The sequence below is a fragment of the Lycium barbarum genome, chromosome 6 (genome assembly GCF_019175385.1).
Source record: "Lycium barbarum isolate Lr01 chromosome 6, ASM1917538v2, whole genome shotgun sequence".
NCBI classification, from domain to species: domain Eukaryota; kingdom Viridiplantae; phylum Streptophyta; class Magnoliopsida; order Solanales; family Solanaceae; genus Lycium; species Lycium barbarum.
In genome coordinates this window covers 133,889,654-134,012,047 of record NC_083342.1, presented here as the reverse complement: position 1 = coordinate 134,012,047, position 122,394 = coordinate 133,889,654, and the positions used below count along the sequence as shown (strand labels likewise).

Here is a 122,394-nt window from a genome sequence, read left to right as displayed (position 1 = left end):
ACAAAACTGCAAAGATGGAAGCTCCATTTTTATGGGTACTTCAAGTCTCGTCTTCGAGTTTCAGCAAGTCCACACTCAGACAAACCTTGAAGTAGGGGGCATTTGTAGACAGTGACATTTTATCGAATTTGAAATAGGACTCTACAAGATAAGTTCAATCCATCTTTAAATTCTAAGGTGGGTTAAGGTTTCTTGGAGGCTATTTTACCATAAACCTCAGCTCACGCCTATATAAAGGGACACATATTCCCTAGGAAAGGCATCTCGAATACCCTATAAACTCATGGGTAATCACAAAGAGATCAAGACATCAAATATTATCACGAAATACCAAATGTGCCGTCTGACGTTCTTGGCGATCAAAAATATCTCAAGGAGGTCCAAATCATCCTACTTCGAGAAATACGCTACTAAGAGCCCTCGGATTATGGAGAAAATCTAAGAGAGAAGAATCAAGAGAATCAACAGATCTATACCCGCTTCATCAATAAAATATATGTTTCTTCATATTTTGTTTGTGGTTGCAATTTATTTTCCGCATATCAAAATTTGTTGCAAACAATGGGATAATAATGTAATTTCAGAATAAAAATATTTCACCCTTCAAGAGTCTAGTTCCAAATTAATTTAAGGCAGCTAATATTAAAATTGGAAAAAAAAATTATATAACTCCTTGAAGTTTGCTTATATTTAACTTCTTTTGTCTTTTTTTCAAGTGAGAAGTGAGATATAGAAAATAAGAAATGCAATTAAATATGGGGAGATCGGATCAATAGAAAGATGCATCTATCAAATCTTTAAAACTATTATGAATATTGTGCTTCAGGAATCCTTTAATTAAAAACATCCCAAACCAATGAATGAGATGATCAAATTATTGGAAAGTTACAAACCTAGGCTGAAAGTCACTAAAGTCATTTAACAACAAGTCTTAAAAGTATTCAGACCTCTAACACGTTGTTTATTAACTCCGTATTAAAGCTTCAAAGAAAATTTGACGCTATCTTCCCTGAACTACAAACCTTTAAACTTGGTTTCTTCCACAACCTTATACTACCAACATTGATTTCTTCCACAACCCTTTTACTACTATCTGTTCTCCTGGGAAGAATAAGACATCATCAATTCTGATGCTTTTTTTGGATTCAGTAATTTTGATTTCATCCCGCGGACAGACATTTTTAATGTGAATTAACAGTGATATTGAAGATAAAAAATACCATGGACACTATAGGTCTGATAAAGAATATCACGAAAAATTGTGATTCTATACTTTGATTCTCTTATTTTTTTTACTATTTGTTCTTCTATTTCATAACAAATTTTGATGGGATATTTACTTTTTTTTCCTGAAATTTTGTTGGGTCTGGTGTGGGCACAAAATTACATAAGAGGGAGGTGAGGAAGAAAAGGAGAGATAAACTCATCTGATACATCTCCCCAATCAAATGGTAGTTGAATATTCATATTTTTTGTAGTTTGGAACTTTGGATACATTAAGTTGTTGCAAATATATATTAAATATTTCATATTTTTACTAATTTGGCCATCATATTATGTTGTATAATATTTTTCAAATATTTGTTGATGTAATATTTAATTACTACATCTTTAAAGTTATATTTAATAAATCTTTTTAAGTGTACACATTCAGATCTTAAGAAAACAAGCAGTTTTAATCATTTAATGTTCATATCTTGATACAACATCTTAATATTCAGATGTGCATTCAGATTCAGACATCTTAATCTTAATGAAAACAAATGCAACCTAACACTTGAGGCAGGTTTTCCCCTAAAATGGAGATGAAAAAAATTAAGCAAGCATGGGCATCAGAGGAAACAAATATTTGGTTGAAGAAAGAATAAAATGATCAAGAACAATGAACAATCTTAAAAGTCCCTGCGCTTGTGTGCATGTCATTTGTTTAATTTGTTTAGATTTATATTCTAAAGGAAAAGTGATAACCCATTCTCTGCTACTTTACTCAGGCTATGTTGCCCTTCTCCAATACCACATTTATCACGATGAGGAACAACAAAAAGCAATAAAACCTTAACTTTAGAGACTAATTAACATATGTTTATGTTAGATAAATTTGATAGGAGGGTTTGCTTGATTCCAGACCAAAAATTATCATGCAATTCGAAAAAGAGATTTTAAGGTCTATTGAATGTTTTTGTCTCCTAGTGATTTCTATAGATGTGCGCTGCAGTAGTATAAAAAGAAATTTCAGAGGAACATAATCTAAGAGAAAAGCTCTTCGCTGGATAAGGTTTATAGGCCAATTAACCAATAGTTGCTCAACATGCTAGTGCGTCAATATGATTGGCCTTCGTACACTACTTAAACTACCTTCTAAAGCACCACAAACTACTTAAACTATCTTCTGCAACAACAACAATAACAACAATAACATACCCAGTGTAATCTCACAAGTGGGGTCTAGGGAGGATGCTGTGTACGCAGACCTTACCTTTATCTTGCGAGGCAGACAGAATGTTTCCGAAATTACCTTCTAAAGCAGAACAATTCACCATTGACTTTATTTCTTTGTGAAATGCTGAATAAAATTTGAACAAATAAAGCACAAAAAAAAAATATGCAAATTGACGTTTTCAATACGTGAAACTAAAGACAAGAAAACAATGAACTTTGGTTAAGAATAGGATTTTTCATTTTGAAGAAGAAGAGGTGATTAGTTCACTATATATATATATATATATATATATATATATATATATATATATATATATATATATATATATATATATATATATACAGATTACAGAGGATGAGATGTAACTTTTTACACCATTTATGGGTTCAGCTAATACGATAAAGAAGAGGAAGATGAAAAATGGGAGGATAAGTTTTGACAAAGGTTGAAACGTAAACTTAGCATCACTTATGGTGTCATCCAATACATTAGAAAGTGGAAGAGTAAAAGAAAGAATTAATTAGAAGGACTAATCCGATTACGTTTGGATATTTAACAAATATGTAGGTCATTACTTTCAAATGAAATGGGAAATAAATAGTATTTGACATGAAAAGTAGACTTAAAAATAAAAGAAATGCCCAAAAAAAGGAGAAAATAGATAAATAGGAATGGTGGTCATAGAAAGGCGTCACATCACCTTGTCTATGCCTAACTATTATATATATATATATATATATATCCCTATAAAGATGGATAATTTGTAACACATATACGGAGCTTCAGAGGGAAATCCAGGAAGGAGTGCCTATGTTTTTTTGTGAGGAACTCAGAAGGGGACTTGATCTATGCTTGGAGTTGGGATACTTAACAAACAACAACGACAATTTTGAAAGCTTTGGAATACTGTAGCAGCAATCAATTCAATTGCATTATCATTCAAACAAATTCAAAGCTTATTCAGCAGATTTTATCAAAAGGATGAAAACCACTTGGAAAATTGTTGTATGGATAAAGAAAATAAAGGATTACAAGTGGAATACAAACATAATTTGAGGGAAGGGAATAAACTGACAGATGCCTTAGCAAATCAGGCTTTGGATAAGAGAGAGGTTAAATGCCAAAATTTCATGGAGCTGGAGGTTGAACAGAGGATGATACTCAATGGTGATAAATCGCAGATGCCATACTTGAGAATTAGAGCACACAAAGGTTGAAATCAGTACATGCGAACAAATAATAAGCTTGGCAACAAATACATAGAAAATACAGGAAGCAACAACATCAATATCATATCTAGGTCATAGTCATGTAGGAACATCAGAGGATCAATCATGCAAAGAACAAGAACGATTCAAGTCACAAGTAGATATTCAGCTCAAACAAAATCAAATCCATCATGATTTAAGCTAAAAAGGATGATTTTCATATAGCACAACACATGACCAACAACAATAAACAAGAACAAGAAAGATCCAAGTGGAGAACTGTTGAACACAAGAGCGACGAGGATGGTACATCACGCGAAGGGCCAGATTGAAGATCTTTAGCAGAAACCACTAGATTCCACTGAGTTCAAAAAAGCGAGGATGAATTCTCCATCGCCGACAAGAACGAAAGAAAAGGGAAAAATAAAAAAAAATAAGTTCGGAAAGTTGATTGTACAAAGATTTATGATTTCAATCCTTAAGCGGTCATTGAATCGATAAAAAAAGGTGAACAAAATCAAGTGCCTCTTTCGTATCGAAAAAATTATTTGTTTTTATTATTTAAATAAAAAAGTCAACCAGCTTGAAAAGCTCAATCGCTTTTTACTGATATTATTTTTTCACCGAAGTTAAGCACTTTTTAATGATACTACTTTCTCTGCACGTGCGTTTAACCTGTATATCAAGTCATGTAGTACACAATTTTATAAAATAAAGTATAAATTTGTGTGAATAATCATTGTGATAATACCGTCGTATGTGTGTGACGTTGCCTAGTACTTCTAATCAATTAAAGATAGGTTGTTGACTCATTTGCACATAATTAGAAATATTATCAACTCTGAAGTGTCCAATTTTTCTAATTAATACGAGTGGGAATTTTTTTGCTGGGGTCTTTTTTCTTTTCTTTTGACGTTAAAAGTATCAATTCATTCTCCTAATCAATCATGCAAAGAACAAGAACCAATAAAGCAGAAAAAGAATGATTCAAGTCACAAGTAGATATTCAGCTCAAACAAAACCATATCCATCACGATTTAAACTAAAAAGAATGATTTTCATATCGCACAACGCATGACCAACAACAATAAACAAGAACAAGAAAGATCCGAGTGGAGAACTGTTATATCCCGTATTTTTGAACGTCAGATTATTTGCTGAGGTGGGACCCACACATCGAGATTTTTTTGGGACATCTAAAAAAATTCATATGAATCACATATGAGAAGTTAAACACGACTCAAGAAGGACCCTTGGGACAAATCAAAGTGGAAGTCCTCCAAACGAATATTTTAAGAAAACGTTTTCGGGTGATCTGACTTCAAGGGGCAAAAAAGGTATTATAAGTTTGGAATTTGGAAGAGTACCAAGATATAGAAGTTGTAGATAATTGAATTAGCTTTCCAACCATAGGTCGTGGGTCCCCAGGTGACGTCGGTACAAGGAGATATGAACGTTTTAAGGTCGAAAGGTCAGTGGGCTAGGCCCAACTCGGGACCAACCGGGTTGGCCCAAAAAAATAAAAAAATAATAATAAGGCCCAAATTTGTGAGGGATGGCCGGCCAACATGGCCCAAGCCCATGATTTTATTAATTATCCATGTGATAATTAATATAAAGGATCAATTAATGAGTCATATCTCATTAGAAACTTCAAGAACACTTGAGAAAAAGGAAAGAAGGAGAAATCTCCAAGGCCATTTCGGCCAAGTGCAAAAATTGACAAGAAAATTGACAAAAATTTCTTCAAAAATTATTTTCTACCAATTAAAGGATTCCTAGCAAGGTGGAGTGGTCTTTGGAGCAAGAAAAATTCATATTCTAGCAAGTTGCAAGACTTAGCTAAGTGAAAGATCAAGGAAGAAGGTAAGAACTTATTCTTTACATGTTATGGATATTTTTGCATGTTGTAGTGTGAAAAAGTGAGTGAAATTCATGAATAGCAAGAATATAGTTGTGTGGCGGTGAGTTGTATATCACATGTATAGCCGTGTATATTTGGTGAATCATGAATGCATGGTGAGCAAGTTTTATTTAGTATGTTGGTTGTTGTGTTGTGGATTTTATATTGCAAACAAAAGCCTAATGAGCTTAGTGAAGTATTAGTAGTTGGAGGCTTGTCTTGGAAGATTATGTAAATTGAATATTATGTTCTTACATGTATGGAAGATAATGATATTAGTATGGTGTTGTTGGAATATATATTATAAGGTTGTTATTGTTTTCATTGGAGTTGGAAGGTTTTGAAAGAAGTAGTAAGTTGATTAAGTTGTTATAATGTATCTTGGATTGAATATGGAAATTGTTAGTGTGGTTGAGTTATGTTAATAGTTTGGCCGGGTTTGAATTCCCGGGTTGTTGTTGATTGAAAACTTGCTAGGTAAATGTTGAGGATGGTGTATTTACAGAGGAAATGCTGCCGAAATTTCGGTAGCCAAGTGTTTCCTTAAGATTCTAACTCTAAGTACCCTAATGAAAGTTTGGGTAAATGTGACCAAATCGCAGATTTTGGCGGATTTGCAGCTTGAATTCGGAATAGCAAAAGAAGCGGAAAGAGGTATGTAAGGCTTCACCCTTCTTTCTATGGCATGTCTTAGTTGAAATAAGTTGGGTACGAGCCTCGGGGACAACTCGGTTCCCCGGAATCCGCACCTAAAGTTTTCCACTTTTTGTTCAATAGAATTGAACTAGAAAGTGTGCCAATTGTTGAAAAAACCTCCTACACCCTTAGAACTTGTATAAATGGGACCCGATTACCCTAAGACCCTCACAAGTAACGCTATGACACGTAACATACGTAAATCGTATACTCTACCTCATCCGGCCCGAGGTGGGCCCGCTACTCTCGGATTTTTCCTTACAGTCTTGCTTGACTTACTTGAAGTGAATCCAAAGGGAACCTTTGATCCTGATTTCGTTACCAAATGATAAATACTATGACTCCTCTAACGAGGGCACTTCCATGACGATAATGATAACAATGATGTTAGATAAGAGAATATGCCTATGATACGTACTACCAGAACGACTCTATGACTAAGATGACTAAGCTAAGTATCTTATGTAAACATGAAAATGATAAACTAATTTTTGAATATTATTTATATTTCCTAGCTATGACTTTATTTTCTAAAAGATTTCAAAGTCTATGAACTGTCATCTATGATGCCCCGATTTCATTCTACGTTTACTTTAATATTATTCCCCGTTGATAGTCTCACCTTAAAATACTCGTTCCTTCAAGGTGAGACAAAGCGATCACAAGTGTTCTATAATATAATTGGAGGTCACCGACCTTACGTCACTCCGATGACTACATGATTCTTCTTTGGGCTTTCCTGCGTGCCTATGAGACATATGTATATAGGATACGTAAATGCATATAAGACATGTAAATGTATATAAGACATGTGTATATATTTTTAAAACATGCACATGACGAAAGCGCTAGAGCGCTATAGACGCTGATACATGCACATGATACACGTATATGTATATGATAAAAGCACCAGAGCGCTATAGACGCTGATGTACCTACATGACACACGTATATGTATATGATAAAAGAGTTAGAGAGCTATAGACGTTGATATATGTACATGATATATGCATATGTATACGGGGGAAATAGAGGTAAGGGCAGAGCGTTATGAACGCATATCCACCTGATCAGTTGGCATTACATGATATGATATCGTCCCGGACGCGGGATGCCCGGACGCGGGATGTGTATATTTATGGTTAAATGGATCGGCTGCCGACGCCTCGGCAATATGAGATGTCCTATTTTATATGTATATGTATATGAACAAGGAAAGATTCTTAAAGGAAAGCTAAGTACGCATAGCACCTGCCAAGGGTATATATATATACAGGTTATGTTTTTACCTCAGGACATGTGCTATTATCCTCTTATGTCGTTATTTCCGTTTTATACTTTCCGTATGCTACTATTCATGCCTTACATACTCGGTACACTATTCGTACTGACGTCCCTTCTTGTGGACGCTGCGTTTCATGCCGCGCAGGTCAGCAGACAGGCGGATTTGATCCTTAGAAGCCTTACCAGCAGTGTTGACAGCGCTCCAGTTGTTCCGGAGCCCCACTTTCGTGGTACTATTTTGTGTATGTATTTTCGGGCACGACAGTACTCGACCCTTTCTATGTATAAGTGTACTATGTCTAGAGGCTCGTAGACAGATATGTACAGTCAGTCAGGTACAGTTAGATATATGGTGTTCTAGCATGTTAATGTTGTTGTAGAAAGTGATAATGAAGTTGACTAGTCTATGCTCATAATGATGCTGCTAATGTTCAAAAACAAAAATATGGCACAGTTCATACGGCCTGCTAAGAGGAAAAAGTAAAAGGATAAGCAAGGGGTGCTCGGTACAAGTATCGGGTACTCGTCACGGCCCCTAGCCGGGTCGTGACAAGAACTATTGAACATATACTTTGTTTAGTTGAAAACCACAAGAGCGACAAGGACGGTACATTATACGAAGGGCCAGACTGAAGATCTTGAGCAGAAACCACTAGATTCCACCAAGTTCGAAGAAGCAAGGATGAATTCTCCATCGCCGACAAGAACGAGACAAAAAGGGCAAAATGAAAAAATAAATTAGGATAGTTGATTGTACAAAGATATATGGTTTCATTCCTTAAGCGTTCATTGAATTGATAAAAAATAGGTGAACAAAATCAAATGCCTCTTTTGTATGAAAAAAATCACTTATTTTTTATTATTTAAATCAAAAGGTCAATCAGCTTGAAAAGTTTAGACACTTTTTAAGTATATATTAATATTTTTTCACCGAACTTTTTAATGACACTAGTCTCTCTGCATGTACGTTGCATTAGTATATCGAGTCACGTAGTACACAACTTTGTAAAATAAAGTATAAGTTTGTATGAATAATCATTGTGATAATACCGTCGTATGTGTGTGACGTTGCTTAGTACTTCTAATCAATTAAAGATAGGTTATTGACTCATTTTGCATAAAATTAGAAATATTATCAATTCTGAATTGTCCAATTTTTCTAATTAATACGAGTGAGATTTTTTTAGGCTTTTCTTTCTTTTCTTTTCATTAAAAGTATCAATTCATTCTCCTGATCAATCATGCAAAGAACAAGAACCAATAAAGCAGAAAAAGAACGATTCAAGTCACAAGTATATATTCAGCTCAAACAGAACCAGAGCCATCACGATTTAAACTATAAAGGATGATTTTCATATAGCACAACGCATGACCAACAACAATAAACAAGAACAAGAAAGATCCAAGTGGAGAACTACACTTTGTCTAGCTGAAAACCACAAGAGTGACAAGGATGGTACATTATGCGAAGGGCAAACTGAAGATCTTGAGCAGAAATCACTAGATTCCACTAAGTTCGAAGACGGAAGGATGAATTATCCATCGCCGACAAGAACAAGAGAAAAAGGACAAAATGAAAAAATAAATTAGGAAAGTTGTTTTTACATATATTTATGATTTCATTCTTTAAGCGGTCATTTAATTGATAAAATAGGTGAACAAAATCAAGTGCTTCTTTTGTATGGAAAAAGTCACTTATTTTTTATTATTGAAATCAAAAAGTCAATTAGCTTGAAAAGTTCAGTCACTTCTTAATGTATTCTTTTTCACCGAAATTAAGCAATTTTTAATGATACTAGTTTCTCAGCACGTGCGTTGTACTAGTATATCGAGTCATGTAGTACACAATTTTGTAAAATAAAGTATAAGTTTGTGTGAATAATCATTGTGGTAGTACCGTCGTATGTGTGTGACATTGCTTAGTACTTCTGATTAATTAAAGATAGGTTATTGACTTATTTTTCACAAAATTAGAGATATTTTCAACTCTGAAGTGTCCAATTTTTCTAATTAATACGAGTGAGAAACTTTTTGTTAGGATGTTCTTTCTTTTCTTTTGACGTTAAAAGTATCAATTCATTCATCTAATCAATCATGCAAAGAACAAGAACCAATAAAGCTGAACAAGAACGATTCAAGTCACAAGTAGATAATCAGCTCAAACAAAACCAGATCCATCACGATTTAAGCTAAAAAGGATTATTTTCATATAGCACAACGCATGACCAACAACAATATACTAGAACAAGAAATATTCAAGTGGAGAACTATTGAACACATACTTTGTCTAGCTAAAAACCACAAGAGCGACAAGGATGGTACATCATGTGAAGGGCCAGACTGAAGATCTTGAGCAGAAACCACTAATTCCACCGAGTTCGAAGAAACGAGGATGAATTCTCCATCGTCGACAAAAACAAGAGAAAAGGGCGAAATGAAAAAATAAATTAGGAAAGTTGATTGTACAGAGATTTATGATTTCATTCCTTAAGCGATCATTGAATTGATAATTAAAAAAAAAAGGTGAACAAAATCAAGTGCCTCTTTCGTATCGAAAAAATCACTTATTTTTATTATTTAAATCAAAAAATCAATCATCTTGAAAAGTTCAGTCACTTTTTAATGATATTTTTTCTTCACCGAAACTAAGCATTTTTGTAATGATACTAGTTTCCCTGCACGCGAGTTGCACGTGTATATCGAGTCATGTAGCACACAATTTTGTAAAATAAAGTATGAGTTTGTGTGAATAATCATTGTGATGGTACCGTCATATGTGTGTGACGTTGCTTAGTACTTCTGATCATTAAAGATATGTTATTGACTCATTTTGCACAAAATTAGAAATACTATCAACTCTAAAGTGTCGAATTTATGTAATTAATACGAGTGAGAATTTTTTTGTTAGGGTCTTCTTTCTTTTCTTTTGACGTTAAAAGTATCAATTCATTCTTCTGATCAATCATGCAAAGAACAAGAACCAATAAAACAGAACAAGAGCGATTCAAGTCACAAGTAGATATTCAGCTCAAACAAAACCAGATCCATCATGATTTAAGCTAAAAAAGATGATTTTCATATAGCACAACGCATGACCAACAACAATAAACAAGAACAAGAAAGATCCTAGTGGAGAACTATTGAACACATACTTTGTCTAGCTGAAAACCACAAGAGCGACAAGGATGATACATCACATGAAGGGCCAGATTGAAGATCTTTAGGAGAAACCACTAGATTCCACCTAGTTCGAAGAAGCGAGGATGAATTTTCCATCACCTACAAGAAGAGAGAAAAGGGGAAAATGAAAAATAAATTAGGAAAGTTAATTGTACAAAGATTTATGATTTCATTCCTTAAGCGGTCGAATTGATAAAAATTGGTGAGCAAAATCAAGTGCCTCTTTTGTATCGAAAAAAACAATTTTTTTATTATTTAAATCAAAAAACCAGTCATCTTGAAAAGTTGAGTCACTTTTTAATGATATTTTTTCTTCACCGAAACTAAGCATTTTTTTAATGATACTAGTTTCTCTGCACGTGAGTTGCGCGTGTATATCCAGTCATGTAGTACACAATTTTTGTAAAATAAAGTATAATTTTGAGTGAATAATCATTGTGATAATACCGTCGTATGTGTGTGACATTGCTTAGTACTTCTGATTAATTAAAGATAGGTTATTGACTCATTTTGCACAAAATTAGAAATCTTATCAACTCTGAAGTGTCCAATTTTTCTAATTAATATGAGTGAGATTTTTTTTTTTAGGGTCTTCTTTCTTTTCTTTTGATGTTAAAAGTATCAATTCATTCTTTAAATTTTTCCATTTAAACACAATTTTATTGCCTTTTTGATATCTAGGAAATTTAAATATCACTTGAAGTAAAAGTGGTGTGAATATTATTTAATAGGACTTCTTTATGTTCTGATGGTGGACGTACTCCCAACGTATATTTACTAAGATACATAGCATAAAAGTTAAGTAAATTTTTCATAATTAAATCATAAGCACAACACAAAATTGCCTCCGCGCTAATAAAAAAAATGGCAGCCCGGTATACTAAGTTTCTGCTATGCGTGGGGTCCAAAAAAGCCATGATCACAAGGTTCTTTTGAATGCAACCTTACCCTGCATTTCTGCAGGAGATTTTCCACGGCTCCACACCGTGACATTGTGGTCTCGTGACAACAACTTTACCATCATGCTGATCATTTCAATAAAAAAATGAGTAATTATATCTCAACAACAACAAAAAAAAAAGCCGATTAATACAATCATTTCCATGTGCTGCATATCCATATTCAAGCTTGTAATGGGAACCGCTCAAGAAGTTTCTAAAGACAGTTTACTCCTAATACAATCGTTTACATGGAAATGATCAGCACCCAATTGACTTCGTAGCGATCATTGTCGAAAAGAGCGAGTACTCATACTGTACATACAATATGAAGTTCATCCCCCCACCCCCCCTCCCCCCCAAAAAAACAATTAAATGCCTACTAATGTAATCCTTTCCATGTGCTACATCTCCTTGTTCAAAGCTTGCAATGAAAACCTTTCCATAAGCGCCTAAAGACAATTTACTCCTTATACGTGTGAGAATTGTTTGGTTAGTGGTGTAAGGGATAACAAATTCGGGATTATATGCAGGATTATTTTATCCCCCATTTAGATATGGTAAGTTTTAATATATCTCTTCTTATTCCTCAATCTTCAGAGAAGTATACGGCATTGTATTATTGTATGTTCTCCGTTCCAAAACTTTTATAAAAATAGACGACAAGGTTTAAATCTTAGTGCAAGCACACTAAGCTAGAACCCAACCAGGGTGAGAGAGATAAGAGAGTGGGGACGGGAAGCCTTTCGCTCCATAAGTTGGTCCAAGATCCATCAAAGGCTCATTAGTCTCGGGAACCATTTTGTAGTGAAATGGTGGGACTAGCTATCACGTCTAGAAAGTGGGCCAGGATAGCTAATCCCATGGGATATCCAAGACTCATGAAATTTGGGATATTCTTATTTATCCTCTTACGGTAACCAAACCACTCTATCGAGGTTACATGGATTAAATGTAGTCTCAAAAAAGAATTCTCAGCGATCCTACAAGTATTTAGGGCAAGATATTATAGATATGTGCAAGACTTTATCAACGTGGGGAATAAATGCAGTGATTTTTTTTTTCTTATTTCAAAAGCATCTTAATGCTAAAACTTTCACCAGTAGATAACAAAATTTTGAACAATGGTATATAGATTTGAACACAAACAACAATAAATAATGGGAAAGTCAAAGTAGAGTCTCTAAACTAAACCATAAGTACATGTTAAGCCATGAAAAGAGAAAAGTAGAAAAATGCAACTTTTTCACTTCGATTTTAAACATTTACGTTTCTTTTCTCTCTTTCTTTTTTAGTTTAATTATTTATGATCTTCATTTAAACGATATTGTCCAGCATCTTTATATGCACAATTACCACTTCTCAGCACTTATTTTCTATTTACTTTTCTCTATATATATTTTTGCTTTTCATTTATATATTGGATTGTTTAGAATATAAACAGATTCTTCTTTAATTTTTAGATTTTCTTTTCCTTTTCCTCTTGATCAAGTGATACTCTCGTGTATCCGACTTCATAAAAAAAAAGTACATACATGATTATAATAAACTTTACTTAACTCCAATCAAGAAATTATCACAAAATCATGTATGATCTTGGGTTCTGTTGTATACTAACATTCTATTGAATATCAAACGGATGAAATAGAATTCAACAACAAATAGGAAGAAGAAGAAATTCTTGAAACCTGCGTATACTTAGATAAAAACCTATACTTCAGAACTTTGATTATGTCTTATTATCTACTATAACAGATGACACTCATGAAATTCAAACAATGAAAAGAAAACCGGATGGCTCACATGCATTGGATGTGATCAAAGTATATATGAATAGTAGAAAAAATGGTGAACTTCTCAAGAACATAAAAAAACAGAGTAAATAAAACACTTGCCTTCCTGACAAGTGTGACGACGAATATTTAAGGCATGTCATCAACATATTTATCAGTCGTGTCGTTAATGCCGAATTCTGACAAGTCAATGGAACATATATAACCCCATCGGTTCTTCGCCGCCTGCATCGACTTTTCTGATGATACCACATTCTTATCATCTACTTGAAATTAGTCAAAAAAAAAAAAAAAACAATTACTCACGAAATAAAAAGTAAATAAGTAAGATAGATATAAATTTGTGTGAACCTTTTGACGCTTCGAAGAAGCTATTATTTACAGTAAAGAGTAGATATCAATAACTTCTTTTGAATAATTCTGACGAATGGAAGAGAGTAAGAACAAGGATGAAACGGTGGCTTAGTTCGCGAATTGGTTTGTGGGTGCGCTTTTTTTTTTTTTTTTTTAAAAGAAGGTATTATGGTATTTTCTTAAATTAGAAGGGTATTTTCGTAATTTAACTTTTAAGTTTGGGATTTCATGCTTTTAATATAATATAGATATAGATGGCACATGATTTTTAAGCCTTAGAAAACATTAGCCCCAGTCAATTTTAACCAAAAACACCTCCTATCCAACCCCAAGAATAATACTATGCGGAAAAAAAGAATAGTATTGTCAAGGGAAGAAAAATAATAAAGGTCATCCTAATTCGATGTGCCTCTTAACTAACAAAGTCCTTTTTGTGATTGTATAGTTATATATTATAACATGACTATGTAGAATTTTAATTAGTGTTTGTTAATGATAGTTTTGTATTGTCATCTGATAGTTTTGTATTGTCATCTATCTTAAGCTGTATAATTTGAAGTTCAATCATTAATACATATTATGAAAATTCCTTTGTCCACAACCTAAAAATCTCTTCGATGCAGAGAACTTTTCAAAACTCTAACCGTTCTATTATCACGGAAAGTCACAACTTAAACACAAATAATGGTGTTTATATATACTAACTTTTAAGATTTCGCGTGGATGAGTAAGTAATGGGCTTGTGGGTCATCTAGCACCCTTTGTGTGTGGACCTGACTCAATAATTTTTTCTAACAATCTTGTATTGTATAATTTGAAGTTCAATCATTAATGCATATTATAAAATTCATCGAAATAATATTCAAGTATTAATAACCGTTGATTTTTTTTTAAAACAGTTTTTTCATCATGTATTATTCAAGTCAAACGCGAGTACATCGGTAATGAGAGATGGAGGGATAGTATTCCACTCCATCGAACCAAACATAGAAGCGGATACTCTAGCAAGACAATGAGCAACCTGATTCACTGATTTCTTAACAGATGACAAAGAGAAAAACGGTAACTCTTTGAGAAGAGTTTTACAATCAAACACTAAAGCATCAAAATAAAAGTAATTCACCAAATTTCCTTCCAGAGCTTGCTTCACGAGTAGATTATCAGTTTCCACCACAAACCTCGTTGTATCGAATCGTTCCTTTAACCAAGTAAGAGCCTCCCACACTCCTATGATCTCAGCCAAAAAAGGGCTAGCAACACGACCAATGAATATGGTTTTTTCCAGTAATAAATTATCCCAAGTGATCGCGTAGTACCATGCCTACTTCCGCCAAACTTGTATGTATATCGTAAGAGGCATCAGTATTACCTTTGATTGTGTTAAGTGGAGGCAGTTCCCACTTAGTATTCTTAGAATTCACTGCACCACCAGTAGGCCTCTCGTCCACCGAATTGGCATTTCTCCATTCCTCTAGCTCCTTCTTTGCACGGTACAAAATCGCAGAGGGCACACTTTGCTTATTATTCCAACATAACCACTAATAAATAAAAAACTCACTTACATAGTCAAACTATAATTACATAGGGTAACTCAATCAAGCATATTAAATAATAAGTAAATTTCCTTCCTGCACCAAGCATATTTATTAAATCTAAGAGAATAAAAGTAAATTTCCTTCTAAGTTATTTTTTCTTAGTATATAATCCAACATAAAATAAGAAACAAAACTTGTTTCATAAACAGAAATAACACGTACCTCTAGAATTACGAGTAAAGAAGACAGAGAAGAGAATCGGTAATTCCACAACATGTAAGGAAAATTATAAAGTTCTCAACTTATTTGATGAGCGACTTAATTAACAAAGTCTTTTTTTTTTTAATCATTCGTACGATTACATCCTATTTTGAAATTTCACTGAACGTCTAACAATGATACATATTAATTAACTGAAACTAAAAAGATGAAGTTAAACACAAATTTCCAGTTTAGAAACTTGTTGCAAAATATTTATCTCTTCTACGTGGTTTGCGAGTTATTTCATAAGAGTTGTGTTTATTCCGTGCACACCTGAAGGTAGCGGATGTGGGTTCCTATGCCAAATTAAAAAAAAAAAACAACACCCACCATACTCTTTTTCCCCCCCAATATATTTACTACTACAACATTTTTACAGTAGTAAAAAGTTATAGAATAAAACCAAATCCACGCGTTATGCAATTAATTGATGAAAACGAGTAAATAAAGGACCATAGGTTATGTCGAGGCTGTAGGCCAAGGGTTACTTAAGAGTCAAGAACCAGAGGTTCATCTTTACTCCCAAAATAACATTGGTGCTTTTTTTTTTTTTTTTTTTTTTCACTTTGGCGCCTTTTCCTCGAAACCCCTAAGCTAAAAGTCCGTCAAGATTCCCTCTCACTGTTTTTCCCTTTCGATTCTCATTCGTCATTTTCTTTTTCTTTTTCAAAAGATTTATGCAGTCAACTTCATACTATATTTTCACAAAAGCAACACTTAATTTTTCTCTATCTTCTCAATGGCTTCCGAGGAACAGTTGTCTGCAATTAAGGTAAGCAAATAATTGGAGTTATTGTTGAAGTTTTGGGTACCCTTTTTTCTGTAATCTTGATGGGTTTAAGGGAAATATGATGTTTTTTTTTTGTGTGTGTTTTAGGGTGCTAAAGTGCTTATGGTTGGTGCTGGTGGTATTGGGTGTGAGCTGCTTAAAACCCTTGCACTTTCTGGGTTTGAAGACATTCATATTGTAAGTAAGATTTAACCCATCTTGGGTTTTGTGTATTCTGATATTTACTGTTTTTTTAAGTAGTTTTATGATTAGATTTTGCGTCAAGAAAATTTAGGGCTTCTTTGCGAGGGTTTCTTGAATTGTTAAGGTTTTTGCCAGTTATTGTATTGTGGGATGTGCGTGAGGATAAAGGGTTGTTTCTAGTGAAAAGTTTTCGGCTCCGACCTTGTATATGTGTGAAGATCCATTTAATTGGTTCTGTATATATTAAAAGGGGTGTTCGTTATGAAGGAAAATGTTTTCCAGGAAAATAAGTGGGTTTCTTACTTATTTTTTTTTTCTTTTTCGGTACGTATGCCAAAAATATTACCCTAAAAGCATTTGTATATAATCTAGACAAATACTATGAGAGGTGGGGGTGATGGGGGCTACAGGGGTGGGGTGACGATGAGTTGTGTTGGAGGGTCGAGAGGATACAATCAATGTGGAATGCCACTTGTGTAACTTTTTTTCCCTACTTTTACTAGGGAAGTTATTTTCCTCATTTTTATGGAACTTGTTTTCCTAGAAAAAATGTTTTCTAAAAGTTTTGATCAACCAAACATGGGAAAATTGGTATTTTCCTCCATACCGAAATCTTAAGAAAACCAGACCCACTGCTTCAAGAGAGCAGTTGCTGCATTAGACATTTTCTTCTCAAGCTAGTATAACTTTGAACCCATTGGGTTCCTCCCTCGGGTTCTCTATTTGCACATTTCATCTGTTATGGATGTCACGGTTCTAGAGGATGAAAGGATATGCTTGCAAAAGTTACGGATTAGCATTGTCTATATGAGCAATCATTTTGGTTGTGTGAATAGGGAGAATTGCTATGTGGTTAGCAAGTATCTTCCTTTTTGGATTATTGACTAGCACAATGTGAGCTTTCTGAGCAAATTGATACAACAAAAAAAGTAGACAACAATTTGAGTCAGCTCATCAAATGACACAGCTGTCCCTAAGAAGGCCCATGCTATAGCACAGCTAGAACCTTCGTTCCCTGACTCTAAAGGTATTCTATCACAATAGTACTAGTAAGGCCAATTGACCTTACAAATAGGCAACTAGCAGAGACGACAGGAAGATGTGTATCTTAGCTTGATTATCTCTGGGCAATGCTCGCATTGGAATGCCAGAGTTATAATAGCTGTTAGAAATGTATGCATGCAGTGTGATTATCTTTGTACTGCAATTAGGAAAGAGCTAGTCCTTATGTTTTTTTTTTATACATGATTTCCATTGATAAATAGGCGCTGCCTTGTATATTGGAATTTACAAGGATCAAAGCTTGCTTGAGTGAGATTCCACTATGTTGCTTGGTAGGTTGGAAGGCCGATTGCAGGATTATCTTGAAAAACCAGAATCCCTGCATTTTGGGCCTGGGGAGGGGGATTTTAGGGGCACACTTTATTTTTTTATGGGTAAAACTCCACCGCTTATCTTATATCGTTCCATTTGCTCTCAGGCTATTGAGATGTACATTTGGAGTCTGTAGAAGGGTGACAGGGCTTCTGAACCGTGTGGGGGTTGCTTCATGTTATTTTGATTCACTTTCCCTATACTGTTTCTTTATGAATTAATAAGATTTTATATAGAAAATTTTGCTTAAACACAGTTTTACCGTTTATTTTATGTGAGCCTGTTGTCTTGTACTATTATTACATAGAGGTTTCTAACCTGGTTTTATGATTCATTTTGTCTATTTCCAGATTGACATGGATACGATAGAAGTCAGTAACTTAAATAGACAATTCTTGTTTCGACAAAAACATGTTGGACAATCTAAGGCTAAAGTAAGGAAATCACATCAATTTTTTTCCAGTTTACTTTTTCCATTTTCATGCAGATTCTGAGTCCTAATAGCATACTCAAATTTTTACCAGGTTGCTAGAGAGGCTGTCCTAAAATTTAGGCCTCATATTAAAATTACACCATACCATGCAAATGTAAAAGATCCAGAGTTCAATGTGGATTTCTTCAAGCAATTCAATGTTGTGCTTAATGGCCTCGACAATCTAGACGCCAGGCGACATGTGAATCGCCTTTGTTTGGCATCTGATGTGCCATTAGTCGAAAGTGGGACTACAGGCTTCCTTGGCCAGGTAGAATTAACTTTTTCCGATTTTATTTGATGGGTATCTGGCAACTAAATTTCATTTGACATACTTCTGTTTATATCTTATATTTGCAAGTCTATATATTTCTTGACATCGTCAGATTGTTAGCAATGTTCAGACTGGCCGCAACCACTTTAAATTATTATAAAGGAAGTTACTCGAAAAAATGAAATAAAATAAACAATGTGATTAATCTATCTTATTGCCTTGTATGTGGTCGCGATTCGTAGAGTGTCGTGGTTATTTAATCAGCAATTGAAAAGTGCTACTCACCGTCTTAGTTCCATCCTACTCACTGTCTTAGTTCCATCTTCTAGTGAAAATAAGCTATTATAATTCCAATATTTTGATGTTGAATGTACCATGTAAGACTAGGGAAGCAGACCCTGAAGGGAAAAGAAGATCAGTTTGTAGTATTTCACAGAAATTTATGGAATATACATGCTGCTCATTGTTACACTTGTTACATCCAGTAAATTTTGATTCCTTTCTTCCAAGACTTGCTTGGAGAATTGGAAAAGGAAATATTTGCTACTCGGATGGAGTTGACCAAATGGGAACAGATTTTACGTCTTTTTCAAAAGAAACCCTGCAAAAGCTTGCTCTTCATGCGATCGAGTTTTTTATTTACCTCAGTCTTTTGATGGATGGAGCAATCATGATGTTTTTGTGCTTTTCTCTGGAGTTTTTTGATTCACTTCTAGCCAAAAGATCAACCTGTTTATGAACTATTTAAGATCATAGAGGAAATACATAATACAGTAGCTTTCTATGTGTTGTTACGGGTCCGAGGGTCCTATCTGGCTGCTCTTGTTCTTGGTTCTGGTTCCAAAGTGTATTACTATGTGTTCTGCTGTGTCTATTTAACAACTGACTGAATTTCTTTTGACTCTTACTAGTTCTGAGATTCTCATGTTCCACTCATTTTTTGTTGGCAGGTCACAGTACATGTGAAAGGTAAAACAGAATGCTATGAATGTCAGTCTAAACCACCTCCAAAAACTTACCCTGTCTGTACAATCACAAGCACTCCATCAAAGGTACTGACGAGTCCTTAATCCTTTTCTTTCTTAATATAAAATTTAGCCGAGCCAATCTGTATATATGTATTTATTTTAATGTCATTCCAATACTGACACTTGATGAAAGAGTTCTAAAATTTTCAGCATATTGCCCAGTGTAGTATACAACAACTACAACATACACAGTATAGTCCCACAAGTGGGGTCTGGGGAGACTGGGGTGTACGTAGACCTTATCCCTACCTTCGTGGGGTGAAGTGGCTGTTTCCGATAGACCCTCAGCTAAGACAGCGTAGTATGGTGCAAATAATAAAATTTCACTTATCACTAAAAAAAGAAACTACATTTAAGGAAAAAACTTATCACAAAAAAAAAAGAAAAGAAAAAAAAAAAGAAAAAGAAAATTGCAACATGTTTCTTGCCACCATATACCACTTGGTCTTTGTCAACTACTTCTTCCAAGATATTAGAGGCTTATATGGGTATTCATCACAATAGTGCTGTTTTTTTGATAAGGTACTAAAAATTTATTATTTCATCACAATTGTACTTATCATGTCTAGCTCATAATCTCACACGCTTTTGCCTTAAACATTTTGTTTTGAATTGTTTCTGCCTTAGTTTGTTCACTGCATCGTATGGGCAAAAGATCTGCTGTTTGCAAAGCTTTTTGGGGATAGGAATCAGGATAATGATCTTAATGTGCGTTCAACTGATGCTTCGAGCTCATCAGAACATGCGGAAGATGTTTTCGATCGTAGAGCTGATGAAGATATTGAGCAGTATGGGAGGAGAATATACGATCATGTTTTTGGTTACAACATCGAAGTAGCATTACGTAATGAAGAGACATGGAAGAGCCGTGACAGGCCTAGACCTCTATACACCAGAGATGTATTGCTACCAAGACCAGTTGAACAGAATGGTAACAAGGATAAAGCTTCAAACACCGGTGACCCCTCTTCAGTGTCTGCAATGGCATCTCTGGGCCTTAAAAATCCTCAGGATTTGTGGAGCCTAAGGGAAAATTCTGAAGTATTTCTCGAGGCATTAAAGCTCTTTTTCCTGAAAAGAGAGAAGGTTTTGATACCATCCCCACCTTCTGATTCTTTTTTGATAATATAATTATATTTTATTAGAAAAGGGAAAAAATCATCCATATACTGTGCACCTTCTGATTCTCTTTTCTCGTACATATGTTTCTATTTCATTTAGTCTATGTTCTAATGATTTCTGTCTTTACCGCTGTCGCAGGAAATTGGCCAGTTGGGTTTTGATAAGGATGACCAATTGGCTGTAGAGTTTGTGACTTCTGCAGCAAATATTCGTGCCGTTTCTTTTGGGATTCCGTTACATAGCCTTTTTGAAGCTAAAGGTATTGCTGGCAATATCGTTCATGCCATTGCAACAACAAATGCCATCATTGCAGGCTTGATTGTGATTGAGGCAATGAAGGTGTTGCAAAATGATGTAAAAAGCTACAGGTAGGGTTGATTCCACTCTCTCTAATTTTACCCCGGTTTTCTTTATTTTGGAGCAGGTAATTTTGGAGATCAACTAGAATGACCAAAATATCAGATACGCTCTCCAGCTGTGACTGATCTCCACAGGCTTTTTTAAAATTGATCTCGACATGCTTCCAGTCCTCCTCTTTTCCCACTTCCCACTGCATTTTCCTTTTTATTTGAGAAACAACTTACCATTTATCTGTTACCCTTTTAAAAAAAAAAAAAAACCTTAAAATCTACTGCATAGAGTTCCCTAAAATGGATTTTGACCTAAAGCTTTGCCAAAGCTTTTAACTAGCCCTTCTTTTCCTTTATGTTAGTATTAGCTAACAAAATAAGGACAGAATTCCTATATGCACTAATCTATCCAGTAGTTGAGAACAATGATGTGTAAAGTGTGGTACATGGAACAATGATGGCTATGTCTTTTTGTTAGGCGCTGTTTTATAATATCATGTGCACTCCTTGCAGGATGACTTATTGCCTTGAACATCCCTCAAGGAAGATGCTTCTCATGCCAGTGGAACCGTTTGTGCCAAACAAGTCTTGTTATGTTTGTTCTGAGGTATGATCTACGGTAAAGTACAATAGATTGTCTTCCCCCCTGTGCTACCTTATAAAAGTTTATTTTAGCTACTACTTTCTGACTTGATGCAAATCATTGAGCAGACACCTCTAACACTTGAGATTAATACTCATCGTTCGAAGTTGAGGGATTTTGTTGAGAAGATAGTTAAAGCAAAACTTGGCATGAGCCTCCCATTGATCATGCATGGGGTGGCACTTCTTTATGAGGTGGGTGACGATCTTGAGGAAGATGAGGTTGCCAATTATGCAGCAAACCTTGACAAGGTAAGATACTGTCACGTCTTTGTACGTATGTGAAGGAGCTTTATAGTTATTGGCTGAAATGTTACTTGTCTGTGTGAATATAAAACCATTAGGTGTTGTCTGAGCTTCCCTCTCCGGTTACTGGTGGCACAATTCTCACGGTTGAGGATCTTCAACAAGAGCTGAAATGCAGCATCAATATTAAGCACAGGTCCTCCTTGTTCTTATTATCTGTTGTAGACTCATCTTGCAAAATGAAGGAAAGAAAACTGTGTAGTGTATTTCCTCGATTTGCGTTTACATTGATTTCTACTATTCATGATATTATTTGGTATTAGCAATAGAGAGTTAGCTGATAATTTTTCAGAAGTTAAGCTGTTGGTGAAACTTGACATGATAGGTGATTTAAGTTTAACGCCTCATGATTTTTCCTCTTGATTCATTCATATCCAAGTATCCAATTACTCCTCTCAGCTTCCTCACACCCCCAGAATCTAACATTAATGGCTTGCTCCTGTGAATCTCCTTTTTAGTGCTTGTTTGTCGTAGCCTCCAGCCCTGGTAGAACGCAATTTTGTAGACGTTTACTGCTTCACTCATAGTTCTAATCTCTGCTGGATTAATTTCATGGTCTTGATTGATACATAAAAAGATAAATAAGAGCAAATTGGTGTTGTTAAACCTGGCCTGGACTAGTCTTGACTAATGGGTGAAATATGATACTCCCTCTGTGCCAATTTATGTGGCACACTTTCCTTTTTAATCTGTCCCAAAAAGAATGTCACCTTTCTATATTTTGAAACAATTTAACTTTATGAAATGATTTAAACCACACAAATATCTAAGGCTTGTTTTAGATCACAAATTTCAAAAGTCTTCCTTTCTTTCTTAAACTCCGTGCCAAGTCAAATGGTGCCGCATAAATTGGGACGGAGGGAGTACGTAGGTAATGGGCAAACTGGATTCAGAGTCTTTATTAGATCTTTCATTTAATTGTTGAAGAGATGTCCTTGACTTGTGGGACTGATTGCTCTTTTGGTCAAAGTGCCTAGCCAGAAAACCTTCAAGTCTCAGTGTGTTCTCCTGAAAAATTTCAGACCTTTTAGGTGCCTAATCGCTCCCTGCTCACAAGTTCACTACCCCACTTCCTTTTTGAGTTCTTCCAGTGTGTACCTAAAACTTTTTCTTTACACTTTTCTGTTATGGGCCCCACCTTTATACTGACAATCTTCCAGTATGTACCTAAAACTTTTTCTTTACACTTTTCTGTTATGGGCCCAACTTTTATACTGACAAAGGTTCTTAAAAGTATAATTGATTGGGCAGTACTTGTTTTAAGAAAAGTTCAAGTTCATCAATATATAAATGGTCGGGCCACAGTTTTAGATAGGACCTTGATACTGGAAATCTTTTTTGGTAGATATTTCTTGTTTGCCCATGTTTTGTTAACATATCCTCTTATCTAATTGAATACAATCAAGGCAGTACGGGTAGTTGTGCAATTAAAATGGGAAATAGTTTAGATGTTTTATTGAGATGCTACCAAATGAATGGGCCTTTGGCATTTTAAAATTCATTTCTAAAATGAAATACGATAGCGTGCCAGTTCCACTAACCACTAGATTATAATAGACTCTTCGACCATGAGCTTAGCAAATTAGAAAGGAAGCTTGAATCTCCATCTTGGCTCGATTAAGTTTTGATTGATATGTGGTTATCAAAAAAGGTTTCGATTGATGTGGTTATCCAGTTTTTATTTTTTATTTTGGATTGATATGTTTGTAGCTTATTTAAAAAGGCGTTTGTGGTTATGGTTTCCCTGTGAAAAGATTTCTCATTATTGCCATGAAGAATATAATTCTTCCTGACCTAAGACACTGAAAATCCTAACAATAGAATCATTGGCAGTGACTTCTTTGATTAGATACTTTGTGCTGCGAATTGGGCAAATCACTGCTGGATTTGGTTGGAGAAGTTGTATGCGCACATAGACTAGATGTTTCTTCACCAACTTGGTGCTATGGCTATTGTTCCAAATCATGTGCTTGTGCTTTGGTGTAATTGGTTGTTCTATTTTCTGATTTGATGTTTTCTTGATTTGAGCTTTTGAAGCTCACCCATTCTGTAGTATGAAACATGAAGCATCCAAAACTTTTGTACAGGGTGGTTTGATCTCTTTCTTTTTGTAGTCCTTTTCGGGGGACTTGTCTTGGGAGTACATTGCTAATGAACATATTGAGGGCATTTAGTAAGCAAGTACTTGCTTACGGTGTTTATTTAGTGTTTCCTTTCTGTTTACTCCACGGCGTCATTTGAACTGTTATGTGATTTAATATTTACAGAGAGGAGTTTGATGAGGAGAAAGAACCTGATGGAATGGTTCTCTCAGGATGGACACCAGCTCTTGCAACAGAAAATAAGAACAAGCAATCGGACAATGGCGCCAGCTCGTCCAATGCATCTCAGACAGTTCCACTGGAGCCAGAGGATGATGATGAGGTAGAAATTATTCTCAAAGACCCTGAAATTCTTTCTGCTGGGAAGAAAAGAAAGTCATCTGACCTTTCAGTTGCTGCGGATTCAGAGATATCCAGTGTCATTGGTGATGTGCTGTCTAAAAGCAAGCCTGAAGAGGATGATAGTCATTGTGGTATTGTCATGGTTGATGGAAATTTAGACACCAACAAGAAAAAGAGGGTGCAATAACTTGTTCCTGGATCTTAATCATAGCTGTGCATCTGTCTAACTTTGTACAATATAGGGAGAAACAGTGATTCTTTGCGACTTCCTAACTAATGAGTTGTTGATTCTAGGTGTGAACTTTATGAAGTTTTGATACTGGCAGGATGCCTCTAGTGACTCCAGTTCTAGTTTTTTCACTTAGAGCAGTCTTGATTCCGACTTGACAGACATAACCGTCTAAGAATGCAATTCTCACTATTTTGCATGGTACTCTCAAATCAGGTGACTTATTATTGTGTCTCCTGTATTTAGTTACTGTTGCTGACTGTGTTTCCTTTTTATCTTTTTTTCTTTTTCTTTCCATGCATCCGTCGGCTGATAAATTATACTCCTTTTTAAAATCGTCATAAAAAAAAGGAAAGATAGAAACCCCCATTTGATGGTCTCAAGAAAGTTACAAATCATTCGAGGGTTGACATGGATTAATTGCAATTTTTGTTCATATTATATGCATTCTTCAACTGACCTTAAGCTCAGATAGTACGTTGAATAACAAGCTGAAAATGTAATGAGAATTTCTTTTATTTGATATGATGAACTAGCAGAATGTGATTCAAATTACTCAAGAGCCAGTCAGCGTAAATAGTTACATAAAACGAGCATTAGACCCATCAAGACTGCAAAAAGCACGACAACAGAAAGAGTGCAAGAGAAACTATGAAGTAAATAATACTATACAATAGTACATTATTATTTAGTTCACAAACTTTTTTCCAGCTATAAGTCCAGCATTTTATGTTAGAAAATACAAAACAATCAAAAAGATAACCTCCGGCTATAGTGACTCATTCTTGGAAGAGAAAGTCCAACAAAAAACAGCAGAAAAGTCATCAGTAAAAGAGCTGGCTTCAACTACATATTTCACTGGGACATACCAATTGAGATTTTTGTATTATCATCTGTGTCAAAGTGATAGTGGCAATCATCGTCCGTTAAGTTCAGCAAATTGAGCAAACATTGCAGTTCCTGAATGATCATCAATTGCTTGAAGTTCAGCAGGATTTCTTGTCTGCTCAGGTGAAGAAACTGGTCTGTTATCAGGAGTCGAAGATGCAGAGGCCGGGACAGGAGTGGGGGCCACTGTAGCAGGAGAGGCTGGAGCAGCAGATGGTTTGTTTTCTTCTTCAGCCTTCCCTTGTAATGAAGCTTCTTGCAGCTGCAAAGCATATTCCAAGTTCCACAACACATCACCCATGCTAGGTCTATCAGCTCCATATTCAGCCAAACACTTTTCTGCTGCTTCAGCAAATTTCTTCATTGACTCTGGGTTAATATTACCCACAAGAGTAGGATCAATTATCTTGTCTAACAAGCCTTTTCTCTTCCATTGCATTGCCCATTCTGCTAAATTCACTTGCTCTCTTGGAAGTGCTGGATTAATTGCAGGACGAGCGCATAAAACTTCTAGAAGTACAACTCCAAATGAGTACACATCAGACTTGTCTGTTAGCTGCTGCTTCCGGAAGTACTCAGGATCAAGGTACCCGAAACTTCCCTTCACAGCTGTGCTTACGTGAGTCTCGTTGGCAAGGCAATCCTTTGATAGCCCAAAGTCAGCCATTTTAGCGACGAGGTTCTCATCAAGAAGAATGTTGGTGGTCTTGACATCTCTGTGGATAATTGCTGTAGACGCACCTGTATGTAGGGGTGACAAAATTAGCTCATGAAAACGTGCCCAACCCGCCCAAGTTTGGGCCTGTCATTGACCAACCCATTTATTAGCTCAGTCCATTTCAGCCCATCAAAATATTAGGCTGATATGTAACCCAAATTGACTTATGCGAAATGAGTTGGGTCATTAAAACTATTAGGTAGTAAAAAATTATAAAAGAACATACAAGAAAATAAAACTTAGTAAGAATTGGGCGGGTTGAGCTATGACGAGTGTTTTAGCCCATTTCAACCCAAATAACTTTTTGGATGGGTCAATAACCCGCCTAAATTCAGTTTAACCCACCCATTTGACACCCTTACCTGTATGGAGGTAATGAAGCCCACGAGCAGAGCCAATGCAGATATCTAGCCTTTGCTTCCATGTCAAAGGTGGAAGGTTCTTTCCATAGAGATGATCTCTGAAGGGGCCATTTTGCATGAACTCATAAACCAATATCATCTCCGTGTTTTCATCGCAATAACCAATCAACGACACCAGATGGCGATGTCTGAGCTTGGATAACATCTGAATTTCAGTCTGGAACTCATTGATACCTTGCTCAGATTGTGGATTGCCTCTCTTGACAGCTACTTTTGTTCCATCGTCAATTTCTCCATAATACACATTGCCAAAGCCACCAACACCAATTATGGCATTCGAATCCCAATTGTTGGTGGCGTCTGACAACTCGGCAAATGAAAAGTATCGGCCTAGCCCCATAGTTGAAGAGAAAAATTGGCTCTTGCGCGACAACGAAGCCTTGCTTGCCATAAAGCTTGTATCTCCAGCGTGTAGTGGAAGCAACCAAGACGAGAAACTATTCCTTTTTTGCCAATCTTGAGGTCTTTTTTGCCACTTGAAAACTATAGCACCTAATCCAACAAACGCTCCAAACATCATAGCAAAACCGACATAAGCCACTGTTTTGCTTGGGCCACTACTTTTCTTTCCATCAACACCATATTCTCCATCAAGACTACCCAAAGAATTATTCATCCGAAAAACCTCAAGGCCGTTCAGGATCGCGTTCTTGAATCCTTGGACATCGTTCACCGGAGAAACCTTTACGCTAAGCGGATTGGAAGCTGAAGAGGAATCTACCACAAAATCCTTGTAAAAAGCTGTGGACAATTGCTGTGTCAAAGATGACAAGTCTAGCCCGGAAATTGCCATCTTATCATTAATGTACACGTTGAAATATAGTTCATTAAGCGCTTTGCTTATGATATCGCAGAAATGAAGGCGAATTAGGTATGAATACGAGGTATCAATATCCATCGTCCACGATATGTTGAAGTTGGGAATTGTAGTTTCTGAATCAGCCATTTTTACTGCAGAACTGTAAACTGAAGGAGGCGCAATTAAAGGAGACCCACCCGCCGTTGGATATTGAATGATAGAAGGTTGAACAGAAACAACCTGTCCCGTAGCATTATTACGGAACGGTGCATCAGATAACCAACTTCTTCCTAAAGTGTCATTTGATCCATCAAGGTATGAACCTCCAACATTAAGCCTATAGGTTGTTTCGAAATTACTAGTGCTAAGATCAAATTTTTGTGAAACGGGGAATAGAAGAGGGACAGAATAGTCAAGTAATTTGCCTGGAGCAGTAACAAACTCTAAGGCGTTTACAAATGCAATTGAGCCTTGTGAAGGAGCAAATTTGATGGCGTAACGCTCTGTTGTAACATTTACAAGAAACTCTTTTAGAATCGCTTCGTTTTTCTCCATTTGGAAGTCTTTGAGGAGGGCTAATGTATCTGTTGAAACAGAGAATTTGGCGGTTTGGAGATTAAATTCGTTATTTTGTAAAGGGAAAAAATGAAGACGGATCCAATGCAACCCGGGACTAGTCACATGAAATGTGTAAGTGGCTTCACTAACGAAGACTTTCGCGTTGAGGTATATAGGTGAAGGTACATTCTTATTATCAGGTGCAGAAATTTGAATGTCACGTCCGCTATAGGCTAAATATTTGGCTGTATTTTGATCTGGTTGAAACGCGCGATTTCCTGGAAGAGTAGTAGGAGAAGTGGATCCACAATCAACAAGGTAGTTATCTGATGGTGTAAATGCTGGAAAAGATTTTGCTGAGGCAGTAGAATCTGATGATTGTGCAGAAACTGGAATTATTACACTCGAGGGGCCGAGGATAATGAGGCAAACAAACGCCACGAGGATATTAGCCATTATTTTAGACGATGAGAATGAAATAAAGGGCGGTGGTGGTGGTGATCCTCTAGGCATTTTTTTCATCTCCAGCCCCTCCTAATGAGGATTTGGGGATGAAATTTGAGAAAAAAAATTGTCTAAAAACTATGAATGGAGGGTGTATGAAAGAGAAAAAAAGGAAAGAGAGGAATGGTGGAAAAATTAAGGTAGAGAGATTTGAAATCAGTATGTTTTTGCCAATATTATCGCCATTGTTGTGGGGCGTGGAGATTTTTGGCTTTGGTTTCGAATTTCTGTTACCATTGGCGCACTTATTTTGTTTAAGGTTTTACGTGTTTTAGTGGTTGAAATGGTTAATGCACCGGTCTTTTCTCTACGCTGTTCATTTTAATTAGCGTCTAAATTCTGTTCACAAATTCTTTGACCATTTTATTTTCAATAATCATTGGTTTAAGTTTGTTCTCTTCTTTTCTTTCTTGTGAGTAGGAAAATAAATAAAAGAACAAAACGGCGCAAAAAGGGAAGAAAAGAAGTATGCAAATAAATATGAAAAAAGAAGTTTGCAAATCAATCGTAAAAAATTGGTCAAATTTTGTTCATGTATTATAATGTACATTGAACAACTTTACTCGTGCGTTAAACTTTTTTCAAAATCTTATTCGGCTAGGGCAAAAATGCTTCATTTTTGTTCTTGATCCAACTTAAACTTTAATCAAAAGTAGAGGGCTAAAAAAGAGACTTCTTTTCAGGAAGAATTTGGACATGTGAAGTCCACCGATTTCACGTTAGGATTTCGTTAATGATAAGGACAAACACGAGATGATTTGCTAACAACAAAGGTATGAATGAATCAACACTCTAATAGAGAAAAAAATTTGAGAAATTTCAAATAATGCAAGAACAAATTTAGACCTTTTCCCTAAACAATTCATAAAAGGTTTAGTCTTCAATAAAATATTATCGGTTAGGAAGCCATATTTCACAAGGTGGTTATATACTTAACCAAAAAAGAAAGAAAAAGGAAAGAGGGCCTCATTTAATTTATTAGGTACTTTCTATGAGCTAGCAACTTATGGTTTAAATTAAAGAAAGGCTCAACTTCAAATCTCTTGCTGCTACGGCTTCAACACCAGAATTTTCCTTGTTTTGAGAGAAATAACTTATGTGATCACAATTCGAATCTAGTGTTATAAGTTTCGATTTTAACAACCTTGCAACCACTTAGCATCATTGTCCACTTAAACCTTACATGTATAATAACATGAAAGGAAAACTGTTTCAATTATTATTTGGTAGAATCAAAAGATCAAATTCGACTCATATCATGTTACACTTCTCTTTCTATTTTTGGGCAAGATTAAGTTATTTCATAACATAAAAGCAGGTTTTTTTAAAAACTTTTTGGTCACTTCTCTTATTGTGTATTTTTTTTTTTTTTTGGTGAAGTTAAACATTTTTCTGCTTGGCAAAAATATTTATATATGCTAGCCAATATACATAAATTATACGCTAATTATACATCTGCAAGTTATTTTTTGGGTGAACGACTATGTATTTTGATTTCTCTCTCTCTCTCTTTTTTTGTTGTTGTTTAAGAAATTGAACGGTTTTTCGTTCAAATGGGTGTTTTTTAATTTTGTCCTCACAATAGAACTTATTTCTAGTTGGGCATAAGTTCATCACATGAGATATAACTTGTGGGATATTATGATGTGAAATATAAACTTATATCCCGGAAAAAAATTATTTGTTATGAGGGACAAAAGTTAAAGACCAGTACCGAAGAGAGACAAAAGTACAAATGACTCCCTTTCCCCCCCCTTATTGGGCTCTACGCTGGGCTTGAATAAAGTAGCGAAACCCTGAGCCCAACAAGAAGCTGCTCTGTACATCTTCTTAAGATGAGAATTTTTTTTTGTATTTAGAATTTAAAAAGAAACTTATATAATTACAAACAAGGGCAAAGGAAATTGTATTTTGGTAACAGGGATCTATCTATCTATATACGTTTCTTCCTCTTCAAGTCGAGAGAAAGGCAGTGTTGTTCAGATCTCTTAGCCATGTCGACCGAAGAAGATGCAGTACGACGCCGTACAGCACTCGCCGATTATCGCAAAAAGCTCCTTCAGCACAAAGAACTTGATGCTCGTGTTCGCACTGGTGAAAATCTTATAAACCCTAGTCTTCTTATTTTCACATTGATTTCGATTACTCAAGTGTATATTTAGGTTTAAGAGCATCAATTGATACTGTTATTTACTCCTACATGTAGTGAATTTTCGTCGATATTTATTCAATTCGATGCTCAGTAATTTCACTTTTTCGTTTTTCCTTTTATATTCATAGGTAAGATTAGATATTTTATGTTCTGTGGTGCATATCAAATCAGTTTGAAAAGGAAAATACCGTAGTAAAGAAGACATAGCAAATAATAGGGAAAACATTATATAGCACTCAGAAAAAAGGAACATTAACAACAACAAAATAATGCAATAATCAAAGCACAAGAAACAACAGTTAGTATCAGAAATCGAAGGACAAGAAGGTACGAGAATAGTGCTGATACTGCTTGTATGAAAGGGGAAACAGGTACGGTGTACCAAACTACCACCAAACATATCCCGCATGAAATCGGGAAAACGCTCAACGGCAACCTCCATATCCTCCTATCTAAGGTCATATCCTCGGTAAGCTGAAGCTGCAAATATGAAAAGTTTAATGCTAGTAATATATTGCAGGGATTGTTTATGTGGTTAAAGTTGGAATTTGTACTAGAAAAAGAATTTTAGCATATATTTTGAACCTACCTCACACATGTGCGAAATTTGTTTTGTATTTTCATGGGTATGGCCAATGTGTCCTGAACCGCGATTGCTTTATTTTGAAATTAAGCATTACTTGAGACGAAGAAGATTAGAGAAAGCATCTTGTGTGTCATTGCTTGGTACAAGGTTCTATTTGGGTTCTATGCTACACTTGTGATGGCGCACAGATTAGCGGAAGAAAACTGATGAAGAATAAAAGATGGGGGTGAACTTGATTTATACGGATTAGAACAGCACAAACTCAAGTATTAACCAAACTCAATCCTTGTTATGAATTATCACTAACGATGATTCAAACCCAAAGAAATTGCAATGAAAATAAAGAAAGAATAGATAAAACATTTAATCAGTCAATTCCAAACAAATATGGTAGAACCTACTCAACCTAGTACTAGTTAATATTCCAACTAAGATTCAATCCAGAGAAAGAAAGAAACAGGAGGGTAAAGAGATGAGCTCATACGAAAAATCTTACCCTAAAAGATTCAAGTTGGACTCAAGTTGAACTTCAAGAAGAAGAACAAAACATGAGATCAATTCCTACGTTTAGAAACGTTAAGTTTAGGCTAAGTCTCTCAACTTTAACTTTTCCAAATCTAAAACAAAGATCCTAACCAATGGGATAGGGAATGTCAAGAAGACCGAAATATCATTAAACTAAATGTTCCATGTTGGCCAGGCAGAAAATCCGTGCTGCATTGTTGCGCTGCAGTCCGAATCTACACTGGACTTTGCTACTCTGCGCTGTACATCGCACTTTTAGCTTCCATTTTTTTGTTCATCCAATGACTCCATGTCATATATCAATGATGTCACAAGCACTAGAAGATATTTCTAAGGTATTTCCTAGCCTTCTAGCTCATCTTCCACACACGCTTGCGTTGGAGCTCTCCCGTGGACTATCGATTTCCGACGGTTCAAATGAGCCGATGATTATGCTTTTTACTTGCTTCATGTTATTAGACAGATGATTAGCGTAAGAGCGATAGAGTTTGTATTTTCACATTAGGAAGAACTTTTAAAGATAAAAATGGTGAAACACCAAATAAGACAAGCCAATGCAAGTGAACAACTCCATTAAACTACATGTAAAAGTAAATTCCTTTTTACAGCTTCTGACCTCTGAAGTTCTGAAATCATTTTCAATCATTCCTTAAGTGCTTCATGTATCATAGTATCTTGGCTTAACTTTTTTAGTTTCTTTTTTTTGCATATGTATAATGTACTACACATACTTATACATGTATTTATGTATATATATGATTTTGGAATGTAAAGCATTTGTGTGGATCTTCAAGGTTTGGGTAAAACATGGTGGCGTATAATATAATGTAACCTAATGTAGAATGTTTCATAAAAACTCGATCTAACAAATGTTATTGCTACTTATCTTTTCTTAGTTATCAGTAACTCTTGCTTGTTGGAAAATGGATTCCTGTTCTGGTAATCAACAGGATTTTTTGCGGGAAACCATGGACTAGATCATGCCAATCCTTTTTGGTCTTTCCATTTGTTAGATTCTATTCCTTCACTAAAATGCCTTTCCACTCCACAAAGTACAAGTGCTGTAGGGGAGTTGTCATACTTCATCAGTCAACAAACTATAGCCTGATGATTTATTTAAGCATGCCTTGATGTATATAATCTCATGGAGTTATCTGTTCTTTTATTCAGAAAGGATGTTGTAGCTATTTTGATACGGATCCCCACTATAGAACTCTCATAAATCAATGCTTCTTATTTGGCAATATGCGAATGTGTCCTTAGTTTCCCGGAGTTGGTATAACCTTGTTTGTGATACACCACAAAGCGAGAGAAAAAGATATAGATCAAATTTTAGTTATTAGTGATTATGAATACATGTTCAAGTACTTCGTAATTGTTCCTTGATTTTTATTCCTTCTACTAGGTTGTTTTCCTATAAGCTGATAAGCAACTTAAATTCTTGGTCCTACAAAACTTCGTAGTATTCGTATTCTTTTTTTATCTTTCTGTTATTATATTACTCCTACTTATTATAAAGTTACCTCCTCAGTGAGAGAGAACTTGCGAGCTACCAAGAAGGAATATGCTAAAACAGAAGATGATTTGAAGTCACTTCAGAGTGTTGGACAGATCATAGGAGAAGTTCTCCGACCTCTAGATAATGAGCGTTGTAAGTACTCTTTATCCTGACTAATATTTATTTACTTTTTTACTCCTAGGTATGCACTCTTAATCACAAAGTGTGGTTTTAGTTTCATTTTTTTGACATGAAAGAACTTACTAAGAAACTGCAGAAATGTATGGGACTAATCTGTACCTTCCATTACCTTTGCAGTGATAGTAAAAGCTAGCAGCGGCCCGAGGTATGTGGTTGGCTGTCGCAGTAAAGTTGACAAGGAAAAACTGACTTCGGGCACAAGAGTGGTTCTCGATATGACAACACTTACAATCATGCGGGCACTCCCCCGGGAAGTTAGTAGTTACTATTTTGCTTGCAAGTGTTAATCGTTTGGGTCTACATTTAAAATTATTACGTTTGTCCATCTTCAATTTCCTTATGATGAGAGATTAATGGCAGGTTGATCCAGTTGTATACAACATGCTTCATGAAGATCCTGGCAACATTAGTTACTCTGCCGTGGGTGGACTGTCAGATCAGATCAGGGAGCTGAGAGAATCCATAGAGTTACCTCTAATGAACCCTGAGCTTTTTCTCCGGGTTGGAATTAAGCCTCCAAAGGTAAGTCATTCAACATAATTTTTCCACAGTCTCATACGTTTGTCGGCATGGACAAATATAGCTTTTGCTTGTAATATCACTTTGAACCAACAAAGGATTCTATCCCAGGGTGTTCTTCTCTATGGGCCACCTGGAACTGGCAAGACATTGTTAGCCAGGGCAATCGCTAGCAACATAGATGCCAATTTCTTAAAGGTTGGTGCTCTAGACTTTTAGTTTTATCCTCCAGTCCAATAGCATCTCATAATTTGGACCTCTACAATTGGTGATTGCTGCAGGTTGTATCAAGTGCCATTATTGATAAGTACATTGGTGAGAGTGCAAGATTGATCAGGGAAATGTTCAACTATGCTCGTGATCACCAAGTAAGGACTTCATAATTAATTCATTGTATATATTGGGAGTCTTAGACGTGATGAATAATTCCTGAAGGTGCCTTAAAATGTTGTTGTTGTTGTGTTGTGCCTTAAAATGTTGACACTTATTATCTTCACTTGTAGCCCTGCATCATTTTCATGGATGAGATTGATGCAATTGGTGGACGTCGTTTTAGCGAGGGAACAAGTGCAGACCGTGAAATTCAAAGAACGCTCATGGAGTTGCTTAATCAGTTGGATGGATTTGACCAGCTTGGAAAGGTCTGGATTGACCTTCAATGTATTCTAATATGTGTTGAGATTTATTCCATAGGATTAAGGAGGAGCGGGGGGTTGAGTGACATACAGGCTTAGAAATGACCTACGCATGGAATTACACAATTATTTCTTTAACACGCTCATAAAGAAGAGTTAGAATGCCCATTTAAAAAACAATAGGAAAGAGTAGAATGCATAAAACGGGAGGGTTTGTTCGCCTGAGTCTATTTTATCTTTATTCTGTTTTCAGGTGAAAATGATTATGGCAACAAACAGACCCGATGTCTTGGACCCAGCTCTTCTTCGCCCTGGTCGGTTAGATAGAAAGATAGAAATACCCTTGCCTAATGAACAATCAAGAATGGAAATCCTCAAGATCCATGCTTCTGGGATTGCCAAACATGGTGAAATTGATTACGAGGCTGCTGTTAAGCTCGCTGAGGTTTGCTAATAATGATAACAAGAACACTGTTATACTGCTTCTATTGCATCAAACTTCTCTGCTCCTATTGCATCAAACTTCTGTTAACTTGTTTTCTCCTCAGGGTTTTAATGGAGCTGATATGCGGAATGTTTGCACTGAAGCTGGTATGTTCGCAATACGCGCAGAGCGTGATTATGTCATCCATGAGGATTTCATGAAGGTATTTGTCGTCTTTTCCGAAATTTCTGTTTGTAAAGTGGCAATTTATTAATTTCACTGATTGGCTCTTTTATGAATTCACCTTATAGAGGTCTTCATGCTACCAAAGTGTTTATTACTCGAAGAAATTTAGTGACTCATGGTAAATCTGTATGCGTGTTATTATGTGAATCACTACTGCTTTTAGATTTTGTACCACTACCCTAGGTAGTAGCACACTCGATTTATTATTTTAATGAAAGCACACTTAAATATTCTTTAACTAAGAGTGTCGGTACAGTAAGTCCATAATTCACATTGAAACCTTGTTTTGGAAGAGATTCTTTGTTTCTACTTCGTATCATGTGTGTTCTCTAATTCCTTTTTTCCTATTTTTCATCGTTAGAACTTTGTTCCAGAAAGAAATGCCTTGTTGCTTCTACTTGGTAGTGTTATTGTATTCTAAAATTCTTTTTCCAATTTCTCATCCTCGTGAGACAACTTTTCCTGTAGGCGGTAAGGAAACTGAACGAAGCAAAGAAACTTGAATCAAGTGCTCACTACAGTGCTGATTTTGGTAAGGAATAAGCACGAGCTCATGGGCCATGGACCAATTTCAATGGTATGACAATGCCGGATGCAGTCTTCGGTTGCTGTACCATTTGGGTTTCTTTATTCTGTACTTCAAATTATGTAAAGCAGCAACCCCTTTCTCTGAAAGCAGCTGCATTTATTGTGTTTCTCGTGGCGTCTGTTGAAGGATGGTAGAAGAGAATAGAGACGGTGGATGTTTATTTGCTGTATTTGCGTTTCTATGTACTGAATTCTGATTAGCATTAGACCCAAAAAGAAAAATGAACTTTAAACTTAATACTGAGGTGGTCGTATATTAGGCAATACGGCAGAGGGATGCAATCTGACTGTTCTCAGGATTGTTTGTTAGAGTCGATTAAGCCTTTTTCCCGTTCTTATATCAGACAGTTCTGAAGGCCCTAACACTTGCAATAATCAGTCGATTAAAACTTGGAAGGAAGAGCAATTGATTGAGCAAAGGAGCAAATATACTCAATTTTTTCCCTCGTTATAAAAGTGATGCATATATACTTCTGCCGTTGTAAAATAGTGTAAATTTACTCTTGTCGTTATAAAATGGTTCAAATATACCTTTTTCACTGAATGAGATTTAAAAAAAAAATCATTTAGGTTATTTTTTAATTCAAAGAAATTATCACGTGACTTTAGGAAAAAGTCTACCTATTTTTTTTTCAGTAGACATTTTTTTTTCCTGGTGGGTCAGGTCTAATTTGTTTTAAAAAATGGGTAAATTTATTTTTTTAAAGTCACAGAGATATTTTTTTAAATGAATCAGACCCGACACACTAGAAAAAAATTACCATATGACTTTTAGAAAAATATGTCTACCGAAAAAATGACTTTTTTTTTAAAGTCACGTGACATTTTTTTTAATTAAAAAATAATTTAAATAATTTTTAAAAAAACTCCGTCAGCGAAAAGAGTATATTTGCATCATTTTATAACGACAAGGGTATATATATACACTTTAAATCGCAAGATTGAGGGGCATATTTACACCTTTGCCTTTAATTAATTAATTGATTCAGATAGTACAAAACTATACTTCACGACGGAAGAAAAAGTAGAACTCAGTATTTCTTTGTTTTTTTTTTTTTTTTTTTGGTAGCAATTACATCGACTCCTTTTTCTTGTGCTTTTGTGTTCTTTCAGTTTCTTCAAGTAAAATCAATCTTGGAATTGAAAAAGATTGTCATAAAATAACGTGAATAGGAACTGGAAAAGCATGTGGTTAATTAATCTGATGAACCAATTGGACAGCTTATTGAAGGTTACAGCACATTATATTTCAGTTTGCAATTTAAATTAATGTAGAGACTCGGTCCCAAGTAATCAATAACTATGATATCCGCCCAAGGGAGTAAAGCGAATACTGTGAGGTCCGTTTGACCTTGTTCTTAGTCTCCACCATGAAGAAGCACTATATATAAATTCAAACACAGCTGCCTCTACTGCCACTGCAATGCATCCAAAGCTTGTTGGTGAACTTGTTTATCACCTGCTGCCACTACATTGAAACCTGCCAAGTGAAATTAGGATATAATTCACATGTTGACTTGCAGGCATATTTCAAGACATTCAAGGTTAGCTTGTGTATATGAAATGATAATTTAAATTGATAAATAAGAATTACTTGTGGCTGGTGAACCAGCAGAAGCTTTCCAATTAAATTGTTGTCCTGTCCAGTCGGTTATAACTCCTCCAGCACCTTCTATTACTGGCACAAGTGAGAGGAAGTCGTATGGCTGAAATTTTTTGTTTTGACATCAGCATAGAGGTTATGGAAGTTAAAAAAAAAAAGCAATTTAATGTCATAAGGGAACTAAAACAGCAAAATTTTCACCCTGCATCAATATATTTATCAGGAGGTAGGGATATACTCATATACCGAAATTCCAATCAGTTACCACTTCACTGATATTGGACATAAACAATGAAAATACGCTGGCTCTCCTCTATATGGAGGGAAAAAGCTCAATACACACACATGGTAAGCATAATCTTATCTTTACTGGTCTAGGCAATAGAGCAGAGAGCGATTAACTGACCTTAAGACCAGACTCTATTACAAGATCCACAAATCCAGAAGCCAACAGGGCATATGCATAGCAATCACATCCGTACAGTGGAACTTTCACCTGTAACAGAAGTAGAGGAAGAGATAAGAATTCACAGTGGAGGAAAGAGAATGCAGAGTGCAATGCATTCTCTTTTTCCTCTTTAGTTTCCTCCTGCTCGGATCTTCTCATTGCCCTCCTTGTTCCTTCCCCATTTTTGCCTATCTTGCTTGCACATTAGCTAGAACTTGCCATAATGTTACATACCTTGCTTCTAACACGAGCAAATGCAATCTCAGCGTCTCCTTCGAACAAATGTGGGCTAGTAGTGTACCTGAACTTGAAAGAACGAAAATGAGAAGTAGATGCAGCACACTTTTCGTATCCCTGATAAATTAAAACAGATACACAGAATACAAGTACTTGAAGGTGAGTAACAATGTTCTATTTTTGTAAAGAAAGGGTTCGAAGGAGAAACATACAGGTAGGCTTTTGAAAGACTTGAACAACTGCGTGTGGAGATTTCTTGCCCATTCAAGGTAGTTCGTCGCCCACTTAAACCAGTCCACCTCTCTCTCAGTACAGGCTGGTCAATAATGCCAAGAATCTAGAAAAGCAGAAATGAAGAGAACATCATGTTGACCGACTCTCGAAATCACAGTTTACCTACATATGGGTCTCACAGTCTATTGTAGCATAGTATAAGGAGATTACATATGGTATCATAGGCTGGAACTCTCATTACACCAAGGGAAAGCTAAATTAAGTAGTTTGAGAGTCGAACACAATATTCCTAACACGAGTGATCCCAGATGGCAATAAGGAAAAAAGCACCTACACAATATTGAGCGGACAACTATTAAGGAAAAAAAAAAATCAAAAGCACCTACTTGATATTGTTAATTTCTTGAATAAGCATCAATGGATGCGCAGGGGAAGAGCGACCGGACCTGACGAGATTCTTGGGGAATTTTGGAAAAATGTAGGCAGGGTAGGCTTGGAGTGGCTGACTGGGTTGTTTAATGTCATTTTCAAGACAGCGAAGATGCCGGAAGAATGGAGGTGGAGTACAATGATTCCCGTGTATAAGAACAAGGGAGACATTCAAAGCTGCAACAACTATAGAGGTATCAAGCTGCTAAGTCACACTATGAAAGTGTGGGAAAGGGTGAGGAGAGATGTGTCTATTTCAGAGAACCAGTTTGGATTCATGCTGGGGCGCTCGACTTCAGAAGCCATTCATATTGTAAAGAGATTGGTAGAGCAGTATAGGGAGCGGAAGAGGGACTTGCACATGGTATTCATTGACCTAGAAAAAACCTACAACAAAGTGCCAAGAGAGGTCCTATGGAGATGCTTGGAGGCTAAAGGTGTACCCGTGGTGTACATTAAAGCGATAAAGGACATGTACGATGGAGCTAAGACCAGGGTAAGGACGGTAGGAGGAGACTCGGAGCACTTCCCTGTTCTGATAGGGTTGCATCAGGGATCAGCTCTTAGCCCGTTTCTATTCGCCTTGGTGATGGATGAATTGACGCGATAAATACAAGGTGAGGTGCCTTGGTGTATGTTGTTTGCGGATGACATAGTCCTGATTGACGAGACTCGCAACGGAGTTAACGATAAGCTGGAGGGCTGGAGACAGACGTTGGAGTCTAAAGGATTTAAATTGAGTAGGACCAAAACAGAATACTTGGAGTGCAGGTTCAGTGGCCTACCGCGTGAGGCTGACGAGGAAGTGAGGCTTGGTACCCAGGCCATTCAAAAGAAAAGAAGTTTTAAGTATCTTGGGTCTATTATATAGGGAGATGTGGATATCGACGATGATGTTTCACATCGTATTGGTGCAGGGTGGATGAAATGGAGGCTCGCCTCCGGAGTGCTGTGTGATAAGAAAGTGCCACCAAAACTTAAAGGCAAGTTCTATAAAGTGGTGGTTAGACCAACTTTATTGTACGGGGCGGAGTGTTGGTCAGTCAAGAAATTTCACGTTCAGAAGATGAAAGTCGCGAAAATGCGAATGCTGCAGTGGATGTGTGGACACACTAGGAGGGATAGAATTAGGAATGAAGATATCCGAGACAAGGTGAGAGTGGCATCGGTGGAGGACAAGATGCGGGAAGCGAGGCTGAGATGATTTGGACATGTGAAGAGGAGAGACACAAATGCTCCAGTGCGGAGATGTGAGAGGTTGGCTATGGACTGTTTCAAGAGAGGTAAAGGGAGGCCGAAGAAGTATTGGGGAGAGGTGATTAGACAGGATATGGCACAGTTTCAGCTCACCGAGGACATGACCTTAGATAGGAGGTTGTGGAAGACTCAGATTAGGATAGAAGGCTAGGTGGCTTATCCTTTCACCATAGTAGTTGTAGTTTTGCTCATTTGTTTATTGCCATTTGATTTTCGCATTTGATTGCTGCTTATATTTATTAGGTCCTTGTACTTTGATTATCTTATTTATCTATAATAGTTAATGCTCCTTTCTTTCCGGACTGTCCTACCATGACTTTCTCGCTTTTGTTATTCCTTGTTTTCATATTATTTTCGATATGCTTGATCCCATCTGACCTTTTGTCTTGTTTTCCTCTCTTAAGCCGAGGGTCTTTCGAAAACAGCCGCCCTACCTTTCAAGGTGGGGGTTAGGTCTGCGTACACTCTACTCTCCCCAGACTCCACATGGTGGATTATACTGGGCTTCTTGTTGTTGTTGTTGTTGTCGTCGTCTTGAATAAACATCAATATTCCAATTCAGGATGAGGGAACGTCTACACAGGAATACAACTAAATGGCTAACACATACGGGAACTACGCATCTACCAACCAATCTAGAACTTCGCAAAATGAAGAGGTGATTAAGCATGTTCTCAAAATGGATATTCAGTTGTATTTAGTCCAAAAAGATGGAGGTTTTTCCCATTTTTCCTTTTTCTCTATTATTTTTTGTTTATAAATTCATGAGTATCTATCTCTTTTCCCTTTTTGATAAGTTAAACATGACAATATCTTCTACAGGGAGCACATTTTGACAGCAACAGTTACAAATCAAAAGTATGCCAACAGACGCCTGTTTTACTGTAAAATGACTCAAATACACTTCCACCAGCAAATGCTGTCCCAATGCTAACAGAGTTTGGGAGAAAAAAGTTGACAGTAGACAGCTGACAGGACTAATAAGCAAGCTTTCGTTGATCTAGTAGTGAGCAAGGTTTTTTATTGATACAAATACAATCAACTGGCTGGCGATTCATACCGGTTTACCTTTGTACAACAGAGCAATAAGAGTGCCAAACACAGGTTTCCCTGTAAGTAAAAGGTATTCCGATGAATGAATATTTGAGCTATAGGCTGAACAGAGTTGATAAGGAAAAGACAAGCAGGTACCTGTAATGAAACTCTTCGTCCCATCTATTGGATCTAAAACCCAAACATAGTCTGCAGTTTCCTCTTTACACCTCCATCCCCTCTCCTCTCCATAACTATCACCAAGCAGTTTAAATACAAATTCTCAGCAGCAAACATACAGAGACAAAATAAATCCAACAGAGATGTCAAGCGAAGCTTCATAATTGACTCTTGATCAATGATTTAAGGACTCAGCAGCATCTAAAGTAAGGCCTTCCATTATTATTCGGATACACAAGCCATGATACATAATGAAATATCAATTGTATTTATTCTCCCAAAAGAAAAAAAAGAAAAGAAAAATGGATCTGAAAGAATTGCACTGACTCGCATCTATCGAATTAGCAGCGTGAATGGTATTCGGCTACTACAAGGACGATCTTATGTATCGGCATTATACAAGTAAATAGAGTGGCTCTACCAATTAAAACTTATGGAAACCTCACTGGTATTCTATTACAGTCGTATCAAAAGCACACAGGCAAATGCTGAAAAGTTCAATTAGGCTGGGGATAATGTCAAAGATCATAGAAAGCTTATGGTTGCTTGATATTCCTTTCACCCAAAGAGGACTTCTCACAAACTGAATTCACCGAATAAGATCCATTTAAACTGTACTCTCTCTTTCCTTTTCTAGATAATTTACTTTTCAGCTCTGGATAGAACAAAAAATGGCATGTTACAAAATAAGTTTCTAGTAAATGCTAGACCAGCACGAGATGGTGCATTTTTTCCTACCTTGAGTGTGAGGTTAAATTCACAAATATCACATGCTAACCGTCATACTAAAAGAAGTCTCTCTGAACTAAAAGAGACAGTGAGGCCAAGGTGAAAATGTTTTGTCCAACTTCAACTCCAACAATTAACTAACCAGAAATGAGGAAGTTTAAACATGCAAGCTTGTTGGCTTTAGAATCAAAAAAGGATAGCTCTATCATTGTTAGAAAAGCAACAAGTAGTACACTTGTGATAGCTTAATAAACTCACATTGCATGGGAAGGGAAATTCTCTTGGATTATCTTCACCATTGATTCCTCCGCCAATTGATCAGCAATTGTCACTGGACCTTTTACCACAAATTTCCATATAAATATATTGTTTCATCCGCAAAACTAAAATCCACAAGCAATATATCAGCAAATATAAAAGAGTTAATGATCAAAAACAACTAAACTATCAGTTTTCTCGAGTTTCACACCTCAACTATCGTGTTCTCTCGAGTTTCACACCTCAACTATCAGTTATTCCATTTTCCTACCTGAACTACCACCATCTATGTATTAAAACACACCTCGAAGCGGAATAGGCCAACTATCAGTTGTTCCCTTTGCTACATGGACTATCACCATCTACTCAATTAGGTGTGTTACAATACATACAACACGCCGTTGTTGGTAACGTAATTGTTGATGCTGATGGTGATAGTTCAGTCACGAGTATAAATACTCCAAAGACCACTACACACTCAAAAAGGAAAAAAAACACCTTTGATTTTTCGCACCTCACTACAATATCACTCACACTCTATTTTTCTTCACAGACAATTTTCTTACACAGTCTATGGTATACCTCACTTTGCTCTCACTCAGATGTATTGTCTGAGATTTTTGGTGTGTCTCTAAACTGAAAGAGAGCTCCCTATTTATAGGGATGGAGTGTGCAATTTTTTCTCTTGGCATTAGTTGGCCTGTGCCAATTCTTCAGCCTTGTATTTAATTTGGCCGGTGTCAAATTCAAATAATGGGGTTGGTCAAAGTGATTTTGTCAAAGGAAAAAAAAACCAACCTTCCTTAAAAATTTGGCCGGTGCCAATGTCAAATAATGGGGCTAGTCAAAGTGATTTTGTCAAAGGAAGAAAATCTTCCTTCCTTAAAATATGGAATAGGGACTGGACCCCACAAATCTCCCCCTCCGGTCCCATTCACCTGAAGGAGGGTACACTGGCTTCTAGTTTGAGTGCATGCCGAACTTGTCTCTCGATACCACCTTGGTCAGCATATCTGCAGAGTTTTCACTCGTGTGAATCTTCTTGATCTGAAATGATTCGTTCTCCACTTGTTCACGAATCCCAATGATATCTGACATCAATTTGTTTTGTTCTCGCATGGTACATAGAGTTCTTGCTCAAGTCTATTGCACTCTGACTGTCACAATAGACAACATACTCCATTTGCTGCAATCCAAGTTCTTGAAGGAATCTCTCGAGCCATATCATCTCTTTGCCAGCTTCAGTAGTCGCAATATACTCTGCTTCAGTTGTAGACAGTGCGACACACTTCTGCAACTTCGACTGCCATGATATAGCTCCCCCTGAAAAAGTAAACAGATATCGAGTAGTGGATTTTCTGTTATCAAGGTTACCTCACCTGCCATATCAGAATCTGTATAGCCTTTCAAAATTGGATTTGATCCTCCAAAACACAAGCATTCATCTGAGTTTCCTCTTAGATACCTGAGTATCCAGTTTACAGCTTCCCAATGCTCTTTCCCTGAATTTTCGAGAGATCTGCTAACAATACCGACTGCATGAGCAATATCTGGTCGAGTGCATACCATTGCATACATCAAACTTCCGACGGCAGAGGAATAAGGAATCTTGGCCATTCTTTTTTTTTTCCTCCGTTGTTGTAGGACACATTTCTTTGCTCAGTATCAGATGACCAGGAAGAGGTGTGCTAACCCACTTAGCACTCTTCATATTGAAGCGCTCCAGTACACGTTCTATGTACTTTTTCTGCAACAAATAAAGCTTCTTTTCATCTCTCGTACGAGTAATTCTCATGCCCAAAATCTGCTTAGCATGACCCAAGTCTTTCATTGCAAAAGACTTACTCAACTGCTTCTTCAACTCATCAATCTTGGAAGCATTCCTGCCTACAATCAACATATCATCCACATATAGTAGAAGGATGATAAAGTCACAGAGAATCTTTGTACAAACGCAGTGATCTGAAGAAGTCTTCTTGTAGCCTTGCTCCCCCATAACAGATTCAAACTTCTTGTACCACTGTCTAGGAGCTTGCTTCAATCCATATAGACTCTTCTTAAGTTTGCATACAAGATTTTCTTTACCTTTTGCCTTGAAGCCCTCAGGTTGTTCCATATAAATCTCCTCTTCTAAGTCATCGTGAAGAAAAGCAGTTTTCACATCCATCTGCTCAATCTACAAATCAAGACTAGCAGTCAAACCAAGAACTGTCCGAATGGAGGACATTTTCACGACAGGAGAAAATATTTCGTCAAAGTCAATACCTTTCCTTTGACCAAATCCCTTAACAACCAATCTAGCTTTGTATCTGGGCTTCAAGCTGTGTTCTTCGGCTTTAACTTTGAACACCCACTTGTTCTTCAAAGCTCTCATGCCCTTAGGCAATTTCACCAACTCATAAGTATGGTTCTCATGCAGAGATTTCATCTCATCTTGCATGGCTTCAATCCATTGATCCTTGTGCTCATCTTCCATGGCCTCTTCATAACATTCAGGTTCTCCCCCATCAGTGAGTAATACATACTCATTAGGTGAATAACGGGAAGAAGGAACATGCTGATCAAGGTGGTACCGAGAGATAAGTTCGAATCGTGCAAAGAACTTGTCGGCATGCACTCAAACTAGAAGCCAGTGTACCCTCTTTCAGGTGAATGGGACTGGAGGGGGAGATTTGTGGGGTCCAGTCCCTATTCCATATTTTAAGGAAGGAAGATTTTCTTCCTTTGACAAAATCACTTTGACCAGTCCCATTATTTGACATTGGCACCGGCCAAATTTTTAAAGAAGGAAGGTTTTTTCTTCCTTTGACAAAATCACTTTGACCAGCCCCATTATTTGAATTTGACACCGGCCAAATTAAATGCAAGGCTGAAGAATTGGCACAGGCCAACTAATGCCAAGAGAAAAAATTGCACACTCCATCCCTATAAATAGGGAGCTCTCTTTCAGTTTAGAGATACACCAAAAATCTCAGACAATACATCTGAGTGAGAGCAAAGTGAGGTATATCATAGACTGTGTAAGAAAATGGTCTGTGAAGAAAAATAGAGTGTGAGTGATATTATAGTGAGGTGGGAAAAATCAAAAGAGTGTTTCTTTTCCTTTTTGAGTGTGTAGTGGTTTTTGGAGTATTTATACTCGTGACTGAACTATCACCATCAGCATCAACAATTACGTTACCAACAGCGGCGTGTTGTATGTATTGTAACACACCTAGTTGAGTAGATGGTGATAGTCCATGTAGCAAAGGCAACAACTGATAGCTAGCCTATTCCGTCCGTGTAGCAAAGGTTTTTTCTTCCTTTGACAAAATCAAAAGAGTGTTTTTCTTTTTGAGTGTGTAATGGTCTTTGAAGTATTTATACTCGTGACTACAGAGTGAAAAATTTCTTACTATAATAATATCAGCTGCTCCTCTTGGCCGTGGTTTTTCCCTTATTCAGAATGGTTTTCACGTAAAATCTTAGTGTCATTATTGCTGCATTGTTTTATTCTTGCTGATTTAACTATAACTTAGTGTTCCGCGTTTATCACTAATACCGTGAATATTATTTTTGCTAATACCGTGAATATTATTTTTGCGGGGCTATTTTATTCGCAACAGATAGTTCAGGTAAAAAAAAACATAAATGGTGATAGTTTAGGTAGGAAAGGGTAACAAATGATAGTTGAAGTGTGAAACTCACGAAAAAAACAGTTAGGTGTATTTTTTACCATTATCTAAAAAATTAATAAAACACTCACTCAAATCTTGTTTATCGAGAATATCAAAGCTTTTCCGGAAGTATTTACGGATGACTTCACCAGCAGCATCAGCAACTTTATTACCGACAGCGGCAAATTTGTCAAGCTCAACTCCTAAATCATCTATTTGTGCTTCATTAGACACCACACAATGCAAACTCATCGTAGGCAACGATAATTTGATTCCGTGTGAAATCGGAAACGAATTGATATCGGAATTTGAAAAGGCAAGTGAACCGGAAACGCTTTTCCGGTTATTAATAGAGATTGGAGGTAGAGAGCTGCTGTGATTTAGAGAAAGGAAGTTAGATTGAGAGAGCATTTGGATTTGGAGGGTTTAATAGGGCGGGAAAAGAATTGGTTCACCAGACTGAGAGCGGCGTATTGAAAAGGGGAAATATGGAAGATAATGCACTTCTCTACCTAGAAGGTTTTTGGTTCTGTGATGAAATGATTATATATTTCCTACCCCTTAATTATTTACACGCTTTTCTTCTAAAAGATTAATACATAGCATATTTAAATTAATAACCAATAAGATTTACATTAGATACCAAACCAAATGGATAAATTCATAAATCAAAGGAAACAAAAAAGAAAAAGAAAAAAAGAACTAGTTCCTTTTGTTTACACAAAAGAATATGTGCAGTTGAATTTGTGTACGTGGTCAAGAATATGTGGATCAATATAATCAAAATTATAAAATAGCAAGCAATAGTTAACAAGACAAGTGAAAGTATTGGGCCTTGGAGAAGCTTTGAACTAGAGTGTTCGGGCTGTAAATTACTATCACCTTAACGAATTAAGTAAGAAAGAGCAAATGCTAAGAATAATATGACTACTTTGTATTGTTGTATAATGTTTCAAAGGCCTTACAAGAGAATGAGACACTAGAGCTATGGGGTGTATGATCCACAAATCATGCCCTCTTAATTCCCAATATTGATGCTGCAATAGAAGGTAATAAAGAGGTGGTAAAGGCTGGAAGACTGTAACGGTCACATCTTAAATGACGTTTGACCGGTGAGCTGGCATGCTTCCCTGAACCTCTTGTAGTTTCTGCCTCCGGAAGCGGGTTATCAAATTATTTATCCGGGACTTTGTATGATTTCTCCGGAACCCCTTGCTTGCTGACTCGAATCTGACTTGTCACTATCGCCACATGTCATCCGGAACTCTTGTAGTTTCTGCCTCCGGAAGCGGGTTACCAAATTATTTATCCGGGATTGTATGATGCGCCTTGCTTGCTGACTCGAATCTGATTTGTCACCATCGCCGCGTGCCCTACACACCTTTATATGCCAATTTCTCAACTAAACTCCGCTCAAGTTGGGAAGAATTTCTCAACTAAACTCCGCTCAAGCTGGGAAGAAGGCGTATTCTGCATAGTTTTAATTTCAAGTGTTGCTCAATTGCGTTCAAGTGGATAATACATTATTACTGGTAACGATAATCATTAATTCTTCTTCGAAGAAAGTCCTACAGTTCCCATCGCCTACTTCCCTCTTGGCCCTCATCATCCTCAATCCTCTTTGCATTCCTTCCTCTGTTAGTAATGTCTACTATATTTAATTAGCAGAACTCATATATTAATAATATTGCGCATGTATAGTTCTACTATCAAATAATGGAGTTCGTTTATCTGACCTAATAGCATATTATAATGATAGATTATATGGGCATGCATTACTTTTCTTTTATGTTTGATGGCCACATATTACATGAAAAAGCACCTTAAGAGCCTTAAAGGCACTCGCATGAGGAAAGGGGCATGGTCCCCAAATATAGGCTTCCCTCTGACTAATGACACCAGGTTGGAAACAGACGCAGTGTGGGCTAACAGCGAAACAAACGTACATTATGTACGAGAACAAATAAACAAGAAATTTTAAACACTGAATCAACATCTCTCAGTAGGGAAAAGAAAAAACACACTTCAATCTTTGTTCTTAAACTTACAGTACTACTCTACGATCAACCAAGCAAATGCTACAGCATATACCCACAAGCAACTACACTAATATAAGTGTTCCAACACAAATACAACGTAACATTCTTGTTTCATCATTCCAATTAACTATTTATTGCCTCTAGTGATGATTGTGATGACCAGGCAACTTCTCTTTGATTTTCTCCATCATGCCCTTCTTCTCATGGTGCTCTGGAGCAGTACTGGTGGACATGGCACTAGTAGTCGTAGTCGTTCCAGTAGTAGTAGTAGTGTGTTGATGTGGCTCCTCCTTATGCTTCCCACCTGTTAATTTGTCTTTTATCTTCTCTTTCAGCCCTTTCTTCCTCCGCCCACCTTGTCCATCATCCTCAGACTGCACCACAGTAATTTAACAGTGTTAATAAGGTAATAATAGTTACTCCCTCCGTCCCAAATTATGGGGGGTGGTTCGGAGTGCGAGGGTAATTTTTTTTGCTATGAACTCCAGTATAAATTCTTCTAAATGTTTTAAAATAAAATTTAAAATATTTGAGAACTACACGAAAAACTCTACAAGTCAGACTTAACTAATAATCCGCTATAAATTCTTCAAGTAGTTTAAAATAAAATTTAAATATTACTAAACTGTACGAAAAATTCCACAAGTCAAAGTCAATGTAGCTAATAATCGAACACTAAAAGCTTTGCAAGTCAAACATAGCTAATAATCCAAATACTTAAAAAATTGTATGAAAAAACTAGTCAAAGAAAAAACGGTTACATCCCAAATAGTAACAACTTGGAGGGAGTATTTTAGAACTCAAAAAGCTAAGCGACGAAGGGATGGATTTGTAGATATCAAGGGAAAATTATACAATATCAGGTTGGATGACCTAAAAAATAGAAAAATAACTTACCGAGCTTTATTGTATGAATCCATATTAATCAGAGTTATAGTCTTTTAAATATAAGAATGTATAAAATAAATTTAAAAAGTTCGGTATACAGAATGTATAGAAGAGCAAAAAGTTTTGAATACAAAAGGTTTAAAAGTAAAAAAGAAAAACCAAATCCGTCTAAGTTAAAAATTAGTTTGAACAAAAAATAGGATGAAAAGGCATGTAAGAGATCATACAGAGCTAGAGCTTGAACTGCTTGAGCGGTGAAGCTCCTGCTTTTGCTGTTGCTGCTGCTTCTCCGAGTGTGTTTGCTGGTGCAATCTTTCACCAATTGTCGCAGCACCAGCACCAACACCAACACCAGCACCTAAGCCACCTAAGCCAGCAGTGTGTTGTAACTTTTCACCAGTTGTCGGAGCACCATATCCAGCAATGTGTTGTAACTTTTCTCCAGTTGTCGGAGCACCATATCCAGCAGTGTGTTGCAACCTTTCACCAGTTGTCGGAGCACCATATCCAGCAGTGTGTTGCAACCTTTCACCAGTTGTCGGAGCACCGTATCCAGCAGTGTGTTGCAACCTTTCACCAGTTGTCGGAGCACCATAGCCAGCAGTAGTGTGTTGCAATTTTTCACCAACTGTGGTAGCACCAGTAGTGCTGGTCGGAAAACTTGTTGGAGCAGTAGAGCCAGCAGTGGTTGCAACGCCAGTAATGTGCATGGGGTTGCCGTGCTCATCGGTCAGCTTCACCGGGTGACCATATTGGTCAGTCAGCTGAATTGGATTTCCATGTTCATCACGTATGTCCGCCATAATTGACAAGGAAATTTGGAATAAAATGGATATTAGTTCTTCTTTCTTTGTTTAGAATAAAAAAGCTAACTGGTGATTTTTAAAAGGGGGAGGGTCGGTGGAGCATGAGCTGCTTCTGCATGAGTGCATTTAACTGGATGGATACACGTATGCCGGAACAGCACCGTGTAAGCTGCCTGGAGCTACCACGTAGGAGTGTGAGGACACGTATTCGATGGGTGTGAAACGACAAAACAATTCTGATTGAGTCGTTTCGATAACATCAGCTTGATTCTGCTCAATCCATTCAACAAGCTTCCCTGGTAGACCGGTACGGCACAATACACTTCTTATAGAGTAGTCACTTTTTCTTAAAATTGATTATTGCAGGTCATTGACACTTTTAAATTATCAATTTGTATTATTATAAAAAAATTAAACTTATGGGCTTAAATAATTGGAACATATTAATTTCATCGCCATCTATTGTATAACAAATAATAAAATTGTCAGTGTTCTCTTTTCTCTAAATTTATATATGGTACATGTAAGCTGTAATCGCAAGGATATCTAGAACAAGGTGAGAGTGGTTCGGTGGAGAATAAAATGCGGGAAGCGAGGTTGAGATGGTCCCAATATGAAGGTGTAAGAGGTTGGCTATGAACGGTTTCAGGAGGCGGTGGTAACGGAAGAAGTATTGAAGAGAGGTGATTAAATAGGATATGGTGCAGGTCCAGCTTATCAAGAACATGACTTTAGATAGAAAGTTATGGAGAACATGGGCGGAGCCACCTTAAGCGAAGGGTGGTCAGGTGCACACCCTTTACCGGAAAATTACACGCTGAACATAGGTTAAATGTTAGCTATTATGAATGTATATTTAGCTTTGCACACCCATAACACAATTGAGAAGAAAATTTGCACAAGTTTCATCAAATTCCTGGCTCCGCCGCTGATAGAGAACACAAACTAGGATAAAAGGTTAATAGTTGAGTATTATCCTTTTCATATTAGTAGTCATAATAATATCCTTGTAGATTTCTTGTCCTTCAATTTTTGTTATTGTCTATTGTTTCTTGTATTTTAATTATCGTATTAATTTGTGATAGTTACATCTCTCCTTTTTCCAGTCTTTTACCGGGGTATGTTGTAGTTACCAGAGGCGAATTTAGTTATTAAATTTGGGTCACGTGAACACATGGTCACTCGGTTAAACTCGATATATTATGTGTATATTTCATAAAATATATCTAATATTAACTAGAGGAACAAATGCTCAAACCAGACTGAATGGAACACTGGTTAGGGGCTGTGTTTATTTCCTCTAGGTCTTGTGATTGAACCCAAGTTCCTGCATGTTTTATGCTTTTTTTTTTCTTTTCTAAAGCAGCCTTTTAACTTTTCTTTTTATATTATTCTAAATCCTTTTTCTTGTATAATTCTAATTACCCAAAAGTAAAAAACGTGTTTCTTATATTTATATTACATTTAATAACTTTTTTTTTACTTTATTTCTAATTACCTAAGTCCCAAAAAGCAAAAGAAATAAAAAAAACCCCTTCTTATATTTATATTACATTTAATGACTTTTTTTTTACTTTATTTCTAATTACCTAAGTCCCAAAAAGCAAAAGAAATAAAAAAAAAACTCCATAGGCGCTAAGCTGCAACGAACCAAAAACAAAAGAAATCAAAAATCTCATAGCTAACGGTGAACTCATCCTCTTAAAATCCTGAATTCGCCTCTGGTTGTTACATGTAGCTGCAAACCATGATTAAGCAGCTCTGTTACATTTCACGTTACGGTTTGTATGACATTTGTCTTTCACAGGCTTTCTATCCACCCCCCACAAACCTATCCTCAGGATAGACCATTTTGGTTACTGTCCTTCTATTGTTATGTCTTCTGGTGAAGTGCAACCAGTTTTATTATTTTGTCAACGTTACTAGCACGTAAGACAATTATATCAGGTGCGGTGCGAGTAAAACAACAGGGATTCAGAGACATGGTTCTATGCTGCAGATGTGATGAAGAAACAAATGAGGTTCCTGTACAATAATAACATTTACTAGCAATTTGTAAATGAGGATTGTGCAAGGTATAAGCTCCAACAGTCCTTCGGATTCTTGAGGAGAAAATGATCAAAATGGTCCTTAATGCATGAGGGTTGGATTGTTTTGGTCCTTGATATATTCACTTGATTGAAATAGTCCTTGATGTATGCAAAATGTGGATGGTTTTGGTCCTAAATCCTAAATATAATGTCGTAACATTATTCAAATGTTTGACACAAAAAATCCATCAAATGTAAGTGAAAAAAATTTAATTTTTTTATTTTTACTTTTTTATTATTTTTATTTTTAAAATGTATTATTCTTTTTATATTATTTATTTTTCATTTTCTTTCTTTTCATTCCCAACCTTTACTTCTTGTGATTCCATGTAATTGCTCGTATTTTTTTATTTTATTCATTTAACATAACCGTGTTATTATTCTAATATTTGAAACTACACCTCTTAATATTGAAAAGAATGAGTTATTAACAAACTTGACATATAACGGGTGACGTTATAAATAATATAAAAAAATAATACATTTTAAAAATAAAAATAATAAAAAAGTAAAAATTAAAAAATTAAAAATTTTTCACTTACATTTGATGGATTTTTTGTGTCAAACATTTGAATAATGTTACGACATTATATTTAGGATTTAGGACCAAAACCATCCACATTTTGCATACATCAAGGACTATTTCAATCAAATGAATATATCAAGGACCAAAATAATCCAACCCTCATACATTAAGGACCATTTTGATCATTTTCTCGAAACATCAAGGACTATTTCAATCAAGTGAAATATATCAAGGACCAAAACAATCCAACCCTCATACATTAAGGACCATTTTGATCATTTTCTCGAAACATCAAGGACTATTTCAGTCAAGTGAAATATATCAAGGACCAAAACAATCCAACCCTCATACATTAAGGACCATTTTGATCATTTTCTCGATTCTTGAGCACAAGATTGAAGATAAATAAATGCCCATATAGTACAATCCCACGTACAAGGTATAGTACAATCCCACGTACAAGGGCAAAAAATCATTACATCTTTAGGCAGGCATATAAATTGTCAAGATACCTACTGCAAGTTTCGAGAAAAGCACTTAGAGCATACAAAAGTCTTAAGGATAATTTCATGCCCTTGAAAATGGAACAAACCAAATTAGAATGTACATCATGAAAAAACTACCAGCTGAAACTACACATTTTTTTTTTCTTCTCCTATATAATGAATTGCTCATTCAACTTGTATTCTGTTCCCAATTTCTTACATTGTATACTTCAGACCCTAACCTAAATTCTGGGAATCCACATCCGCCAGCAAGATCCTGACGCTTTTATGCCTCTCTACTATCCTTCCAAGGTGAAAGCGCTGGCCGCGGCATCTGCAGATTTGACAACAATGGAATTCATCAGTCATAAATGAGATCTAGAATAAGTTACTACAGAAGGATCTTTGCGAATTAAATTAAATCTATCAGAACATAACCGCACAAGGCAAGAATAATAGCAAGAGAACATAATGATATTCACATATAAATTTCTCGTGTGAAGATAGTTCATGTTGTTACCATTATCATCCACCAAGCATTACTCCTTGTTAGATCTTATCCAGAAAAACCCTTTTTTCCTAGTAGAAGGGCTCTCGGAAAAGGATTTTGTCCCCTTTGAACCAAATGAAAAATGACGCAGCAAGAAGGGCTTTCCTGAAGAGCTCTTCATGCTGGAACTTGAGCTCATCTTGAGACACCTTCCGCCTTGTCCACTATTTTTCTGTCGATCAAATAGAGCAAGGTTGCCACTAAAATCACTGTCAACAACCCGATTCCTGAATCTTTTTCGAGCTTTCAAGTCCATCTGAGTTTTCATTGCTTTTTCAGACATCTTCAGTGCCTGCTTCTCCCCAAAAGTACAAACAGGACAAGCTGGATCATACTTGTTGACTTCTGGTGTCATACTCTCCAAGCACTCAGCATGGAAAACGTGGCCACAAATTAGTACAGAAACAACAGCTAGTTCATTTGAGGACCATGAAGATCTCTCTGTTACCAGCTTTGTACAAGTGCCACAGGTTTGGAGATCTACAGAAGGTGAACTGGAACTTCGACCACTAGCTCTGCTCATCTTGTCACGATGGAAACCCATGGATTCACTATCAAATGACCACCTATCTCTACGAGGATTTGCAAGAAGGTCAGAGAATGCGGGAAAAGACCATCCATCTGAGGATCCACCATTTGAGCCCCTCGTTGAGTCATTACTCCAAGCAGGGAGCATGAAGGATGGTGATTCTTCAGAAATTGAGAATGTAGGTGACTTTATTCCTGATATATGACTATCAGAAACTCGCCGTCCCAGCTGGTGGCCGGAAGAATAGTGAGGCAAAGGAGTAGAACTGGCAGGAAGCAGATGACTTTTTGATGATAAAGGAGATGTAGATAATGATGAAACAGAGGGAGGTGATGGAGACAGCTTTGCAGGAGAGGGGTATGGAACTGCTGATGACTCAAATGATTCTTTGACCTAAATACCAAAAGAAAGGAAATCAGAGAAGTCAAAAACATACAATACATGCCTGGAAAGTATCTTCAGCAAAACTTAAAGACTGCCCTGTTCTTACCTCTGCGGAATTTCTGACAACCGATGGATCTGCAAAGGCAAGAAAACTACTGTTATCTTACAAAGTACAAACAGCACATTATTGTCAACCAATAAAGTCCCATCAGTTTTTCTTTCATGTCATATAAAACACCAAGGCCAGGAAACAGAATATCCAATTTTAATGTCCTTGAATCTTACAGGTCACCAGAAGAATAATGCAAAAGACATTCCATTTCCTACAGAACTGAAATTAAAATCACCAAACAGTTTTTCCTTCACAATAATTGGTCATCCTCCGCCTCTGCTCACAATCAGATTGAGATATGGTGGGCTACAAAATGAGATGTCTATCTCTAAGACATGTAAAATAGGTCACAAAAGTAAGACTCAAACATGACCAAATTCAAGGGAATCTGCCAATAATGTTCGAGTACCACAAAGTCAATAATATCTTATAACCAGTTATTTCCAACTAACCGCCTTGACAAGATAAAGAATTAACAGATTTATGTGATGCTCACTAACTGACCATGCAAAATTACTTTGTCTATGGCAATTGAATACGAATTAAGACCAGACAGATAACTAGGAAAAGGAAGCTGATTCAGAAGCCTCATCATTATATATCAAGCTTTGTGGGATTTCACTGGGTATGTTGTTGTATATTTCTGTGGTATGAACAAGGGCAGGATGAACAAACCAACTTCCCGCTGCCTCTTCCCAAGTATGTATCAATATTATCATTCTTTTTTTTAGTGTCTACATCATTTAATCATAGAAAAAAGGGATTGAAAAGAAAGCCCCAGGGCTTCGGTCTAGTGCTAAGACCGTAGCTTGTGATATGTGAGTAAAACACACGTCCGGACAAAAGCCTGGTATTTCGGCGGAGATGGGTACGGGGAGGATTATCCATCAAATGCCAAACCATGCATCACTGACCCTCAGAGATTTCTCTGTTATAAAATAAAGGCTTCATAAATAAATAAAAAAGTTTAAAATGGCAAACCAAACGTCTGGTTTGGTTAACCTCCAACTCCAACCAGCATGTTTGGGATTCAAATCAACAAAGGAGCAATGAGGGGGAAAAGGCAACTGTTGACTCCTAGGCAAGAGGACATTGGAGTTTACCATGTCAAAAATTGCAAGCAAAATGGAAAATAAAAATTCAGCAATACTTCCTAACAGATGCAGAGAATGGTCACCAAGAGCAGAACAAAATCTATATCCAAAGAAGAAGAAATATCAAGCAGCTTGCAGATCACAGAACCACTTAGTGCATCATCTTGCTTTTGATATAAAAGAAGGGGGAATAAGAGAAAATGTAACCATCTTCTTTCACCAGTGTATAGTGCATACTTTACAGAAAATTCAAATCAAATCACTTATACATAGAACACAAGAATGCTTGGAGATAAAAGACAAAAACACGATATATCATGGATTGAATTACATAAAAAAAGAATGCTTGGGAGATCAAAAGCTTCTACTGGTCCAAGTATTTGAACTCCAACTTGATGAAAACTAACCAAAGCTTTTAAAACCAATTATTTATATTTGCACTAACGGAACACTAAATCCCAATGACCACCTAAATCATTTGAGCGAGTGACAAGTTAATAATTTACTTTTCCTGGATGAATGAAAGCCCCTTTTTTGTCAATGATGTAAACCAGCTCATATCTCTCTATGACCATTAATTCTTTGGTTTGATATCTTAGACCTGTTGGATAGCATCTCACAACAGAAAGCAACATAAAAAAAAGAATTTAGTTATAAAATTTCTCTCAGTACAGCCTGCAAAGACTATCATTTCATTCAATCTCGTATCCATACACATGGAATAGAACAACCCACATTTCGTGCATTTTAGGAGGGAAACGCGTGCAAATCACAAAGAAGGAAAAAACGGATTGCAAGCTCTTCAATATACAGTCAGTACTCTCACATTCCTTTTACCTTTATTTTGGAGAATCATCATGTATTAGCATCAAGCATCAAGCAAAGTAAAGATAGAGCCATGTTGAGGTTTACCAGATAGATGAAGTGTCGAGTTCCCTGTGTTGCAGTCAGAAGCTGGTGACTTCTGTAGTGCATGTGATCGAAAACTATCCAATGGACTACCCTCTTCAGATGCATATAGGGTTTCTACAGTTGTTCCAGATTTAAGCTCTAATCTATCATTTCCACCAACTCCATCAGAAGACCAATTGACTGATGTCTCCTCCCCAGCAACACGTCCCCGATTATCCCAACGAAAGCTCCATGAAGGCGAGGATCGGACAGTCCTCTGTAAAGTTTCACTGGTTGATCCATTTATAACTGCTCTATCTCTACCAGCAACACAACAAGCCGAACCCATGCTTTTTTAGGTATAAAATGTGAAATTCATAGGCAGCTAAAAGTCACACCAATGATAACACCAGCGTGTTCACTCCAAGATGAAAATTTGAGATCTTAATTCTGAAACAATAAAAAGAAAATGAAGTCAAATCTCACAAAAACAAACTATTGAAACAAAGGATCATCCCTCATAACTTGTAGATGTGCTTATATCCACATTGCATAATCCTTGTGGTACACAAAAATAAGAATAAGAAATATCAAAAAAAAAAAAAAAAAACAAACAAACAAACAAACAAAACAAAACAATGCAAATGACTCCAGATATGTTGCTTTAATTCATTTTATACCACCTCGACAACTTCAAGGCAATTCAAGATCCTGCTCTCTGTCCTTACAACAAAATATCTTATAACTACAACAACAACAACATACCCAGCGTAATCCCACAAGTGGAATCTGGGGAGGGTAGGATCTATGCAGACCTTACCCCTACCTTTGTAAGGTAGAGAGGTCGTTTCCGATAGACCCTCGGCAGAACGACGCAATACCAAAAAAGGTTAAAAGGAAAACATCTTATAACTATTGTGGACCATTCAAGACACTCCCTAACTCTAATAAATCAGTCTGGGCCCCAACAAATCCCAGACATTTCACCCAAATATGGCTCCCTCCAACACAATACTTGTGATCTACAGAGTTTGCGCACTGCAAAAAGCTGGGAATCCAGGCACACTCTCTAGAGAGAACATGCTTTCTGGAAAAGCCAATATAAAATTTCATATATGCTATAGCAATAAGTTTTTTGGAAGAAGAATGCTATAGCAATAAGTTGATAATTTTGGAATAAGAAAGTTCAACTTTTTTTGCTCAAAATCAAACATATAAGAATCCAATGATGACTTCATCAAAAGAAAAACATGACTGTGAAAGAAAACATCATAGTGAAGAATTACAATACCATCAAAAACATTACTGTCAATAAAACTCCATTTAGCAAATCTGGTAAAACAGTGAGTAATCTCGAAGACACTTAATAGTCGCACAAAAATGTCATATGCAATAAATACAGCTCCCAGGATCCATATAGAAGACCAGAAAAAAAAAATTAAAGAAAAAAAAAAGGAATGAAAACCTAATAACGCAAAAAACAGAACCCAGTCGAAAAACCCCTAAAAGTAAGTACCACACACTATGGAGATCACAGAGATCCGAAATTAAAGCCTAAAAAAAGTCATAACAGTCCATAAAAAAGAAAAAAAATAACCACAAGTAATCTACGAAAACCTAGGAATTTCCATATATATACTCATTAAACAGTCATACTCGTTTCAATTCCTAAAACTTAAAAACACATTTCTACAGCTAAGATTAAGAAAATATACAAATAAATCCATATAGATACATTTTTTTTTAATTTATTACATACGGGTAGGGGAAGGGAAAATCAATAATGTAAAAAATCAGATAGTCAATCAACTGGGATATTAAGATCCTGATATAGATATATACAACACAACACCGACAATCATAAATATTAAATCGCCTTTGCAAACAAAAGGACATGATTGAATTTACCGTTTCACCGTTCGGCGAAGTGAAGAATAGTGAAGGTTTTTTTTTTTTTTTTTTTTAGGTGGGAAATGAAGGGATATATGTGTGTGTGGGAGAGAGAGATATGTAGAGAAAGAAAAAGGGTTTTGTAGAGCGAGAAAAGGTTCTGATTCTTTTTTCTTCTGTTGCGTTGCAGTGGAGAGAAAAAGAAAAAGAAAGAAAGAGGAGTGAGGTCGTTTTAGACGGCTTATTTGGAACGGAGTTAAAATGAGGCGTCCTATAAGTGGTTCTGCTTTGTTTGTTATGTCTTGTTAGGGGGGTTTGGTTTGAAAAACAAATATGATGGGTTTATAGATTAATTATATACATGAATTAGCTCCTGTTTGGTCATAAATTTTGAAGTTGAAACTTGAAAATTTGAGTTTTTGAAGTTGTGATTTTTAGAAAATAAAGTTATGTTTAGACATGCAATTTATATGGGGAAAATTTGACGTTTTGTGAGTGTTAGTAAAATTTCTCCTAATTTTTGGGTTTTAAAAATATTTTAAAGATAAATTTTTGAAATCTTATTAAATTTTATGGCCAATCATGTATTTAGAGATATATTTTAAAATCTGATCAAATGTCAGCTTATTTATATTGGGATTAGTTATCCTCTTATTTTACTGTTTGATTTGTTGAAATTTTTTTTTTTAGAAGAAGTTATTTATTTACGAAAATATCCTCCACTTTATTTACTAGAAAAGGAGTTTGAGGGGCATTTGGGGTATTATATTATTAATCCTGATACTGTTATTCCACCATTTAACAGTAATAACTTATTTCGATATTATTTCTAATTCTAGTATAACTAACCTCAAAATTTGTAACCAAATAAAAAATAATTATTAAATTTTTACTTCACGACTATTTATGCTCGTCCAGCATACATAAGTACCCAGTCACCCTTCAAGTTACCCTTTTTCAAAAAAAGAAAAAAAATCGACTGGTGAAAATAACGGTTGAAAAGAAGCTGTTGTTGCTTTAATGGTACGTTGCTTCTCAGTTGTTGTACTCCAGGATTATGTGCGCTATTTCTTTATTTTGAAAATTTGTCAGAATTGGACTGTGAAAAAGGGGAGCTTTAAGCCTTTAAAGTGATTTCTTATGTCGTACGCGGAGTGCGTAGTACGCATTTCATAACTTTCGAGCCACAAGAAAGTATCATAAAATTTGAGAAATTAATTTTGGGATTGATTCCTTAACTTTGTCATGTGAATAGCATATTCATCGATAAATTGCAATTAATTGTGGGATTGTCTTCTTAATGGAATCTACAAGCTTTTTAGACACCTCAACTTGCTACTTCAGAGAAGCTTACCAGTGCTAATTATTTTAAATTTATCTTTTATGCTTTAATGGTATAAATTTTGTTTAAATTATTACAAAAATTATCTTTTTCTTTTCCTACATTTGGTGTCCGGTATTCGTTTTAAAAATTCGATTAATAACACATCGCACCAAAAAGTCTCACTTTGGTTCAGACCTATATGAATCTTTATCAATTTTATTGCTCTAATTAATCTCATCTCAAACCATTACCATACAAAAAAAAAAAAAAAAAATACTAAAAGTTCTCTATATTTTTACCTAACATATAAATCTGCAATAGAACTAAAATACTCATAGCAAATATAAAACTTAAGAGATTGTTGATTTTTCAATTTTAGCATTGTGGTGTATATAACTCTATATTTCACTTGATCTGCATAAATTCTAAGGAATTGCCTATTTTTTATTTATTTTAGCACTATTGTGTTTATAACTTCACGGGCAAAGCGTATTTGTCCTTCAGGCTTCAGCTATGCGAAAAGGTCTAATATATGATAATTTTGCATAGTTTAGGTACAAATTTAAGAATGCATATTTAAATCTTTTCGCACAAATTTCACGAGTTTCCCTAACTTAAATCATTTTATAAATATTGCCTATAAGGTGGATGGTGGCGTGTTGGTATGTTTTCAACAGTGAAGCAAAGGACTGGGATGGAATTTGGATGATTTTTGGTGGGATGTTGAAAGTAAGAGCTACCTGTCAAATCAAATGTGAAAAGATCGCACTAAAATTTCAAAGACAGAAGAACGAAATGGAAAGAAAAGTAATGGTCGAAAGCAAATACTATAAACGTAATGGTCAAAAGCAAATACTATTATGGTATGACTCATTGGAAAATGTGACGAGCAAAAGTCTATAGTTTCCAATTCACAGATATGTAAAGCTAGCAATTGCATAAAAGCTTGGGGTAAAAATTCATTTCACCGCGTGGAAATCTCACTCTGCGTTTGACTTTCTTGAATGTCAATAAAATAATCATAGAATCATCTTAAACTTTGAAAAACCACGTGGTTTATTTTGAAATTTTACACTGTCGGCAGAAATGCGGTAAAATTTATTGTTAATTCATTTATTTACTGAGTAACTATTTTAATTCGTTGTGAATGAATATATATATTTATTTTGTTAATGTTCTGATAGTGCACAATTTTATTTTTACCTTGTACTGTATAAAAGCTAAACTCATGTTTGCTTCAGAAGCTTCAAAATCCGAACAGTACTCATGTATATTCTTAAGTGGCATTGAATAATTTATTCGGAACTTTAGAAAGCAGGGATCATTTATTTTTTAATTATAATTTGTATTTTTAAATTGCATTTGTTTGTATGCAGCATTTTATTTATTTCTTATATTTAATTGAATTCTGAAGAACCTTTTAAATAGGTACTCCTATAAGATACATTAATTGATACAAAAGTCGAATGGTCTGACGGTTGAAATGAGTTGCCTATACTTCGGCCCCAATTGGTGTATATTTACAGAAAAAATTGACATGTGGTGGCAAAAGACAGTCGAATATACAACATATTGGTAAAAAAGATGGAAAATTTACTTGTTATAACTACTTTTACTATCTATTTAATGTTAATAAATACCTTTTATTAAAATTAATAATAATAGTTAATTAATTTTCTAAATTACCCATTTTAGATACAATAGTAACTTGCACTTATCAGTTCTCAAATACACCGTAAATAACGGTAAACACTATCCCAACTTCCCATTTTTGAAACTCACGTAGCATACATTACGTTTCTCTCTCCCTTTCCATTAATTTTAGCCCTTTTTTTCTCCTCCGAATCTATCCATTACCATGAAGCACGATTCCACTACAATTTATTGTGCCGAGATTTGTGGATGGTGGTGTATTTGTGTAAGTTTTCATTATTTTGTGTATTTTGGTCAATTTAATTCAATATTTTTGACTTTTTTCAAGATTTTTAACTTTCAATGCTTAGGGTTTCCCAATTTGAGTAGTGAAAAACATCAATTAACGGCGGATGAAAGCATATCTAGTAGGGTTACAAAAGGTATCCCACATACTCTTCAAAATTTGGATTCCCCTTCTTTTGATTTGGATATTTCTCAGCAACAACATGATGTTGATGCAGCTTCTGCTGAGAAATTGGTTGCTGAAAGGAGATCTAAGAAAATTGATAAGTTGGTAATATTATATTTTTGCTATGTTTGATTGAGAAAATGGTGCATTTAATATCATTTACATCTATTTTATAGGTTTTGTGTGATTTAAAAGTGATCGGAAGAAACCAAGTGAAAATAAAGTCAAAAAGAGGCCAAATTGGACAGATTTGCAAAACTGTCAAAACTGGACAGTTTTGCAAAAAGGGGACAGATTTGCAAAAACAAGCAGAACTGCAAAAACTGAAATCTAGGGCATATTTTGTCATTTTTTGGACTTGGAAAAATTAGGCAACTATAAAAGCAAGACTTGGTGAAATTATTTATCATCTTTGGTCATTTACAAGACTTGGAGAGCTAGGGTTCCAACACCCTCACTTGGGGATTGAAGATTTGATGAGAAATGTCTTACCTTTTTACTCATTTCTTCAATCCCTTGCTATGTATTTGAATATCTAAGTGTGTAGTATTTCATTTTTATACTTGAACCTTGTTTATGGAAGTATACATTGTTAAAGTTTGGATTGAAATTCTTGTTTTGCTTATGTATTGAATGATTTTTATTCCTAATGAAGTGAGTTAATGTTGTTTTAATTATTCTTGTTCTTTAATGTTTCTTAAAGAAAATTGCTAACCCTAGGACTCGCCCATTTATTTCGGTTTAAACTCGGAAGAGGCAAACTCGGGATTGGGAAAGAATAATTAACAAGAATTTGGGGCGTTAATCCTCTTCTAATGGAAATTGACCTAGGGATAGGCGACACCACTTGTAGTCATACTCGGGTGTTCTTAATGCTCCTAATTGCTTTAGGGATATTCAATTAGGTAGTCTAGTTAGTTTTCGAAAGAAGCTAATTTAGAGTCATTATCCGAGGTTACGTAATATAAAACTCACTATTAGTTGTAAATCATGAAATACATTGGATTGTTACTTGAGCGTAGTTTCCTTTGTATCCATTCTTGTGGCCATTGATCGTTTTAATTGCTTTCTAGGTTAGTTTACGTTTTCACAATTAGTTATAATTTTCTCTCTAGATAACCTTTAAGTGTTTGACATAGTTATTGTTAGTGATAATTCCTACTTTTCCTAATCGCCTATATATTGTTTTCTGTGGGATCGACCCCGACTCATAGTTGGGTATATTATATTTGCATACGACCATGCTCATTCTAATTAATAGGGTGGATTTGGATGTTATCAAAAATCCATGATCCTGTCAGAATCAGAAATCCTTCAACTGTTAATTTGGAAAAAAAATGATTTTGATACTGCCACAAAGAGGAGAAAAGCATATGATGTTGCTTCTAGTAGCAAAGGGAAAAATGTTGTAGAGACAGATACCTGAGAACAACAATTAACTATGAACAAGCAGGTATTTTTTTATTTATTTATATATATATATATTTGTGAATAAAATTGTATTTTACATGTTGCCCAAATTCGGTTAATGATTCATGTATTTTTGACCACATCCGTAAGTATAGTTGCATGTATTTATTGATTTGAACAATTTATTAATAAAGGGGATAACATTCATATGTATTTTGTATTGTTTGAATTAGTTTTGTATTTGAAACATACATACAATTGTATCATGTATTTCACTAACCATTTTTGTTATCAATTATCAAACTATGTATCATGTATTTGTAATTGGGAAAATACATTAAACCCCCCCCCCCAACGTATATCCGGATTAATTATGACGCACCCAAACTTTGCGGGTGACCTATTACCCCCCCCCCCCCCCCGTCTTACTTTTTCAATATTTTAGTAGCATTTTTTGGCTGATGTGACAAAAAAATTGAATCCCAGTTGCACAGTGGAGAGTGTTGCACACTCTCCGCCACGTCACTGACACTTCACCGCACGTCATCGTCGCGTCACCGCCGCGTCACTGCCATTTTTATTTTCATTTAATAATTCAAATTAAAATAACACACTAATAATTAAATTAACACATTACTAATTAAAATAACACATTAATAATTAAATTAACACATTAATAATATCTCACCCACCCCCACCCCAACGTCACCGCCCGTTGCTTCTGCTGCTGCTGGCGGCGGTAGCGGTGCGGTGGAGGTGCGGCGGCGAGGCGGCGGTGGTTGAGGAGAAAGAATAAGAAAGAGAAAAAGGAGAAAGAAGAAGAAAGAGAGGGAGAGTGGGGGTGGGTGAGATATTTTAATATAAATAAAATTTTAAAGATTATTTTTTATTAAAATATCACATTTTAATCGTTTTCACTCCCCAGTTTTTTTTTTGTCACGTCAGCCGAAAATGCTACTAAAATTCTGAAAAATTAAGACTGGGGGGTAATAGGTCGCCCGCAAAGGTTGGGTGCGTCATAATTAATCCGGCTATATGTTTGGGGGGGGGGGGGGGGTAATATATTTTTCCATTTGTAATTCCTCACATTTGTGTATTTTTTTTAAATTAATAACAGGTTTATGTATGTTTTAAAAAGCAGGTATGTGTATGTGTCAGATAAAAGGTGTATTTGTTCAACTTTTGTCAGCTAAACATCTTAATAACTGTTTTTTGTTTGCATGTATTTATTGATTTGAACAATTCATTAATAGATGGGATAGCATTCGTATGTATTTTTGTATTGTTTGAATTAGTTTTGTATATGAAACATACATACAACTGTGTCATGTATTTCACTAACCATTTTTGTTATCAAATTATCAACTATGTATTATGTATTTGTAATTCCTCACATTTGTTTATTTTTTTAAATTAATAACAGGTTTATGTATGATTATATTTTATTGATTCTCATGTGTTGCCATTATATTCAAACTTTCAGGCCTCCAAATACCTGGTTAAACGTCCCCCCGCTCAACCGATACGTTATGCTTCATATATGAACCATAACATTAAAGATGAGTTGAAGGACAAACTGACTGATAGACAATTCAAGCTATTTTCCAAAACTATTTTTGGACAATATATGCAGATGCAAGTTGACACTTAGGTGCAGGGTTAGTTATTTAGGTGTTTTATGGTTAGGGAGTTGAAGCGTAGTAATAGTGATGCGTTTTTTATCGATATTAATGGGACTGAATTGACATTCGGTCCTTTTAAGTTTGCTTTAATTACTGGTTTGAAGTGTTACGGGGATGAAGTTATTTTTCACGAGGCTCCTAACAGATTGTTGGATGAATATTTCGGTGGTTCTGGTAATAGTGTTTTAAAAATGACTTTAAATAAGTGCTTTGAAGACAAGGATTGGGGTGTTGGTGATAACGCAGATGAAGATGCTGTAAATATTGTGATCCTATATTTCATTCATAATTACATACTTTCAAGTGAAAAGAGGAACGTCACAGTCCCAAGACATCATTTTGACTTGGTGGAGAGTGAACAATACAATGAATATACATGGGGTAAGGAAGCATTTGATGATTTGATTAAGAGTATTCACCACAAGATGGACAAGCCGAAACAGTTTTATTGTCTTTGGGGTTTTCCTTTTGCTATGCAAGTGTGGATATATGAGTGTTGCTCCAATTTTGATTCTAATTTAGTGGTTAAAATCGGAAGCTGAATCCTAAGAATGTTTAATTGGAGAACAGTGAACCAAAAGCCATCAGTTAACTACTTGATGTGGGGCATGTTTAAGGACGGTGAGCTAACATACTTACATTAAATACATGCCTATCAGCTAGTATTTTACACGTGCATTTTGTGTATTTTAGTTGTTGTGTATTTGTAAAATACAGAGAGGTTCTAAACTGACAGTTCGCAATATATTATGTGCAGGACATTCTTAAATTCAACAACATTGTTCCAACCATGTTAGAGGTTGAGAAGCTTGGTCTGCGTCCATACCTGGTCAACAGACTTGCACCACCACCCCAAATACACCAAGAGGAAAATGAATATGCAGATTTTACCACAACACCTCCTCATGTTGTTGCTGCCAAGAAAACTCAAAAGAGCGATGCTTTAAAATCTCCACCGCACAAGAAGCCTAGGAAGATGTCGACGGCAGCATTGCTTGTTCAGAAGTCACCAACCACAACCCCGAAAAATTCTACAGTTGGACAATCATCTAAAAAATCTGCTTCAGTGGTAGATAAGCCGGTTCAATCAAAGGGAAAAGAAAAAGCTGCTCCAAGTGTCCATCACGTTCCTGTTGATGATGTATCTACCAGCAAATCAATTGACCTCACAAGTTTGAGGCAGGAACTTAATCAATTTAAGCAGGAAGTAAGTTTTTTAATTTTATTTTGATATTCATCAAACTACAACAAATAAGGATTTTTACAATGAATTTGTTATTTTTAGGCTAAATACCTAGATAGCCCCTTAAACTTGGCAAGTTTTGTAAGATGGACACTCAAACTTAGCAAGTGACCAGATAGACACTCGAACTTGGCAAAAGAGTGTCTTTTGGACATCCGTGTACATATGCCCAAGTGTGTGAAATACAATTGCTTCAAATGTGTTAAGTGGACCAATTGTTAAATGACACATGCAATTTCAAAAAAAAAAATAAAAAAAAAAATGTAATCTTTTCCATCTTCTTTCCCAAGAATAAAATCCGTCCAAGATATACCATTAATTGAGTAAAGATTTAATTTTTAGAAATACTCATTTCTTGAGGGATGTTTGATTTTTACAATATGCAACTTGAATAAATTCTAAGATTTATCTGTATTAATTATGTTTTATTGAGTTTTCTTCCCTAACATTCGATAGTCTACTTGAATTTTTATGCTTTTAGGTGATATAGTAATAACCTAATGATGAAAAAGAAGTTGGTATGAAAAAGAAGTTGATCTTTGTAAAAATGAAAAACATGAAGCTAATGATCGAAGGAGAAGAATGATAATATAATACACTCTGTCCCAATTTATGTGATATATTTTCTTTTTTAGTCTGTTAAAAAAAATACATTTTCTTATTTGATAACAATTTAACTTTTAAACTCTATCTTTTATGCTTAACGAGATGATCTATAACCACACAAATATCTTTGACTTATTTAGGATCACAAGATTCAAAAGTCTTCCTTTATTTCTTAAATTTCATGCCTAGTTAAATTATCACAAGATTCAAAAGTCTTTCTTTATTTCTTAAATTTCATGCCTAGTTAAATTATATCACATAAATTGAGACGGAAGGACTCGCAAAGAAGAAGTAACCGAAAACTGTAGGATCCACATTAAGTAATATATTGAATTGTAAAAGATCAACTACATTAATATACGTAAGAAATTATGTGGAAAAGAAGAAGAAGAAAGAAGAAATCACAACTTAGTCAATCGCTCATATGCGCGTGCAGAAGATATCATTTGCCACGTCAGTATAAAATGTTTAAAAGACACTCTTTTGTCAAGTTCGAGTGTCTATCTGGTCACTTGCTAAGTTTGAGTGTCCATCTTACAAAACTTGCCAAGTTTAAGGGTCTAACTAGGTATTTAGCCTTATTTTTACCATTTAGGTGCTTGCTGAATTCAAGGATGTTTTTACTGAGCTCAAGGATCTTCGCAAAGTTATTGATGAAAACTTCGAAAAGGTTTTGGAACATGTCAAAGGGAAACAAAATTCAGAAAAGGTAAAAAAATCAATAAATACATATTTAAACGATTGCCTTCAGTGTGAAGTAGGAAGCATATGTATCTAACAAATACATCATTTTTTTAGGATGATGACAGCGAAACTCATGTTCCTTTACATGATGGCAACATACATCAACAAGCTGATGATTACATGGACCATGGTGACGGTATTCACATGGAGACTGATACGGGTGATGTGGATCCAACAGAGGTATTTTTTTAAAATGTATTTATCATTTTTTACTCATTTTTATATGTTATTTTTAAAAAAAATATAATGTAGGTATGATGAAAATTTGGGATCTACTGGACTTTAAAATATTATGTATTTAATATTGATATGAAAAACAGCAGTGTCATGTATTTTTTGGGTACTGTTTGTTTGACAGCATGATTGTTCACTGTTTTCCTTATGTATTTGTTTACTGCTTTTTGACATCTTCAACAAATAGTTTCTCATGTATTTATGTATTTAATATAGTTTTTTATCTAATAGATTCATGTATTTTATATACTTTTGGCTTGTATTTTTTATAAGGAAAAGGGTCTTGCACCGGATATTCATGTTGGTATTGGCAATGAGAGCGACGATACACTGAAAGCTTCAACCGAAAAGATTGAGGAAGGAGGTGATCTTTCAGGAGAACTGAAGATTTCGATTGAACGTCCGACTGATCCAACAGAGGTATATTTTTTTAATGTATTTACCATTTTTTACTCATTTTTATATGTTATTTTAAAAAAAAATATATAATTCAGGTATGATGAAAATTTGGGATCTACTGGACTTTAAAATATTATGTATTTGATATTAATATGAAAAACAGTAGTGTCATGTATTTTTTGTGTACTGTTTGTTTGACAGCATGACTGTTCACTGTTTTCCTTATGTATTTATTTACTGCTTTTGGACATCCTCAACAAATAGTTTCTCATGTATTTAATATAGTTTTTTATTTATTAGATTCATGTATTTTATAGACTTTTGGCCCGTGTTTTTTATAAGGAGAAGGGTCTTGCACCGGATATTCAAGTTGATATTGGCAATGAGAGCGGCGATACGATGGAAGCTTCAACCGAAGAGATTGCGGAAGGAGGTGATCTTTCAGGAGAACCGAAGACTTCAGTTGAACGTTCGGCTGATCAAACAGGGAACACATACTGTGGAAGAGCAAAAATGTTCTGATGATTCAAATAATTCCGAGGTTCGAAATAAACGCATTCTGATTCAGCCATTTTTTTTTTTTTTTAAATGTATCATACAAGTGACTGAATAATATTTTTTTTTTTGTGTAGGTGATCGCACAGGTGCTAGCAAATATAGCAGAATCAGAAATGACTAATGAACAAGTTCAAGAGGAAAAAATCAAGGAAAACACCAGCTCAACTGTCTTAGAGAACCCCAGGCAGTAGTTTGTAACGCGCTGATAACGTCCAAATTCACTCCTCAAAGAGAAAGTGTACACGGTCGTATGCAAATATAATTTACCCAACTATGAGTCGGGGTCGAATCCCGCAGAGAACAATATATAGGCGATTAGGAAAAGTAGGAATTATCACCAATAATAGCTATGCCAAACAATAGATAATATTTTGGTTTTTTTTCAGAGAAAATTATAACTAATGCAAAAATGTAAACTAACCTAGAAAGCAAGTAAAATGATCAATGACCACAAGCATGGATACAAGGGAAACTACACTCAAGTAACGATCCAATGTACTTCATGATTTACAAATAATGGTGAGTTTATATTACTTAGCCTCGGATAATGACTCTAAATTAGAAAGTGTACACGGTCGTATGCAAATATAATTTACCCAACTATGAGTCGGGGTCGAATCCCACAGAGAACAATATATAGGCGATTAGGAAAAGTAGGAATTATCACCAATAATAGCTATGCCAAACAATAGATAAAATTTTAGTTTTTTTTCGGAGAAAATTATAACTAATGCAAAAATGTAAACTAACCTAGAAAGCAAGTAAAATGATCAATGGCCACAAGCATGGATACAAGGGAAACTACGCTCAAGTAACGATCCAATGTACTTCATGATTTACAAATAATGGTGAGTTTATATTACTTAGCCTCGGATAATGACTCTAAATTAGCTTCTTCCGAAGACTAACTAGACTACCTAATTGAATATCCCTAAAGCAATTAGGAGCATTAAGAACACCCGAATATGGCTACAAGTGGTGTCGCTTATCCCTAGGTCGATTTCCATTAGATGAGGGTTAACGCCCCAAATTCTTGTTAATTAATCTTTCTCAATCCCGAGTTTGCCTCTTCCAAGTTTAAATCGAAATAAATGGGCAAGTCTTAGGGTTAGCTACTCCCTAAAGAATCATTCAAAATGAGATTAATTAAAGAAACAATAACCCACTTCATTAGGAATAAAATCATTCAACACATAAGCAAAACAAGAGATTCAATCCAAACTTAAACAATGTATACTTCCATAAACAAGGTTCAAGTATTGAAATGAAATACTACACACATAAATATTCAATACAAAACAATGAATTGAAGAAAGGATTAAGAAATATCTCATTAAATTGCTTCCAATCTTCTCCTCCAATGGTGTTGGTGATGAAACCCTAGCCTCCAAGTTTATGTGTTATGCCAAAGATGATAATGTTTTTGCCCTAAACCTTCCTTTTATGCCCCATATTTCATATTTGCAATTCTGCCCGTTTTTGCGAATCTGTCCCGTTTTTGCAAAACTGTCCAGTTTTGACAGTTTTGCAAATATGTCCAATTTGGCCTCTTTTTGACTTTATTTTCACTTGATTTCTTCCAATCACTTCTAAATCATATAAAACCTGTAAAATAGATGTAAATGATATTAAATGCACTATTTTCTCAAGCAAACATAGCAAAAATATAAGATTAAAGAAGAGATAAGTTGGTAAAATACCAACTTATCACGCGCAACCGTTGTCTCAATGGTTGTTGCCTGATGAGTATTTACCAAGACAAACCCCAGGGAACGAAATCATGTTACATCCATCAGTCACACGAGTTACACGCCCCAGTAAATACAAGTCTTCACCGTTTGTGACAAATTTTGGTATATATCTAATTCTTAATTTACTTGTTTGTTTTTTTAATACGCAACTGTTAATGTTTAAAGACCAAATACATAGGTAGTAGTTCGGGAAAGGATCATGTTCATGTGTTTGATAAAAAATATTCATTCCAGCAAGATCCCATTACGGGTCCACTTGATGTACAATTTGTGGATGAATACCGTATTTGGCTTCGAAACGGTCTGCTTGTGAGGCACGATAGCAAGTATGTTTTTATCCCAGTATTACATATAGTGATTCCACATGATTTTTGTGAATAAGTTGATGTATTTGTTTGTTTTGTTGCCGCAGAAAGAACTATGAAGACCATTGCAAAAAAAAAATATGACAGTTTTTGACAATGGAGTCAAATTCAATTTTGGCATCACAACTGTCAATGATAAGAACTGGTTTTACCTGTTATCGATGGATGGTCAGCTTTGGAATGACGAGGTGATTTTTATCAGCAGTGAAATTCACCTTTTGTTACTAAAATGTTTTTATGTATTTGAATGTGATCTAATTGATGTATTTTTTACATTTCCAGCACATTGACGTCATTTTCTATTACTTTCGAAAAAAAGAAAAGTATGATAAAAGGAAAAATTTCAGCTTCATCACTGTTAACTGCCTATTCAAGCAGAGAATTGATGTGGTCCACCACGCATATCACAATGTTGAAACCCAGACAAATGTGGCAAATGAAGAGCAAGTATTGATTGAGTATGTTAAGAGCCACAGGCTTATTGCCAATGTCCCGTGGCATACGGTTGACAACGTGCTAATACCGGTGAATATAAAAGAAGAAAATCATTGGTTATTGGTACTCCTTTCATTCAAGAACAGGTATTTTTAATGATGAATTAAATATTTTATCATTAGTGTTTCATTCATTATTTTACCGCTGATTTTTTTTTTTAATGAACAGGCGTCTGTATGTTTACAACTCGTATCAATCAGTCGGGCACAACGCAGTTGTTAGGAATGAAATAAAAAAGCTTGCTACACTTCTGGCTGGATTCTATGTAAATCAAAAAAGCATAGATTTGGTGAAAGACCCAGCATATGCGGATAAGGGAAAGATCGATATTCTTGAAGTTGTCTATGTTGAAAATCTGCCGCATCAAACTGCTGGTAGCACGTATGTAGTAAACATATATATTTAAAAATATCATAGTGTATAAAATACATGATATATCCTATCAATTTATTATTCTTCTAAAATACATGAGTTGTTTGAACTTGAAATACTTTATTTAGAACGAAACATATATTTTCTAATATAAGTTCTTATCTATGTTTTTTATTTTTTCTATTTAGGGATTGTGGTGTCTTCGTGGCAGCGTATGCTGAGTATTTGACATCGGGTGAAAGTATTTCAGATGTCATTGATGCACACATGCAGTGTATGTTTTGAATAGACGAAATTTGTGAAATCAAAACGGTGTTTTTGCACGAATTACCTGATGATTGATGTGTTTGTTTTGTTAATGTATTTTCAGAGTGTTAAAGATTTAATTTGAAATTTGAATTTTTACGTTTTGAATGTTGAAGAATGCATGGAAGAAGAGATACGTGTAAGGAAAGAGAATATTACAGCTGATTTTATGGAAAAGAAGGTAAAATATATATTAATTTGTCATTTAATAACACCACCGTTACAAGCTAAAATAAAGGAATATGTTCCTTTTTTTTACATCCTGCTCATGTATTTGCTGGCAACAAATACATCCGAAAACATACACAAATCAGCTTATTTTTAGCTACGAATGGTAATATTAAAAAGGGTAGCTACAAATGGTAGGAAGCTACAATAAAATAGTCATTTGAGAAATTTTTACCAAAAAAAGATTAATATAATTGGGGCCCATATATAATTACAGAAATAGTAATTTTCTTAATCAGAGAACAAAATAAGCTTCTTTAAATACCGACTCTTTGTTCCAAAATAGATACGGTTTATGAGTTTTACCAAACAAAATACAAAGCTTCAACAGATATTCCACGTTACAATCTATACATAGTACTTAGGAGTAGTTTAGACATGATTTGAAATAATGAGATGAAATAATAATGATTTAAAGTTGAAGTTTTGTTTGGATATGCAATTTGATTTTTTTAAGTTGTATTTTTTATTAGGTATAAAAACCTCACAAGTTGTGAAAACCATCAAAACTTTCTCAATTCTTATACAATCTTATCAAATAAGCAAGTCATAGCTCATACTAAAATTAATACGCTACTAGAAGATCTTTATAAAAAATATAACATCAATTGATCAAATTTTAGTTCAATAAAATTGAACATGAATTGTAGTGTAACTTCTCTTTAATATAATCCTCTTACATGATTGGTAAGAGTAAATTTGTTATAAATATACTACCAACTTATAGATCTTTTAATATTTGATATAAATTATTGGTAAACATAATTGAGAAATATATCTACCAACTTATGGGTCTAATTTTATAAAATATAAACTTAACTTTTACATTTAAAAAATTTAAAATCATGATTTGAAAACTCAAATCATCCAAAATCATGCGATTTCATCGCATGTCCAAACGCATACTTAGAGCCGTTTGGATTGGCTTATAAGTTGCTTATAAGCTGTTTTCAGTTTTTTTAATATTTGGCTGGCTAGCTTATAAGCCATTTTGTGTTAAAATAAGTCCAAAAAAATAATATGACCCGTTTGACTTATAAGCCAAAAAAATAAGTTGGGTTGCACCATTTTTTTTTTACTTATAAGCTATTTTCAGCTTATAAGCAGTTTTTTTAAGCCCATCCAAACAGGCTCTTAATCAGCTGAATGTTCTCGTCAAAGGTTATGTGTTTCAACAGCTGTTATGATAACAAATAATAATAAGAAAAAAAGCCATTAAACTAAGGTGACGTTTACTCGTTTAGGAGAATTGTCAATGTCAACAAATAAAGAAAAACAGGTGTATGGCCTTTTCAGTTAATACAAATACGTGCCACTTTAAGCTGTCACCTTCATGCATTTTTGTTTTTACCTTTAAACTTTGTATTTCGGCAAATTAGCAATTGCCTCACGGAAGCTAATTATCTGAAAATAGAACTTCAGGGAAGGTTGTTTAGGGCAAATTTTATCTCATAGAGTGAAAGACATTTGTATTCTTATAGACCGATCGTTAGTCTATTGACAGTTATGCAAGACTGATATGTAGTGATTATAATTTAAAGATTAGTAATGTAGATACTATATTATAAAGAAAAGTTAGTAATATAAAAATGAATGAATAAATTATAATGCGTAAATGTAATAGTAGTTTGTAATATGTGGGGAGTCCCACATCGATGGCTTGTGGGCTGTGGCCATTGTATTGGCTATATAGAGCCAAGCCCATTTAATCCAATAAAATGAACAATTACATCTTTAAATCAAAATCTTATTTTCGTGTTTATTTTGAACAAGTTTTTGTTTATTTAAAATTTAAATAGGTTTTTGTTTATTCAAATTTTAAATAAAATAGAACATTGCGTATGTTGAGAAAATGAACGTTTATTCATAAACAATCTCCTTCTAAACTTCTATAAGTATGGACTCATCCCTAAGATACAATTTGCATGTACGATTTCAGACTTTGTACTATCCCGATAGAGATTTGCTTTGTACTATCCCGATAGAGATTTGCTTGTAATCCCCAAAGAATATACCGGCAATAACTCTTGAAAGATAGTGATCTTTCACGCCTCAAAGTCTTAATTGTTCGATTATTCTTATCTTCTTTCTAACACTAAAAATAATTGTTTTGTTTACTTTTTTTAGAAAATTTACTTCTATAACACATATGTTACCAATTCTCATATTCTTATTTTGCCTTTTTTCAGTCGTATAATAATAACTAACAAATTATACTTGTGCGATGCACGGGGCTCAACATGATTAATTTGGTTACTTAATTTAGTTAGTCTTTATTGTTTGTATATTTTGCAAAGGATACTGCGATTCCCTAGTGAGTCTTCATATTTTTTTTTTCTTTTCCTCTTATTTTTCCCCTTAATTTCTCAATTGTTGTTAAAATTTGTGTTATTTTGGTTATGTCCGCCTCTTTTTATATTTAGTAAGTTGACAATTCAAATATCCTACATGTCAAGTTTATATTCACAAGATTCAAAATATATTTTATTATATTATACACATTTTTAATTTAGAACCACAAGATTCAAAAGTCTATCTTTATTTGTTAAATTTCGTGTCCAGTCAACCGAGTATATGCCAAATAAAGAAAATGAAAGGACAATTGAGATACTGTGGATATGTGGGTACTAAAAAAGTAAACACACATGAGGTAGTATTAATGTTAGACTTCTGAAATGTACACATGTTAGTCCCGGCTTAGAGTACAATTTCAGTTGCTTTTTGTAAAACTTATTATTGTTGTGTTCGTCTACCTTGGGCGTTTGTTGTTAAATAAATAAAAAATTGTCTTATTTTGGTTATGTCCGCCTCTTTTTATATTTAGTAAGTTGACAATTCAAATATCCTACATGTCAAGTTTATAATCACAAGATTCAAAGAACCACAAGATTCGAAAGTCTATCTTTATTTCTTAAACTCCATGTCTAGTCAAACGTAGACACTTAAATTGAGACATAGGGAGTATATGCCAAATGAAGGAAATAAAAGGACAATTATGACACTGCGGACCCGTGGGGACTTAAAAGGTAAACACATAAGAGATAGAATTAATGTTCAACTTCTGAAAATGTACACATGTTAGTCCCTGCTTAGAGTACAATTTCAGTTGTTTTTTGTATAACTTGTTGTTGTTGTGTTCGTCCACCTTGGGCGTTTATAATATATAAATAATAAATAAGAAAAATATAGAATAGTAAAATAGACATATATTTTTAGTAAAATTGAAGTGCATATATGTATACATGAGAAGAGAATAAATATTCAGCAAGGACGTGAAAAGTCAAAAGTAAACAAGTAAAATTGCACGGAGGAAATAACTATGTGTCGGAGAATTAAAATTGAAGTGCATACGTCTATACATGAGAAGAGAATAAATATTCAGTATGATGGCATATGTCCACGTGGGATTTATCAATTCTTAAAGAAAGTGAAAAGTGAAAAGTGAATAAGTAAAAGTGCACGGAAGAAACAAATTTATGTGGAAGAATTAAAATGGAACTGCATACATCTATACATGAGAAGAGAATAAATATTTAGCAAGAACGTAAAAAGTCAAAAGTGAATAAGTAAAAGTGTATGGTGGAAATAAATGTGTCGGAGAATTAAAATTGAAGTGCATACGTTTATACATGAGAAGAAAAGTCAAAAGTGAACAAGTAAAAGTGCACGAAGGAAATAAATTTGTATAAGAGAATTAAAATTGAACTGTATACGTCTATACATGAGAAGAGAATAAATATTGAAATGCATACGTCTATATATGAGAAGAAATAAATATTTAGTACTATGACATATGTCCACGTGGAATAAAAAAATAGTTGGATAAAGTGTACATGTTATATAGCTTTTGGTACAAGCATTCATTCAGTGTACAATTTTTAAAGCTTTTGGTACAATAAGATATTGCGGTGTTGGTACCTCTTAGCCACTTATTATAAAAAGAAATACACAAGTTTCTGCATACCTTATGAATATATTCTTTATGCCGACAACAAATACAATAGCCAACAATTTATCGTCTAACCTAATATTTGGATATTATTCAAACATCAAAATGTAACCAAACAGTGTATAGAAGGGGAACTTAACCGAAAAAAAAAAAGTATATAGAAGGGGGAAAAACATTACATTGCTTATGTGGATTTATACGGGTCAGCGAAGGTGAGATAACGTTTATGATTGAAATAAAAGTTAGCTTTTTATTCAAAACAATGGTCTATCTTTAGAGACGAAAGGATAGAATTTTCTATTAGTGCTATGCTGGCTTTTCATACTTGGTTACCTTTTGCTTTGCACTTATCTTATTTTGGTAGTCGATAGTGTTTTAGGGTCTCATTAGATGTTGAGAAGGAAAAGTAATGTCCAAAAAAGTATAGCAGATGTAGTATGACGAGGTGTTCCAAAAAAGCAGTGATACGGTGAGTGTGACTAAAATATTCTTTGATCCTATATCACTATAATAATATCCGTTTATATTTATTGGTGACATCTCACGTATTTATCCATAATATTATTTATGGGGTGACCCATTTTTACCTATGCCGGTTTCTAAGTTAGTGTCATTCCTCAAAGCTAATTCTATTTTCCGTAGTTAATGGAAATTTATTCGTTTCCCAACTTATTTAAGTCAATTCGTTTCCCTTATTTAAGAAATCAGGCTATGAAAAGTTTTTTTTTTTTTTTAAATGAATAGGACCTAAGACGTAAAATAGCTTCTAAAAAGAAATTCTCCGGGATACTGTCCTTCACTCAAACTATAGGTTGGTCACTACCCAGTGTAATCCCACAATAGTGGGGTCTGGGGAGGGTAAGATGTACGCAGCCTTACCCCTACCTGGGTAGGGAGGCTGTTTCCGATTGACCCTCGGCAACCCTCCTCCTTTATCCGGGCTTGGGACCGGCAATGTGAGCGAGCTCACACAGGAAGGTTATTGAGACAATTTCAAATGAAATGCTTATTTTAAATGTACCTTCAGTGAAATATTGAAATGCTAATGCAAGTATTTGTAAAGTTGTGTCTGAATACAAATTTATTTAGAAAAAAAAAAAGTTCTAGAAGTTAAAAAGTTGTTAATGAATGGTAGTTCACTTAAATACAGCTTGAGCCACTTAAAACATACTTATAATATTTGGATATAATACCTTCAAATTCAGTATTTGCAAATGCTCAATTACTCGTTTAACACCTTATATCTGTTTCTTATGGGTCACGTCGATAAGCTTTTGCTTGTATAAGTGGTTAAGAGCATAAACAATATAATTGTGCAAATGAGCACGATTTGTATGTATTAATTAATATTATCTGAAAATGATTAGTCCAAATCATTCAACCAGCACTGATCATTGCGTTGGTACGGCTCAGAAAATTGTGAGAATAATTTGAAATACATTCTGATTGAAAGTATAAGTAGTGAAACTGCATCATTCTTATATAGCAAGTATAACCTTAAACTCGTTCATCAATTATTGTGATCACATTTTAATTTCCACTAAAAATGTTTACTGAAAATGATAGCTTGCAAAACAAGAACATCAATATTTAATAGCAGAATTCAAGTTCCTAAGCATATGTTTCATCATTTGTATAACCTAATCAAAGAAGAAAATTATTGATTAGTTGGTGAAAGAGAAATACCTAACTAAGCAGAATCTTGCACGTAATTCTGAGTCCTGATTCCTAGTGATTCTTGTTCTTAATTGGCAAGAAATGTGGTTGAGTTTATCCTCACATTGGTCAACCAGTGGTGGAGCCAGGAATTAGGCGAAGAGTGTGCAAATTTTCTTCTCACTTGTGTTAAGGGTGTGCAAAATCGAATATATACTCATAATAGCGAACATTTAATCTATGTATACCGTGTAATTTTCAGGCGAAGGTTGTGCACCTGACCGCCCTTCGCCTAAGGTGGCTCCGCCCATGTGGTCAACAATACCACCACAAAATATAGTGAAATGATTATAATTTCTCATCCTTAATCAGCGTTTTCGAATTTGAGTGCTCAAGATTGCAAACGTTTGATTGGGAATATTCCCCTAGTATACTTATCCAACAGAAATTGAAATTAATCAGGTTGAGTTTCAGACATGGATTAAATGTTAAAAAAACTGATCAAAACAAGGTAAATGAACACTCGATATGCCAGTGTTACCCTTGTGTATTCGTCAGCAAATTGGAATCATGAGAAGCAGAAGCAACCGGATAAAAGCGAAAATTAAATAGTAGTAAAAGAATAAAGTGAGGTGGTTTTGATTTGATTCTTCTAAAGTTTTATGAAAATATGGCGTGTGCCATCAATAGACGCAAATTACATAGTAAATATCTAATTGTATAGTTAATTATATGTAATTCCCTACTTATTTAAACTTTCCTTTTTAGTTCTTTTATTTTGAGATTAAATTACTTCATTCTATAGTTTATTATACGTAATGCCCAAGTTCAGTCAATGCCTAATTCTTAATTGAGGTTTAATTCCTTCAAATGTAGTAATATGTTGGAATTCAATTCAAGTGGCCGTCGCTGGGTTCCCCACTTTATGCCAAAACAAAGAAACAGAGAAGTAATTGTTTTACTACTACTTTTTATCCATAAAGAGAAGTTCTCTAAATATAAAGTGATTAAGAAAGGTGTCACTTTGATTAAAAGACAAAACCTAAGAATACAATTCTATGACGTAATTACAACTCAAATCAGCAAGGATAAAAAGGGAGGGACCAATTAAATAGCCATTACATCAAATTTAATGATAAATACACAGATGATACAAGCTAAAGAAATTACAAAAGGAATTACTCGAAAAGAGCTAAGCTAGGTAAGAAGAAAGTAAAGAAAACTATGAAACTAATAGTATTTTCATTGATAGCCTCTGCTACATGGCAATTCCATTGCATATAGGAGAGAGACTAAACTAAAACAAAGAGTTAGGGACAAAAAGTAACGAACTTATTGGACTGAAATGTAATACATAAAATTTAATAACTACCTCTTAACTAAAGAAGGTGCATACACTAATATACTATTCCCCAAACATTTTGTATATCCCCTACAACAGCTCTATTTCTAAATCGTATCAACAGTGGAAAAAGAACGAAGAGAATTAAAAGAACTTTTTATACATAGGAAAAATTAGTGATCCGTCGTTTCTTTGGAATTGGCAGAGTGAGAGGAAATTTATTTTTTTGATCTTACACAAGGCCCTCCAAATTGTTTGTGTTCCTACATTCATTATCCTCTTTTTAGTGGTTGTTCCAAGGCCGAATAGCAAAAAATTGCTACTCTTGTTTTCAAGCAACGGCCATATAGTTTAGGGCGTCTTTCCTCGTTCATTTTATATCAAAAGTAACAACCTTGTGATTACAACTATATTTAGAAGCAAAAATGAGTCCTGTTTTTTGACCAAAGAATTCTTCTTTCGTTAAAACGATGTGCAAGTAAATTGCACACTTGTACTTTGATAATTAAAAAAAAAAAAAAGGGGGACTAGTCCACACCAACTTCAAATATTCAAATGCCTATTGTCAATAGTCTATTGTAGAAGTAGAACATATAAACACCTTTTAATTCACCTCTTTCTTGAGTATTCAGCATTTACTTATAGAAGCCCAAACAATTGGAATTGGATATCGCCTTCATGGGCCCAAGAGAATAATCCCGACAGGTTCCTTATTATTCCTAACAAGCTTTTATACACTTAAATTGAAGACAAACTTACAGATATAACTACTTTATATGAGACTCTTACTATACGTAGCTACCATTTGCCAAATTACAATTCATAGCTAATGTATTTGACTTGGCCAAATACACTCATCTCATATGTATTTGGCTCATATGTAGTTGAGCAAGCCAAATATGCTCATCTCATATGTATTTGGCTCATATACATTCAAATACAAGTTACTCAGGCCAAATACATATGAGATACAATATAACCATCATAGTCACTCAACTTTATTTTATCTTCCAAAAGTTATTCAACTTTGCCTAGTTAGCTTCAATGGTCACTTTAGCCCTAAATATAATTTCTGATATCCATTTAATGACGCGGTACGGTTTATTTCGGTTTATTGACTCAGTTATTTAATCTAATAGAATTTTATATTCTTAGAATAAATTCTTATAATATTTATGCCTTACCATATTACTTGAGACATATCGTACAAGTATATATTTATATGTTCATTATTTTATATATTAATGATGAATAATATTCTAAAATTTAGTATTATATGCTCTAATTAATTAGTTTACTCAACTAGTACAGTTTTTTTTTTTTCATATTGTGTTTAAGTTGCTTTTCAATCTATTCTTTTATATATTTATACATTCATAATTTTTATGTATTAATGATGAATAATATTCTAAAACAAAGTAATAGATGCGCTAATTATGATGAATTGGATCCTTTTAATAAAATATAGCCACCGCTTAAGGTGGTCATTTATTTATTTTTCCAAAAAAAAAACCCATCTAACTCAAAGTTGAGTGACATTTGGAAGACAAATCAAAGTTGAGTGACTATATTAGCCAATTATTCAAAGTTGAATGATCATCCAAGCTTCTAACTCCACCAATATAAACAATGTGTCTACCTTTGTATAAAAGAGTATAACATATTGCTAGTTATAGAGACGCACTTTTTCTACGGTTATTGTTTCAAAACAAATTGAAATCTCCACCAAATGACTTTAAATTTTGTAGTCAACAGCTTCTTAGACTATTCCTAACAAAGTCTAAAGCAACATCGACTTCAAATTTTTCGATACAAAAATTAGATTCAAAATTATAACCCAGTTCTTCAAGCTTGTAAAATAATGGTGGGTTACCATACTAATATAATTTTTACCCCTCAAATCTTACAAAAGCAATACTCTAACAATGATTTGAGCTCCAAACACAATATCAAATTGAGTTTGTCAACTAACAATCAAGAGGTGAAGTAATTGGGGAACCGATCTATCTTATAAATTTTCTAACTATTTAGAAGAGTGAGTGGGCACTTTTTCGTCGTCCATTTGTGAGCCCAAAAAAAAAATTGTGGGCCCATATATTTTAAACAACTACTAATATTTTAAAAAAATTTGTGGGCCTCATATTAAACACCAACCAGTAATAAAAAAAAGAGAAGAAAAAAAAGTAGAACCCACCACATCTAAACTCATGGGAAAAAAAAGTGAAAAAACAATTGTGGCCCACATATTTTAAACAACTACTAATATTTAAAAAAATAAAATTGTGGGCCACATATTAAACACCAACCAGTAATAAAAAAAAAAGTGGAACCCACCACATCCAAACTCACGGAAAAAAAAAAGTGGATCCCATATTAACAAAATCAAGCAATATTAAAAAAAAAGTTAATCCCATATTAAAAAAACAAACAATGTTAAAAAAAAAGTGCTTAGAAAATCAAACAATTAAATCAATAATGATGGATTTATTGTCACATGCGTATCAACCCATTAGAGGGAGCAAATGAAATTATTGTACAACAACGTACTTAAAATACAAAAATGCTTAGAAAATCAAACAATTAAATCAATAATGATGAATTTATTGCCACATGCGTATCAACCCATTAGTGGGAGCAAATGAAATTATTGTACAGCAACATACTTAAAATATATATATATATATATATCCGTTTTCCAATTTTTGAAAAAAAAAAATTGTGGGCCCATATAGCCCGATAGATTCATTGTCACATGCGTATCAACCCATTAGAGGGAGCAAATGGAATTATTATACAGCAACATACTTAAAATACAAAAGTGCTTAGAAAATCTAATAATTAAATCAATAATGATGGATTTATTGTCACATGCGTATCAACCCATTAGTGGGAGCAAATGAAATTATTGTACAGCAACATACTTAAAATACTTTTAAAAAAAAAGTGTGGTCCCCATATTAAACACCAACCAATATTAAAAAATTTAAAAAAACACCAACCAATTAAGCATTTAAAAAAAAGTGCGGTCCTCATATTAAACACCAACCAATATTAAAAAATAAAAAAAACACCAACCAATTTTTTTTTTTTTTAAAAAGAAGTAAATAAAGTGGAACCCACCATCTCCAAACTCACGGGAAAAAAAAGGTGGACTCCATATTAACAAAATCAAGCAATATAAAAAAAAAAGTGAATCCCATATTAAAAAAACAAACAATGTCAAAAAAAAGAGTATAGACTTTGTATTCGTAGTAAACACTAATATAATAAAGTTTTAGATACGGAGCACAAACTACAATGTTATATTAATTGTGTTTTGAACATAGTATCCCATATTGACAAAATCAAGCAATATATAAAAAAAAGTGAATCCCATATTAAAAAAATAAATAATGTAAAAAAAAAAGTGCAGACGGGGTGGGGCCCATACTAAATAACACCGAGCAATAAAAAAAAAAGCAAGAAAAAAAATGGAACTCACCATCTCCAAACTCATGCGAAAAAAAAGTGGACCCCATATTATCAAAATCAAGCAATATAAAAAAAAAAAGTGAACCCCATATTAAAAAAAATATAATGTTAAAAAAAAAAGTGCAGACTTTATATTCGTAGCAAACACTAATATAATAAAGTTTTAGATACGGAGCACGTGTAGTTATAGTAATCGTATTTTGAACATAGTATATGTATATATATTATATGCATAAAAATAATACAAACTAATAATGTCAAAAAAAAAGGTGCACCCCATAAAGGGTGGACCTCATACTAAACGACATCAAGCAATATAAAAAAAAAAAATGGATCCCACCATCTCCAAACTCACGGTAAAAAAAAAAGTGGACCCCATATTAACAAAATCAAGTAATATATATATAAAAAAAAGTGAATGCAGATCAAATAATGAATAAGGTAAATTAGTCAAATTATAATTCTAATCGACGTTTTCTTAAAAAACCATGTAAAAGACAACATGACAAATAAAATGAGCTAAACCGAGAATATTTACTAAAAATTAAAAAATAGTATTTCTTCGTTTAAATAAAAAATTAATTTCTACTTTGTTTTGTTTTAAACATGTAAAATTAATTTAATAATTTGAATTAGAATTGTCCAAATCAAAATTTGATAAAAAATAATAAGTATTTTACACCTTTAAATTAATCGAATTAAAATTAAAAGTATCAACTGATGCTTAAATATTGCTATTGTTTTATGTCAAAGAGAAGAAAATAGTTTCCTTTTAAACAAGTCTTCTCTTTTAAAAAATATTAATAAATTTTTCGATTTTGTGTTCATAGCAAACATGGGCATAGGCCGTCTAGTATATCTAACATTGGTCATTATTCCGAGTAAGTACTAACCTACAAACATTGATTTTTACACTATTTTGTATTTTAATCTATTGTAACAGCTAATAGCCTTAGTTTGTTAGATTACTAATCTAACTTTATAACTATTTTTTACATGACTTTATAGTACAAAAATCTTTTTACATTGTATAGTGTATAGAAGTTGAACTAAAAAATATAGTTCTGTTAGCCAATAAACAAGTGATTTATCATTGAAACGGTACATTATTGGTAAACACCGAGGAATTAGCCAAAGGAAATAGAAACACAATTTCAAAAGATATACTAAAAAGAGTTAAATCTGATGCTAGTAACAAAAATAATATAGTTAATTTGTAATGATCTGTTGTTCAGTTTCTAGTCAGATTAATTTAATACTAAATTTTTTAAGTAAAAAAATATCTTTTCTACTATTAAGAAGAGCCGGTTGGGTTCACTTTCTCGTCGTCCATTCCAATTTAATCATAATAAAAAATTGTGGGCCCATAATTCTAATATATATATATATATATCCGTTCCAATTTAATAAAAAAAAATCATGGGCCCCATATATATTAAACAACAACTAATATTAAAAAATAGTGCAAATTAATAATGTAAAAAAAAAAAGTGCACCTCATATTAAAAAATCAAACAATATTCATGTAATTTTCAAAGTATATCATTAAGTCAATAATAATGGATTCATTGGCACGTGTGTATTCGTACCAAACACTAATATAATAATCGCGTTTTGAACATAGTATCCCATATTGACAAAATCAAGCAATATATATATATAAAAAAAAGTGAATCCCATATTAAAAAAACAAACAATGTCAAAAAAAAAAAGTGCAAAACAAAATTGTGAGCCCCATAATTCTAATATATATATATATATAGTGCAAATTAATAATGTCAAAAAAAAAAATGCACCCCGTATTAAAAAATCAAACAATATTCATGTAATTTCTAAAGTATCTCATTAAGTCAATAATGATGGATTCATTGACACGTGCGTATTCGAACCAAAGGAACGTAAGAAATCCCGGTTTGGAAATGCTTTCCACCTGTGTCGTGAAATTCTGCGGTTGACAAAGCTTGACATTGTAATATATACTCTAGGGATATTCGTTGTAGGGGAAACTCTGCCAAGATTTTAAGATTGATAGGATTCAACCTTCACTAATATAATAAAATTTTAAATACAGAGCACAAACTATAATATTATATTAATCGTGTTTTGAACATAGTATCCCATATTAACACAATCAAGCAATATATATATATATATATAAAAAAGTGAATCCCATATTAAAAAAATAAACAATGTCAAAAAAAAAAGTGCAGACTTTGTATTCGTAGCAAACGCTAATATAATAAAGTTTTAAATACGGAGCACAAATTATAATGTTATAGCAATCGTGTTTTGAACACAATATATATATATTATATGCATAAAAATAGTGCAAACTAATAATGTCCAAAAGGGTGGGCCCCATACTAAACAACATCAAGCAATATAAAAAATAAAAATAAAAAAACAAGAAATTATATAAAAGCATGGGTTTAGACCCATGCTTCGTCGTCCGTTGGAACTCACCATCTCCAAACTCATGGGAAAAAAAGTGGACCCTATATTATCAAAATCAATCTATATCAAAAAAAAAAAAAGTGAACTCCATATTAAAAAAAATATAATGTTAAAAAGAATAATGCTGGCTTTGTATTCGTAGCAAACACTAATATAATAAAGTTTTAGATGCGGAACACAAACGACAATGTTATATTAATCGTGTTTTGAATATAGTATATGCATATATATTATATGCATAAAAATAGTATAAACTAATAATGTCCAAAAAAAAAAAAAAAAGTGCACCACATAAAGGGTGGACCTCATACTAAACAACATCAAGTAATATAAATAAAATAAAATAAAATAAAATAAAAAGTGGAACCCACCATCTCCAAAATCACTGGAAAAAAAAAGTGGACCTCATATTAACAAAATCAAGCAATATAAAAAAAAAAGTGAACCTCATATTAAAAAACATAATGTAAAAAAAAAGTGCAGACTTTGTATTCGTAGTAAACACTAATATACTAAAGTTTTAGATACGGAGTCCAAACTACAATGTTATATTAATCGTATTTAAAACAGTGCAAATTAATAATGTCAAAAAAAAAAGTGCACTCCATATTAAAAAATCAAACAATATTCATGTAATTTCCAAAGTATCTCATTAAGTCAATAATGATGGATTCATTGCCACGTATCAATATATTAGTGGGAGCAAATGAAATTGCTTTTCTTCAAAAAGTTATAGTCAAACCATACATTTTATTTTTATTTTTATTTTATATTAGCCTGAGATCTAATCTAGATATTAAACTGTTGTATTTGTTATTCTGCCATGTCATTTATTTGTTATGTTCACTAAAATAAATATACTTAAAATATTTATATTTTAAAATAAAATAGAATTTAATTACTTTTTTATTTTTATTCTTACTCTAATAAATGTGAAAAGAGATTAATGTCGTAAAAAAAATATATCAAATGTAGATCAAATAATGAATAAGGTAAATTAGTCAAATTATAATTCTAATCGACGTTTACTTAAAAAAACATGCAAAATACAACATGACAAGTAAAATGAGCTAAAACGAGAATATTTACCAAAAATTTAAAAATAGTATTTTTTCGTTTAAATGGAAAATCAATTTCTACTTTGTTTCGTTTTAAACATGTAAAATTAATTTAATAATTTGAATTAGAATTATCCAAATCAAAATTTGATAAAAAAATAATAAGTATTTTACACCTTTAAATTAATCGAATTAAAATTGAAAGTATCAACTGATGCTTAAATATTACTATTGTTTTATCTCGGAAAATAGTTTCCTTTTAAACAAGTCTTCTCTTTTAAAAAATTTTAATAAAATTGCCGATTTTGTATTCGTAGCAAACATTAATATAATAAATTTTTAGATACGGAACTACAATGTTATATTAATCGTGTTTTGAACATAATATATATATATATATATATATATATATATATATAATCAGTATTCAAAGACAACTACATACACATAGATACACTATAATCTAAAGTGTTGAGCCCGTGCGGTAAAAATAAATTTTGTAAAACATATATATAGAATGTTAAAACATATATATAGAATGTTAAATCCTCTTTTAAGCATAGAGAAATATAAGTTTTGTACTTTATATCCCAGGTATGCTATTTTTAGATTTTCTTTTTTAATTCTCTTGTCGAAATTCTTAGCTCCACCACCTAAAAAAACTTATTTCGTTATCAAGAATTGATGAGCATCCAATTTCATGAACTTCAACACGAGATTAAAGCAACATATATATAGCGAAACGGTTATCTGATAAATAAGACAAGAAGATACTAAACTTTTTTTCTTCTTCTTATATATAAATTACACGGAAAAGTATATATTACAGACAAGAAACTAAATCCAGTACTCATGCAAAAATATAAGCATAGTTTACAAGGATAGGTATATCTTACAGTACTATATATAAAGCTGCAAACATACATAGCATAACACATACGTAGTACACTAGGATGATTCATCTTATTCAACTCATATTAGGATCTCCACAAACCCATATCGAAATCACATGATTAATTTGGTATGAGCTTGAAAGGAGGTTTGGATAAAGCAGGCGTTGGATCATATCTCCCATAATCCTTTGTGTTCACTTTAAGAACCCTTTCATGGCGTAATTGTTCCTCCTGTTTACATAGAATTGTACTCTAATTAACACTCTATGATTAAGCTGGAAAATTTAAAGGAGAACAAAGAAAACAGACACACAATTCAAGCTTGTTTTTTTAAGTATATACAAATTTGAAACTTTCCAGCTTCATGGTGGTGATCATGAAGGAAAAACATAGAAAATCCTAATAAAGAAGAGAGATAGAGTTAGAAAATTAAATCATAATATGTCAAACTCTTTGGTCAAATTAAGCAAATAATTAGTACAAGCTAGCACTTTGAGTAAAAAATCACTTTCAATTTCTTGATTATTATTACTCATATTCTTACTTCCAATTTATTGAACAGCCCAATATCTGTAATTAAATTTATGACTAAATACAAACCTCATCATGAGTTGCACCAAGCTCTTTCTGCTCAAAGTCACTTGAAAATACGGACTGTCGACCTGCATCAAATTGAAGTTGTGCTAATTAGTTTTACTTTGCCTTATTTATTTTTGCAGGAAGAAATATCAAAAAGGGGAGTAAAAAATAGAGACTTGTGACAATGATCGCATGGCCGGCTAGCACTAACAGAATTATTTTACTGATCTCAGGAGAAAAATATTGTGGAAAGTCTAACGAATTAACACTTTATGAATCAACGAAATATAAACATAAAATATATATACATTTACGAGCATTCTATAAATAATGTTTTACTTAATCAAAACCGAAAACTTATAAGAATACACTACATGCATGCAGGAGCTTCGCCTTGGCTGCTGCTTAATAAACCATATTAATTCAGCTGCAGAACCAGAAAATTTAACGAGAAGATTAAACAAAACAAAAAAATGCAAGAATACGTTAATATACTCCCGGGATTTGAAAAGGAGGTAAAAAGCTTCAGACCTATAGTAGACTAATACATAGTATTATTGCCTTTGTTGATTCTAAGCAAAAAGACCTAACACATGAAATAACGGACCGTGTACATAATTCACTACGAGAAATTAAACACACGTATTCCCCACGAACATTTTGACAGAATCCGTCGAGAATATGATCATCAGAAACTATAATTTCCACATATATCTCAGATTACCGATGGCATTCCCACTGAACGTCCAGGGAAAATTCACAGATTTCTAGCAGTGAATCATTATAGTTAAGTTTCCTTTGGTTCCTCAAATAGACGTACCTGCAAGTGAAGTTGAGAAAAGGGATGCAGATATGAGAAGGAAGATAAGACCAATTTTCTGGAGTAGCATGAGACCCCCCATTATCTCCTGTTCAGATTTATTTTTAAATTAATCTGCAATTCTCTCTTTTTCTCTGGCACTCTTTCTCTTTTCTATGAAAAGAAGCATAGAAGCAATGATGCCTTACTTTCTCTATGTTGTACCATAGAACATTTAAATATATAGTACTGTCTTGCTTTAAAAATAGTGGCATGCTTTGGATAGAAATTGAAGACAAATAATTTATTCTAAAGAATTGAATCCTTATTTATGCTTTTGGTTTTAAATTTGTAAAAGATCAAAAAGGTGAATGGCACCACTTTTCTTTTGTTGGGGCATTATAAGTCTAAAGAGTTAGTGGAATTAATATTTTAATATATCGTTTAATTAACTCCAAAATGGGAGCAGGGACCCCAAAAATAAGTTTCACTGTATCCCACTTTGTTTTTAGTGTTAAATTTCAGTCTTTAATTAATTAATTCAACCTCTCACTGCATATTGGGCCTCCAAGAATATCTCCAAAAATCTCACTTCCATTGTCAAATTTAGATTTGCCAATCACAGCACACCCTCCTCTGCTCCTCATCGGATTAAGAACTAAAAACTCATTAGAAGGGGAGAGAAAGAGATAACGATTTAATTAAAAATTGAAACTGAATGTAAGAGAATATTTTTCCCAGTCTATTTTCATTCATTCCATAGGTTAATATACATCATGTACATCATAATTGTAGACTACAAATTAGGAAATAATTTGACTAATGGATTCTAACATATGCTATCCTAAAATAGAAGATTACAAAATATATGAGACTAAATATGTACAGACTCTAACACACCCCCGCAGTCGAAGCGGGAGGTTTACGAAAGGTTAGACTGTCCCGAAAATCATCAAAGAGTACGCGCGGAAGACCTTTGGTGAAGATGTCGGCAATCTGATAATCTCACATTGTCACAACAGACCAAAGTTGCTTTACGAATAGGACAATTGAGTTCAAGCAACAGATTTCTAATCCAACAAGATTCAGAGACAACATTAGCAACCCCTCTGTACTAAGCTTCAGCACTAGATTTAGATAGAGTAGGTTGACGCTTAGAAGACCAAGAAATCAAGTTATCCCCAAGATAGACACAATAAACCGATGTGGAACATCGAGTGTCTGGACATCCTCCCCAATCAGCATCTGTATATGATAGTAGCGACTGTGGAGATGTTTTGTATAAATGTGTGCCAAAATCAATCGTACTTCGAATGTAACGCAAAATGCATTTTAATGCTTCCATATGCTGGACTTTGGGATCATGCATAAACAAGCAAACCTGTTGGAAGGCGTATGATATTTCTAACCGAGTCAATGACAAGTATTGCAAAGCACCTGCCAGACGACGATACTTTGTAGGATCCTCATACGGGGCGCTTGAAGAAGCGCTGAGTTTGCCTTTGGTGTCAACTCGAGTGGGGCAAGGCTTACATTGTGACATGCCTGCCCTGTCAAGAATATCCTCTGCATAAGAACTCTGAGACATAAATAGAGTATTTTTGTCTTAGGAGATAGCAATCCGCAAAAAATAGCTCAACGGACCCACGTCTTTCATTGCAAATTCCATAGCTAACTTGGACATAATACCGAGTCTGAGAGAGTCTGAAGATGCAGTTAGAATAATATCATCCACATATAACAAAATATAAGCAGTATCTTTTCCACAACAATAAGTGAAGAGAGAGTTGTCAGATATACTATGCGAGAAACCAATGGTGGCCACATATTCAGCAAAATGCTGATACCAAGCCAGTGGTGCCTGTTTCAAACCATAAAGAGACTTACGCAAGAGACAGACATGATCAGGACGAGCCGGATCCCGGAATCCCAGAGGCTGATACATATAGACGGTCTCATTCAAATTGCCATGTAAGAAAGAATTCTTTCCATCAAGTTGGTGAATGGGCCAAGAGTGAGATAAAGCAATAGTAAGAACCACACGGATAGTTGCCGGCTCGACCATCGGATTGAAAGTCTCGTCACAATCAACACCTTCCCGTTGAGACCTGCCATCACCTACAAGACGGGTTTTATGCCTCTCAAAAGAACCATCAGATTTCTTTTTATGCCGAAAAATCCATAACGACCAAATAATATTAGCATTTGGAGGACGAGGGACCAACTCCCAAGTCTTACTATCAATAAAAGCATTATATTCATCTTGCATAGCATTTTTCCAATTCGGGTCATTAAGGGCACCAACGGGATTCCGGGGAATGGGGGAGATGGAATTAGTGGTAGCACTTAAGGCTTGATTATGGTATTTCAAGTTCGGCTTAAAAATCCCATGTTGACTACATGTAGTTATGTGATGAACAAGTGGGGGGCTGGCAGGGAGGGAGCTGCTGCCGTGGTGGGGCAGCGAGGGAGAAGGAGGGGCTGACAGTGGCAGGAGACGGAAAAAGCTGGCGGGCAGCTGGGGCAGTGGGGGTGCATTGCTGGGCAGTCGATGATGAGGAAGAGGGGGTGGGCGAGCTCGGGTGGTGGGTTGCCGGAGAGGGAGGGGGCTGCATTGGTGGAGCAGAGGCTTGGTCATGCAACAAATGGATTCTCAATGGGGAATTATCATCACCCAAAAACTCATATGAGGTAGGGAATTATCATCACCCCGCCGCTGCTCTGCCCGTTTCCTGCGCCACTGCGGTGGCTGTTGCGGTTTCCGCCGCCGCGACCGTGGTTGTTCTTCTTTCCGCGATTGTGAGAATTTCCTCGATTATTAGAACCATTCTCAGAATTGTTGGACTGCCCATTACTAGAAAAATTATGAGGATTAACATTGTGGGAAACGAGAGCAGCATTCGACCTGGAGTCGTGGATGGCGTCCTCGCCATGGCTGTCTTCCTCAAGTTCGAACATCGACCGAATAACGTCAAAAGATGGGAGAGGAGTACGGTGTTGTACTGTCACGACCCGGCTAGGGGGCCGCGACGAGCACCCGGTGCTACCCCACCCGGGCACCCCCTTATCGTACATAACATATCATCTAGGTGAACCATAAGTCAATTCGTGCTTTTCTTATCGTTAATCATATTGATCCCATTAGACGACCATCATCGTTTAACATATCATAGGCATCTATGCCACATCATAAGTACAAGGCCGACGTGGCTAACAAAAGATATACAAAACATGGGCCGACATGGCCGAACATCTCTACCCACATACACATGACTACGAGCCTCTAAGAGTATGACATATCGTATGAGCGGGACAGGACTCCGCTATGCCCATAATTATATACACAAAAGAATAAGTACCCAAAAGCTACGGCTCCGAAAGAAATGGAGCTCTGCTATGCAATCTCTGAATAAACAGCTATGGATCAAGTCTGTCTCCCTGTGCACCTGCGGGCATGACGCAGCGTCCACAAACAAAAGGACGTCAGTACGAAGAATGTACTGAGTATGTAAAGCATGATCAACATCAATATAGAAGCATAATAGATATCATATGAAATAGCATAGGAGGGGAGACAGTAATATCATCATCATCATCATGTCGCTTACTTTCATACATCGTCGTTCGTATCCCATAATAATAGCCATACCACCTTGTGTTCATATTCGTATACATGCCCTTACTAAGTCTTATCACACTCATATTCATATTATATACATGGTCATATCATATACATAATATTTACATAGCATACCCAACCTAGTAGGATCGGTGTGTCATACATACTTGGCCAACCAAGGCTCAAGATCATACATACCTGGCCCTACCAAGGCGTCAGGGTTATCCGTACCATCTGCAGAGGTGTGCGCGCGTTTCGTAATCGTATACATACTTTATACATAGTCATATACATATAGTCTTACCCGGCATCATAAGCTCGGGGTCTTATCATAGCCCTTCATAGGCATACATATACATATATCATAGCTCGTAAGCATCTCTAGTCTCATTTTACTCTCATCATCATTACTATCCTCATCATTATCGTTACATCTACATTATAGACTTACTCGTCATACGAGGAACATAGTATAATCATAGTACATATCAAGGGTCGTGAGCTTATGAGCTCGGAATGTCAACCATGTGAAGACAACATACTCATATAGAGGAATTAGGAATTTGGCCAAGAACCATGCCTTATGAAAGAAGGGTTAGCCTTACATACCTTTCCGTCGAACTATTCTACACTTGCACGTTCCCTTCCAATGCTAGCGTTTATACCTTCATTAATATCATAACAATGGCCATTAGTCATTCACATTGTCCACATTGTCTAGATTTCCTCAATTTGCCTCTAATTCACCCACATTCATGGTCATAACACCCAACTTCGTCCATTCGTCTAAAGTGTCTAGTTCATGATCTTAATACCATTTATAACACATTCATATCACAACACAACAACAATCATAACTCAATTCAAACTATTTCTCAAAATGTCACTATTCATCATTCATGACCTAGTTGACCATATTTTCTACAATCCATGTACTTTAATTCTCCAATACCTTAAACATCATGTAAAAATCATGAATCTTACCTTAGAAGTTGTAGGAACAAGCTTTGGTTGATAATACTCCCCTTTGAGCAAAACCCTAATTTTTCTCCATTTGCATTTCTTGACTTGAATGGTATTTAATGGCTTGCTTACACTTGATTCACTTGTCTTAATGTTATTGATGGCTTATAATCCTTGAAAACTCATATAATAAATGTAGAGAGAAGTTTTAGAGAGAAGTGGTGTAATGTTGTAATGAAATAAAATAAGTCTTGATCCTCATATTTAATGAATTGGAAAATCTATGCTGGGTGAACAGTCGTCGTCCATGGAGGTTTACGGTCCGTATTTCAGTTTACGGACCGTTCCTCGTGGTCGTCTTTAAGCTTAAGCAGGACCAGAAACTTTGGCCTGCATGCATGGTGATTTACAACCATGGTTTACGAGCCGTAAATCACTTTACGATCCGTCCACCAGGTCGTGTTTAGCCATTTCCTCGGCTGGCAGAAAGTTGAAGTTTGGCATGCCAGTTTACGACCTGGCAGTTTACGGATCGTATTGCACTTTACGGTCCATATTTTGCAATATACGACCACTGGGCAGTTGCAATTCTGCAACTTCCCATATTTCTTAGACTTCTCATTTCAATCACCCCCGTCCATGCACATGCATTGCTCAGCTTGTATCTCATCTTAACTTAGCCAACTTCCTCGTCTCACATCGAATACTTTCGAAATCTCGCCTAAGGTCATCAAACGTCGTTTCTTGCTCATGGACATCATGCACTCATATTCATCACTAGTTCGTTCTCTTGCGTACCAACGGAAAATTTTCCGAGGTGTAACATGTACCGTCGTTCGAAAGGTTTTATATTCCTCCGATAATCCTCGCAGAAGACGAAGCACAAGTCGTTCGTCGGAAACTTTGTGGCTGACGTTTGCGAGATTGTCTGCAAGAACTTTTAGCCTGGTGCAGTATGCTTTCACATTCGGAAAATCCACCAATTTGGTGTTGGTGAATATTGCATCAAGAGCAAGAGCCCTAGCCGATTTGTTGTCCTGAAAGAGATGAACAAGACGATTCCATGCCTCGGCTGCAGTGTCCTCTTGATGAATGATCGTGTTGAGAAGATCATTCGATATTGTACCATATATCCATTGACGAACAATGTCATCTAGCCGTTCCCATAGAGCCTTCGTAGCAAGTTTCTCGGCTGCCGTTGCCGGTGGTGGCACGGTGGGGGAGGCAGGAGGTAGTATGTGGTCGATCACCAAGTTTGCTCGGCAATGGAGCTTGAAGAGGGTAGCCCATTTGTTGTATTAGCTTCCTTCATAGTCAAGAACAATAGGAATGCATGATTTGATATTGGTGACTGTAGTCGCAAGGTGCAACTTGGAGGTGTCAGCCATGGAGAAAGGGAGGAGGAAGAGCCGAAGAGAAGGAAGACAAGAAAATTGACGGCGGCTAGGGTTTAGGTGATCGGCGGCTAGGGTTTAGGTTGCTAGGGTTTTAGGAGAGACCTAGTCTGATACCATGTAAGAGAATATTTTCCTTGTCTGTTTTCATTCATTCCGTAGGTTAATATACATCATGTACATCATAATTGTAGGCTACAAAATAGGAAATAATTTGACTAATGGATTCTAACATATGCTATCCTAAAATAGAAGATTACAAATATATGGGACTAAATATATACAGACTCTAACACTGAATATATTTTTCACTATGAAAGAGCTAGTCGTATTAGAGCAGTTCTTGTTTACGAGTACTAATTCTATTACAGGGACACCCTTTCTTCATCTGAAATCGCATCGCAAAAGTTTTTTTTTTTTTTTAATATATATATTTTTTTCTTTCAGGAGGATTTATAGTGTTTCCACACTTCCCCTCCAGTGTGACTCGAACCCAGGACCTACCGGTCGTGGGTGGAGGTGCTTAACCACTGAGCCATCCCTCACTTGTCCATCGCAAAAGTTTTGATTATGTGTTTAAATAAGATATATTTCTAGATAAATAAATATATAAGTGTATAAAAATTGATAGAGATGACTTGAAAATAATAAAAATTACAATAAAAGCATTTAGGATAGAAAGTGAAGTCTTTAAATCACCACACAGTTCCTAGCTAAAATCAAACCTACTTGAAATAGGCCGACACTGTTTGTGTAAACGATCTTGTATACACCTGAGATGCATTAGCCCTGATTTTAAAATCGACATGTTTACCAATTTCACTATAGTAGTTTGTCTTGAATTCATAATAGCTTATGAATAAGCAATCACCGAGATTCAGAGAAAGTTATTTTAATTTAGTAATGATTCATTTAAATAGAATGTTGATACTTCTCAAAATAATCAATCCATATACTTATCAAAAAAGAGAAAGATAATATTGATCAATTACTCCAATGACAATAGTGAGAACAATAATTTGTACTTGTCAAACGATAGGATGTGTTGATTTGTTTTTCTAGGTCTAGCTACTATCAGTAGATTTGCACTAAGTATGAAAGGGAGCAAAAGACACTACCTTGAACTACTAGTAGTAACCACAAAGCTCAATAACAACAATGCTCGATGAATAGTAGGGTCTTTCTAGGCGGGCTTTTATGTGTTTTTGCATGTAAGTGGAGTTTCCGAGATATTTTTCCCAAAGGTTGACAGATACATAGTTTTCCCTTTCCTTTTTTTTTTTTTTTTTTTTTTTTTTTTTTTTTTTTTTTTTTTTTTTTTATAATGATAGTGTTTGGATCAATTTGCATGCATCTTAATTATTGCACTTAATATTTACTACCGTCAATTTTTACAAGAGCTATAATTGTTCATCAAAATTAATTAGATGCAAAGAAATCACATAGTAGTATTTTTTGTGTCGATTTTTTGTTTCTATTTAAATTTAAACCCTGATCACTGATGATTTTCATCAAACTTTATTTGACTGTTAAGCAGTTCTCCGAACCCTTCCCTTTTGTCAAAAATATATACCATTATATATATAAAGTTAAAATTATATTTTATGTGTATATAATATATGTTAAATCCTCTTAACTTCTCGGTGAATTTTCTTTTTTCATAGTTTGAATTATCTTGCCACTCCCTGAGAGCAGCTTTGATAGATAAATTAGGTAAGCATAAAATAGCTTTTTGGGGATTAGTGCTTTCAAATTATCCAATACGACAAAGACGACCTACCAAATGCCATGTTTAAAGGACAATGGTGGAGGATAAAGTGAAGCACTATATACTCTCCTCAATTTGATATTTGCATCCCATTGGCAGATAAGATTATTTCAAAAACAAAGTTAATAACCCTACCTGCATGGTTTAATGGTTAGCAACTTGTCAATTGGCTAAAGAGTACTAATAACTTAATTAGACCAAATCGTGATGGGATATCCCACTTGTTCAGTGAACGTTATTGTCCCGGTAATTTAAAACAAGATCTTTTGTTATTTTACGAGGAAAAATTATAAGGTAAACTCTCTGTTTGACACAGTTTAATTTACATTCTATATAGCCCATTTCCCTCTCTTTTAAAACTCCAATAACAATCTTTCAGCTCAATCGTCTAAGTCTATGATTTGAATCCCAATAGTCATTCTCAATGAATTGACTTCTATTTAATTTCCTAAAACACAAATGGACGAAATTATAGAGCTAATAATAGAATAAACGATATTAAGAAAATATTTTCCAATCCAACAAAAGAAAATAAGCCTTTTTAAAGGAAGAATACCTATGGAGAGCCTTGATAGTTTACCGGATAACTTTAATGATACCTTTCATCTTTAAAAAAATGGTAATTACAATTCTCAACCTATACCAAAATGTTTAAATTGCAATGTCCTCCTAGCGAGACAGTTTTCCTATTAATTATATTTTGAGAGAAGTAGTCGTTCCTCCCCCTGGCCAATAACCATTTGAAACTCTCCAACCCACACCTTTTTCTTTTACTTTCTATAATTTAAATTGAAGTGCTCAAACTTGACTTTTAACAAGAATGACAGCTCGAGCAAGAAAATTATCCTTTTTATTCACCTAAAAAAGTTGAAGTTAAAATAGTTCTTAGTGCTATGTATTGCAAAGTCAAAGTAATTCAATCGAAGTTGGTATAAAAGACCAAGTCTCATTTGTTATTTCTTCTTTTGCTTTTTGACAACACCTTCCCAGTTTTTGAAGTTCCTTCTTTGGATCCCACGTATCATCATAAAAAAGAGGTTAACAAACTAAACTAATGCAACTATCATTATCTCATCTAATTATAGTTTTGTTTAACATTAAAAAGGAAGAAAAACTGAAGTGTACAACAAAAGGTCAAAAGTATGCACTCAAGAAAGCAAGATTAGCGCAAGATTAAGATCGAGCAACTAGTTGCTCTATGATTGGATATTGATCTATCTCACCACGTTCCCCTATTCCCATACCAAACCAGTACACTGAAATGCAAATATGGATCAGAAATGTGGTCAATATCACGAAGAATAAAGAGATACCACCTATACCCAAATAAATAGAAGTACTCAACAAAATCTCAGTCGAAGGCTTTCCAAAAATTGAGATTTTGGCCATAGAACGATCAAACTGTGTCTGAAGAACAGGGAGATACATAAATGTAATAAGAGAGGCGCACAACATTGAACAAGTCTCGAGCATGGATGCAGCTGTTATAAGTCTCTACACCAAAAAATACAGTGGAGAAATATTAGCTTCATTTAGAGGATGGACCACTATCTACCATATCTATGTTTTCACTGCGCAAACTGCTCTCTCTTCTGTACACCGGCTTCGCACCCTGAGAGAACAAATGGAAGAGTGTTTACATACCATGAAGAATCTTAAAATTGATTGGACAAAAAAAAAAAAAAATTGCTCCATTTAACAATTAGTGTACTAATATTTATTAATGAAGGGGAACATATGCTAAAAGCTTCTGTTCCCTTTTTTATACCACGTAGTGTCTTTTATCACCCAAATGGCTATTGGATTTCAGTTATATTTATGTCATCATTGGTCTTACATCAAGATCTCCAACATCATCACGGGAAACTACAATTATGATCACCTTTTATAAAATTTCTAATGATTTTTTTTTTCTGGGACGAAAGTACACAAGTTAAAAGTCTAAAGCAATTTTGTCTTGTTGCAATGCTCAAAAAACACCTTTGTCCACACTCACCTGAAAAATTGTACCCAGCTTCTTCATGGCCCTAGCACGTAGCCTGAGAGTATCCTTAGGAACATTGGGCTCTTTAAGGACCTAAACAAAAAAACAAAATAAATGAGTGAACTTCATAAACATGTAGAGGCTTCTCATTTCATAAATATGTGGAACTTGCACTATTTTTTGCTCTAAGTTACAGAGTGTTTCAGTCCATAGAAAGTCCACAAAGATGACATAAGATTATAAAAGGCTGGTGGCGTTCAGATTAATAAAAGAAAAGCGAAATGCTCAGGACAGACAAGACTAGACAAGGATTCTTAATCAACAAGAGGAGATAGATACAAATCATGCTGACAACACGGCAATAATGAAATATTAATTGAGAAACTTTTCTTAAGAAACTCATTTGCCATTTAATCTTTTGTCTAGGTGCACTCCCTCCAATTTGTAAGTAATCTAGTTGATTGAACCATAAATTTGATGTGGGCAGCAGTATATGCAGGATACAAGAGAATTGGATAAGGAAGAAGTGGCAGTGCTTACCGCTTGGCAAACACGCGATAAAGTTAACTCAATATCCACAACGTTAATTTGCCAAAGTGATTTAATCATGATATCTTTCTTTTCTTCCATTGTTTTGATTGCATCTTCTACTTTGTTCTCCTCCTGATACCTCTTCTGTTCTTCTTGTATTTGAAGTAAAGAAACAGCCCCTAAACATAAACCAAACGCATGTTACTGCTAAATGTATTTATCAGAAAAAAAGGGGGCCTTTTGCGGCTTAACGTTATATACGGAAGTTGAAAAGAATAAAGCCTGTTCAATTTTTGTCACCTGAAGCTGCCATCGCTTGTGATTTGATTAGGTGTCCTTTGTCCCTTACCCATTCTGCCAAAAATGGCACCTTCATGAATCTTTTAGTTTTCCCAATTTCTTTTGCTGCTTGCCTTGTGTAGATATAACCAATAGTATGCAGCATAGCCTCACCAAAAGCTGAAAATATGACCATGTAAAGAAAATATCATTTCAAAAACTGAAAGTCCTCGATATCTGATTGACACGGCATATTATGAAAATAATTATTGCTGAGTATGAATATTTTTCTCATCAAAAATCGGAAAGCCACTCGTAGTGATGTTAGATGACGAAAAACATATGGACTACATAACAACTATGATGAATGAAGGTATTAAAACAGGAAAGAGGTAGACCTAAAACATATGGGATGAAGTAGCCTCAAAAGATCTACCTTCTCCCAAAATTTATGTGAAGCTAAGAGCAGAACACAAGGAAGCGAATGGATCCACAAAGACCATACAAGTTAGTCTGCATTAAGACTTAGCTGTTGTTACATTTACAATAGGTTCGATGCTTGCCAGGAGCTTTTTAGATTGATTAGAAATTTGTATGCCGATGCTAGGATTAGTATGAGATTTAGGGTGTATTTGGTATGATGGAAAATACTTTCCATGGAAAATGTTTTCCAGGAAAATTAGTGAGTTCCTCACTAATTTTCTTGTGTTCGGTATGTAAGCGAAAAATCTTATCCTAAAAGCATTTGTATATAATATCGGCAAATACTAAGGGAGGTGAGGTGGGGGAGTAAGGTTGGAAGTGGTGGGGATGGGGTCTACAGGGGTGGGGGTGAAGATAAGGTGTGTTGAAGGGTAGGGAGGACACAATCAATGTAGAATGCCACTTGTGGAACATATTTCCGTACTTTCACTAGGGAAATCATTTTCCTCATTTTTAAGAAACTTGTTTTCCTAGAGAAAATGTTCTCCAAAAATTTTGACCAACTAAACAAGGAAAATTTGGAAAACATTTTCCTCCGTACCAAATACATCCTTAGAGAACTCCTACCTTTCGAGGAACGCCAATTGTCTTAAATGAACAATTATTACATACCGGAATTAAATATGCTCAAAAAGAGCAGCATGCATATAGTGGATGCATTATGATGTCAACTAGTTCAGAATAGGGAGCGTCTTTAATTGATTAAGCTTTCAAGAAAGAAATAAGGGACAAGAAGGTGAAATAATCTAACCAGCTTGAGCAAGATGTTGCGCTTCTGTTTGTGCCCATTGTAAAAACTCATCCTTTCGGCCTTCGACATATGGTTGAAGACGTTCTTTTAGAATTGTTGTGAGCTTCTCTACCCTTTCCTTTTGCAATTTCTGTAGTTGAAAGAGGATTGCCTCAATCTATTGCATGAAGAATTGAACTTATATGAAAACACTGTGAAGCAAAAATACCTTCAATTTCTCCTGAATGTTCTGCCTACGAAGCTCAGGAACAACTTCGTCCTCTTCGTCTTCAACAGATTGTATGGAAGCCAATCTAAGTTCCCCGACATAATCAATAAATACATCACTCCCAAAGAGCATTCCAAATACAGCAGCAGGGTGCATCAAATCCCTAAAAAAGGCGAGACAAAGTGAAAACATAAAATAGTTTCCTCTACCTGAATTCTTAGAATAAAAAAAAGTAAACAAGTCATTGTTTAATGATCAACTTCTTAAAGTTTATTCCACAAGATCATTAGAAGATTTTCAGTTTTCTTACTGCTGGTACAAGTTGACTAGGAGCCTCTTACTAATTTTTGCAGAAAAGTTTAAGTAGGTGTCTGGACATGCAATTTGGAGCTCAAATTTGAAATCAGTGTTTGTTTAAGACATTTGAACAAAACTTCAACTTCAATTTGAAATTTGATTTCAAATCCCAAAACCTACAAAAAGGTAGGACTTCAATTCCAAGTTTGAGATTTCAATTTTTTTTAAACTTAAAACTTGACCATAATTTAAATTTTGCAAAAAAAAAAGAGTCATGCTCGACATGAAGTGATTGTTCAAACCATGCGGGAGGATTATATTAAGTACTATTGTTAATTTATTGGACCAGTGGATCTTAGTAAAATTATGCGTATTTGAGAGTTTGTAATGGTATGTAATCACAAGCATTTATTTATAAAAGGAACATGAAGATATGCGATTTGTTAACGCAACACAAGGAACATGAAGATATGCGATTTGTTAACGCAACACCTTAGGATATTCTGATACCTTGTTTATGAACTATGGCTTGCTCATTTGATTAAGATTGTAAGAATTGGGGACGTCCAGATAGTTTCTACAAATTGTGGGATTCCCATGTTTATGAGAAAAAGTGCAACTTTTGAGATCCACATTGCATGTCCAAGTACAACTTTTGAGATCCACATTGCATGTCCAAACAAAATTTCAAGTTTAAATCGACCTGATTTCAAATCATGGCCAAACAGGCCCTAAGTATGAACAACAACAACAACATACCCAGTGTAAACCCACAAGTGGGCCCTAAGTATGAAGTATGACAAAAATAGTTTGAAAATTAAAATGAAGGCCAGAACAAATGGAAGTAGCTTTAAATAAAAGGGGGATAAAATGAACACGGCTTTTCCAATTGCATACTTACTTCGGCATATCTTCTTTACCGTATTTGTCATAAAGTTCACGTTTCTCGGGATCGCTCAGCACCTGATAGGCCTCCCCTAGTTCCTTCAAAAGTGAACAATAAGAGCAAGAAAAATGAGAGAGAGGCAAAGGAAACTGTAAAGAAGTTGCTGCTTTCATGAAATTTGAAGTATGGCGACTCAAAGTGTCCAAAAGAGTTTGTTAATCTAGGTACCTAGTTGACAAGGAAAACAAAAAGATGTAACAGATCATCAAGGTTGTACCTGGAAATTACGAGCGGCTTGTGGGTCCCCAGGATTCTTGTCTGGATGTGTAGTCCTTGCCTAATAAATAACTAGATATTAGTGCAAGTGAAAATTTAACTTGAAGCTAAAAATATCTTGTACAGACAAATTTCAAGGAAAACTTACTTTCCAAAAAAAATTCTCAAGGATAACTTAAGATTCGTTGCTAGGGTAGACTATAAAATAGTCGCTCGTTCTAGGCTAACTCCGGGTTCCCTTGACCTATATGCATCACTTGCTTGAGGTTTACTTGAGGTGGGGAGAAATGTCTTGGAATCACAGACATATACTAACAAATAGTTGTTTTTACAAACTAGCAACTGCTATATTATAGTTTCGAATTAGTCATAGCACAAAATTACTTGGTGCTATGAGTAGTATAGAACTTCAACAAAATGATCCTTTGGTCTTTCGGCATATAGATGCAACATTGCGGACCAAAAATGGAAAACACTAAGTAGCATTGCTATTGGAATTACAGAAATCCAACCTTGTTTAGAGGGACGAATGTTGTGATAAACACACCAAACAAATGCACATAAAACAAAAATTGCGCCTCAGGGTCAACTATTTGAATTCTCACTGTCCATGTCGCTTCATTTAAGTTCATCCCGATCCAACGTTGTAAAATTTAATTTCTCAAGCACTAGAAGTTCTTATTATTTCTACTAGCATATAAACTACTACTAACTAGTCTAATAGAGACCCCTAGCAAACATTGGATCTAGTACTCACTCCGTTCACTTTTACTTGTCCACTTTGAACTTTTCATGCTATTTAAGAAATAATAAATGGAGTACATAATTTACCAATGTACCCACATTAATTGATGCATATTTTCACTTAATCCTATGGGTAAAACAGAAAAAAATAAATTGTCTTATCTTGATATGCTAAAAGTGACAAGTAAAAGCGAAAATCTATTTTTAGAATACTAGACAAGTAAAAGTGAACGGAGGGGTAGTAAGCAAAGGCTATATATCACCTTAAAGTAGTAAGCTTTCTTAATTTCAGCTGGAGTTGCATCAACACCAACCCCCAATTTGTCATAATACACTGTGTCCTTCACCATAGCTGATCAAATGCAAACTTTCAATAGACTACAACCTGCAATCACTCAACTAGAAGCAGAAAGCAAAATAACAATTAGACTCTGAAATCAAATACAAATATAAAAGTTAGTCACAAGATAACAAAAATTCAAGAACCAAAAACTAAATATCTAAGCCCAAAACATAATAAAGACATAAAACAGAACATCAAAATGTGCCGTTAAAATTCAAAAACCAGAATCTTAGGGGGAATCTTGTTTCTTGAACACATAAGTTAGGGAAAGAAAAAAAATTTAGAAGGAGAAACTCACTATGTTGCCAAATTTGATAAAAGGGTCAAACTTTGGACAGATTTAGAAGAAATTTGGAATAGCTGAATTAAATTGGGTCTTTTTTATATGAATGTATAAATCTTGATGATCTTTAAATATTAAAACGTGTGGCTGTAAGTTGCTTAAACGCGTAAACCAATCGCTAATGCTCAGACATAAAGAAAACTTAACCGCGGATTCTGCTAACAACAAGTAATTAGATGGTACATAAATTCTTGTTTAATAGATTACGACAAAATAGATTCTTTGATTCATAAACAAGTGTATGCAAAACGTGGCTTTGTTCTTGGGTCGGAGTCTTTGATTTACGACAGACAAACCACGTGCAAAATGAATGGGCCTTAGATGATGAGACGGCCCATCCCTTCAAATTCGTTATTTTTGAGTGGAACTTTTTCTTTCTTTTGAATATCATTGACATAGGAATAGATCCGTAAATAATGGTGTAAGAAAATATTTGGAAAAAAAAAATGGAATTTTTAATATATCATCAGCATTTCGACTAATGAAATTCAGTATTTAAAATACTAAAATAATATCAGATGTACTCAGAGTGGCAAAATAACATCTTCCAATCATGAAATGAAAAGTGTATGATTTAGGGTCTTAATAGCCCATTTGGCGGCACAATACAAAAAACAATATTCATAGTAGGTCAAATTTCAGTGGCTGCTTTGAGATGGATCGTAAAAATTTGGACCGTATTTCATTAGTTGGTGGGCTCTTTAACTTAAAATTCGAATCAATCTGGTCCATGTACACCCCTAGTCTTGGCATACCATATCCTCTTTAAGTGTTTTAGTAGGTACAATGTAGATTCAAATGGAATGGAAAAAGTTATTATACAAAGAATAACAATACAATGATTAAAATAGAAGACTGTTATGGGAATGTTATGGGATAGGTGACAACAAAATGAAACAGAAATTCTACTGAGACTAACTATATTATGAGATCGAATGTTGGGCATCTAAGTTTCAACTTCTGCATCAAATAAATGTCGTGGAAATATAAAGTATATTAAGATAGATATGCAATTATAATCTAAAAATAGCATGATCACCATCAACTGTAATCGTTTCTTCAGTGGTTTTTACCACTTACTTGAGACCTGATTTCTCAAAAGTACCCATTTGATAAATTAATCTAGGCTGAATTTTAGGAATAGTCCACTTATTAAGCAGATCTAATTGCTGAGGCATATCATATTCCTTTTTTTTTTTTATTATTTTTAATAGTATTTTTTCTTCTAATGATATCCATTAGGAGAGGTGTGTTGAACATATATCATCTATTACCACTCCTGTATCATGGCTCTGATACCATCACGGGCACGGATCGCACGGTGAGATGATACTTCAGAGGGACTTTTACTAGATTAATAACCCTGGCGATGGGGTTGTTCAACTCAGAACTTACAATAACTGATCCTTATATAATGGATCAGGAAAATATAACGATAAAATTTAAAAGATACAAGTGGCCGACAGTATTGACTGACAATATTGGCCGACAAAGAAAAATGAAAAGAGATTCTTTGAAATCTCAGCAAAATTAAAGGAAAAGTTAGAAAAGAAAGACAGAAAAAGGATAGTTATGCAATTATACAAAAATTAAATAATGTTCAAAATGATCACACATATATGACATTATAAGGTGCAAGCAGTTCATAAAGAAGTAAGATGAGACCAACTCATGGTCTGACCATGTCATATACAGTGGCGGAGCCAGGATTTCCGCCGAGGGGGTTCAAATTATAAAAAAGTAAACATACGAAGAAGCTTAAGGGGGTTCAACATCTACTATATATATATAAAAAATAATTTTAACCTTGTAAAAATACTATTTTTTTCCGCCGAGGGGGTTCGGAACCCCTCGGCTCTATGTGGCTCCGCCACTGGTCATATATGTAATCTTCATACTTGCCCCGGTCTATGTGTGAACTACAAGTGTACGATATTATCATTTTAGAAGGTAGTTATAAAATGGGACGAGATAACTCTAGAATCATATGGAAGAAAGATGCTAAATTGAAATTTTTGATGCATGTGATGAGGGACCATGCCCAAAAAAGGTCGGTGATTTTCTGAGCGAGATTGTGCATTTTCTTGTAACAGAATACGGCTTTGCCAAGTAATATTACTTAGACGGTTGAGCATGCTTTACCTTTTAAGTCTAGACTAGACTTTGGGCAGCAAGTTTGTCATTTTAATGTCAGCATAGTGACTGGTGAACAAAAGCCTAGAGCTGAATTTTACTTTCATTACTAATGGATGGCTCATGACACTTCATCTTCTCTGACAAGTCTTAGTACCTGAATTCTAAGTCATTTTGTGCATGCGTATCACTGCAATGTTTAAGTTTAAAAGGAATCTTTTGTCCAAAGTTTTTCTATTCGGAAAAGGGTCATATTTGCCCATGTACTCTCAGAAAAAAAAAAATTATATTTGCCCTTCGTTATTTTTTTTTTTTTTGATATATTTATTCTTGTCATTCAATTTTAGGACTATATTTGCCTCTATATTTTATTTTTGGGTCATATTTATCCTCCGTCTGTTAAATCCCCTTGTCTCCGCCTTTATTTTCATATGTGGCGCTTATGTAGAATTTTTTCTCTATAATTTAAATCTGATCCTATTTTTATTTTATTTTTTCTATTCTTCTTCACCAATTTCCTTCAATGGAGACCACTAAAGCTCAAATTTGGCCAAGTTACAATGGCCTTAACGTTACCAGCCGTGTACCTCTACCATTTTCACTGTAAAAGCTATGACATGCTCTAAAGCTTGTATTCAACGTCTTTAGATACCCAATGATAGCTAGTTTTCATCAACAAAACTTACAAACTTTTTTTATGTAAACCTGGTACGTATAACTACAAAATCAGCAAATTGAAGCATGTTCTACTTTTTAAAGACCCGACTGATCCCTTTTAAATTATTAAACCAAAAACCTTGTAAAGAAAAAAGGGTAAACATAAGATGTTCATACCAAAATTGAGATTTTGATACATAGAGTGGTCAAAGTGAAGTATAAAGTTATGGACCTCAGAAAAGAAAAAGAGAAAAGGGTTATCGCAATTGAATCGGTTGCTGGCAGCCAGTGAATAGGACTTTGGAGTTCTCAAGTTTTTTAAATTTTTTTTACTTTTCAGGACTTTGGAGTTTTCAAATGTTTTAATTTTTTTTACTTCATTTAGTAGTGCTAATAATATTTATTCTCCTACTTCATTTACAGTGGCCCTAACATCACCACCAACAAAATCTCAATGCCGGAGCGTCGCCCTGTACCTCACCATCTCCATTGTAAACTTTGCCAAATTTGAGCTTCAGTGGTCTCCATTGAAGGAAAGTGGTGAAGAAGAATAGAAAATATAAAATAAAAATGGGATTAGATTTAAATTAAGAGAATAAAAATTCCACATAAGCGCCACATATGAAAATAAAGGTGCGGACAAGGGATTTAACAGATGGAGGGTACATATGACCCAAAAATAGAGTACAGGAGCAGATATAGCCTTCAAATTGGATGACAAAGGCAAATAAATCAAAGAAGTATAATGAAGGTGCAAATATGACCCTTTTCCGTTTTCTCTTTTACTATATGAGATATCTTCGTTTACTTTATTACAATATAATTTGAGGGTATATAACCTTCCTTTAGCAAATCATCTTGTATTTTCCTAAACTTTGATCGAGCTCCAATACGGACTAGATGGATTTCTCGTGCATGTCATCATACGTTAACATAAATGAAATCATAGCAATGATCTAGAAATAATAGCAATGGTTTGCTAATTGCAGTGGTATGACACGACCGCAAAGTATAACAAAGGGTACAATAAATGTTTCATAAAGTAAAACGTTATTTTTTACCATTTTCCCTTTCTTAAAATCATGTTAAATTGACCTGCAACAATAGGCGGCGGAGCTAGAGGGGCAAAATATGAACTCTCTTAGACGAAAAATCACACTATATATAAGGCTAATCATTTTTATGTATATATTAGATTATTAAATGCTTTCGTGAAAATTTAGCAATGCCAGTGACAATATGTGCTCTTTGTAACAAGTTTGATGATATGGTAACATGAAAAATAGAATAATAATATGACAAAATCAGTTAAATTGCATTGATAGTGTGCACCTCCACTCATTAACTAGTTGAGCCACTACTTTCTAACTTTAACTCAAACTCCCCGATTCTAGACCAAAAATGGCTAAAATCTATAGTGGAGCCCACATTATATTGTGTAGGCATTTTCCCCACAAAGGAAATTAAGCAACCATATAGAAGTAGAAGGGGACCCTGTTAAGAAAGAGAGGCACCTAATTCCTCTGTTGGTGCAAGATATGGCAGGCTGGGAAATTCTGGTAATATTCCTTTAATCCTTTCTGCAAATCAAGAAGATGGGTTCATATTTGGAGTAAATGGCCAATTTGTCTTGTCACTATTCATTACCATCAGATAAGAACCTTTATGACTATGTATCCTCCTTTCTTCGTTCTAAAATTTTATGCTTTCCACGTCCTATATTGCTAAATTTGTCCTTTCTCTGGAGGAGTGATTATTCTGTCTAAGACATATTTGGAAAATCCACCACAATGATCTTATACTTCCTCACACTGATTTTTTCTTGGACAAAGTTGCAAATATACCCCTCAACTTTGCGATTTAGAGCAGATATACCTCTCGTTAAAAAAGTGACACATATATATCCCAGCCGTTACAGAAATAGTGTAAATATACCCCTGACATTCAGTGGCGGAGCCACATAGAGCCGAGGATGTTCATCCAAATCCCTCGGCGGAAAAAACACTGTTTTTACAAGGTTAAAATTATTTTTTATGCATATATAGTAGATGTTAAACCCCCTTAGGCTTATTCATATGTTTACTTTTTTATATTTTGAACCCCCTCGGCGGAAATTCTGGCTTCGCCACTACTGACATTACACAATGGTGCAAATATATCCTTTTCTCTGCCAGAATTTTTTTTTAAATTATTTAGCTTATCTTTTAATTAAGAAAATGTTATGTGCCTTTAAAAAGATATGTGTACCTATATTTTTTTAGTAAAAACCACGAGGTAAACCTTTTTTTTTAGTGTGTTGTCTCATTCGTTTAAGAAAAATATCTTCTTGCCTTTTAAAAAAAAAAAGTCTACCCATTTTTTTTTAAATGAACAGACCCGACCCAACAGGAAAACAATTGCCACGTGGCTTTAAAAAAAAAAATTTACTAAAAAAAAGGTAAACTTATTTTTATACAACAACGTGATATTTTTTAATTAAAAAACAAGCTACATGATTTATTAATTTTAAATTATCAACAATAAAGATATATTTGCACCATTTGTGTAACGGGGGTATATATGCACCACTTTTTTTAACAAAAAGTATTTCTACTCTAAATCACAAAGTTGAGGAGTATATATGCACCTTTTTCCTTTTTCCTTTGGTACATCTCACACTGATACTTTTGTAGATTTTATGTTACATCAATTTGTAGATGAATACAAGTTGAGTTCGAGTGATCTTCGTAATGAAGAAATTCCTAGCAAAGAGCATTTCCCTCTTTAATAATTTTTTTGTGGCCTGAATTTGAATTAATCTGGTCAGTAATACTGAATACCGACTGGTTAAACTAAAAAAATCAATATAAAATCCCTTTGGCCGAAAGCTATATATGTTGCTTATACAAGGTCACCATTAATTTTTATGTATATATATAGTAGATATTAAATCTCTTGTGTTTTTTGTATATTTATTTTGAATTTAAGTTTTGTACACCATCAGTACAAGCTATTTTTTATATATACTAACAGATCATCCAAAGGATATCTATATGTATGTCTCCTTAGCATGTGGAATTTGAATAAGATATGTTACTTGTTACAACAAATAAACATGACCTTGTAGTGTAAAAATAATTTACCCGGACTATGCACATTACTTAATCCGCCTAGTAAAAATCCTAACTACCCTACTAATTAGTCAAAAGTTAACTAGCGTGCATGTCAAGTAAAACTTTTATGTAGTTAATCATGAAATTAGGATTTCATTGCACTTTAATAAATTATAGGGAGGACCTCTCTGCATTACCATTTTTAACTTTTGCTTTGGCTTCTTGGATGCAAAAAAGTCTTCTTCATATTCCGCCCAGAACATCATGATAGATGATATATATGCCTCTATCAGGGCTCTTAATTAATTACTATTTTACTCACTGTTAATTAATTCATCACTAATTATAAAACAAAACTTAACAAATTAAGCGGCCGTCTTTTTCTGCATTGATCATGTGAAGACTTTCAAGTGTATGGCTGGCCACATGCTACACAAGCACTTTAATATTTTATCAAATCTTGAAAAAAAAAAGACATTACATGAGATTTCATCATCTTTGTCCCTTTTGTAAAAATCATGGGCCTAATTTTAAAAAGTAACAAACTGCCATAAACCTCCTGCCACTTCATTATAGAAAACACAATTTTCCACCAGTCAACATGAATAAAAGCAGAATACGGAAAAGTATCCCAAATCATCTCTTCCCTTCGCTTCCAATACAATATTTCTGCAATAAAATAAAAGTTACAAAAAAATTCTAGTGGTGGTGATATTGAAAGCTTTTTCTATTCTATGATATGTTTATGAAAGTTCTGATCCGCAGATCATAAGGAATATCGTTTTAATTTGACGATTTGTATATGCCACAATCTGGTGGTGGCTCTATTGGTACCTTCCCAATTCAGGAAATTAAACTCAAAGAAGATTATCTTCTGCTACTTGCAAGATCATTGTAATTGTTTGTTGAAATTGGGTAACCATCTTATCGAAAAGTTTAAATTGTTATTGAGAGACCATATTTTTATTTATATCATTGTAAACCCATAAAATTTAAATTTTAAATCTGTCTAGGTTTACATAAATTTATCTTCATGGGCCACGTATTTTTTATTTTATTTTTAATATTGAGTAACGAAAAGACTTGATACACTCTTTTGGTGCAACTTTTCTGTATTGTAAGTCTATAAATGTGGCGTCAATAGCAACTATAGCCAAACATATAGTTTGAAGCATCAAAGAATTTTTGTGGATGTGAGCTTCATATATCACTTGCTTTTTTTTATGCTAAATAAAGTTGTTTTACCAGAAAAGAAAAAAATACTAAAAAAAAACCCTTAGATTTGCTTAGTGGAGAGCCACTTTTGAAAATCTTGATCATCAAAAAATAGCAGGATGTAAATTTGCGGCTCAAGTAGTTTTAAGAAATTAGTTTATTGGGAAGAATATTTTGGACAAAGTTATTCTCTAAAAAAAAAATAGCGAAAAAACGAAACCATTGGATTTCACATCTTTAATATTGATGATGCTATATTCGAGATGATGGAGGAATGGTGCTCTTTAACTCTCTTTAATTTATATATACTTTAAATTAAATTTGCATGGAAAATTTAGGCTGTACGCCAATTGCCATTATGGATCCATATTTAAAACATTACTACTCCATTAGCTTTTGATTATGCTTTTCTTCCTTTCTAATTGCCAAACTTAAGAAAATTTTCCAAAAAGAGATCTTGATTAACTATTCTCTTTAATTTTAATGAACAGGCATTGGTTATTCAACCTAGAATTGAGTAAGCCCATTTTTAGAAGACAGCTAGTCTAATCTAGAGCTGAAACTAGTGATGATAAAACAAGTAGGCTGGTCGGAATTTTCATTGCATTTAGCGTCAACATTGAACATATTGATAATAAAAAATAATATATACTATCAGGTCATCTGAAAAATAAATTAAAGTAGTAGCTCATAAGAAAAGAAATTAGTAATTCAAAACTAATAAGTAGTTTGTTTATTTGGCCAAGTTTTTTGGAAGTCAAAATTGCTTATTTTATAATGTTAAAGTGCTTAGAAAAAATTTTAGGAAAAAAATAAGTACTTTTCACTTTTGAGTAGTCACAGTTGTTTTTTAAAAGACGAAAAAAATAGGTTCTCACTAGAAGCAGTTTTGAAAGCTTTGGTCAAACACATATTGTTGCTTTAACATTGGGCAGAAGTATTTGTCAAACTGATTAGTCAAACACAAATCGCTATTCTCGGTACTTCTAAGATTAGTTTTCCAAAATAAGCATATTTTAAACAAATTGGCCAAATTAACTCATAGTGGAGTATAAACAATCCTTATAAGCTTCGAGTGTACATAATTAGTTAAATCCGTCTTCTTTTTGTTCCTTTGTTTAGACAAAGCTTAAATTGAGGCCATTTTAGTGATTTTGGGGGGAGGCACTTTAATTAAACTGCTTTTTTCACGCGTGATAGTAACAGGGATCTTGGAAATAATTAGGCATTATTGAAAGTGATTAAAGTTAATAATGCAATTACGGAACCATGATTTGAGCGTTTGGTTGGTGGCTATAACAGGATGACTCATGTCATTTTTCTTGTTTTTTCCTCAAAGGAAAGAACGAAGAAGAAAGAAAATGAGACGTGAGATAAATGTAAAGAGTACAGGTTGGGTAAATTAAATTCCACTAAGCATCTTTTCCTTACATTATTTTTAGTTAGTTTAAGGATGTGTTCGGTATGAAGGAAAAAAAATTCTAAGGAAAATTTGTTCTTGCAAAATAAGTGAATTTCTACTTATTTTCTCATGTTCGTTTGGGTAGTGAAAAATAATTAAATTTTTTACTTATTTTCTCATTATCGTTTGGTTGGTAGAAAACATTTTCCGAAAAATACCCACCCAAGCACCTCCAACTCCACCTCCCCAAACTACACCAAACCCCCACCCCAATCCCACCAAAAAAAAAAAAATTGAAGTTCTTTTTTTTTTTTCTGGATTTTCTACATGACCTCATCCCCCCCCCCACCCCACCCCACCCCACCAACCCAATTGTTTTTGAAGTTTTTTATTTTCTTTTCTAGGTTTTCTACACCACCACAACTCCCCACCCCCCCAAATTTTTTTTTTTTTTTTTAAAGTTACTTTTTTTTATTTTGGATTCTTACACCCCACACCCCCTCTAAAAATCTTAATTTTTAACCACACAAACTTTCAATTTTTATAATTTTTTAATAAAGATAAAATTAAATAGGAAGTAGAAAATTCGGGAGGGGGTAGGGGGTGCGTGCAGGCGGTGGTGTAGAGAATCAAAAAAGAAAACTTTTCAAAACTTTAAAAAAAATTAATTTTTTTGGAGGGGGTGGTGGGGTGTCGGGAGGAGGGGTCGTGGGGGTGGGTGGGGTGAAAAAATAAAAAAGAAATTTTAAAAACTTTTTTTAAGAAAAAAGAAAAAAAAAATTGAGGGGGATAGGGGTGTCCATGCGGGGTGGTGCATGAGTTGCGGGAGTGGTTAGGGGGTGGGTGGTGCATGGGTTGCAGGAGTGGTTGGGGTTTGGGTAGTTGGGGGTGGGGTTGCATGGTGCATGGTGCAAAAAACCAAAAAAAAAAAAAAAATTCAGAACAAAATTATTTTTTTTGGGTTAGGGATGGGGGGAGGTGTCGGGTCATGGGGTGGGTGGTGCACGGGTTGCAGGAGTGGTTGGGGTTTGGTAGTTAGGGGGTGGGAGGTGGGTGGTGCAAAAAACCAAAAAAAAAAAAAAATTCAAAACTTTTTTTTCAAAACAAAATTAATTTTTTTTTGTGGTGGGGGTGTGTGGGGTGGGGGTGGTGGGTGGGGCATGGGGTTAGGGGGGTGGGAGTGGTTGGGGGTGGGTTGGGTGGTGGTAGAGTGGTTGGTGGAATGCTATTGTGGACTTGTTTTCCCTACTTTTATTAGCGAAGTCATTTTTCACAATTTTGACGAACTTGTTTTCCCAAAGAAAATATTTTTTAAATTTTTTGACTAAATGAACATGAGAAAATTAAAAAACATTTTTCGAAAAAAAAGAAGGAAGAAGAAGAATAAACTAGCAGGTGAAAGAACGAAAAAGAGCTTTGCACGGGAGTGCAGCATCTAAACTATGCCAAATATAAGCAATTTCTTTTGTGAAGTTTCGAACACATCAAACTCCACCAACAATTGAACCCACTGACCATCCACCCACGGGATTATTTTGTTCTTTAGTGGATTCAAATCCTTCATATACTAGAATTTATAGAATTTAACCTATAGAAAACACCGGAATTTGTCGGCGAAGTGGGTTCATTTGATCCACTTGACCCTACGTCGATCCGCCCCTGATTATAGGTTACGTTCAGAGTTACATAATTTTATTTTGTCTTTTAAAAATTACAATACCAGTACTTCGATTACCAAATTATTAGTACAATATTTGGAATATGTGACTTCTGGGCTTCTGGCGGACATTTTTTTAAAAACCTTTTTCACCTTTTTAAATAACTATTGGATACAAATAATGGCGATTCACCAATAAACTCTATTACCTTCTGTTTCAATCACTTTTTTGGTATACGTAATCAGGATAAGTTTAAAATCAAGAAAATAATATTTTTATTTTCATCATTACTCGTATATATAAGTTAAATACAAAGCAAAATAAAGACAATAACCTCTGAATTCTTCTAATTTTTTCGGGAGAAGAGTTATAAGTCCTAAAATGCAGGAAAAAAACTTCAATCTCCTACCTTAACTCTTCTCCGGCACTATTCATGGATCCATCCCACCCTAAAATAGTTTGAAAAAATAAACTATTCATGACAGTTAAAAAGGTGGATGACAATATTATATGTTTATTTTTTGTTTTTCAACTAGAAACATGTAGAATTTAACATGTTGGTTCTCCACTAATAATAATTATTATATGTTGTATTAATACCGAATAAATTTTCATTTTTGGGGGGAAGTAGAGAAAGCATCGAATCACGTTGTATTGTTCCTGGAACATGGACCTAATAATGGGCATTATACAAGGATCTTGTGATATTACCAGTACTTATATAAACTAGGATTTGTACTTGTGCTGAAAACTTTGTTCCCGGCACGTGCGACCTGTTCTCTACCTCTCTTTTTTTTTTCTTTTTTTCTTTTTAGAGTCAGAGTTTTCTCTGTTTTTGGAAAATTATATATAAAAAAAAAATGACTTAATAATACTACTTAAGATTCTATATTACAAAACATAAAAATACTTTTTCTTATTTACAAAAGATACCAATAAAATTACAAAGTATACCAAATTGAATATCAGATTTGGAATTAATGAAATACGCACGATTTTAGGCATTTTTTAAGGAACAGAATCTGATTTTAAATGTGTACTTAATTATACGATAGTTACCAATCAACTTCTTCTCCTTTTTTAAAAGATTATTCTCTCTCTCTCTCTCTCTCCCTCTATGATAGACACCATTTCTAGACCTAAAATTCATCTTCTCTCATAATATAAATTTTCAAACTAATATTACAAATTTTTTTTATTACTGACATGTGTATTAATTGTATATAAAAATTGATTTGTATCATTTTGAGATATGTGCGATCATTGTGTGTTTGAAATCTGTATAAATGTTGAAAACTATTATATGTATAAATGTGTATGGAATCTGCTATATACTATCATTTTTTAGATATATGTGGCATAGTGTGTATGGACTGCGAATAAATTTGATATAAATTAATCTAAAAAATGTTGAAAATTATACGAGTATGGAATGTAGTTTGTATCAATTAAAAAACTTAATATACATATATACTTTCTCATAATCTATACATACTTTGATTAGATTTTATACAATTTATATGTACTTTATCATAATCAAAATATACATACAACTGTTATACATATTTCATACATAAAAATTATAACGAATTTATACATTTATACATATTGCATACAAAAATTTACACAAATTTATTTTCTGGTGTATGAACTTTGTATGGAATCTGGTTTGTATCAATAACAAATTTATTATACATATTTTCTCAAAATTTATACATACTTTGATTAAATTTATACAATTTATATGCACTTTATCATAATCAAAATACACATAATTTTAATACATATTTCATATACAAAAATTATAACAAACTTATACAGTTATACATATTGCATATAAAAATTATACATATATGTTTTCTGATGTATATAAAAACTACCGAATAGTATTGATTTTTTGAATAAAAGTTGAAGAAAATTAGAGAACAATATCTCTTAATTTTGAATTGGAAGATAAAAGTGGATGAAATAAGGGAGCATGGAGAAAATCAGGTAACAATATATTTTAATTTTGATTGGAGAGAGAAAATTGGATAAAATAATGAAAGCAATCTCCTTACCTCATTTAATGAGTTTTATTTAATTCTTTTTAATTTACCTGATTTGTATAGATTTTGTAACAAATCTATTGATATATTTTGTAAACTGAAAAGTATCATTATATTCCGTAAATATAACCTCTTAGTATGTACATATATGTTTTTTGCCCAAAAAAAAATTGATCAATTAAATTACCTATATTTTTTTTTTAAAAAAAAAAAGAAGAATGTGTAATGTTTTTGAACATTTTGCGTAACTTTGAATAGTTTTCCAAGTCACTTAATCTCCATTTTTAGGGCTTGTCTGGAAAGCCACCTGGTAATTGGAATTGGTGTAATGACTAATGACTAAGGTAGTAATTACACAGCCTAGTAATTACATAGTAGAACTGTGTAATTACAACGACCTATTTGTTTATCATAATATAATTACAGTGTAATTACAAGCATGTTGTTTGGTTGCATAAGTGTAATTACACAGTTAGTTTAATTTAAAAATAAAATTTAATTATAAAAAAAATCAAATTAATATTTTAAAAATATATGCTTTTATAAATGATGTTAAATTAGCTATTTAATAACAAATTGTTTCTTGAAAATATATTAACTAATAATCATATATTTATAACTGATATTGTAAAAAATAATTGATATATATTTTTCAAATTAATAATATTTAATTTTAATTAATTATAAAGCTTGAAAGAAGACTTTTTTGTGAAAACGTCAGGGATCGGATGATTGACAAAAAAATAATATTTATAAATATCATGCCATAACATTATTCAAATGTATGACACAAAAAATATATCAAATGTAAGTGAAAAATAAATAACATGCGATGTGAAAGCAAATAATTTAAAATTGAAAATATAACCTACATTCAAAATCCAAAAGAAAAAGTTTAACATAATACTCTTATGTCAAATTCCAACATTACATAAGCAAATTCGAACGTAACTTAAGCAAATGATTCAAAAGAAAGAGAAAATATAAGTCAATAACCTCATTCACAATGAAATTCTACTTTAATAACGTTACTCGTTATATGTCAAGTTTGTTAACGACTCATTTTTTCCACTATTAAGAGGTGTAGTTTCAAAAATTAGAATAATATATGCTAAATGAATAAAAATAAAAAGAAAATACTAGCAATTACATGGAACCACAAGAAGTAAAAATTGGGAATGAGAAGAAAGGAAATGAAAAATAAATAATATAAAAAGAAAAATACATTTTAAAAAATAAAAATAATTAAAAAGTAAAAATGAAAAAGAAATAAAAATAATAGAAATAAAAAATAAATTAAAAATCAAAGGAAATTAAAATAATAGAAATAAAAATAAATTAATAATAAAAATAAATAAAAGTAAACAAAAAAGAAACAAACTAAAAAGTAGTCGTGCAATTATAGGGTGTAGTTACACCCTCTCAATTATACCCAATTCCCACCTAACCGTGTAATTACTTGTCAAATAAACAGGTCAAACTGTGTAATTACACCAAATTTCGATTACCTGGGTGGCTTTCCAAACAGGCCCTAAGAGAATTTGCCTAATATTTGTTCTTTCAATTACTTGACCATAATATCTTGTCCCTATCCCTTTTTGTTGCATTATATTTACTTACCCGTTTTATCTGTCTTTCCAAAAATGGTACTCCATTATTACTCTAGGTGGATGCCATAAAGCTAAGTTACAACTTAAATACGATATAGGTTGCTTTATTGCTTAATTTTGGTTACCCGCCCCCAACACACACACACACCCCAACACACACACAAATTGTCTGAAAGCTTTTTAAATATTGAACGAGATGAGCTCAAATATAATGGAATAGATATAAAATATTTATATAATCAACTCCAACACATTTAATATTGAGGTGCAATAGTTATTGCAAGATAACTGAATAAATCATCCATCATATTTATTTCTAATGTGATATTACTATATTTGAAAATTTCTAATACACAATATTAGTGTGGTTGTTAAGAACATAAACATCAAAAATATAAATAAAATAGACCAATCGAAAGCAAAATAATATCAACTGCATTAATTTCTCCGAAGCAAAACAAAAAGGCCTTAAGATTTGGACATTTGGAAGCTTTGAAAGGAATAGAAAACACATTTTACATGTAATTTCTTTTAAACCACTTACTAGTATCTATAATTGACACGTAAGGTCTAGAATTAACTCAATTATTGCCTACCCATGCACAAAATAGTAGGAAAGAGAAAAGGAAATATGTTAAAAGTGACCCCCACGTAGCTCATTTTCGAGTCCGGAACCATAATAGCCCTCGAAAAAATATTTTGAACTAAAATACCCAATAAAAAAAAAGTTACAAAACTACCTATAGCGCAGTATTTTATTGTGCTATAACAGTATCGGAGACGGAGCCGTTAACTGCTATAGCGCAATAATTTACTGCGCTATAGTGTCTAAACGGAGGTGCTATAGCGCATTAAATTACTGCGCTATAGTGCCTTTGTTTTTTTTTTTTTTTTTTCCAGCCCTTTTAGTTAACCCTTCTTCAATTATACTTTTTAACGTATTTTGACCATAGATTAATCATGCTTCGCGACCCCGAAACATCAATATTTTATATAGAACCCTACTTATTTTTGTGCGATTAATAAGGTAGGATCAATACATCAAGGATACGCAAAAGTTCGGATGGTCGTTTTAGTGGCTGAAAAGTGCTCGAACGCCATTTTCGTTTGAAGGTTCGGCGACATTATCTTGAAGTTCTTTACGAATACTTAAACTTGTTCATCAATAATTAATCAAAAGTTTCTCAAAATGACAGCATTCATACAAAAAAAATAAACTTAATTAAATTGCACCATTCATTCATAACCTTGACTAGATGAAAATACTTAACATACCAATATTCTTCAAAATAACTGCATAATCATACAATCATCAAAGTAAGAAAAAATCTTAAAAAACATTCATCAATTAATGCCCTTGAGTTAATCTTCCCCCACCATCGCTAGACGTGACACCACCACTAGAGGTACTTCCACCACGAAAGTTTCCTCCACCACGAGAGGTACTTCCACCGCGAGATGTAGTTTGATCACCATGTCGTAAGGGACACTTGCGCTTATCATGACCAACATAATTGCAAAATGAGCATTTTCGAGTGTATCTCCCCGGTGGAACATCCATTTCATTATGAATACGCGAGTATGCATTCTTTCTCAATTTAAGGATAAATGCTTTATTTGCAACCATTGAAAATGGATCCGGTGGCCAATAACTGTCACTGCCAAGTGAGTAGAACCTTCCAGCATACGTTGTTGCATAATTTTCAACTGTATATTCCTCAGCCATGTACGAGGAGGCGTTCTTTCCCATTGTGATGAAACACTTGAAGGCATGAGAATATGGCATGTGATATTATTGCCACTTGCCGCATGTGTATGTTCTTGGAATCTCACAAATTGTGTGGACATTACCTCCTTTACCTTGGTGTACACTTGTTGTAAGTTCAAATATGCGCTCTGCGGGGTTGTACTCCATCTGGTCATGTTTCTGAGCCTTATATTTGCGGTGCTCGAACAGTTTTGACGATTTTGGCAACCATCTTAGACCTTCCGTTGCATATGCTTTGGCCTCTTTTGATCTAGTGACGAACCGCTCCACAACATGCTTAAATGTCATTCTCACCATTGCGGTGACAGGTAGTCCGCGTGCAGATTTTAACAAACCATTGAATGACTCAGAGCTATTTGTTGTCAGCATACCCCATCGCCTACCTTCATCCTGGTGTAATGTCCATTTGTCTTTATCAATTGCATTCAACCAGTGGAAGGCTTCCTCATTCGCCCGCCTAATAATGTCCATCTGCAAGTTAAACTTCTTCTCCTGATGCTCTGTTGCAGCCGCCCACATCCAATTGCAAAGTGCTGGGATTTGATATGCCTTTTGGAAGTTTGCCTTCAAATGCCTTAAACAATAACGATGGTAGGCAAAGGGTGGCTACCACCCCTGCAAATTGAACATATTGTGCAATATGCCAGCATTTCTGTCTGATATCACACAGATTCGCATGCGATCCTTAATAACGTGTTGCCTTAAGTAGTCCAAAAACATACCCCACGTACTAATGCTCTCATTAGCTACAATTGCAAAAGCTAAAGGGAATATAGCTCCATTTGCATCCATTCCAACTGCTATTAGCAGCTTTGTGTCATACTTCCCATACACATATGTTCCATCTATTGATATTACAGGCCGACAGTGAGCAAAACCATCAATGCATGGTTTGAATGCCCAAAACACAAAATCAAAAATATTACCGGGCACACTAGGTTTCGATTTGAGCTTCCATTCAACAACAGTACCATGATTGAAATGTTGTAGAGCCGCCATGTATCTCGGCAACTTCTTGAAAGAGCCCTCCCAATTGCCGTAGACTATCTCATGTGCACGCCTACGCCCAAGATACGCCTTCCTTCTAGTAACAATGTTGCTATATACTTTCAGGACAGCTGTAATACAATCTTTAATAGGGTACCTGAAAAAGTTGAAATATCAGCATGTAACAACGACGAACATTATATTAACACCAAAAATAAAATAAACTTAGGCGAAGGGGATACCTTGGGTTTTTTCCAATGTCGGCAACTAATACACGCGCAATCAAATTAGTATCTAGATTGCAATGATCATCTGGGAGGTCACCCATATCACAAGTGTGCTTTGTGTAGAACTTTGAAATAGTCCACATCTTTTCAGCAGTTTCCTTACCACAAAGCATTCATTCGCAGTCTTGATATTTTCGCTTACAGACCAATCGCCAAACTTTTCGTGTGGAATCGTCAACTTTAAACTCCCTCATCCCCTGGATGCAATAAATCTTAACAGCCCTTTGCAATGATTTTTTTGAGCTGAAAATCATCCCTTTTTCAATATGAACCTTATGTTTTAAAAGATCCACTGGCTCTTTCCAGAACTTCGCCGAATATGATCATCATCCCTAGTAAAAACAAAGGCATCTGGGCGATCTTGAAGATAATCAAGATAGGGGATCTCATCGGAATGCCATTGAATCGGCGTCGACTCTTGCTATTGAAATTGGCTTTGTGGCTGAACCGGAGTCGACTCTTGCTGTTCAAATGGTTGCTGTAAATTCAGTTCCTCCTCGTGTGCCGGACTGTCCATCATGTCTTACAACAGTTCTAATTGATGTTGAGGATTAATTCCAACCTCAATCTCATCGTCACTTTGCTCATCGTCACTTTGCTCCGCATTAGGTATTTCCTCACTATCGCTGGGTGATGTCACTATATAATTCGGTTAATCCGGACCATCCATAGCAGTCCTTTGCCTATAATTTGGTACAACCACCACATTCTCCCTACATTAGAAATTAGGATGTTTTAACTACTACACATCAAATAACACTATTGATGTTAAAAAAATAGACGTACCGATAGTAATCAACTGCGCCTTCAAATAATCAGTCAAAGAATCACCGTCTTGAATGTACCATTGTCCATAACTAGTTACACCTTGCGGCATAAATGACACCAGATATTTTCCAATTATACTTAGATCAAAATCACTTCTACTAATTTGTAGTCTATTATACAAGGCTTGGAGTAGTTTTGAGAATTTTAAGTCAAGTGGAAACTTAACATGGTATTTTGGGGGAGAATCGTAGCGTAAATTATTTTCTTCGAATATAATTTGTCCGTCCCAGAATAAAGAAACTTTAATTCTTGAAACATCTGTCATATTTTGAATAACTGAGGAGGAATACAGAATGATAAAACTAGTTGAAACTTAGAATTTTATGCTTTTTTTTGCCTTATACGAACTCGGTATTAATAGGACTAACGCATGCATGCAATTACAGTGTTTTGCAGTGTTACGTCAAATCAAATTACGGATGGAGTACTGCATAACGCATTAATTTACTGCGTTATACTAGTATAACGCAGTAAATTAATGTGTTATTGAGGCATTGAGTCAGAATAACACATTAAAATCATGCGTTATACTATATAACGCATGATTTTACTGCGCTATGCGGCTGCACCAACATCACCTCACCTGCCAAAATAATTCGTCAAACTTTATATAACGTAATTTGACGAATAACAGTTACAAACACAACATTCCACACAAAATTGAGTTAAGATGTCATTTTTTTACCAATTTAGATATATTAATAGTGTTATATCGTTCACTCCAGCAAATACCTTTGAAGCAATGGGTAGGACCTGGGAACTAGGTGATGATGATTTTCATTACTCAAATAACCCTAACGACAGATTCAATCGAGAATACAATAATAAAATGAGAGAGGAGTGGGATTGGCGTGTTAGGGAAGCTGAAGCACTGGAGCACAAGTTAGCGTCAGTAGGGCTTAAACGCCTAAAAAAACGTGCTATGTCAATGCCTCCCGAAACTCCAAAAGAGTTTAATTTGGATCTTAATCGTTGTCGCGAAGAGATCAATCGAATGCAAATACGTTACCATAGGGTAGAATCCCCCCCCCCCCCCCCCGGGAGGGTTCTTGGGGGTTTGCAACTATATAAGTAGCCTTTTCTTTTGTTAATAGACTACACCATATTATTCAATGTCAAGCAGTAGAAACTCACCTTGGTCTTTACTCCTTCCAAAAGAACCAAATAGCACTGATGATGAAAGTTCAAATCATAGCAGTTTTTCGAGCGATACTAGTGATTTCAAACTAGATGAGCTAAATCCCCACCTTCTTATAGTGCGTAATGATGATTTCTGCAGTGTGAAATATTCAGATCCGCGGGAATATTATTGCGGTTTACGTCGAGAATGGTCACATCGGCTTGCCGAATCAGAACGTCTTGTTCGTGACTTGGAAAATCTCAACGCTCCAATCCCAACAAG

The 122,394-nt window shown here is 34.5% G+C and overlaps 8 protein-coding genes across 11 annotated transcripts; 2 read left to right on the top strand and 6 right to left on the bottom strand.

The window, feature by feature from the left end:
* Positions 1-16,125: 16,125 nt before the first annotated feature.
* LOC132599200 (SUMO-activating enzyme subunit 2) lies at positions 16,126-25,018 on the top strand. Its single transcript, XM_060312472.1, has 11 exons — positions 16,126-16,364; positions 16,470-16,559; positions 18,290-18,373; positions 18,464-18,682; positions 19,636-19,737; positions 20,341-20,799; positions 20,974-21,203; positions 21,699-21,792; positions 21,897-22,079; positions 22,172-22,269; positions 24,401-25,018. Exons 1-11 carry the CDS (start codon positions 16,332-16,334, stop codon positions 24,762-24,764), a joined length of 1,956 nt encoding a protein of 651 aa, XP_060168455.1. The 5' UTR covers positions 16,126-16,331; the 3' UTR covers positions 24,765-25,018.
* Positions 25,019-25,324: 306 nt separating this feature from the next.
* LOC132599196 (probable receptor-like protein kinase At4g39110) lies at positions 25,325-28,713 on the bottom strand. The gene is made up of 2 exons (XM_060312467.1): positions 26,775-28,713; positions 25,325-26,435 (listed from the first exon to the last, which is right to left on the bottom strand). The coding sequence occupies exons 1-2, from the start codon at positions 28,711-28,713 to the stop codon at positions 25,723-25,725; spliced, it is 2,652 nt and encodes an 883-aa protein (XP_060168450.1). The 3' UTR covers positions 25,325-25,722.
* A 1,868-nt stretch (positions 28,714-30,581) lies between these two features.
* On the top strand, positions 30,582-36,307 carry LOC132599197 (26S proteasome regulatory subunit S10B homolog B). The gene is made up of 10 exons (XM_060312468.1): positions 30,582-30,789; positions 33,490-33,609; positions 33,775-33,911; positions 34,018-34,179; positions 34,288-34,374; positions 34,458-34,544; positions 34,680-34,817; positions 35,065-35,256; positions 35,360-35,458; positions 35,950-36,307. Exons 1-10 carry the CDS (start codon positions 30,690-30,692, stop codon positions 36,022-36,024), a joined length of 1,197 nt encoding a protein of 398 aa, XP_060168451.1. The 5' UTR covers positions 30,582-30,689; the 3' UTR covers positions 36,025-36,307.
* A 934-nt stretch (positions 36,308-37,241) lies between these two features.
* On the bottom strand, positions 37,242-46,676 carry LOC132599198 (bifunctional phosphatase IMPL2, chloroplastic). Its single transcript, XM_060312469.1, has 9 exons — positions 46,222-46,676; positions 42,477-42,555; positions 41,469-41,563; positions 41,338-41,387; positions 38,570-38,694; positions 38,355-38,421; positions 38,079-38,168; positions 37,664-37,775; positions 37,242-37,549 (listed from the first exon to the last, which is right to left on the bottom strand). Exons 1-9 carry the CDS (start codon positions 46,541-46,543, stop codon positions 37,479-37,481), a joined length of 1,011 nt encoding a protein of 336 aa, XP_060168452.1. The 5' UTR covers positions 46,544-46,676; the 3' UTR covers positions 37,242-37,478.
* A 1,459-nt stretch (positions 46,677-48,135) lies between these two features.
* LOC132599199 (late embryogenesis abundant protein) lies at positions 48,136-49,928 on the bottom strand. The gene is made up of 2 exons (XM_060312470.1): positions 49,287-49,928; positions 48,136-48,545 (listed from the first exon to the last, which is right to left on the bottom strand). The coding sequence occupies exons 1-2, from the start codon at positions 49,860-49,862 to the stop codon at positions 48,312-48,314; spliced, it is 810 nt and encodes a 269-aa protein (XP_060168453.1). The 5' UTR covers positions 49,863-49,928; the 3' UTR covers positions 48,136-48,311.
* A 2,948-nt stretch (positions 49,929-52,876) lies between these two features.
* LOC132599195 (uncharacterized) lies at positions 52,877-58,670 on the bottom strand. Of its 2 annotated transcripts, none has more exons than XM_060312465.1 (5): positions 58,435-58,670; positions 56,548-56,976; positions 54,536-54,564; positions 53,487-54,438; positions 52,877-53,300 (listed from the first exon to the last, which is right to left on the bottom strand). In XM_060312465.1, exons 2-4 carry the CDS (start codon positions 56,873-56,875, stop codon positions 53,506-53,508), a joined length of 1,290 nt encoding a protein of 429 aa, XP_060168448.1. In that variant the 5' UTR covers positions 56,876-56,976; positions 58,435-58,670; the 3' UTR covers positions 52,877-53,300; positions 53,487-53,505. The 2 variants fall into 2 exon arrangements, with proteins under 2 accessions (XP_060168448.1, XP_060168449.1); XM_060312466.1 differs by lacking the exon at positions 58,435-58,670 and adding an exon at positions 58,369-58,392.
* Positions 58,671-86,938: 28,268 nt separating this feature from the next.
* Positions 86,939-88,670, bottom strand: LOC132600264 (protein CASPARIAN STRIP INTEGRITY FACTOR 1-like). Its single transcript, XM_060313339.1, has 3 exons — positions 88,460-88,670; positions 87,661-87,722; positions 86,939-87,291 (listed from the first exon to the last, which is right to left on the bottom strand). The coding sequence occupies exons 1-3, from the start codon at positions 88,539-88,541 to the stop codon at positions 87,181-87,183; spliced, it is 255 nt and encodes an 84-aa protein (XP_060169322.1). The 5' UTR covers positions 88,542-88,670; the 3' UTR covers positions 86,939-87,180.
* Positions 88,671-97,545: 8,875 nt separating this feature from the next.
* On the bottom strand, positions 97,546-103,700 carry LOC132599194 (chaperone protein dnaJ 10). Of its 3 annotated transcripts, none has more exons than XM_060312463.1 (10): positions 103,263-103,700; positions 102,885-103,006; positions 101,879-101,938; positions 101,617-101,699; positions 100,419-100,581; positions 100,211-100,340; positions 98,998-99,156; positions 98,707-98,876; positions 98,179-98,259; positions 97,546-97,794 (listed from the first exon to the last, which is right to left on the bottom strand). In XM_060312463.1, the coding sequence occupies exons 2-10, from the start codon at positions 102,969-102,971 to the stop codon at positions 97,711-97,713; spliced, it is 1,017 nt and encodes a 338-aa protein (XP_060168446.1). In that variant the 5' UTR covers positions 102,972-103,006; positions 103,263-103,700; the 3' UTR covers positions 97,546-97,710. The 3 variants fall into 3 exon arrangements, with proteins under 3 accessions (XP_060168446.1, XP_060168444.1, XP_060168447.1); XM_060312461.1 differs by having other exon boundaries at positions 102,885-103,020; positions 103,263-103,698; XM_060312464.1 differs by having other exon boundaries at positions 103,455-103,473.
* Between the last annotated feature and the right edge of the window lie 18,694 nt (positions 103,701-122,394).

Bases quoted from the DNA above. Each gene is read 5' to 3' on its own strand.
- LOC132599200 (XM_060312472.1), top strand. From the start codon at position 16,332: ATGGCTTCCGAGGAACAGTTGTCTGCAATTAAG. The intron at 21,793-21,896 runs GTATGATCTACG...ATCATTGAGCAG, and splicing joins CTTGTTATGTTTGTTCTGAG to ACACCTCTAACACTTGAGAT. The intron at 22,270-24,400 runs GTCCTCCTTGTT...TAATATTTACAG, and splicing joins AGCATCAATATTAAGCACAG to AGAGGAGTTTGATGAGGAGA.
- LOC132599196 (XM_060312467.1), bottom strand. From the start codon at position 28,713: ATGAAAAAAATGCCTAGAGGATCACCACCACCACCGCCCTTTATTTCA. The intron at 26,436-26,774 runs GTAAGGGTGTCA...CCCTACATACAG, and splicing joins GCTTCATTACCTCCATACAG to GTGCGTCTACAGCAATTATC.
- LOC132599197 (XM_060312468.1), top strand. From the start codon at position 30,690: ATGTCGACCGAAGAAGATGCAGTACGACGCCGTACAGCACTCGCCGAT. The intron at 33,610-33,774 runs GTAAGTACTCTT...TTACCTTTGCAG, and splicing joins ACCTCTAGATAATGAGCGTT to TGATAGTAAAAGCTAGCAGC. The intron at 34,818-35,064 runs GTCTGGATTGAC...TTCTGTTTTCAG, and splicing joins GATTTGACCAGCTTGGAAAG to GTGAAAATGATTATGGCAAC.
- LOC132599198 (XM_060312469.1), bottom strand. From the start codon at position 46,543: ATGCTCTCTCAATCTAACTTCCTTTCTCTAAATCACAGCAGCTCTCTA. The intron at 42,556-46,221 runs GTGAGTGTTTTA...TTGTGGTAAAAG, and splicing joins TCTCGATAAACAAGATTTGA to GTCCAGTGACAATTGCTGAT. The intron at 38,422-38,569 runs GTATGTTTCTCC...TTTCAAGTTCAG, and splicing joins AGTCTTTCAAAAGCCTACCT to GTACACTACTAGCCCACATT.
- LOC132599199 (XM_060312470.1), bottom strand. From the start codon at position 49,862: ATGGCGGACATACGTGATGAACATGGAAATCCAATTCAGCTGACTGAC. The intron at 48,546-49,286 runs GTATGATCTCTT...ACTGTGGTGCAG, and splicing joins GCAGTTCAAGCTCTAGCTCT to TCTGAGGATGATGGACAAGG.
- LOC132599195 (XM_060312465.1), bottom strand. From the start codon at position 56,875: ATGGGTTCGGCTTGTTGTGTTGCTGGTAGAGATAGAGCAGTTATAAAT. The intron at 54,565-56,547 runs GTAAACCTCAAC...TTGCCTTTGCAG, and splicing joins CTCGACACTTCATCTATCTG to ATCCATCGGTTGTCAGAAAT. The intron at 54,439-54,535 runs GTAAGAACAGGG...TTTGGTATTTAG, and splicing joins TTGTCAGAAATTCCGCAGAG to GTCAAAGAATCATTTGAGTC.
- LOC132600264 (XM_060313339.1), bottom strand. From the start codon at position 88,541: ATGGGGGGTCTCATGCTACTCCAGAAAATTGGTCTTATCTTCCTTCTC. The intron at 87,723-88,459 runs GTACGTCTATTT...AATTTGATGCAG, and splicing joins TTTCTCAACTTCACTTGCAG to GTCGACAGTCCGTATTTTCA. The intron at 87,292-87,660 runs GTTTGTATTTAG...CTATGTAAACAG, and splicing joins TTGGTGCAACTCATGATGAG to GAGGAACAATTACGCCATGA.
- LOC132599194 (XM_060312463.1), bottom strand. From the start codon at position 102,971: ATGGTGAAGGACACAGTGTATTATGACAAATTGGGGGTTGGTGTTGAT. The intron at 101,939-102,884 runs GTGATATATAGC...GTTATTTATTAG, and splicing joins AGAAAGCTTACTACTTTAAG to GCAAGGACTACACATCCAGA. The intron at 99,157-100,210 runs GTTAGATTATTT...TCATATTTTCAG, and splicing joins GCAACATCTTGCTCAAGCTG to CTTTTGGTGAGGCTATGCTG.